At 49.7% G+C, this 143,284-nt stretch overlaps 1 protein-coding gene across 2 annotated transcripts; it reads left to right on the top strand.

Moving 5' to 3' along the window:
• The first annotated feature begins 64,828 nt into the window (after window positions 1-64,828).
• JAKMIP1 (janus kinase and microtubule interacting protein 1) lies at window positions 64,829-136,166 on the top strand. Of its 2 annotated transcripts, XM_059924192.1 has the most exons (20): window positions 64,829-64,957; window positions 72,385-72,879; window positions 80,965-81,174; window positions 81,969-82,088; window positions 85,150-85,296; window positions 86,247-86,387; window positions 88,077-88,136; window positions 99,780-99,908; window positions 101,076-101,204; window positions 102,583-102,666; window positions 105,717-105,779; window positions 107,619-107,717; window positions 110,311-110,412; window positions 111,163-111,216; window positions 111,747-111,812; window positions 117,957-118,025; window positions 119,429-119,506; window positions 122,336-122,539; window positions 133,656-133,721; window positions 136,116-136,166. In XM_059924192.1, exons 1-20 carry the CDS (start codon window positions 64,829-64,831, stop codon window positions 136,164-136,166), a joined length of 2,496 nt encoding a protein of 831 aa, XP_059780175.1. The 2 variants fall into 2 exon arrangements, with proteins under 2 accessions (XP_059780175.1, XP_059780176.1); XM_059924193.1 differs by lacking the exons at window positions 72,385-72,879; window positions 110,311-110,412; window positions 111,163-111,216; ... (4 more) ...; window positions 133,656-133,721; window positions 136,116-136,166 and having other exon boundaries at window positions 107,619-107,814.
• Window positions 136,167-143,284: the final 7,118 nt, after the last annotated feature.

The following is a 143,284-nucleotide window of genomic DNA, read 5'->3' as shown; positions in this document are numbered from 1 at the left end:
GGACAACAGACAGAGCAGAACTCTCATCCCTGAAGGAAAAGAAGCAAATAAGGAAACTCTGTAACCTGGCTTCCTGTCTGGAGGCACTTCCTCAAGTGCAGTGCAAGGAAGAGGAATCAAAGCAGAGCACACATTTGCTGAGTTGAGGAGAGAGAGAGAGAAGGGAGGGAAGCCAAGGCAGCTGGGACTTCAGAGGCAGAGAACCAGACATGAGAGGACTATGGGGAGAAAGATCTAGGACTCTACAGAGGGCTTCTCTTGTGTCTATGGATGAATACTAAGCCAAGAATATATCAGATGAAACTTCTTGAGCTAAAAATCGAATAACTACTAGATCTCTCAAAGGGCTGGGAGACATTTGAGGTTTAATCAGTCAGAGTGGAAAGACTTTGTTGAATACCCCAGGGCATTCAGTAGAGACCCCAGAATGGCCATGCCTTAGGAATAGGGCCCATCTAGCGCTAATGTGAAAGCAAGCCTAGGACCCAATCTAACAGACAGTAAAACTAAACTTCAAAAGTATCAGACTGATCTGCAAGTAAATTAATTGTCTGACAGAAGAAAGCCAAACATTCTTTAAAGGAAGAAAACAAAAACTAAACACTCAGCAACATGACATTCACAATGTTCAGCATCCAGTCAAAAATTACTAGACAAATGAAGAACCATGAAGATGTCAACATAACTAGAAAAAAAAAAGTCAATAGAAAAAGATCCAGATATGACAGATGATGGAACTGGCATTCAAGGGCTTACAAGAAGCTATTATTAATATGCTTAAGGATGTAGAGAAAAACGTGAAACCAATTAAGAGATAAAGTAAGATAAAACAGAGAACCAAATGAAACTTCTAGAACTGAAACATGCAATGTCAGAAATAAAAATTCATTGGATAAGTTTCAGAGAAGATTAGACCCTACAGAAAACGAATAGTGAACATGGAAATATAGTAATAGAAGCGATTCAAACTAAAGTACAGGAAAAAAAGCTGAAAAATGAATAATCCTAAGTGACTTGTGGGATATCAAATGGCTATATAATTAGAGTATTGGAAGAAGTATAGCAGGAACTAATATTTAAAGAAATAATGACCAAAAAATCTAAATTTGATGAAAATTATAAACACAAAAATCCAAAAAGCTCAACAAATCCCAAGCAGCATACACACACACACACACACACACACACCCCAATGCACGTCTGAAATTGCTGAAATACAGTAATAAAAGAGAGAATCTTAAGAGCAGCCAGAGAAAATAGTACATCAAAAGAAGAGCAAAGGTCTAAGACCTACACCACCTGGCTTTTCAAGATTCAGTATGAAGTCTTTTTTTTTTAAGACAAATTACTTTTTTTTTTAAATTAATTAATTTATTTATGGCTGTGTTGGGTCTTCGTTTCTGTGCGAGGGCTTTCTCTAGTTGCGGCAAGCGGGGCCACTCTTCATCGCGGTGTGCGGGCCTCTCACTATCGCGGCCTCTTTTGTTGCAGAGCACAGGCTCCAGACGCGCAGGCTCAGTAATTGTGGCTCACGGGCCTAGTTGCTCCGTGGCATGTGGGATCTTCCCAGACCAGGGCTTGAACCCATGTGCCCTGCATTGGCAGGCAGATTCTCAACCACTGCGCCACCAGGGAAGCCCCAGTATGAAGTCTTATAACTGTGGCATTGGCATCAAAGATAGACAAATAGGTCAATGGAACAGAATAGACTCCAGAGATAGACCCACACATTATGTGGTCAATTGATTTTTGACAAAGGTGTAAAGAAAATTCTGTAGAGAAAGGACAGTCTTTTCAACAAATGGTGCTAGAACAATTGGATATCTATATAAAAATGAATTTTGATCCATACCTTGAACCATATATGGCAATTATCTCAAAATGGGTCATAGACCTAAATAAAAATAAAAATAATAAAAATTCCAGGAGAAAATTGTTGTGATTTTGGGTTGGACATAGATCTTAGGTACAGTACCAAAAGCATAAGACATTGATAAAACAGTGAAAAGGCAAACTATGGACTGGGAGAAATTATATGATTACATAAATAATGTGAATGTGTGTGTGTGTATCAACTCCCACAATAAAACAAACAAACCCATTTAAAATTGTCAAAAGATTTGAATAGACACTTTACTAAGAAGATATACAGATAGCAAATAGGTACATGAAAAGATGTCAGAGCATTAATCATGTAAATAAAAATGAAAATTAGAAGTACAATGACCTATCACGACACACTTATGAGAATGTCTAAAATTAAAAAGACAGACCATACAAGGTTTTGGCGAGGATGTGCAGGAACTGGAGCTCTCATATGTACTGCTGGTGGGAAGGTAAAATGGTACGACCACTTTGGAAAAGTTTGTCAGTTCTTAAAAAGTTAAACATACATTTGCTACCTGACCTGGATTTTACACTCTTAGATATATACCCAAAAGAAATGAGGGTATATGTCCACACAAAGACTTATATACAAGTGTTAACAGCAGCTTTATTTGTAATAGCTGAAAACTGGAAGCAATCCAAATGTCCATTAACATGTGAACAGACAAGCAAATTGTGGTATATCCATCCAACAGGATACTTCTGAGCAAGAAAAGGAGTGAACTATGGACCGGTGCAACAACCTGGATGAATCTCAAAGTAACTGTCTAGTGAAACAAGACCAGGAAAGCGCCAGGGATGAGAGGTGGGTGTTGGGGAAGGGGAGAGGCAAGAAGGAGGCCTCACAAAGCAGCTCCAGGAAGCCTTCGAAGGATGAATAGGTTCATTGTCTTGATTTGTGGTGATGGCTACACAGGTGTCTACACGTGTCAAGACTTATCTTCACTTTATATACGTGCAGCTTATTCTGTACTAATTTCCCTTCAATAAAGTTGTTACAAAAAGAAAAATTATAATTGACAGTTTTAAGCAAAAATAATTACACCACACTTTTCAATTTATAAGAAGTATAGAAGTAAAATAATGGACAATAGCACAAAGGAAAGGATGGGAGAAGATTGAAGTATAAGGTTAAAAGTTCACACATTACATGGGAAGTGGTATGTGTTATTTGAACTAGACTGTGATAAAGATGCATATTATAAATCCTAAAATCAGCCAGTAAAAAAATTAAATAGAGGTATGGCCAATAAGTTAATAGAGGATAGAAAATGGGATACTAAAAACACTTAATTTAAAATAAAGAAGCAAAAGGGGAAAGGGGAATAAATAACAAGTGGGAAAAATATAAAGCAAATACCAAGATGGCAGACTTCAGCCCACCTGTATTAACAATTACATTAAAAATGGATGGATTAACAACTCCATAGAAGAGGCAGATTGTCAACTAAATAAATAAGAAGACCCAGTGATATTCTGTTTATAAGAAACCCTCTTTAAACAAGAAGAAAGATGGGCTGAAAGTAAAAGGCTGGAAAACAATAGACCATTCAATATTCTTAAGGATAAGGAATTTCACAAGGCTATATAAATAACAGAAAAAAAACAGACTTTACAACAAGGAATGTTACCAGAGAGGTTTCATAATGATAGAAGGGTTAGTTCATGAAGAAGACACGACAACCTTAATTATGGATATATGTAATAATAAAGCTTCAAAAAATGAATCAGAAAGTGACAGAACTGAAAGGAGAAATGGACAAATTCACAATTATAGTTGTAGATTTTTTTGACCCCACTCACTCTCTTGATAATTGACAAAAACCAGTTGATACATAAGAAGATCTGAACAGCCCTATCAACCAACTTGACCTCACTGACATTCATAGAATCCTCTACCCAATAAAAGCAGATATTGCCTCTCTCCAAGTGCAGATGGAAAATTCACCAAGATAGATCCTGTGCTAGACCATAAAATACATCTCAATAAATTTAAAAGGGCCAAAACCATACAGAGTATCATCTTCGACAACAGTAGTATTAAAGCAGAATTCAGTAGCAAGAAGATGTATATAAAATCCCCCAAATATTAAGAAATTAAGCAACATATTTCTAATTAATACACATGTCAAAAAAGAAATCAAGGGATTGACTGGAAACCAGGGGAAACAGAAAATATTTAAAACTGGATGATAATACATACTGTGTATATAAAATTAGTGATCTACTTAATAGGGTTAAAAAAATAGAAGCCAGAATTAAAATACTGGACAAAAACTGTGTAACCTGAGAGAGAAGTGACTGAGGTTAAAGTACTTATTGTTTGAGATGATGATTAAGATTTTGATTAATTTAGGCTTCGCAAAGTAAATATGGTAAAACTTCCAGGTTAATCACTGAAAAGATGGAAATAAATGATAACTTTCAAACAGAGGAAAATGGAATAAGAAAAAAGCTCATGTAATCTAAAGAAGAAACAAAGAGAGAAAAGGGAGAAGAAAAAAAAAAAAGCAAGACAAAATCAGATGGGTAGAAATAGCTGCAAAGAGACCTATACTCACGGTCTGCCTAGATGAAGAAGCTGGCTGGGTAAGGATGGAGTGTTATGTTGTAAAAATTCAAAACCCAAGTATACAAGACACACCTAAAGTGTGAGAAGGACACAGGAAGGTTGGAAGTCGAAGGATGAAATAAAATCCATGAAGTAAAAGAAAGCTGCAGTAGCTTTTACCATTGGACAAAATAAACATTAGATTAAATCACCATTAGGATAAAGAGGATTACTACCAAATAATTAATTCACCAGCAAGAGATCACAATCTAGAATTGCATGCATGGTATATGAAACAAAAATATATGAAAAAAGACAGAGAGAACTGGAAGGGGATATTGACAATTCCACTATCTTAGTGGGGCAGTTCAACATACCACTTTTTAAAATTTAATTTATTGTGGTGAAATATACATAACATAAAGTTTACCATTTTAACAGTACAGTTCAGTGATATTAAGAACATTCACATTGACATTGTACAGCCATCACCACCATCCATGTCCAGAACTTTTTCGTCCCCCCAAACTGAAGCTTTGTCCCCATTAAACAATAACTTCCCATTTTTCATTCTCCCCCAGTGCCTGATACCCACCATTCTACTTTCCGTCTCTATGAACTTGACTACTGTAGGGACCGCATATAAGTGCAATCACACGGTATTTGTCCTTTCATGACTGGCTTACCTCACTTAGCATAATGTCATCCACGTTGTAGCATATGTCAAAATTTCCTTCTTTTATTGAGAGTCAATACTATTCTGGGGGGGGTGTGTATGTGTGTGTATCACACATTATTCAACCATTTATCTGTTGATGGATACTGGGGTTGCTTCCACTATTTGGCTATTGTGATTAATGCTGCTATGAACATGAGTGTACAAATATCTGCTCAAGGTCCTGCTTTCACTTCTTTTGGGTATATACCCAAATGTGAAGTTACTGAATTATGTGGTAATTCTGTGTTTAATTTTCTGAGGAATCACCATACCATTTCCCACATGGCTGCACCGTTTTACATTCCCACCAACAGTGCACAAGGGTTCCAGTTTCTTCACATCTTCTCCAACACCTGTTATTTTCTGTTTTTTTGATAGTAGCCATCCAAATGAGTGTGAAGTGTCAACATACCACTTAATAATTTATAAGCCAAAGAGTTAAAAGCTGATAAGGATAGAGAAGATCTGAACAACACAACTATAGTCAGCTTTATTTAATGAACACATAGAGAATCCTCAACTTATATAAAGAACATTTATCATTTTAAGATACCATTTACAAGGACTTCCCTGGTTATCCAGTGGATAAGACTGCACACTCCCAATGCAGGGGGCCCGGGTTCGATCCCTGGGTGGGGAACTAGATCCCACATGCATGCTGCAAGTAAGAGTCAGCATGCTGCAACTAAGAGCACGCATGCCACAACTAAAAAGATCCCACATGCCACAACTAAACATGTCGCAACAAAGATCCCACGTGCCGCAACTAAGACCCAGCACAGCCAAAATAAATAAATAATTTTTTTAAAAAAGATACCATTTACAATAGCAAAACAAAATGAGAAATACATTTATTGACAGATATGCAAGACTTTAACAGAGCAAATTACAATTCCATATTGAAAGATGTTTAAGAAGACCCAAATAAATAGTGGGATTCATCAATAGAAGGACTTGATATAAGATGTCATATCTCTCCAAATTGTGTGATAGATTTAATGCAGTTCCGAATAAAATCCCCATAAGGTTCTTCGCAAAATTTGCAAAGCTAATTCCAAAATGTATATGGAAGAGCAAAGGGCTAAGAATAGCTTAAATGCTCCTGAAAAAGATGAACAAGTGAGGGGGGGAAGTGACAGATATTAAGACAGAACAAGTGACAGATATTAAGACTTACTATAAAGTTAAAGTAATTATGACTGTGTGATATTGACACAGAGTTAGACAGATAGACAAATGGGACAAAATAAGCAGACCATGAATACATGGAAACTTGATATATATCACAGGTGGCATTGCAGTTCACTGTGAGGCAGGATGGAGTTTTAAATAAGTGATGATGGGACAATTGGCTCTTCCCATGAGGGAAGAAAATGAAATAGGACCTCTACCTCACAGTGCACACAAAACCCAATTCCAGGGGCATTAATTCTTAAAACTAAAAAGTAAAACTTTAAAACATTTAGAAGGGAATATGGGAGAATATTTTTAGTGCTTCAAGATATGGAAGAACTTCTTAAACAAAATGGAAAAAGCAGAAATCATAAATGAAAATATTGAAAAAACAACTATATTAAAATTAATATTTTTATTCACCCAAAGGAAACCAAAGTAATAAGAAATGACAAGCCCTTAACTGAAAGAAGGTATGTGCAAAACACAGGCCCAGCAAAACATTAGTATATAGAAAATATAGACAATCCCTGAAAATAATATGAAAAAGACAACCCAATAGAAAAATAGGCAAGATACATGGAAAGGCACGTTCATTGATACAAAATATGAGTAGCCAGAAATACACAAAGAGTAGCTGTCAGAGAAATTCACAATTCATTGACTCTGAGACTCCACTTTACTCTCACCAGGTTGGCAACAACTTAACATCCAGCCAATAGTACATGTTGGCAAAGATGAGGAGGAACTGGATTTCTTGCAGACTGTTGGTTGGAAAATTAATTAGCATGAACATTTTGGAAAACTATTTGGCAGTTATCTTGTTAAGGTGAAGATATTCATGACCTAGCAATTCCGTTCCTATGGTATATACTCTGGAATAGAGGTTCTGTCTGTGAAACCAAGTTTTTTGTACATGCAAGAAAATCTAGGAAACTGCCTGTGCAGTCTAGGTGTCTTGGAGACTTTCTAACCACAAAAAAAACTCAGAAACTATGTAAAGAAAGAAAAAGAAAGTGAGAGACGTTTACATATTTGACTATATAAAAAGTTCATTGTTGTGTGGCAAAGATGCCACACGTGAAGAACTTGAGAGATGAAGGCTGGATCTGGAAAAAGTGCCTGAACAGTCATGACAGGCAGAGAGGTAACTGCTCTACTGAGCAATCTTAAGAACTGACAAAGGAAAAAACCCCAACTAAAAATGGGCAAAGAGTATGAACAGTTATCAAAAGAGCAAATCTAAAGTTATGTATATATTCAAATTCTGCCAAATTTCCCAATGGACAGAGAAACACAAACTAGGATAACAAGGACATATCACTTTACATCCATCAGAATGGCAACAATTACAGCACGCTGTAGCATCAGCATCGGTTGACGATGGGAAATAAACACATTGAGGTAGAAGGGTGAGGTGTCACAGAGTCTCGGGAAGTTGACCTCTCAACATCTACTAAAATAAAAGTTCAAACCAGCAATTCCATGCCTGGGGATCCATTTGTAGAATGATATGTGAGGACATGCGTGCAAGAGTATTTACCGTCCACTGTCCTTAGCTGACAAGGACAAAGAGGATGCCTACTTCATGGAAGCCATCAGCCTTTCAACCTTTCAAAAGGATGAATCTAGTTCCCTCTAGATGCTAGTAGGGATTTTCGCCAGGTGTCGATGAGCATGAAAAGTAAGAAGCAGATAAATGTGATTAGGATGGACTCATTTTGTAAAACAATGACCCCCCAAACCCCTGTACGTGTGTGTGTATGTAGGCGTGTATGCGTGTATGTATATAGTATATACTTTCAAGCACCCACAATAAAAATGTGGTGCGTAAAAGGAGTCCATTCATGTAAATCATTTGTATGTATCTGCACTGGAGGAGATGCATGAAGGCCTGGTCACCCGAGGGCCCATGGGGGTTACCCTGTGCAGCAAGATTCAAGGTGACCTTTGTTTTCCTTTTTATATCTGCCTGTACTGTTTGAATTCTTTACAATGAGCATGTATTATTCATAGAACCAGAAATAGCCCACAGAAAACCGTTTTCATCGGAAGGTGGACGGGAGATGAAAGAAGCCTGTCCTGGCACAGGGACCTTGCTGCTGAGGAGGCTGGACGCCTCCACGCTGGAGGTGGTAGAGAACTTGGGCGTTCTGCCTGCCCCACCCGCGTCCAGGCTGCTCCACCCTGTTTCTGGAGGACAATCCACCCCCCCACCTCCCCACCCCCGTGCCATCTCCCTGCCCCAGAGAAGAACGCTGTCCGGTGCAAGAGCCTTGGTCAGCTATCTTAACGGTCACCACTGTCTTTTAAAAAAACTTTTTATTTTGAGATAATTGTATCACATGCAGTTGTAAGAAAAAATACCCAGCGACTCATTATACTCGTCACCCAATTACCCGCACTGGTAACACTTTGCAAAACTATAGCACAACATCACAAACCAGACAATCAATGTTGATACCAGCCATCCACCTTATTCAGATTTCCCTGGGTTTATATGAACTTGTGTGTGTGCGTGTGCATGTGCGTGTGCGTGTTTAGTCCTATGCAACTTTATCACATGTGTAGCTCTGTGTGCCACCACCACGGTCAAGATACAGAACAGTTCCAGACGAGGACCCCTCCTGCTAACCCTTTATACTCACAGCCACCTCCCCGACTCCTGGCAACCACTAATCAGTTCTCTATTTCTAGAGTTTTGTCATTTTGATAAAGTTATATAAATGGAATCATACAGCTGTTCTCACTCCCCATCATCCCCATCCTTTGCATTTGAAAGTGAACTGATGGAGAGCATGGCCTTGGGGCCATAGAGACCTGGCTGTAATTTCCAGATCCTTTTTGTCAGAGTGACTTGGCCTCTTTGAGTTTCCACTGTCTCATCTAGAAAATGGGAATCACAGCACCTGCCCTGCAGGGATGGAAGGAGGTAAGCTTTTCAGCTATGTTTACCAGCAGTGTTACCAAGTACAGTTAATAGCCCCGACCCTGTTTTAGGTGTGTCTTGATCAGAATCTATTTAAATAGCCAAAGCAGCCTGTGAAGTAGGTTCTGTTCTTCCCATTACTCAGATGAGGGGACTGAGGTTCAAGGTAACCTAGAGACCAGATGGTGGACCCAGGATTCACATCCCAGACCATCTGGCAGGTGTGTGGTATGGCAGCCCTAGGAAACCAATAGAGATTCATATATATTAACTCATTTAATCCCCACCCAAAGCTCGGAGGTTATTACCATTATAAGCTCCACTTTACAGATGGGGAAACTGAGGAAAGTAAAAGGGCAATAACTTGCCTAAGGTCACCAGCTAGTAAGTGACAGAGTTGGGATCCAATGCAGGCAGCCAGGCTCCTGCAGTGGCGGGCACGAGCCTCAGGTTCACTCTGGCAGAATCCCCTCTCCAACGCTCTCACAAGTTCACGGCCTTCACAGGCAAGGGAGCTACAACTTCTCGGAGCAGCATCTCTGATGAGAGCCTTTGTCCTCATGATGCTGAGCTGAAACCTACCTCCCTGTGATGTCCAGGCCTGGGTCACACACCACAAGTCCCATGTGCCAGGGAGGCCGCTTTGGAGGAGAGGGATGGGCTCTTGGCCCCCACGTTACTGCTTCCTGTGTCTGGGCCCTGGGGCCCCCTCATCCCTAGTGAGGAAGTAGTGATGCTACCTGACTTGTAGGCTTGTCCTGAGGGTGTGCAGTGGGCACACAGTGGCAGTAGGCGTGGATTCCCTGCAAAGTAAGGAGGGTGAAGCTGCAGGCTCCTCCAAGACTGGGGAGGGCCTGAGCTGTGGGTTCAGGTGGTCACATAGTTTTGACAATTTTGCAAATGTGAGATATTTTAGCCACAGTTGGTCAAGCCCACTGCTAGGGCCGCCATAACGAAGTACCATAGACTATATGGCACAGAACTTATTTTCTCACGATTCTGGAGGCTATAAGTCCATGATCAAGGTGTGGGCAAGGTTGGTTTCCTCTGAGGCCTCTCTCCTTGGCTTGCAGATGGCCGTCTCCTCCCTGTGTCCTCACGTGGCCTTCCTGTTGTGTGTGTCTGTGTCTTAATCTCCTCTTCTTACAAGGACACCAGTCATGTCGGATTAGGAAACACCCTAAAGACCTCATTTACCTTAATTAGCTCATTAAAGACCTTGTCTTTAAATACAGCCAGAGTTTGAGGTGCTGGGGGCTAGGTCTACAACATATGAATTTGGGGGACACAGTTCAGCCCATAACACCCACTGTCTCTTTCCCACTGGTTTCCCATCATCATAGTCCTCATGTTGGGAGGTGCTGGGGTGGCTGAAGGCATCTTGGGGATGTAGCTGAAGGGAAGTTGAGTGGAGGATGTCTTGATGTGAGTTTAGTGGGCTATGTATATATGGTCCTCAGCCAATCTGTGTAGGTCAAGTTATTGCTCCCTGAGCAGGTACAATGGCTTCCAGGTGTGCCCTTCCCCACACTGTGCCAACCCAGGGCCACCTGATGCCTGAGTAAATGGGTAGAGGAGGAACGAGGTTTAAAAGGTAATTTTTCCAACGGGGAGACCTGGATTTGCAAACCTTCAGAGTCAGAAAGCAACCTTGGAATCACCTAATCCAGGGCCTCTCAGGCCTCAGCAGACATTGGAATCATGGGGGCACTTAGTAAAATACCGATTCCTGGGCCCTGCTACTCCAAGGCCCCACTTCAGTGAGATGCAGAGGAGCCCGGGCATCTGCATTTTTTATATGTTTCCACACGTGCCTGTGAGGGGCACGAAGGTTTTGGAACTGCTGGCAGAGTCATCTTCTGGAAGATCTGTACAATTTCCAGAAGACTTATTTGAATCTGTACAATTGCCTTTTGTCCCCAAAATTAATAAAATCACAATGAGGAAACTGAAAAAAAAAGCAAGTCTTCCAAATCCTAGTGTTCATTTATGAAACAATGATAGAGGTCTTCCCAAATTTGACAACAATCCCAACAATGTACATGACTACTAATAACGAGTTATGAAGCTGAAAGAAAGTTTTCTAATTAACGTTTTATAAAAATCCATCATTAGGGACTTCCCTGGTGGTCCAGTGGTGCTCCCAGTGCAGGGGGCCTGGGTTCAATCCCTGGTCAGGGAACTAGATCCTGCATGCGGCAACTAAAAGATCCCACATGCTGCAACTAAGACCCGGAGCAGCCAAATAAATAAATAAGTAAATAAATATTTTTTTAAAAAATCCATCATTAGAGGAGCACTCTGAATTACTTTCTATTTTCTCCATAGAAAAAAATATTGCGAAATTATTGTCCTATGAAGAGACAATCCAAAAAGATGAAAAAGCCAAAAAAAGTAGAGAAAGATATTATAAAGGTGGATATCAGTTAATTAAAAGTTATTATATTATTTTTCTGGATTTTTTAAATGCTTGTGATATCTGACAACTTGAAACGTTTAAACATTTGTTGTGATGTTTAAAATTATTCTAAATACATATTCACTTTTGTACTTAATTTTGTATTGTAATTTTAAAATTTCTTTTTCTTAAAGAGGACCTCCCAAATGTGGAAGCTCCAGGTCCTGTGAAACCTGGTCCACCCCTGCTAGTTGCCCGCTCAAAATCCATTCTCCCCTCTTCCTCGCCAACAGAACCCTGATTTTGTCTCAGGCAACAATGAACCCTCCTTACTTTTTTGTTTTTTAAATTTCTATGAAGCCAGGGGTGGCCATGTGACACTGACCTGGTTCAAGAACAGAGGTCTCTGGGAAGACTTTCCAGGAAAGTGGTTAAAGGGAGCCAACTCAGTTGAGTTATGCCTTTTGCCCTTCCCTTTCTTTTTTTTCCTTAAAGATTATTTATTTATTTATTTATTTTTGGCTGCATCAGGTCTTCGTTGCGGCATGCAGGATCTTTTGTTGCGGCGCGCGGGCTCTTCCTTGCAGCGTGCAGACTTCTCTCTAGTTGTGGCATGTGGTTTTTCTCTTCTCTAGTTGTGGCATGCAGGCTCTAGGGCGGGTGGGCTCTGTAGTTGTGGCTCACGGGTTCCAGAGTGCATGGGCTCTGTAGTTTGTGGCACACAGGCTCTCTTGTTGAGGCACGTGAGCTCAGTAGTTGTGGCACACGGGCTTAGTTGCCCCCTGGCATGTGGGATCTTAGTTCCCTGACCAGGGATCGAATCCATGTCCCCTGAATTAGAAGGTGGATTCTTTACCACTGGACCCCCAGGGAAGTCCCTTCCCTTTCTTCTTGACTGGAATAGTGATGAGATGCTGCAGTAAGGGCGACCATCTTGCCACCATGAGGATATAATGAGGAAGAAAATTGTATGCTGAGGATGAAGCAGTGAAAACTGATAAAAGAAGCAATGGCTTACCTTTGGGTTTCTCGTTGAGTGAGAAAAAAATAATTTGTTTAGGCCACTGTATAGTTGGCACTTTGATTACTCACAGCCAAATATAATCCCTAACTATTGAAATATGCATGTATCAACGTACCCCAAACTGAGTGGCTTAAACAAGAGAAATTTATTATTTTTCAGTTCTGGAAGCTAGAAGTCTGAGATCAAGGTATCAGCATGGCCATGCACCCTCTGAAGGTGCCAGGGAAAGGTCTGTTCCAGGGCTCTCTCCTAGCTTCTGGGGGTTTGCTGGCAATCTTTGGCATTCATTGGCTTACTGATGCATCACTCTGATTTCTGCCTTCATGTTCACATAGCATTCTCCCTGTGTGTCTCTGTGTCTAAATCTCCCCTTTTTATAAGGACACCAGTCATATTAGATTAAGGCCCACCTCACTCCAGTACAACCTCATCTTAACTAATTAATATGCAATGACCCTATTTCCAAAAAAGGTCACATTCTGAGATATGGGAGTTAAGCCCTCAACGTTTGATTTTTTTTGGAATGCAAGTCAACCCATAACACCAGGGCCATCCCTGATGCCTCTTCTCTCTGGGTGCCTCCTGTCTAAGCCTTGAGCAAGTCTTGCCAATTTGATGCTTGACCCTCTCTGATGCTCCTCTTCCCTTGCCACCAAAGCCACGCTCACCCACCTCTTTGATCCACACTTGCCTTCTTCTTCAGTCCACAGTCCATAGGCAGCCAGTGCATCTGTTAATGAGAGTCTCAGATCTGTTCACAGATATTCCAGTTCTTCCCATCTACTGGGAACACGGGAGGTCTGCACTTCTCACCCTGATTCAAGTCAGGAATGGCCATGTGACTTGCTTTGGCCAATGAGCCATGAGGGGAAGTGATGTGTTTCTTCCAAGTGGGAACTTTAAAAGCTGGTACAATTTGCCACCTTTCATTCAAACTGCCAAAAATATTGTGGGTACAATACACAGTTTCAGATAGAGCCTCCATCAGCTTGGGCTCCTGATTCACTAGAGCAACCAGAGCCCCCTGTTGGCCCAGGTGGGATATGTAGCATGAGCAAGATGGTGAGATTTGGGTTTGTTTGTTACTGGGGCTTCACATAGCTTATCCTGACACGTACATTTTAAAAATATGAATCTGACAGTGCTCCTACAGACCACCTTCCCTGGTGAGACAGTCTCAGGATAAATTCTAAATTCTTTCCCATAGCCTATGAGAGCTTACATGTTCTGGCCTCTGGCCACCTTCCCATCTTCAGCTTTCCCCACTCTCCCGCTTACCTCTTTGTGGCACAGAGACACCCACTTTTTTTTTTAGATTCTCAAATATGCCACATTTTCCTCCAGTCAAGGGGTTTACACGTGCTGTTCCCTTTATGTGGATGCGCTTTCCTCCCTTCTCTTTGCTAGAATGTAAGCTTCAGGAGGGCAGCTGTTTGCTTTGTTTTTTCACTGTGGTATCTCTAGATCTTAATGGCTATCTGGTACATAGGACACATACCGGTACAGAGGATATGTACCTGGTACAATAAATATTTATGAAACGAAACTGAATGAATGAATCTTTGCCTAGCTAAATGCTACCCTTCCTTCAAGCCTCAGCTGGACATCACATCGTTCATTTTACTATTGTTCGGTGATGCTGTTTTGCCTAGTAGTGAAGCCTCTGGGCTCAGGAGTAAGACTCCTGGCTCTGCCACTTGCTGGTTGTGTTACCTTCAACATTTTCCTTTAACCTCTGACTTTCAGATTGTTATCTATACAAAGGGAGAAACATAGTACCATTGTGGTTGTGTCTTCTGGACCACGGATGGCCCAGGATGGCCGCAGTCTCAGGTTATAAATATCAATACACTGTCTCCAAACTGGGTGTGAGCCCCCTGAGGGCAGAAACGAGCTTCCTGGGGCCCTTAGCTCTAGATGGACCGCCAGAGTCAGCTTCTACCCAGCGCTGAGCAGAGCGGCTAGGCTGGTGGAGCTCAGCAGCAGGTTCCCCATTCCCTCCCTGGCACGAGCCGCTGGGCCCACTGCGCACGCTCAGGCCTCCCCTAAACTCCTCTCGCAGCGGCAGAACAGCTCCCGGCCTCTGCCCCTGGCGGGGGCGGGGCAAACGCTGGGCCCACCCCTCTGACTGGCAGGAGGACGGACCAACCGGAGGGGCGCCCCGGGTGAGGGGCGGGGCCGCGCTGCGAGCCGGGCGCCGGGCTGCCGCGGGAGCTGCAGCCGGGAGTGTGCGGCACGCGCCGACCGGCTGCCCTAAGCACGGTCACCCGCGTCGCTGCATCTCAACCCCCGCCCCGCCGGGCCGCGCGCGCACATCAGCCCGTCTTCCTCATTTGCTTCTTACGATTTTTTTTTTTTTTTTTGCATGCATCCTTTTTCTGTTCCGTTTTGTCCTTTTTAAGGCGGGGGCGGCGGCAGCGTAAGCTCTGGGCGGGGAGGGGGGCGGCCGGAGGATGCGGTGCGGGGCTGCGCTCGCTACGCCCGCTGCTGCTGCTGCTGCCCGGCTCGGGCCTGAGCACCGAGCAGGTGGGTACAGGTGCGCCGGGGGGCGGGAGGCGCGCGATGGCCAAAGGGGAGCCGCGGACTCCACGACCGATGGGCTGACCCATTGGCAAGGGACGCAGTGACCAGTGCCGCCCCGCCCCATCTCCCACCTTCCCCGCCCCTCCTCCAGCCTTCGCGCCCCCATTTGATCCCACTGCCACTCTTGCATCTCACCTCCGAGGTCCTGCACCTTTCCGCTCCCATCCCCCAATCCCCTCCAAATCCCCCTGAAGTCTCCCAGCCGGAGGACTCTGCGTCGCCTTCCTACATACACCCTCTCCTTCTCCCGTCCCCAGCCCTCTCTTTCTTATGCCACCCCCATTTCCACTCCTCTCCCCATTCCGTCTCCAAGCTAAGGAGGGGGAGGGGGATCCACCGGGTGCCTCCCGGGAGTGGCGCGGGGGGCGTGGCCGGCCGGTTCTCCCTGGATCCCACCCACTGAGTAGGTCTGGGTCCCACGGATCTCTGCCGAGGTGGTACAGAGGAGATGGAGCCCCAGGCCGCGCCGTGGAGGCAGGCGGCGGGGAGGGCGAGGCCGCCCCACCCCACGCACAGCACACGCTGCCGCGGCCCCTGCCACGCACACCCCCACGCTGCTCCGCCCACGTGGGCACCGGGGAGGAGGCTGGAGAAATGCGAAGAAAGGCTGGTACCCACCCTCCTGCCTGGCCGGCGCGCCCTGGGCGTACTCTGCCTCCGGAGATGGCGCACAGAGATTGGCTCCCGCGGGGCCGGGCACCTTGCCGGACGCCCTGCGTTCAGGCTAGCGGCCGCTCGGGCCTGCCGCGCCTTCGCCCCCAGCCGCCTGACTCCATCGCTCCATCACTCCACCGTCCTTGCTTCGGGCTCCTGAGCCGGCCTCGTCATCCCTGATAGAGGCTGCTTCCCAGGCTGGAGCCTTTCGCCTAAAGACACCCCCCTCGCCCCCGCACACACATACATCCCCACCACCACCTCCCCTCGCCACACACTCTAGTCTACCCTTCTTCTGAAGTCTTGGCCGGCCTGGGCTCTCCGCCAGCGTCTGCCCAGCTCTCTAAGCTCCAGAGATACTGTATCTAACCCTGGTCCTCCTCCGCCCCCCACACCCCTTCCATGCACACTCACAGGCACACTCTCCTTGGCTTTTGCTCTTGCTCTTCCCTCTGCGGGAACTCCCCTCCTTTAACTGGACAGCTCCTTCTAGAGCAAGGCAGGGAGAGCCCCGTGCCACGCCTGAGCTTTCCTGTATGGCAGAGCTGGACATACTGCCGCCCTATCAGATGGCCTCCGCCTCCCAGACCAGACTAAGAGGTTCTGGCGGAGGGCGGGGGAGCCTAAGCCCCTCGCAGAGGGATCCACCCAGATTAAATATCCGGCCTAAGTGGGGGGGCCTTCCCCCAACTCACGGTGACCTGGTATGGGGCGAGGCTGTGGATGGAGTTGGCTTCTTCTCCAGGGCCTTGGGCAGGTGGCTGGCTCTTCCATGAGCCCGGATGTACGAAGAAGAGGGACAGGTTTGGGGATGGGGTGGGATGGTCAGGACCCCCCCACTTCCTGCCCCCAGGATGCTTGCCCAGCAGGGCATTGTCAACTCCCAGAGACCTGCTGGTCTGAGCAAACTTTTCGTTTTGTACAACTCGATGGAGGTTTATGGATGGCTGCACAGTTTTTGTTGTTGAGATGCCTGCATGTGGTCTGTAATGCTGAACATCTCTGCTCAGAGTCTGGGGGCAACTCTTGCCTTGAGTCTTATCACAGCAAGAAGCCCCTCAAAGGGTCAGAGTGTGGGTCCCACAAATGAGCTCATTGCCATTTTCATCCTTCACAAACCATCCATGGCTCCCACTGCCTCCATGACCTCCCAAGTTCCTCACATCCCGGCTTCCCTGGCCCACCTCTTCCTCTCCCCACCACAATCTCAGCCACACATGCCAACTCTGTGTCCCCAGATGCATCTTCCCACTTAGGTTTTCCCCACGTGCTGTGTTTTCTCCCAGAAATGATCCCCTCCTTTGTCTGTCTGGAGAACTCCTATTCATATGACAAGGCCCAGCTCTCATGTTACTTCTCTGCGGTGTTCCTTGACTCTGCCAAACAGATTGTGTAGTTCTCTCCCAGAACCTTATATCTGTACGTGGTATAGTATTTGTGTCATTTTTCCTTAAGCAGACCTTGCCCACTAGAGACTAGGGGCACAGTGAAGTCTGAGAGGCAGCCCCTCTTTGGGGGGGCTCCATTTTCCTGGGGAGGCCTTCATACTGGCACTGGTACTGCCAGCGCTGGAAGAGAGACATGCACAGAGGGAGAGAGCATGACAGCTCCCTTCCCCCGACCTGAAGGCTTCATGAGGAGGAGGCACGATGGAGCCCGCTGTCTTAGCACAGAGCAAGTTGGGGCTGGAGAGGAGCGACAGAAGGAACAGTTTCTGAGGAAGGCATAAACCAGCAGTGATTGCCGCTGTGTGCTATGGCTATTTGTTTACCTCCCCGAGGACGGGCTCTCCCTCTCTCCAGTCTGTAGAGCCAGACTGCCTGGGTTCCCCTTCGGGCCCTGCCCCTTACTCATCTGTGACTGGGCAAGTGCTTCCCACCTGGGCTTTCTAACTAAAATGGGGTGCCTTCCTCAGAGAGATTGGGGGTGACTGCGGTGTATCCTGGTTCTTCTCTGTCAGCCTCCTTCCCCACTGTCGTTGGGTCAACCTGCAGGGCTTCTGAAGCTGGACTCACCTGTGCCTGTTCCTTATGGCTGTGTGATCTTGGGCAAGAGGATTAACCTCTCTGAACCTCCATATCCTGTACAAATGAGGGCGGTGGTCTGTCTTTGGCTGAGTTGGTGTGAGATCCGAAGTGTGGTCTCTGGGCATTGGAGGCACTTAAATAAGTGGTCATGACAAGGAAGGAGGGTGTCATAAGTGATTTGAAAAAAATAAATCCTTTAGCTTTGTCACAGAGCAAATGGCCTGGTTAGAGGCCCTCTTTGTCCTTCGCAAGCTAACAACGTCACGCCAATAAGCTAAATATTCAATAAGCAGGAATGAAAGATGAAAGGTGTGGGTGCCATGTTGACTAATCCCAACTGTGCAGACTTGTGTGAGAAGGTGCTGAGAGCTACATGCAGCAATCCTGAACTCAGAGTCCACTGGTCCCAGAACGGTTCCTTCGATGCCTCTTTCATCTAGACTTTCTCCCTGCTCAGTGTTGGGGTGCAGCAGTTACAATAATTTCCACCCAATTCTTAGGAAAACTCGTTAAAAAATTTTTGTTTTTATTGGAAGATAGTTGATTTACAATGTTGTGTTAGTTTCAGGTGTACAGCAAAGTGAATCAGTTATATATATATTTCAGATTCTTTTCCATTATAGGTTATTACGTATTATTGACTATAGTTCCCTGTGCTATGCAGTAGGTCCTTGTTGGTTATCTATTTTAAGGAAAACTCTTAATGGAACTAATTGTCATGAGCAGTGGCCACCAGCTAGGTGAGGTGGGCTGTGAGGGAACAGGGCTGGGTTAGAGGAGCTGCGTTGAGAACCACCTCACACCTACTGGCTGTGTGACTTTGGGCAAGTCACTTAACCTCTCTGCGCCCAGTTCCTTTTCCTGTGATGTTCACATAGGGAAAATAGCTCTCTGTTGTTGCTTAAACTCCCACTCCTGCCATGAATTATCTCATTTAAACTGCACAGCACCAGGAAGGGTAAAGATTATGTGAGCCCCTGACAAGCAGGGGCTGCGTCTGGAGGTGGAGGTGGAGGTGGAATTAAGCAGTGTGTGTGTGGGGTGGGGGGTGGGGGGTGTTTCTCTCGCTCCAGAGCTTAGATGTTGCTCCATGAAGCATGCTGATTCCAGGAATGGAAAGAAAACCTTCCTACAGGGCTAGTGAGAGAAATCAGTCAGAGGAGCCTTCTCAGTGCTTTTAATAGAAACATGTTACCTTAAAGCCAGTAGTAGCTATTGGTGTTGCTGTAGCCTGAGGCTCAGAAAAAAACTCCAAGGCTGGCCAGCAGTGGGACCTTGGCTTGTCACTCTAGCCCTGAATGCCTTCTGAAAATGTTTTCTTTGCTTATGCCTTTCCAAAGCCAGATGGACAGCCCAGGGACCATGGGCCAGCAGGGAGGGGCAAGGACAAGGAAGGGGGTCCTGGGGGCCTCATGGTGTGAAGGGCAGGGGGCAGGAGCCCCTCCTGTGGGAGGTGGGAAGGGCAAGAGTGTTTGCAGAGAGTAGCCCAGGAGGTAATTAACATGCTGGTTCTGAATCAACCTGAAAGCAGCAGAGAGAGGGCGCAGGGGTGCTCAGAGTGAGGGAGGTGCCAGCTCCCCAGTGGGGACAGCGGCTCTGTTCTCATCTTTGGTGATAGTCTTTATTTTCAGAACCGCAACAAGGAGTACTGTACCTCTCATTGGTCTACAGAAGTGAATTGAGATAAATGCTGTTTTTCTTAATTGTAACAGTTAACATTGGCTGAGCACTTACCAAGTGCCAGGGTGTCCGCAAGCTACTGCTCATTGGCCCGCTGCTTGATTTTGTAAAGAAAGTTTTACTGGTACACAGCCATGTCCATTTGTGTACCTACTGTCTGTGGCTGCTTCTACCCTGTATTGGCAGAGTTGGGCAGTTGGAGAAGACATCAGTAAAGCCAGAAACATTTACTACGTGGCCCTTTACAGAAGTTTGCCACCCTCTGGTCTGTGCTCTCTCCCTGGTTTGAGTTCATTCAATCCTGAACACAACCCCAGAGGGAGAAGCCCTGCATTTCCCATTCTACAGGTGGGCACAGAGAGGCTGTGAAGCCTACCCAGGGTCACAGAACTGGTAACTGGGGAAGCAGGGATTTTTTCCAGCAGGGGAAGAATTTATATTTTTTTTTAGCTTCTAACAGAATCTTACCATGTTCAGAGAATGTAGTCTGTATGATATCTATTTTTTAAAATTTGTTGATAATTTCTTAATGTCCTAGTACCTGACCAATTCTTAAAATATCTTTGTTTCAAATATATATAATATTTAATATTAACCATTTCTAAGGGTATAGTTCAGTGGCATTAAGTACATTCGCATTGTTGTGCAGCCATCATCGCCATCCATCTCCAGAACTTTTCTGTCATCCCAAACTGGCGGCCCATGTTCTTAACCATGACTCCATCCTGCCTTGTGGGAGTTTGGTAGAGAAAAGCAAACATCAGCAGCATCATAATTTAACACAGGAGGTGTTGATGGCGGCCTTGGGTTTGAATGCCAGCTCTGCCGTATGCTGACCGTGGATGATCGTCTGTACCCTTTGAACCCTCCACAGCTCAGTGTCCTCATTTGCGAAATGGGAATAACCCCAATCCCCATCCTTGCCATCCACGTGGGTGTAAGGATGAAATAAAGAACAGCGGTGAAGGCCCAGCCTTGTGCGGTGGACAGTCGCTGTGATGCCGTTCCCTGGAACAGCCACACCCTTAATCAGTCGTTAGATCAGTGTGTCCTCTCTGTGTGGCTCGTGGTGTCCCCTTTTTCCTTTCCAGGTCTTGGAATCATCCTCAGGACCCGTCATGTGTCCTAAAGCCCCCAACTGGACCTCAGAGGACCCATGTGCTGTGTGGAGGCAGGTTTCCTGCTGTACTTTCTCCCCTGTGGCCCAGACTTGGCTGAAGGGCCACTTTAGGGAATGAAAGGAGGTTCTGTTGTGGTCATCCCGGGGCTGCCAAGGGCTGCCCATTGTGGCAGTAATGCCCTTGTGTGTGCCAGGTCAGGGGATGCGCTGGCTCAGCCTGCTGGCCCCCAAGCCTCCATCTCGGCTGCATTTTGATTCAGGAGCCCTGGACTGGCCCCTCGTCCCTTCCTTAGGGCTGGTAGGGGTGGGACACACCACTGAGGAGTGTCCTGCTTCCTATGGAGGATGGGAAGACCGTGAGGATCACAGGCGTCGATAGTGGAGGTGAGAGTGATCTGGTGAAGTATCAATAGCTTTCTGCTTCTTTTAACATTGGAAAGTCCGTCTTCTCTCTTTTCCTTTTCTATTCTGGTACTTCTGGAGGCTGATCACTCCTATCTGCTTTCTGAGACATGGGGTTTTATTTTACTAAACAGGATCATGACCTGACCCTTCTGTTGAAACAATTCTTTTTTCCTCCCCTTCCCATTTTTTAAAAATTGAGCTGAATTTCACACAACGTAAGATTAACCATTTTAAAGTATACAATTCAGTGGCATTTAGTACATTCACAGTGTTGTACAGCCAACACCTCTGTCTAGCTTTAAAACACTTTCATCATCCCCAAGGAAAACTCCCTCCTCGTGGAACACTCACTCCCCCTCCCCCTCCCTCAGCCCCTGGCAACCACCCATCTGCCTTCTGTCTGTATGATTTCCCTATTCTGGAATTTCATATACGTGGGCTTATATAATATGTGGCCTTTTGTGTCTGGCTTCTTTCATTCAGCATAATATCCTCAAGGTTCATCCAGGTCGTAGCATGTATCTGTACTTCAGTACTTTTTTAAAATTTATTTATTTATTTATTTATGGTTGTGTTGGGTCTTCGTTTCTGTGCGAGGGCTTTCTCTAGTTGAGGCAAGCGGGAGCCACTCTTCATCGTGGTGCGCGGGCCTTTCACTGTGGGGGCCTCTCTTGTTGCGGGGCACAGGCTCCAGACGCGCAGGCTCAGTAATTATGGCTCATGGGCTTGGTTGCTCCGCGGCATGTGGGATCTTCCCAGACCAGAGCTCGAACCCATGTCCCCTGCATTGGCAGGCAGATTCTCAACCACTGCGCCACCAGGGAAGCCCCTTCAGTCCTTTTTGAGGCTGAATAATATTCCATTGTAAGGATGGACCACATTTTGTTATCCGTTCATTTGTTGATGGACTCTTGGGTGGTTTCTACCTTTCGGCTATTGCGCAGAGTGTTTGAAGCATAGCTTAAAGTGTTAAAGCTTTCTTTCTGGGGCCTTGGCTACCAGGCTTCTGTTGTGGTGCTTCCACTCTCTCCTCCCACTGCTCACTGATTCATCCGTTCAGCCACTCATCAGATGGCTATGAATGTGCCCTCCTTGCCAGGTTCTGTGCTGGGAACCTCCAGCCTTGACTTGCTCTTGACATCCGGAGAACGGTTTGTAGATTTCTCATTTTCCAAGCCAGAGTGTGGGAGCACCCTGAGGCAGGAGGGCCGGCCAGGGGCCAACCCAGTGGCCCGGAGAGGCAGCTGGCACAGCATAGGGAGCCTTTCTGATGGTTCCTGGAATGTACTGGACTCTCCTGCCCAGAGTGTTGTGTCTGCTGCTTGCTGCCTGGCCTGTTCATCTCCTGCCCTCGCCAGAACTGGCTTCTTCTCACCCTTCATGTCTCAGCTTAAATTTCCCCTCTTTGGAGAGGTCTTCCCTGCCCTTCTCAGGTAGATGCCTGCCTTTCCCCTCCACTGTTATTCTCCCCTTTGGCACCCCGTTTCTTCTGAAATCATCATGATCTGAAATGCGTTTTGTTTCCCCATTTGTGATCATTCCCCTGGTCCTCCTGAGCTAGACTGAAAGCACCGTGAGGGCAGGAACCTCGACTGGCATGTTTTCTATCTCTCAGCACAGGATGTTGGCATGCAGTAGGTGCCCAAGAAATAATTGTTGTTATTGCTTAGAGTCAGATGTGAGTTAATTTCCTAACTCCACCTTGGTAGCTTGGTGATCTGGAGCGTGTTACTTAATCTTTCCAAGCTTCACTTTTTCCTTCTGTTCAGTATGGAGAAAGTTCAGTGTCCCTAGCTCTTGGGGTTGGTGTGAAGGTCAGAAATAACTGTGCAGATGGCCCAGAGCACGTTGGTGTACAGTAGGTATTTGTCAGCTGGCGCTGCTGACACTGGTGGTTCCAGAAGTAGTGGTCATAATGATTGTGAATGGGCCTCCTAAGTCATATGCTCACTTGCCCTGGGGAATGGAAAGCACGCACTGGATTTCAAAGACTCTGTAGGAAAAAGAGAATGAGAAAGATCTCAGTAATAACTTTAACATTGATGACTTGTTGAAACAAAACTGTTGTGGATATGTCAGGCTAAATGAAATGTATCATTGAAATTAGTTTCGCTTGTTTCTTTTTACTTTTTTTTAATAGCTGCTAGAAAATTTAAAATTGTACCTGGGGTTCACATTGTATTTTGGGGGGCAGTGCTGCTCTAGACGCTATGCTCCTCAGGGGCAGGGACCAGGCCCAGAGGATGATGGCTCTGCCTTCTGTGAAGTGTGTGGCCCTGGACCAGTGAGTTACGTTTTCTCCATGCTTCAGTTTCCTCCTCTGTAAACAAGGCGCTCAGTCTGATAACAAAGAGTGACAGTGCACATTTGAGGGCCTCCTGTGTGCCCCCGGAAGGAACTAGAGCCCCAGGAAGACCAGGCGCGGCAAGGTCCCTGCCCATGGCAGCTTTCATTCTGAGAGAGGGGAGACCCACAAATAAAACACAAATCCCATCACTAAGACTGTGACTGTCACCTGGAGAATATGAGTAAGGAGACTTGGTAAACGATCACAGGGCGATGAGAGCTGGGTCTCTCGCCGGGAGCCCTGAGGGCAGACCCTGTGAGGGGAACAGGCGTGGATCCACGTATAGCCAGGTGCGTGGTAGGCTCTCTGTAACTGGCGGCAACATGATTAGGATGAAGAGCGTTGGGACACTCTTCTGAGTCGCCTCCACTCAGTGGCTCTAGCCTTTTTACTCCCTCTGCATAGAATAACCGCACCAGAATTTTTCTGTCCTCTGAAGAGTTTGCATGTTCATTTCCCATGGCCTCTGAAGGCGGAGATCTCTCCATGCTTCTCAGAGCAGTGGGCAGGGCTGCCCAATGGCCAGAGCTGATTGGTCAAGGGAAGCTGATTCTCAGGGCGTGGCAAGGCCACCTCCCTGTTTTGCGCATCTCCTCTGCCCCGGACCATATCCTCACTGCTTTCTGCCAGACCTGGGAGGGAGTCTGGGTTGAACTCCACTCCCCACCCAGCCAGGAGCCACGAGGGAGACAAAGCACATCACCCCTGGGAGTTCTGGTGTCCTGGGGGGGTCACACCCCTCTCCCCAACCCAGGGTGCCGTGTGTTCCACGTGGAGAGATGCCCGTGAAGGGCTTTGTCCAGGTTTTGCAGGGGTCGGCGAATGTTGTCCTCCTTATCTTCCACGCGCACACCTGCCTGCGAGTTGCTGGCCTTCCGCTGCTGCTCAGGTGGGGACTGAGGAGTGGATCGTGCTGACATGTACGTGGAAGTGGGTTATTGAGGGCAACAGCGAGTCTTCCTCTCCAGCCCCTGTTGGGCCCGTACCACCTCACTAGTGAAGAATGAGTGACTTACGTGAGATTGCCCAGGTAGAAATGGCAGTGATGGGGGTCAGACCTCTGGCTACTCCAGTTGCTGATTACTTATGAAAAGAGTGCAGCCAGCTTAGCCTGTGTTCAGGGCCCCCATGGCCTGCTCCCAACTCAATTCCCATATTTCCCTTGGTGAATTGTACCCGCCTCCTAAGCACTGTCCCTTCTTCCAGACCCTTGCTTGCCAGCTCCCTCTGCCTGGAATACCTCCCTCACTCACCCCCCACCTGTGAAACCCTGCACGTTCCATGGCCCAGCTTGGATGGCGGAGCCCTAGGAGAGACCTGTTTGCTTACTCTACAAGTGAAGATGCAGTGGATGAAGTCACCAGGGCTGGATTAAGATAGGAACAGCCTGGAGGCAGAGAGGCGGGCTAAAGAGGCTTCCGGTGCTCTCCTGATCTCGCCAGGGTGGCGTGGCCTGCTCCCGCCTCTCTCCTCCCAGGCCTTCAGTCGAGCATGCCTCCAGCCTCCAGCTGTACCATCTGCCTGCCATTCCTGGCTGAGCCAGGCCTTTGCACATGCTGTTCCCTCTGGCAGATCTGCCCATTAGCCTTTCCTGCCCCCATTCACCCAGTGACCATCCTCCACGGGTGCTTAAGATCCATCATCAGCCTTATTTCCTCCAGGAAACCTTCCTTGACAATCCTTCCGTGTCGCAGGCCAGGTCAGCTATGTCCCCAGGGCTCCCGTTGCTCCGAGCATCCCTCTGTCACTGCCCTGGATTCTGTATTCCAGCTGCCAGTGACTTGTCCGACTCTCCCACTCGACAGAAGGTTCCAGAAAAGTAGGGATGCCGCCTGATTCACGGTGGGATTCCCAGAACCCAGCACAGGGTGAGGGGCACAGTAGGTGGTCAATCGCTTTTGGCCTTTAGCCTTAATATTTGCTGTTTGTAGTATTATGACTGAATTGTTTTCACTTCTGGGCCAAGAAAGGAGAAATGAACGTGTTTCATATTCCTATAATGGCAGTGTTGGGAGGGACCGTAAGCGGGTGCCGTAGGTTCTTCTCTCTGTTGTTTGCATCAGGTCCACTCTGCCCTCAATGAGCCCCACTCCTTTCTCTGTAGCAGCCTCCTCTAGTGACATCAATTCTCCAAACCTCCGACCCCTCAGTACTCGTGGTGGAAACACCCCTGGTGGTTCTATCAGCCCAGAGATGACATTTGTGAAGCTTCTGTAGAACTCAGTAAAGCTACCCTTCCCCTGCACACGGGGATTTCACGGCCTTGCAGTGCAGCCTGCTTTTAGTTAAGGGCCAAAAAAAAAAAAAAAAAAAAAAGTTAGACAGCTGTTCTTCAGAATCCAAACCATGTTCTTGTGTTCACAGGTCATATTTCTTGTTAAAGTGCTCTGATTTTTCCATTTCTCCCAAGCTGCACCTCAGAATACGCTTTGGAAGACACATCTTCTTTTTGGAAGTTGGCGGGGCTGCTTTGTGGGCCAGGGCAGCTGGGTGAGTGAGCTCATTAAGCCTGGCGGTAATTGAGTTTCTGCGGCAAGTCTTGGAGGCTTTCAGGATCAGGGCTGGAAGAGGTTCTTTTGCCAACCAGACACCTTATTTTAAACAAGGGCCCGGCTGCCCCCAAATTGTGCCTAATCTGTTTAAACTGTTGGGCAAATGCGCACTTTACTTTTAGGATCTATCTCTCCCTGGAAGCGTACCAGATACCCAGGATGAGCCCAGTTTATGAGCGCCTGGGCATTACAGATCCCCTGAGTTTTCTATAGGCATGGCTAAAGGTGAATGCAAGACACTTCATATCAAATACGCAAACAAGTCCTGTTGCTGGATAGGATATCGGAAATTGGGAGTGCTCCAGTCAGAAGATGGGGGAGGGGTGCTGGGTGCCCCAAACCTCAGGTGTTCACAACATAAATTGTGAATTTGGGATTTCACAATTCACAAGCTCCCGGATTGTAGTTTCCCTTCATATTTGTTGATGAACAGAGGGCTTTGTAGGTAAACTAAGAGGTCAAGTGACAAGGAGATTGGGAGCGGGTATTAAATCACTCCCTGGAAGGGATGTGGGCTGATCAGTTTGTGGTGTCTCACCTGTTCATTGTAGCTGGTATAGAAAGGCCCTCCGCTCACCAGATCTTTGTTAGCATCTGTGCCAGGTGTCTGTGAAAGCAGTGCCACAGCACTTGAAAATATCCATGCTATGGACTCTGTTGTGAATTCCAACCATCCTTTCGCACCTTGGTCTGAAGCACTGAACTGTTATGACACTTTTTATCATCATGTGTCATGAAGGTGATCCTCAAAACACCGTGAGTGGCCCCATGCCTCCTCTTTGTGGGAAGGTCAAACTTTAGCCTCAAATTCTCCAACCCAGGAATCTGGTAGTGGACATTATTATAGATGATTTTCTATGACTATTGGGTGAATAATTCATTTGCTCCTGTTTATTGGAACCAGAGAGAAAAAACCCATGATTGATTAGAAAATGAACCATTTAAGAAACTAAAAATTGCTGGAGAGGTGATTTTGTTTTCTGAATTAAAAAGAATAAGCTCTTTGAAGTTCTTGCTGTGACATATGCCTGATTCATTTAATGCAAAAGAACACAGTAAAGGAGGAATAGAGGAAGTAAACTGACATGAGACATGTAGAAAACAAAAAGTAAAATGGCAGATGTAAACTCAACTATATCAATAATAACATTAAATGTGAATGGATTAAACAACCCAATCAGGGACTTCCCTGGTCGTCCAGTGGTTAAAAACCTGCCTTCCAATGCAGGGGATGCAGGTTCGACCCCTGGACAGGGAAGTGAGATCCCACATGCCGTGGGGCAACTAAGCCTGCATGCCACAACTACTGAGCCTGCACGCCGCAACTACAGAGCCCACGTGCTCTGGAGCCCGTGCACTACAACTAAAGAGAAGCCTGCGTACCGCAACGAAGATCCCGCGTACCGCAACTAAGACACAATGCAGCCCAAAATAAATAAATAAATAAATAAATAAATAAATAAATAAATTTAAAACCCCCAACCCAATCAAAAGGCAGTAGCGTATATTAAAAATGATCTAACTATATGCTGTCTACAGGTGACATACTTCTTTAGGCTCAAAGATACAAATAGATTGAAAGTAAAAGGATGGAAAAAGATACATCATGCAAAGAGCAACCATAAGAAAGCTAGAGTGACTATACTGATATCATACCAGATAGATTTAAAATAAAAAATAGAGATAAAGAAGGACATTCTATAATGACATTTAATAACATTTTACAATGATAAAAGGGTCAATCCATTAGGAAGATATAACAATTATAAACACACAGGCATCTAACAACAGAACACCAAAATATCAATATTTGAAGCAAAAACTGATCTAAAAGAAGGAAGAAGTAAATAATTCAGCAATAATATTTGGATACTTCAATACCCTACTTTCAATAATGGATAGAACAACTAGACAGAAGATCAACAAGGAAATAGAAAACTTGAAGGACACTGTAAACCAACCAGACTTAACAGACACCTATAGAATACTCCACCAACATAAGAATATATATATACATATATATATGTAGAATTGAGGTATAATTGATATAAACCATTATATTAGTTTCAGGTGTATAACATAATAATTTGATATTTGTATACATTGTGAAATGATCACCAAAATAAGTCTAGTTAACATCCATTGCCACATATAGTTACCAAAAATTTTTTCTTGTGATGAAAACTTTTAAGATCTACTCTCTTAGCAAGTTTCAAATATACAATATGGTATTATTAACTATAGTCACCATGTTGTATATTGCATCCCCATGAACTGTGTATTTTATAACTGGAAGTTTGCGCTTGGTGACCTCCTTAACCCATTTTGCCTACTCTCCTGTCCCCCACCTCTGGCAGCCACCAATCTGTTCTCTGTATCTATGAGTTTGGTTTTTGTTGTTGTTTTTTAAGATTCCACATATAAGTGAGATCATGTGGTATTTTTCTTTCTCTGTCTGATTTATTTCACTTGGCATAATGCCCTCAAGGTCCATCCATGTCTCACAAACAGCAAGATTTCATTCTTTTTTTGTGGCTGAATAATACTCCATTTTGTATCTATCTATTTCATATTTTCTTTATCCATTCATCCACTGATGGACACTTAGGTTCTTTTAATTTCTTGGCCATTGTAAATAATGCTGCAATGAACATGGGGGTGTGTTTATCTTTTCAAGTTAGTGTTTTCATTTTCTCTGGGTAAATACCCAGAAGTGGAAATGCTGGATCATGTGGTAGTTCTATTTTTAATTTTTTGAGGACCCTCCATACTATTTTCCATAGTGGCTGCACCAATTTACATTCCCACCCAACAGTGCACAGAGGTTCCCTTTTCTCCATGTCCTCACCAAGAATATATATTCTTCTCAAGGGCACACGGATCGTTCTCCAGGATAGACCATATGCTCAGCCATAAAACAACCTCGATAAACTTGAAAGGATAGAAATAATACAAAGTATGTTCTCTGACCACAATGCAATGAAATGAGAAATCAATAGCAGCAAAGACAGGGCCTGGTCCATAGCTGATGTTCAGTTCCACCCTTGTAAGCCGGATACAACTGACTACTGACTTCCTTACCCACTGAACTACTGACTTCAGTGGATGAACTACTGACTTCCTTACCCACTGTTTCCAGATTCCATGTGTTTGCGTATGCTGCCCCACTCCCTGGAATGCCTGTTCCTCTGCCTTCCCCATCCTTGCTGTCTTAGGAGGACCTACCTATCCGGGCATGTGGGACCACCTGCCCTAATGAGTCACAATAAGCAGAGTTTGTAACGAGCAGATTAGAGCAGTGGTTCTCCAAGTAGGGTCCTGGACCAGCAGCATCAACGTCACCTGGGAACATTTTAGTAGTGCACATTCTCAGGCCCCACCCTGAGCTGCTGAGTCAGAAATACTGGGTCGGGGTGTAGCAGTTTGGCAATAGTTGATTGTCACATTTATTTTATGACTCTAAACTTATAGGGCTTCACGTCACGTCAGTCCGTGAGAACAGTGAGGTTACTTTGATGAATGTAACTTACAAAATGAAAAGTTTGGGGTGACAGTAGTATTCTTAATAGCATGGCACCCTGAGTGTTAATTGGGCTTTGTTGTGGTTGTGAAAATATTCTGTTCTGGGAATCTTTACCTACCACATTTGCAATCGGTAAGGTTTTTGTCAACAACTCGTCTTCTAGTTTCAGGATCCATTTTGCTGGAGATGACAGGAGAGTCTCAACCCCAAGACCTGTATAAAGCTGAGTATTCACCTGGCAACCCAGGTCCATGCAGTGGCGTCTACAGAGGGTTGACATTTGGTGTGCAGCTCATTTGAGCTTGTATGCCGTGTTTGTAGTTTAAAATGATTCTACCTATAAAAAATAGAACCAAACATTTGTTGCTCCAGAACCCTGATCTCTGATACCCCTGAGCATCTTCAGGGAGGACCAGGGCTCCATGGAATGTGGTTTGAAGTCCAGGCCTGGTCACCATCTCCCAGTGCCCCAAAGTTCTGAGGGTTCTGCTCTGTTTTAGGTACTGGCCACCATCCCTTCGCAGACACCTGTGTCTCTGTGTTGTCATCTGCCCATCAGCATCACATTGGTTCTGTCTCAACCTCCAAGTGTCCTCATGTTCCTAAGACTGGGCCCTGGGAAGTAGGAGCCTCCAGGACTGTCACTGACTGAGCTGAGCCGGGCTGGAGAAAGAACTGCATTAGGACCAGCACTTGCTTCACCCCAGGTCTCTGTGAACAGACCTTGAGGGTCCGGTGCTCTCTGAGGACAGTCTGAAGGTTCTGCCCACCCACTCCTTCCTCAGAATGGCTCTTGAGTTATTGGGAGTATTTGGGAAGACAAACAGTCATACCAAGAAAGGCTGATATCTTACCACAGAAACCACACCTGGCTGTGTCACCCCTCTGCTCGATGGGCTCCGCCTGTCCTGGGATGAAGCACACACTCCTTGTCACCACATCTGTGACCTCATCTCTCGATGCTCTTGCTTTTACCAATTATCTTAGTCTGCTTTGGCTGCTATAACAAAAAATACCATAGACTGGGCAGATTACACAACAGAAATTTATTCTCACGGTTCTAGAGCTGGGAAGTATAAGATCCAGGTGGTGGCTGATTCTGTTTCTGGTGAGAGTTGTCTTCCTGGCTTGCAGATGGCCGCCTTCTCACTGTGTGCTCATGAGGTGAACAGAGAGAGGAAGTAAGCTCTCTTGTGTGTCTTCTTATAAGGACGCTAATCCCGTCATGAGGGCGTAATCACCTCCCGAAAGCCTCATCTCCAAATACCATCACATTGGGGATTGGGGTTTCAGCATATGAATTTGGGGGTGGGGCACAGACATTCAGTCCATAACACTGTCCCCTACCGTATGGAAGAGTCTGCCTTCCTTGAACTTGCCCTCCGTTCCTCCTGTCTTTGCACATCTGTAGCCTCTCTCTAGCACGCCCTTTCTGCCGCCTCTAGAGGTGGCTCAGGCTCATATCCTCAGGTACTTCCCTGACTCCCCAGGCCTTGCACATCTTTCTGTCCCAGCTTTGGCCATACTGCGGGGCTGTCGTCTTTCACAGTTTTTCTTCCCGCCTGGCTGGGATTCGTGTCTGAAGTCCCTGTGCACAGCACAGGGCCTGGTATGGGCAGGCACCGGGATGTTGATTGAATGTGCTTCTGCTGCTCTCCCTGCCTAAACGCCATTCAACCTTCCTTAGACCCCTATTCCCTTGTCTGCATGTTCACATTTCACCCCTGCCAGGGCCCACTTCAGATGTCTCTTTTTTCACACTCTACTGGGACCCACAGCCCTGGTCTGCACTTATCACCTGGGTTTGCTGCACTCTGTTTCCTTGCCTGCCTCCCTGACTTGACGGGAACTCCTCACGCATGTGGGGGAACCATTGGGACGCCCAGCGCTGGGCCAGCACATTCGAGGGATTCGGCAAATGTCTGCACCTGATGAAGTCATCCTTAACCATCTTCCTTCCCGATGGTGGTAGTAACCTGGTAGTGAATAACCTGGCAGTAAGTTCATCTTGGTCCGAGCACCCGAGCCCTGTAATTAGTGTTCCGATTTGAGCCCCTTGTCTCTCCCTGCTTGCTTCAGCCTTGCCACCCTTTCCCCTGTTCTCCAGTTCTGGAGTCATTCGTTAAGTGTCTGTTGAGGAGTGCCCCAGGCATATCAGACGACATTGAGTGTCTGGTGTAGAAAGGATGTGGAAACCACAAAAGAAGTTGCTCTTGGCTTGAAAGTCACGAGTCACACTGCTTGTTCTCAGTGGTGTGATTATGTGACTCATCTCAGGAAAGGTGGGACAGAAACAGCCTAATGGCTGAGGCCTTTTCTGGGACTTCTTAAGGGGCCCTTGCACATCAGTAAAGGGGAGATTACAAAATGGTGCAGGGGGTTTGCGAAGAGTCAGCACGTAGTAGCAGAAAGCAAAGGCTTTGTATTCAGATGGGGACTCGAGCAAGTCCTTTACTTACTTTCAGCTGAAATTTTGTCCCTATAAGATGAGGAAAATAACATGTGCCTCTCCAGGACCTCGTGAGCACCAGGATTACGTGTGTAAGGACCTGATGCGTTTTGGCTGCCTAAGGGGTAGCAGCAATCTACCCCCAGGTATGCAGAATGGCTGAGGCTTAGTTAGTCTTATAAATGTATTTACTTTGGCATTTTGTGGATGAGGCAGTGCCTGGGCCACCCTAGTGGCTCTATCTTCACATCCTAGCATAACAGCTGGCACCTGGAAGCTACATAGCACAGGAGGTAAGAACATGGACATTGAAGCCAGACCACCTGGTGGGAGCCAGACAACCTCCCACCCCTACTTGCTATCTGGGTCACCTTGGCCAAGGTACTCTTTCCTGCCTGAACACTAAAATGGGGCACTAATAACACCCATGTCATAGGGCTGTGGAATAATGAAGAATCTGGAAAGTTTGGAACAGTTTCTAGTACAGAGAGACTGCTCTATAAGCAGGGACTGTTATTACTGTTAACTTGGTGCATGTTTGTTGAATTGTATTGAATTCTGTCTGATGGAAGAGGAGTATGGGTGCTGCCACGATGCTTTGTTTTTCCTGCAGCACAGTTATTGTTCCCATTGCTCATCCCCACCTCAAAGTTTCTCTCCTGTTCAGCACCTGGTAAGATTTTACAGTGAAAAGCTACAGAAAAAAGAAGACTTCACATGCACAGAATATTCTAAAGGAAGTTTCATCATGTTTTTGTAACTATTGATAAACAACTATCATTCCTCTATTTGATGAGAATTTTGTTATGTGGGTCCTGCACACGAGTAGCAATTTTATCAGATTGTGTTTGTGGGTGTGTTTGGTGGGGAATTGAAGTAGGTGGTTTTCTGGTGATATTGGAAGTTTTTCATGATTGAGAAAGTTTTACTGTTTTATATGTTTTAGTGTTTTATAAATGTCACTCATTCAGTGACATTTGATTTGCTGTCAATATGCTTTGTTCTTGGAAGGTGATGGCATGATGTGCAGGAAGGAGCCTGGCTGTTCATTCCTAAAAATGTTTTTGGGTGCCTTCTAAGAGCATTCCAGGCATGGTGCTGGGTCCTGAGGTTAGAAAACAAAATTGACAGTTCTTTGGGCACCTGGGAAGTGGCCTTAGAGTCAGACATACCTAGGTTCAGTCCTGGCTTTGCCACTTACAAGCCATGGACCTTGGGCAGGTGACTTCACCTTTTTGAGCCTCAGTTTCCTTATCTGTCAAATGGGGATAATACTGTTACTTGTTTCACAAGGACGTTTTGAGGATGGATTGAGATGGGTAGGCCCAGCACATTGCCTGGTATAGAGTAGGCTCTTATGAGTGGCAGCTCTTGGTTTAGCTGCTGCTTTTAGGGCCCAGAGGAAGGAGTCCTGCCCCAAGAGTCCCATGCAGCCTGACTCGGGGCCACCCTGGGCCACTTCCTTTCTCTTGTTCTCTGGCTGGCAGAATGGGTAGGGTCACCTTTTGCAGAGGAGGTGGCTGTGTGTGTGGGTGAGAGGCCTGCTTTCCTGTGGGTTTGCGGCATTATCCCATTGATGGCACCTGAGGGTTTCTGGAAGGTGGAGGAGGCAGGTGGTGGTAGATGGGGCAGGGTCTCCCAGGAGAGCACAGCCAGCGACCCCCCCCCCTCCCCCTTGGCCTCTGCCTTCCTGTCCAGCTCTATCCAGTCTGCCTCTCAGCAGTGGTATTTACTGAGTGCCCCCTGGGCAGGTGCTTTCTGCTCCTCTCTGGGCCCCTCAACCACCATGTAAGAAGGTAAGAGGGCACAGGAGGCCCTGGGAGGTTACACAGTCATTGAACAGTCAGAGTTAGTGAGCGGTGGAGCCTCAGGACGAGAGCCTTGCCCTCTCTCCACCCACGCTGGCGCTTTCTGGGTGGGCTCAGCAAAGGTGGCATAAGAGGCTGAGGTTTGGTTGTGGGTCCTTCCAAGAGCGGCTTCATGTGGACTGTCCAACAAGATTTCATTTCATGAAAAAAAGCAAAAACTGTTTGAAAGGCACCTCTAATCTTTTTTTTTTTTTTTTGCCCTCTGAACATATATGCTAGTTTTGTATTTTACTGGGGTCATACTGAACCAACTTTGTAGCCTGCCCTTCTTTTTAAAAGGAGCAATCCACGCTTAAGACTTCCCCACGGCGTGGTTCCTCTGGGGCGGAGACAGGAAGCAGGCTGTGGGCGTGGCTAAGGAGGTGGGCTGGGGACCTGAAGCGGAAGGGGAAGAGTCAGGCTCCACTTTAAAAGTCCGTGGCAGGAAGTGACGCAGGACTGGCCAGAAGTGGAAGGGGCGGGAGTCAGAGTTGGTGGCTTCGGGTTGACGTCAGGGCTTTACTGCACAAACTTGCCTTTGGAGTTGAGGAGGCTTGGCAGGGGGGAGAGGAGAGGAGACCAGGCAGAGGGACGAGGGATGGCCTGCAGCGTGTGAGAGGCCCGGCGGCAGGACGGGGTCAGGTGCTTCCCAGGCCGCAGAGAAGATGGTGGCTCTGACGTAGGTAGTGGCATTGAAGGGGAGCAGAGTCTGTGGCACTGACGTTAAGGGGAACGCAGCTGTTATTGTATGGCTGTTCTCTGGGCCCATCCATGGAAGTCTAGATTCTGCAGGGGTCTTCCTAATTCATGTAATCCTTACAACATTCCCAGGAGGCAGGATTTTCTTTCGTTCAGGTGACATGACTTGATTTAGGTCCTACAGGAAATAAGGGATGGAGCCAGGATTCGACTCTGGGTCTGACAGTGAAGTCCAGGCATTTTTGGGAGGCCCAGGTTTTCAGGGGCAGGAGCCTTGGCAGTCATGGAGGACTTCCTGGAGCGGGTGGTGATGTGGCTTATACACCTTTGCCAGGCTAAGTATGAGGTCAGGGTAAGGAGAGCAGAGGATTGGGTTCAAATCCTGCCTCCCTGTGTACATTTGCATTAGACACACTTTCTCTGGGCTCCATGTCCCATCTGTACAATGGGGAGGCGGGACCAGATGGCCTTTCTCAACATCCCTTCTAAGTCTGGGGCTCACTCCTTCTCTACATCAATGTTTGCTAAATATTTTTCTCTTGGGGAAGCCTGACATCTGACTACCAACACTGTCTCTCTTCCTGAGCTCCCTTCCTGGTTTCAGGATGCCAGTGGGTGTCCAGGTAGGTGTCCCTGTTCACGACAACAAGGGCTGTGCCCTGCCCGCCATTTTGAAAGACTCCAACTCTTTCTGGCCACCCAGGCTATCAGTGCTGCTAGGAGGTTCACCTGCTGGGTGATGCCGTGAAGCAGGCCCTGGGGCCTGACAGACCTGTGTTCAAATCCCAGTCTTCTTGCATGTTCGGTGCAACCTTAGGCCAGTCCATCTGCCTCTGAGAGCCTCCATTTCCCTATTTGTAAACATGGAGGTATTATCTCCCTTAATCTCCTGACCTCCCTCCCCCATCCCCCCCACCTTGGTTTTCACCCTGAGGGCAGTGGGGAGCCAAGGGTGAGGTGAAACAGTGCTGCTTCACATTTCTGCAGAAAAGCAGCCCTGTGGTAGGAATAAGGAGCTTGGTAAACGTTTGAAGAGATTTAAAAATAGATTAAAATGTAAAATACAGCTTAATTCAAGCTTTAGGAAGTCTTCTTTGTCCCGTTCACTTGGACTATAAATCCTATCGGCTTTGTCTCCTGAAATATTCACATCCATGGCTCACCTCAGGCTTCTTCGTTCCCTACCAGGTGAGGACACAGCCTCAGCACTGTGCCTCCAGGGGCCCCCTCCAGGCAGCCCTCCGTGTTGACCGTGAGCAAGTGGTCTGAAATGCATGGGTGTCTGACCTTGTCCTCCCAGGCATAAACCTTAACCAGTGGCTCCTTGCTGTGCTCAAGGTCAAGTACTAGCCCTTTAGGGATTTATTGTGCTTCCTCCTACAGGAAAGGCTTGTAATCACTCCAGGGCAGCACTGTGTCTTGTTCATCTCTGTACCTTTAGTGCCTGGGAAAGTATCTGGCACTTAGTAGATTCTCAGTAAGTGGTAATGGTGCTGCCTGTCTACTGAGCAGGGTACCTCCTCCACTGTTAGGAGTTTCAGTTACAGCCCTGTGGATGCCAGTATTATTATCTCTTATATGGATGAAGAAGCTGAAGTGCAGAGAGGATAATGGGTCTTGATGGGATTCAAAATGATCATTAAATAAATATATGGTTACTCTCTTAAGCTCTTTAAAGGGAGCCATGAGGCATCTATTACTTCAATTGGAAAAAAAAACCTGAAGTCTTTTCCAGGTGCAGAGAGAGCCCAGGATAGGCAGGCATGCTGCAGATGTGGGTAGGGTCATGGGCTAGGGTAGCGTCCACCTGCCTGGGCAGAGCTCAGGGGGAAATCCTACCTGTGCCAGCCACACTGGGGTGAGTTCCCAGCTGAAATCAGGCCACCAGTTTTATCTCCTGTGCATAGCATGTCAGCAATAGTGACAGTGAGATGCTTGTGGAATTCTTCATCACTTAGTGCCTGCCGATTTCTAGTCACTTTTATTTTTCCACTGAGAAAATTTTAAACTATACAAAATTAATGGAAGTATCGCATAAAGAAAAAAAAACACCAGCATCCACCTATATTCCCAGCACCCTCTGAACCACTGTTTTAATGTCCTTTCCAGCATTGTTCAGAGGCAGTGTGCATGTAGAGACCTGTATCGATGAAACATTTTGCCTTTCATGTGGGATGAAGGGATCTGGCTTGGAGCTCACTTCTTTGTGCCTTGGTTCTATCACTCCTGAGCTGTTGAACTAGGGCAGGTTTGTCAACCTCTCTGGGACTCCATGGCCTTAGCAGTCCGTCCCCTAGAGAATGCCATTGCTGGTCAGGGCTGCTGCTTTCTGACGTTGGTTGGGATGGCGGGTGAGGGGAGTCCGAGGGGATCTGTGGTAAGGGGGAGGTGGGGAACAGATGAGGAAGGGCTTTATCCAAGCCAAGGAGTTTGGTTTTCCCCCTGAGGCCAGTGGAGAGCCAAGGGCAGTCTACGAATATATTTTACTATTTCTGACTCTCAGAAAAGTAGTGGTAGACTCCCGGCTCAAGAGGCCCTGGATCAGAACTCTGCAGCGCTCAGGGTGGCCATGGACATGGGGCAGTTGGGGCTGCATGGAGTGGGGCAGGGGGGGAGGAAGTGGCCAGATCCCATCCCTACAGATGGGGAAACTGAGGCCCACAGCGGCCATGTGACTTCTCCAGAGTGACTCAGCAGTTGAGAGGTGGGAGCCCAGGTCCCCTGCTTTTCTGCACCATGGCCCACGGGCCCACGCTGCCAGAGCCCAAGGACAGAAGGACCCCACTGTCCTGCCTGAGAGCATGTGGTTTGTGTTTTCTTAGACACAGAGCTAAGGACCAGGGCTGGCATCAGCTGAGGGGTGATTAGAGACTGATCCTCCTTTATCGCTGTGCCCAGAACCCCTTCCAGCTGCCCTGCCCTATTGTCAAAGATTATTCTGTACCTAATGATGTTTATTATTCTTGATTGTTACGTTTTACTTTTCCACTTGATTATTTGGGAAAGTTTGTTTGTGGTTTGGGAGTACCTCTGACAGAGACACAGCTGCATCCTGCAAACAAGTGCTCTTTAATAAGTGCTGGGTGAAGAAAAATAATCATTTTGCTACATAGGACATCATTGCAACAGTTGGTGACATTGGAATATGAAATGTATCAATGATAAAATTTCCTGGTTTTGATAATTGTGTTATGATTTCATGATGTCTTTGGCGGTAAGGGATGAAAGCCACAGCATTGAGTGTGAGATGTCATGATGTCTGCAATATACTTTCGAATGATTCATAAAAATAGACATTTATATATAGAAATGTATCTTTATAAAGTAGCTGTGGGAAAATGTGAACAATTGTTGAGTCTAGGTGAAGGTATGAGGAGTTCATTAGAGTATTCTTGGGACTTTTCTGTAGTTTCGAAACTTTGCAAATTGAAAAGTTTGTGAAAAATACTCCTAGCGGGAGAGGCGTGGTGAGGCTCGGCTGTGTCCGCCTGTCCTGCCTGGTGTCTCTGGCCTCTTCTGTGTCTCAGTTGCCTCTAGGTGGAGAGAACTGCTCACCCCACAGTTCGAGTCTGATCAGACCCTTGGGGGCCAGTCTTGAAATAGAGGCACAGCCTTTTGACAAAATTCATTCTTCCCTCTACAGAGAATTCATTAGATTTTCAGAATCTTTGCTTTTGGGTCAACTTTCCCTAAAATTTTCATTTCCCTCCTTCCCTTACATTTTTTAAAAAGTTGTGTTGCCTTCCAAAATTACTAAAGTAGTATTTGTTATTTTAATTATTCAAACAGAGAAGAGAATAAAGAAATGAATAGACTCTATTTTTCTCCATCCAGTGTGGGGTAACCAGTGGTAGGTGGAACCCCCAGAACTTTCTCCCGTGCTCGTGGGAACACATAGAAATGCGCACACACATCTAGTAGGGCTTGGTGTCTTCCTTTCATTTTTTATCCTTTGTTAACCTGGGCTTCCTGCCTCTCCTTGAAGACATGACTTAGGGGCCACCTCCTCCAGAAAGCCCCCCAGACTCTGAGCGCTGACCTTACTTCATTGCAGTCATCTGATTAACGGCCGCCTCCCCTGCCAGATCGTGGGTAATGCAAAGGCAACAGCTGTTTCCATTTCATCGTCTGCACTCGAGCCAGGAGCCCAGGAGATGTACAGTCAGTGTTTGTAGAGTGAACAGATGGGCAGGGCGAGGAAGCCACATGAGGAGAGCCTTGCAGGTAAGAGAAGCCTTCTCGTTCAAACATTCCTAGCTCCTGGGAAGAGAGTCCCAGGCCCCTGGGCATCTGGGGTTGGAAAGTCACTTTGGGGAACATGGTCACTGCCGCCCTGAGGCTCCCATGCCCTGGCTGATTCTGTCCTGGCATTAATGCCCTATGTGGGCCAGGCTGGTGGGATGGCCATGAGCGACCAAGGGCGGGACCAGGGCTGGGTCCTCTCTTCCACCCCAAGCCCCGTACAGGCTTGGCCCACTGGGAGTCTCGGGGGCAACAGGTAGAAGCCCAGGCCAGGGCTGGAGCAGCACAGGATTTAGACGTGAGCCTGGCCTGGTCTTGTTATCTTGCCATGATCCCGACTGCTTCCTCATTAGAGGCACTGCTTTCTGCAGCTGGGATTTATTAATCTTATCTGCAGATCGTCCAATTGGTGCCAAGGGACCAGGTCACTGCAAGCTGGAGGATGTTAAAAATTTCAGCAGGATGTAAAGCTGAGGGGCTGGCTTCTCAGCCAGTGTGCTTGGGCAGTGCAGAGAAGAGCACCCCTTGCTCTGGGCAGCTGTCCCAAGCTTGCCCGCCAGTTCAGGCTGGAGGGGCCCTGGCTCATCTGATGGCGGAACTGTAGACATTAGAGCACTGGACCAAGATTTTAGACAATTTAGGTTACTGGAAGAGAGTGTGCTGGGAATTCCCTGGTGGAATGGTGTGGGATGTGTCCTGGAAAGAGTGGTCATGGTCAGTGTCAATTGGGGAGCTTGTTAGAAATGAGAAATTCGGCTTTTCTGTTAGTTTTGATTATTAAATTATTAAATAGTTATTCAATATTAATAGTGCTTGACTATTAAATGTCTTCATAGCTTTGTAGGAATATACACTTCAGCAGCTTTGAAATTAGCATTTTCCCTGTTTAATGGAGGCATAAGCTGAGTGGGAAAGTGACTTTGGAAAAGTCAGGTCTTGTGGACTCATTCCTGATGACATGCCAGGCGCCGTACCGGGAGTCGACAGTTGGAGATGAAGCACAGTCCTAACCTCACCTAGTCTAGGTGGTTTTTGAGGTTTATCCAACAACGTGCAGAGCATGTAAAGATTCCTCTTCTGTCTTCCCACACCCGTCACTATTTTGTATTCATTCCCATGGCATTTGGTTCTGAACAAGTGCTGAAGTGAATTGAGTTGGTCTACATGACAGCAGGTTCTATATCCTTCTCTCTCTCTCTCAGTTTCTTGTCTGCCTGTCCACATAGGCTGACATTCTTTGATGGCTGAGACTGTACTGTGAATACCCAGTGGTGGTGCTGGTGGGGTGGTGGGGAGGGTGGTGATGGTGATGATGGTGCTGGTGGTGTTGATGGTGACAGTATTGGTGGTGGTGGTGGTGGTGGCGGTGGTGGTACTGACTGATAATGGTGTTGGTGGTAATTGTGGTGATGGTGATGGAGGTGGTGGTGAGGATGGTAATGGTGATGATGGTGCTGGTGGTGGCGATGGTGACGGTATTGGCGGTGGGGAGGGTGGTGATGGTGACGGTATTGGTGGTGGTGGTGGCGGTGGTGGTACTGACTGATAATGGTGTTGGTGGTAATTGTGGTGATGGTGATGGAGGTGGTGGTGGTGAGGATGGTAATGGTGATGATGGTGCTGGTGGTGGTGATGGTAACGGTATTGGCAGTGGGGAGGGTGGTGATGGTGACAGTATTGGTGGTGGTGGTGGCGGTGGTGGTACTGATAATGGTGTTGGTGGTAATTGCGGTGATGGTGATGGAGGTGGTGGTGGTAAGGATGGTAATGGTGATGATGGTGCTGGTGGTGGCGATGGTGACGGTATTGGCTGTGGGGAGGGTGGTGATGGTGATAGGGTGGTGCGGTGGTAGGGGAGGGTGGTGATGCTGATGATATTGGTGATGGTGTTGGTATTGGTGGTGGTGGTGGTGTGAGGGTGGTTGTGGTGATGGGCGTTGGTGGTAGTGGTGCTGGTGGTGTTGAGGGTGATGGTGGTGTTGTGTTGGTGGTGGTGAACGATGGTGGTGGCGGCAGTGGTGGTGGTTTTGATGGTGGTGGTAGTGAGGATGGTGGTGAACGATGGTGATGGTGGTGGTGGTGGCGGCAGTGGTGGTGGTTTTGATGGTGGTGGTAGTGAGGATGGTGGTGGTGGGGAAGGTGATGGTGGTGGTGAAGCTGCTGTGGTATTGGGGATGGTGGTGGAGAGGCCGATGGCAGGGATGGTGGTGGCTGCGGTGTTGGTGGTGGTGTAGTAAAACTTAAAATTATGGGCCTGTCTGTACTAGGCACTCTTGTAATCACTTTAGTTGTCTGAATCTATTGCCTGCTCATAACAATCTATGAGGTTGTAACCATCGCTAGGCCCATTTGCCAGGTGAGACGATTGAGGCACAGGGCCACACAGTGCATGCTAAAGTTGGATTCAAACCCTGATAGATTGGCTTCAGAGCCCACACTAAATCAGGGTTACCCAAGTATGATCCTGGGATCTCCAGCATCACATCACCCGGGAGCTCCGTGGAAATGCTGACTCGTGGGCCCCAACTCATGGGATCAGCATTACTGGGGAGGGGCCAGCTAAGGGGCATTCAAGGAGCTTGTCATTCTCATGCATGTTAAAGTTTGAGAAGCACTGCATTAAAGTGTCACCCAGTCCTGTTCTCAGTGGCTGAGTCAGCTTGTAACCCAGGCTCATGTGACTCTGACCTTGTTACTTAGAGTAGCCTGCGTGCAGCACAGTATCAACTTAAACAGGACCTGGGCCTCACCCCTGGTGAGATGAGAGCTTCTAATCCAAAGTGGGGGGAGGGGCAGGGAGAGGAGAAGAAGGGAGGGTCTTCTCACTCTTTACTGTGTGCTTAAATCACCTGGGCATCTTGTTAAAATGCAGGTTCTGATTCAGTGGGTCTGGTGCGGGGCGGGGAGAGCTGAGACTCTATCTCTCACAAGATCCAGTGATGCTGCCGCTGCCAGCCTGTGGACCCACTGTGAGTTGCAAGGCCCTAGGCAAGAGATTCTCACACTTGAACTAGCATCAACGGCACCTGGAGGACTAGCTAAACTCACCCCCAAGTTTCAGATTCAGCAGGTCTGAGGTGGGCCTGAAATCTTGCATTTCTAACAAGCTACTTGGTGGAGCCAGTGCTCTGGACCTGGAGGCCACACCTGGAGCAGGCAGGGCCCGAAGCCACCGACTTCAACTTGGGCTGCACGTTGGAATTACCTGAGGACCTTAAAAAACCACTGAGGGCCGAACCCCACTCCAAGATGCTGAGTCACTGGTACTGAGAGGGGCCTGGGTGCTGGGAATTCTCAGCCAATGTTGAGAACCTCTACTCAAGTTTTTTTTTTTTTTAGTTGCCTGGGGAGGTGAGAATATAATACCATCTTGCCCCTGGAGAGTTCTGATTCTGTGGCCAGGTGGAGCCAGGCAGGGGCATGAACAATAAATTCTCCAGACTTTTCGGTGGGCAGTGGGGCTGAGAACAGCTGCCCCGGACCTAGAGCTTGTGCCTGGCACCTCGAGGCTCCTGTGCTGCTGGCAATAGGTCCTGAGGGCCAGCCTTGCGGTCCTAGCCTCTAATTCCTGACCTTGGTGAGGTGAAGCACCTTGAAGTTAGAGACCTACGCAGAGACTCCGCTTCTCCTGCTCCCCGCTGGGCTATGTGACCTCTGGGAACTTACTTAACCTCTCTTGAACTCTGTCTTCATCTCTAAAAATGGGGGAAATAAATTATTTTCTCCAAAGAGTTGCCTGAGAAATAACGTCTATAAGCAGCTTGCACAGCACCCGACACCCGGGAGTCCCCCTCAACATCAGTAGCTGCATATATGTGGGTATAACTGTTTATCAAGTACAGCGGCTCTCCAACGTGGGGGGCAGGAGAATCACAGGGGGACTTTAGGAGCTGGGCCTCTGTGACCTTCATTAGCCCTCCAGGGCTTTTGGTGCATAGCAGTTTGAAAACCACTGATGTTATAATAATCTGGTGGCTATTATTAGCTAGTAGCTAAGAAGCACACCCAGATTTCTAGCCTGGGGGGCTGGTGGGGTCTTCTCTGGGCTGAGGAACATGGTAGAAGCACAGATGTGAAGGAAGGAGATGGGGAGCCCAGTTCTGGGCTGCTTAGTATGAGGCATCTGGGGGTCAGCCAGGGGAGGTACAGATGGCAGTTGGGGACATGGGTCTGAAACGCATGAGACAGTACTATGCTGTATTCCTGCCATCTCTAAGGAAAGGCTCTGGTTCTTCAGGACCTAGAGCTTCTTGTATTGCACTGTGACATTAGCAGCCGGTCATACAAGCGAGATCCATTTGCGGGATCTATGGGGATGCTGTATGCCATGAACTGGCTCTGGGTCTTGCTCACTGTCTGCTTTGTCCCTCAGGCTGTGGCTCTCAGCACTCTGACCACTGCCTCCCATGTGCTTTGTCAGCCCCTGGCCTCACTTTCTGTGCCCTTCCTCCCCTGACACCCCCTCTGAGGCTGCCTCTCTGAGGCCATGGTTAATGGTTTAATGTCTCTGGTCAGATCTGGTCACAGCTGTCCTTTGCAGGCTCTGGGCATCGACATGGCTCCTCTCAGCCTTGAGAGTTTTGTTTGGTTCACTTGCCTAATGGCTAAAAGTCAGTTTAAAAATAAATCATATATGCTCAACAATGCTAATTGTTAGAGAAGTGCAAATCAAAACTACAATGAGGTACCACCTCACACTGGTCAGAATGGCCATCATCAAAAAGTCTACAAATAGGGACTTCCCTGGTGGTCCAGTGGTTAAGGCTCCAAGCTTCCAATGCAGGGGGCTTGGATTCAATCCCTGGTCGGGGAATTAAGATCCCATATGCTGTGCAGCATGGCCAAAAAAAAAAAAATCTACAAATAAATGCTGGAGAAGGTATAGAGAAAAGGAGACCCTCCTACACTGTTGATGGGAATGTAAATTGGTGCTGCCACTATGGAGAACAGTATGGAGGTTCCTTAAAAAACTGAAAATAGAGTTACCATATGATCCAGCAATCCCACTCCTGGGCATATATCCGGAGAAAACCATAATTCAAAAAAGATACATGCACCCCAATGTTCATTGCAGCACTATTTACAGTAGCCAAGACATGGAAGCAACCTAAATGTCCATCAACAGATGAATGGATAAAGAAGATGTGGTACATATATACAATGGAATACTACTCAGCCATAAAAAAGAATGAAATATTGCCATTTGCAGCAATGTGGAAGGACCTAGAGATTGTCATACTGAGTGAAGTAAGTCAGACAGAGAAAGGCAAATATCATGGTATCACTTGTATGTGGAATCTAAAAAATAATACAAATGAATTTACTTACAAAACAGAAATAGACTCACAGACATAGAAAACAAATTTATGGTTACCAAAGGAGAAAGTGGGGAGGGATAAGTTAGGAGTATGGAATTAATAGATACACACTACTGTATATAAAACAGATAACAGGATTTACTGTATAGCACAGGGAACTATGTTCAATATCTTGTAATAACCTGTAATGGAAAAGAATCTGAAATATATGTATATATAACTGAATCACTTTTCTGTACACCTGAAACTAACACAATATTGTAAATCAACTATACTTAAATTAAAAAAAAAAAAAGGAAAACATCATGTATATATGTGTGCACACATACACAGAGTTTCCCAGGGCTGCTGTAACAAAGTACCACAAGCTGGGTAGCTTAAAACAGATATTTATTCTCTAGTGGGTTTAAAGTGCTGTCTCATTGTGGTTTTGATTTTCCTTAATGACTAGTGATGTTGTGCATCTTTTCATCTGCCTATTGGCCATTTGTATATATTTTCTTTGGAAAAATATCTATTTAAATCCTTTGCCTATTTAAAAATGAGGTTGTTTGTCTTTTCATTGTTGAATTATAAGAGTTCTTTATATATTCTGGATATAGGCCCCTTATTGGATATATGACTTGCAAATATTTTCTACTGTGGGTTTTCTTTTCATTTTCTTCGTGCTATCTGTATTAGTTTCCTGGGGCTGCTGTATAACCACAAACTGGGTGGTATTGTCTTAAAACAGAAATCTATCCTCTCACAGTTTTGGAGGCCAGAAGTCTGAAATCAAGGTGTCAGCAGGGTCATGTTCTCTCTGAAGTCTCGTCCTGGCTCTTCCAGCTTCTGGTGGCCCCAGGCATTCCTTGGCTTGTGGCCACATCACTCCAATCTCTACCACTGTTTTCACACGGCCTTCTTCCCTGCGTGCCTTTCTGGTGTCCTCTTCTCTTCTTATAAAGACACCAGATCCAGAATGATCTCATCTTGAGATACTTTTAACTAATTATGTCTGCACATACACTATTACCAAATAAGGACACATTCTGAGGTTCTGGTGGACATGAATTTTTGAAGGACACTATTCAAACCACTACAGTATCCTTCGAATTTAAAAATTTTGGTCAAGTCCAATTTATCTATTTTTTCTTTGCCATTTGTGCTTTGGGTATCTTATCTAAGAAGCCATTGCCTGATCCAAGGTCATGAAGATTTATTCCTATGTTTTCTTCTAAGAGTTTTATAGTTTTAGTTATTGCATTTGATCCATTTTGAGTTAATTTTTGTATATGGTGTGAAGTAGGTGTGCAGCTTCATTCTTTTGCTTGTGGATATCTAATTGCCCAAGCACCATTAGCTGAAAAAACTATTCTTTCTTTATCAACTTGGCTTGGTACTTTTGTTAAAAATCAAATGACCATAATGTAAACATTTAGTTTTGAATTCTCAATGCTGTTCCATTTATTTATACGTCTGTCCTTATGCCAGTATCATATTATCTTGATCACTGTGGCTTTGTGGTGAGTTTTGAAATCAGTAAGTCTGTGTCCTCAAACTTTTTGTTTGTTTGTTTTCCAGGTTGTTCATGTTGAAATGTGAACTTCAATATGAATTTTAGGATCAGCTTCTTAAAGAAGTCAGCTGGGATTTTGATAAGAATTGTGTCGAATCAGTAGGTAAATTTGGTCTTAACCGTATTAAGTCTTCTGATCCATGAACATAGGATGCCTTTCCATTTATTAAGGTCATCTTTAATTTCTTTCAACAATATTTTGTATTTTTCAGTTTTTTACTTCTTTTGCTAAATTTATTCCTGAGCATTTTATTCTTTTACATCTTGTTTATTTTTAAAAGTTGTCCTAAAAGCAAAATTCCTCAATGGAAAAGACTCCTCCAGTTTGAGAAATGATTGTTTCCCTCCTTTGAGTGGTGTTTCTTCTGAGAATTTTCCTTCTAAGCCAAGCCCAAGAATTGAGGCCAGCCCCAGGCATCAGGGGACTGTTCCATAAAGTCCTAGAAGCTCAGGTTGGAAGGAATCTTATGGACCCCCTGGACCAAACTCTACTTGGGCTCTAAATCCTCTGTTGAAGTTCTGAGTTGAACTGAGCAGTTTTTCTTTATCCCTCTGTTTATCCATGCATCCAGGCATCCAGACATCCATCCATCCATCCACTCTCCCACCCCTTTAACCCCGCTACCGGGGTATCCCACGTGCACCCTGTGCTGAAGGATAGAGACTAAGATGACTTAGACCCAGTCCCTGCCCTCAAGAAGCTCACAGTCTGTAGGAAGTGAGGAGGCAATCCAGATGATAGCCTCAGTGACTGTGGCAAAGCAGAGAGAGGCAGAGATTAGGGGTGTTGGGGACAGAGAGAAGTCTGTTTATTTTAATGGGAATGACCCGAGTATATAAAGCTGACAGTGAGGAGCCTTGGAGGGAGGTGACACTGCAGCAGCTGGGAGAAAAGAGGGAGGTTTGGGAAAAGATGGGGATGATAAGGGGTCCAGGGCCAGAGAAGAAGGGGGTGTTGATTTGGGAGTGTGGGCTTGAGGGTGACCCTGTCTGATTCTCAGTTCAGCTTGCTCTCTCCTTTATAGAAAAATACCGTTTTCTTTTCTCTCCTGACAGTCTGTGCTGTTCATTCCTAACTCCTTTTGTTTCGGTTATAAATGGAATCATCTTCCAGTTTTATCCACGAATTGGTTATTGCTGGTATATAGGAAAGAAAGCTATTTTTTGGGTCACTTAGCCCTATCCAACTACTTTGGGGAATTCTAAAAGTCCCATTAGTATATTTCAGACTGGACGTTTGACTTTCATCTTCTCAGTGCCATTGTGGCTTCTCTCCAGCCTAATTTCTTCTCCCTCTCTTTTTCTTGGCCTAAACCTAGCCCACCCTAACTCCGTTTCCTGGTTCTTTTCTCCCTCCCCGCCCCTGATAGGAGCCTTCCACCTTCTCTTTCTAAGAATCCTCTTTGTTCACACAGCCTCCTTCCCTTGCCCCTAAATGGAAATACTTTCTTGGCTTATCCTACTCGTTAGGGCTGTGATGTCAGCGAGTGTCTCAATGTGGGGTTTTTCCCCTGAGAAACGGGGTCACCCCGTTTGTGACCAGCTTTTCACACACACGGGTATACAGAAATCTTTCCATGGCCTCTGCGGCTTGGACGTATTATGATTTATTTAACGAGTCCCTTATTATTCCCATCTTTATGGATTATCCCCTTGTCTGATTGTTCCCTTAGGAAAGATTCTAGAAGTGAAGCTACTGAGTGAAAGCAATCCATATTTAAAATTTTGACAGAAATTGCCAAATGGCACTCCAGAAGAGTTGCGTCAATTTGCACCCACCAGGAATGAATGCGAATAGCAGTTTCCCAGAACCTTGCCAACAATGGATATTGCAGATCTTTGCCAGTGTGATAAATGAGAGTTCTCACCCCTATTCTCGTTCCTCTGATTACAGTGAGGCTGAGCATCTTGCGGTCTGTGTACTGGCCACGTGCTTTTCTTCTCCGGAGAATTGCTTCTTCCTTATTTATACTAATTTTTCTATTGATGTGTTGCTTAAAGCAATTTTGATTTGTAAAGTCTCTTCACTAAAAGGGATATTAACCTGTGGTCTTTGATATGTTACAAATATTTTTTCCCAACTTTTGGTCTGATGTTTTCGCTCTGTGATGTTTTTCCCCTCCAGAAGTTTAACACTGGTGACTTCCGTGGATGCTTAGACTGTTTGCCTCCTTTAATGCTTGTTTTTAGGAGATTTCTTTGTTTTGTGTTTCTTTGTTTTTTTTTAAACAAATGTATTTTTAAATTGAAGTATAGTTGATTTACAATGTTTCAGGTGTACATCAAAGTGATTCAGTTACATACGTATATGTATTTATATATGTATATATATATATACATAAACACACATACCTATTCTTTCAGATTTTTACCATTATAGGTTATTACAAGATACTGAATATAGTTCCCTGTGCTGTACAGTAGGACCTTGCTGTTTATCTGTTTTATATTTAGTAGTGTGTATCTGTTAATCCCAAATTCCTAACTTATACGCCCCTTTCCCCTTTGGTAACCATAAGTTTGTTTTCTATGTCTGTGAGTCTGTTTCTGTTTTGTAAATAAGCTCGTTTGTATCATTTTGTTAGATTCCACATATAAGTGGTATCATATGATAGTTGTCTTTCTCTGTCCAACTTACTTCAGTTAGTATGATAATCTCTAGGTCCGTCATCTCTAGGTCCATGTTGCTGCAAATGACATTATTTCATTCTATTTTAAGGCTGAGTAGTATTCCATTGTGTGTGTGTGTGTGTGTGTGTGTATATATATATACCACATCTTCTTTATCATGCATCTGTCAATGGATCTTTGTCTTTATTTCAATTTGTAATCCACTTGAAAGTTGTTTTACTGTAAGGATCTAGGTAGATATCCAGTTTTATTTGTTCCCAAATAGCTAGTCCTCTATCCCAATCCAGTTGTAGTGGACGAGCTGCTCTCTGTCCCCATTTTTGTGTGTTAAATTCCTGTGTCCGTCCTTGGATCTGTTTTTGGACTGTCTCTCCCATCTCACTGATCTGTTGAGCAGCCCACGTTTTACCCCTAAGGAGAGAGACACAAACTCCCAGCTTGAAGTTTTCAAACCAGGTTTTTCTTTGCTAACTGAAAAAGGTAGACTTCCTGTCTGAGAATGACAACTATTATCTGAAGGAGCCCAAAAGATCCTCTGCGGGTGATCACCCCTATACCGCAGCCCCTCTGGAATGTTCTTATACCTTCTTTCTCCCTAATCGTATCTCACCCGGGGCTCCAACGCTAAACCTTTACTTCACCTACAGACATTCGCTTGCCACCTCCTCTGCCAGGCCCTGTGCCGGGGCAGCCACACGAGTTAGGCAGGGGCTTCAGAAACCACGACCCCTGGTGCCTTTCTTCACCCACCACAAAGCCTTTGTGGACCTGTGTTCGTTCGCAGCATCTCTGGCATTCCTACTTGGAAGCAGGCGGGCAGGCAGACACCACCACCCCGCTGCTGTCCCCATGCTGGAAGGCTCTTGGCCTTCACGTGCTTCGTGTTCGAGGCTGTGGGAAGCTGGAACGGGAACGTGCGTGGGGAAAGCTGGGATGTCTGGAGCGCTCGCTCTGTGCTGGCCGTTATCTGTCTGCTGTTCTGACAGCATCCCTGTGAGGTGGTCCATTCTTATCATCCTCACTCTGTTGAGGCTTGGAGACAGTGAGAAGAGGGCAGAATAGCCTGGCCAGGGTCCCACACAGGGGAAGGAGCGGAGCCAGCCTACAGCGGGGGCTCTGCCATGTTGCACTGTTCTCTGTTCCTCTAGCCCTGGAAATGTGGCCCAAATAACTCTTCTGAGGTCGTGGAAGCTTAGTTAGCTCTAGCGCTTTGGGGGAATAAAACGCTCCATAGAAGGAAAGCTGAGCTAACCCAGTGCTGTTGCTCTAAATGAAGACGTCATGGGAATTGCTCTCCTCACCAGACGCACTGCGGGAGGGAGGCTCTGTGCCTGGTGCTTTACAGAGAGGCGGATCTAACTGTACAGGGAATGGGGAAACTAGACAGTTAGCCCCAGTTTACACACGAGGAGATGGAGGCTCAGAGAGCTTAGGTGACGCGTCCAAGGCAGCACAGGGAGACGGTGCTGGGATTCTGGCCCCAGTTCCTGGCTCTTAGCTGCTGTGATGGTTTGGGCCACTGACTCACGAAAAGGTCTGGGCAATGATGGATTTTAATCAAAAAAAAAGGCAAGTGTTACGATGGAAAGTAGGTGCTGAAGTTTTCCTGAAAGTTTGAGGATTTCTACTCATTTGTGTCTCCTAAATGTCACGAATTACCTTGTATAGAAATTGCTGCTATTCAGAGAATTTTCAAATGAATCTCATTTGGTTCTCAGAACAACCCTGTGTAGTGGGCCGGATTCCCATCCCCAACCCCTTCTTGCAGATGAGAGTAACCTGCCTAGGGTGTCCGACTGTCATCTAGCCATGGGACCTGTTAAAGGAAATGCAGGGCTGTAGAGCACTGGCCAAAGGGTGTCGGTCCTCTGAGTGCTGAGAAGTCACAAGAGGACCAACAGCTGTTGTGGACAGACCACGTGCCAGGCCGAACATCCAGGGGCGATGGGGCTGGGATGAACCCAAGTCTGGGCCAGAAGCACCCTCTGGCACATCCTGCGGCCTCCAAGAATGTAGAGAAACCCTCCAGCCGATGCTGTCAGAAGTTTCCCAGGTGAAGACAGGTGAAAAAGCCTGTCATTTGCATCAGATCTTGGTTTTGCATCTCAGCAGCAAAGGGTTGAATGACCAGGACTACTGGGGGCTGCAGCCAAAAGCTTAGGACAGATGGCATTGGATTAATTTTTGCAAATCATGAGAAAGGGAATGCACGGCAATCTGTTAGCTGTGTTGGCATCTGACTTTAATTTTTTAAAATCAGAATTATGTACTCAGTTCCTGTATTTTAATCTAAGATGACAGCAATTGAGAGATGGCATCATTATCTTTGTACCACTAAGGAAAGGGAAGAAACAACGCTGCCAGCTAAACCATGACAGGGTTAGGTTTTAAGACACAGTCTGATTTCAGAAATGTTAAGAAGTGTAAGAACATGCAGCTCAGAATCAATGCAAACGGCAGTGTTCATGTGTTTATGTGTTCATGTGCTGGTGGACCGCGTCCGAGGGCTGGTTCTGTGCTGGGCACAGCAGGGTAACAAGATGTTCACAGGCCCTGCTCCTCAGAGGCACACAGATTGGTCAGTCATTTAGACCTGCCAGCAGAGCATTGCAGAATAGTTTGCTGATTGATGTGTTCATTCAGTCACCAAATATTTCTTGAGCACCTGCCGTGTGCCAGGCGCTGTTCTAGGCACTGGGGACCCTGTGGCGAACAGAACTACTCGCGGAGCTGACCCTTTCCATGGCATAAATATTCATCCCCAGCAGTGGTTCTCAAACATTACCATGCAGAAAACTCTACATGCAAAGATTCTGATTACCAGGTCCCCCACTTCCAGACATTGTCTTTCATGAGGTCTAGGAGGGACCCAGGAATCCACATTTTCACACACACCCTGGGAGCTCCAGGGGCAGGAGGACTTCAAACCGAGATGTGAGAAATAGAGTTTACGACTCTATTAGCGTGTTAACGACTTCATAGCATTCCACTGCGTAAATGCTCCACAGTAGTTCAGGACGTTTGCTAATATTTGGATGTTTAGCAAATACTTAGTCGTTTCTTGTTTTCCTGTTGTAAACAACACATCCATGATTATCCCTGCAGCTAAATCCTTGCGCAACTCTCCCGTGGTTTCTTTAGGGTAAATTGGGCAGCGGTACTTGGGCTGACTTTCTAAGGGTGAGGTATGGGTCTGCCGTAGTTCTCCCAGCCTGCCCACCTGGGTTCCTTTGCCACTTGTTAGCTGGGCGCTTTTGAGCAACTTCCTGAACCTTGCCATATTTTCTCATCCCTAAAATGGGACAATAATAGTACCTACATTTTAGGGCTATTGTAGGGATTCGATGTAGGTGCTTAGAGCGGGACTGATAAATGGTAACCAGGCTGTGTTACGTGCACATTAGCTGCGGTGCTGGTTGTGATACTGCCTGGCAGGTAGGGGAGGGGCCCTGCTTTCTCTGCACGGTGTCTGGGCACAGCAGTGACTCTGGAAGGAAGCTCTGGATACAAGCAGTCAAGCATATACGATTTGATGCTGGAGACTCACTTCGTCATCACGGATCCAGTTTCAGCCTGTCTCCCACATTGTCACCAGAAATTTTCTACCACGCTCGTCTGGAAGTGTTTCTCTGCTCATGTCTCCTCCCTGACCTCCCACACTGCCTGAGGATGAACTGTAAATTCCTTACACACTGGACAAGGAAGGAAGGCCCTTTAGAATTTGGCCCCAGCCCCATGGAACACCCCCCACCGCCCTGCCCTGTCCCGTGTGCTCTGTGCTGCTCTGTGGAGGGAGAGATTCTATGAGGGGAGACTTCTGTGGGAGGTGATGGTTGAACTTGGCCATCATTCCTGGGCCTTTGAGGAATGAATAGGAGTTTTCCAGGTGGAGAAGGAAGGAAGTGCTGTCCTGGCTGATGAACCGGCACATGCAAAGGTGTAGCTGAATGTTTGGGGTGATGTCAGTAGATCATTGCGGCTGGGTATGGGGTGTTGGGATGGGGCTCATAATCAGTAAATTGAGAAGGAGGCAGCTGGGCGCTGAGTTGGAAGGGGCTCCAGTTGCCGGGCTGCAGAGTCGGGCAGTGGTTCCTGCACGCGATGGACCCGGCATGGCAGGGCTCTTGAAGTCATGCTAAGGTTCCCCGTCTACCTTTTCAATAGGGCCTTTTTCTGGGCTGCAATCCACCTCCCCATTCATTTTCTATTTCTATTTTTTAAAGGGCTGTACACATCTGACAAACTCCTTGCCTAGTTGCTAAGGGCACAGAAGGCTTCCCTTCAATTATTTAGCTCGTCGCAATACTGGGACTTGGAAGGCTACCAGTCTCTCTTTGCACTCTTTGTGGTAAATCCCTTCTGCGAATGCGGATGCGACATCTTGGAGGGCTTTTCTTGCAAAAGGTTTTGATGTGAAAGCGACCAAGTTATTAAAATAACTTAGTGGGCTAAAAAAATGCAGACAGAGGACAGAGAATTAGGAGTAGCTCTCCCAAACATAGCCTTTGCACTTTCACCGCTTTGCTTCTCTTCTGCATCCACCTGGTTTCCTGCTTGGCTCTGCTTCTGGTCCCCTCTCCCTCTGGGGTGGCCGTTTCTCTGAATGCAGCATTTTTTTTTTTTTTAAGATTTTTATAATATTTATTTTTAGTATTTGACAGTTTTTTTTTTTTTTTAACTTTGGGTTTATTTATTTATTTATTTATGGCTGTGTTGGGTCTTCGTTTCTGTGTGAGGGCTTTCTCCAGTTGTGGCAAGTGGGGGCTACCCTTCATCGCGGTGCGCGGGCCTCATTATCGCGGCCTCTCTTGTTGCGGAGCACAGGCTCCAGATGCGCAGGCTCAGTAATTGTGGCTCACGGGCCTAGTTGCTCCGCGGCATGTGGGATCTTCCCAGACCAGGGCTCGAACCTGTGTCCCCTGCATTGGCAGGCAGATTCTCAACCACTGCACCACCAGGGAAGCCCATAAGTGATTTTTAATCTCACCTTTATCTGTCTTGTTCACATTTTCCATAATGAACATGTAATACTTATTAATTAATTATATGTACTCATTAATATTAATAACATTATTTAATAATTAAATTATGACTTAACAAGTTAATGCAACTCATGCTGTACTCACAACAACCCAACCCTGTGAGGTAGGTGTTATTACTTTTGTCATTTTCCCAGGTGGAGAAACTGAAGGCCAGAGAGGACAGGTAACCTGCCCAGAGACACACAGCTAATGAGGGGTAGTTAGCTCAGTCTGATGCCAGAGTCAGCCCCTGAGAACCCTCCACTCCACTGCCATTTCTGAGCTTCTGGAATGAGAAATTCCATCAGTGGAGTGTAGATGAGGTAGGGTCTGTTTGTGCTGAGCATGAACCAAGTATTGGGTTTTGTGCTGTGTGATTTAACATTGTGTGTCCCCCCTTTCATTTCAACTCAGGTTTCTGGGGCACCCCCATTTTAATCTGTGTTCAGTTGCAGATAACAGAAGCCACTCTCTTGGGTTCCTTTAAACAGAGGGGTGTTGCACAGGGAAGCAGGTGCTGACAGCATGCTTGGAAGGTGGAGGAGTGGGGTTTGGGCTGGGCCTCAGGGTACCACCCCAGAGTTGGCCTCTGGGGAGCTGGGGGGTTGGAAGCCACTGTCCCAGGGCTACAGCTGCAAGCAGAGAGGTGGCCAGACCCCAGGAGCACCAGAGCATCCCATGTCCACCAGGCCCACACCAGCAGATGGGCGCCTGGCGCCAGCACCTGGTTGCCCATTTATCCTGGAGTCAAACCTTGTGTTTAGGAACGATTGAATGAATTGAATGAAGGATGGAGTGTGAGTCCCATGTGAAACGCTAGCCCCGATGGAGCTGAGAAGTGTAGATTTCAGCTTGCCAGCCTCCGCAGTTGACGGTGGCACGTTTCTCCCCCTGTAGGGTCATTTCCTCAGGGTATGAGAGAGTATGGCCAGACCTCTAAAGAGAGTTTTGAAGAGCTTCTGCCTCTAATCTTTGAATGAATCACTGATGTCCTGGAGCAAAGGACTTGGAGGGTTCGTACTTGACATGCAGCATGTGCTGTTTCCCGGAGTGTGAGTCAACTTTGCAGGAACTGGAGCAGCTGTGTGGCAGTGATGGCGCCACAGGGCAGAGCCTTGTGCATTTCCTGAATCCCAGCGAAGTCTCAAGAAGTGCAGCCTAAAGCTGCTCTGGGTCCTGTTAGGAGAACAGCAACAACACGCTGTCTCTCAGCAGAGATGGGTGAGCCCGCGGGACGGGCAATGAGAACACATGCAAAGCACCTGTCTGTTCACATGGAGGAGCGTGGAAGAGGCGGGGCTGCACGGGCTGTGTTCTGGGGCATAAGATGGGGAGTGCCACCAGGCAAGGCGACAAACAGCCCCTTACTCTGAAAGTGTGGAGTTGGGTGGGAGGTGGGGGGAGAAGCAGTTATCCCTCCCTTGGGAGAGGAGAAGGGCCACAGAGTGGAGCAGAGGAGGCCGGAGGGGGCAGGCTGTGGAGTCAGGCCCAGTGGGATCGGGGCTCCCATTTCACCTCCTTGAGCCTCAGTTTCCTCAGCTGTAAAATGGGTAGTCAACTGAATTCCATGAGCTTGTTACGGAGTTTCAATACAAAACTGTTTAAATGCTGAGTGGCTACATGGTTTGTCACTGTTGTTTGGTTTCTGCAGGCTGTTCACAGAACAGAGCTTTCTGGGTGCAGAGGACCTGCTGCCATGTGGGTTCTGGTCAGCTGACCAGAGTGGAGGGGGAGCAGACCTGACTTGTTTGTTTTTTCCTGGGCTGGCCATTTCTTAGAAATCTAGATGCTTTACCTTAGCTTGGCTCTTAACTAGTACTAAGTTTCATCAAAAGTAAGAAAAGCAAGCAAGAAAGGGCTAAGAGTAGGGGTGGGGTGGGGACGGCAGGGGCCCTTTCTGGCTGTGTGAGCATGGGCAGTGGCTCAGCCTCTCTGTGCCTCAGTTGTCTAATGTGCAAAGTATGCCAGATGAGCCTCCCTGTCAGGAGCTCGAGAGGGTTAGTGAGATGACTCTGTGCAGACACTTAGCACGTTCTAATAGGTCCCTAATTGGTGCTTCCCTCATTCCTGCTCCTGGAGGGAGATATTATCACTGGGGTGCTGAAATAGGATCTTTCCAAAAGTGCTTAAATATTCTCACGGTTATTTGGGTTTAAACAGACCAAAATATGGATTCATAGATGCCTGCAGGAAACCAGAGCACTTCCATAAGCATTGAAGGAATGGTCCATTCACTGTGGAATTTTCCCCCTCCCACTATTTCTTAATTCCCAGGACACCAGTCTCTATCACGGTGTTAGGTGATGATTTGAAAACGTTTGTAAGAATTTCTGTGAGAGCTAGCAGTTCTACTGGGCAGTGCTTTGTGAAGGAACCCGTGGACTGGGCTTTCAAAGGTTTGGGTTCAAGTCCAGGCAGGAGTGGGACTTCAAACATTCAATTATTGCTTGAAATATTTCTTGCGTTCCTTTCTCTCTTTCTTCTCTGTTCTCCTCTCATTATGCATATGTTACAGCTTATGTAATTATCCCACAGTTCTGGGATATTCTATTCTGTTTATCTCAGAGTTTTTTCTTTTAATTTGCTGTTCACTTTGGAAAGTTTGTATTGATGTATCTTCAAACTCACTGATTCTTCAGCCATGTCCAGTCTACTAATGAGCCCATCAAAGGCATTCTTCATTTCTGTTACAGTGTTTTTGATCTCCAGCATTTTTTGGTCCTTTCTTAGAACTTCCATGTCTGCTGACATTAGCCATCTGTTCTTGCATGTTGTCTACTTCTTCCATTAGTGCCCTTAGCGTATTGATCAGAGTTATTTAAGGTTTCAGTCTTATAATTCCAATATCACTGCTATATCTTAGTCTGGTTCTGATGCTTGTTCTGTCTTTTCAAACTGTTTTTCTGTTTGGTTGTTTTTTGTTTGTTTGTTTTTGCCTTTTAGTATACCTTGTAACTTGTTGTTGTTGTTGTTGAAAGCTGGCCAGGAAGTATTTGGTAAAAGGAATCTGAACCGGTTCCCACAGAGGTTCCTACTCCTGGGTTTCTGCTGTGGCATGTTGTTCTCTGTATCTGCCTGTCTGCAGTGGTTTGCCTCATGACCTCGGTTCTCTGACGGATATAAGAAAAGTTACTGATTTTCAGTTTGTTCAGCTCTTGTCTTGTATGAATGAGAGTGATGACTCCCAAGTTCCTTACACACCAGACCAGAAACTAGAAGTTTGATTCCATTCTTTCTGTGTTCTCCCTCCCTCCCTCCCTCCTTCCTTCCCTTTTTCCTTCCCTCCCTCCCTTGTTTTTTTCTTCCATTTTTCCTCCCTTCCTTCCTCCTGTGTAGGGATCCCCTCCTTTTCACTGGGCAGAACTTTGCCGAAGTGGCCACGGGGCAGGTAACTGCACAGTATTGCCCTATTTGGGTTTCTCTGGTTTTTTTGGCAGGGGAGGGGAGCTGGCATCCATGAGTTCAGGTGTGGCCTCTGTGGGTCCTTGACCATGAGTCCTGGTGTTTCAGAGTCTGCAAGTTCAGAGAGGCCTCCTGTCCCTGAACTTGGCTGTACTTTACTTCTTTGGGACATATCAAGATGGACATGCTAGGACCAGGTGATGGAGGTTGTCCGGAGATCCCTGGGCTCTCCTGCTCCTGTTGAAGGGGTGTCCTCAGTGTCCAGCTGTTGCTTATGTCAGCTCCAGCCATTCATATGGTCTTGACCTCAGAGGTGACAATGCTGATTCTGTGACTGGGGTGACAATGGCAGGGGACGATGGCAGGTGATGCTGCCGTCAAAAGGAGGGGGTGTTCTGACCTCCTAATATTTTTCTAGGGATTGAAGAGTGGTGGTCCTTGGAGAAATCTCACTACACCCTTCTTACAGCAGTTTTAAGGTGCAAAGGGCAGGTCTCCTCCTCAGCTGCATATGGAGATACTGAAAAGAGCAAGGGAGCAGGAGTCTGAGAGGAGGGAGCGTTGGGCTGGAGAGGCCGTCAGCATCCCGAGGTGGGGGTGGGGCGGGGCGGGGCTACTTGGTACCGTGGTCTGGTGCCCAGCACGGGGCCTGCATACAGGAAGTGAGCGGTGAGCTCGCGCTGAACAAATGAGGGAATGACGTGTTCATTCGGCTGAGCTCCTCTCTGCAACCAGCTACCCAAGGGCAAGGCCAAAGTCTTTGATGCTCATATCTTGTCATTTTGCTGAGGGCCATATTTGACTATGGGGTACCCATCTGGCACAGCAAGGGGGCCAGCTTGCAAGTGAGCCAGACCCACTATCCCGGGCACTCGCATCTCTGTCCACACAGAAGTCAGTTCTCACGTAGTGATGCTCGGCGTCATGGTTGGGGGATTATTTTTACCAAGGACTCAGGAATCCTGCGTCCCTTGAAGGATCTCTTGTGTCCTTCTGCCTGAACTTTGTAATTGTAAAGACACCCATGGGCTGGGTATGAAAGAAGCGTATGTGATGCTTTTACAGGTCAGCAGACGTCCGGGAGGGGTCCTGATGTCACCAAGCACCTGCTCTGGGCAGGCACTTTGCTTGATACTGGAGAGTCAAGTGAGTAAGATGGTTTCAGAGTAGCTGAGAATCCGGCAGGGCAAGCAGACAAGGAGACGCGGCAATGGGGCGAGATGGCAGGGGCCTCGCAAGGCATCCTCGGTGATGTGCGGACTTTCCCCTGAGGCAGTGGGACCACAGCAGGTTGACATGTTGTTTGATTATTACTGTTGTTGTGTTGATTATTTTCTAGGCAGGGGTGCAATGTGGGCTGACTTCTGCTTCAGGAGGCTTCCTCTTGGTGGCTGTAGGTGGGTGACTGGAGTAGGGGGGCCAGGGAGACAGCTTGGTAGTCCACCAGGCTGCAGGTGGCAGGTGCGGGGAAAGGGAAGGACGCTAGAGGGAATCTGACAGGTGGCACCGTGGGTTCGGGTGTTGCCCGTGAGGGGCAGGCAGCAAAGTCAATGGTGGGAGGAGCGGCCCATGCCTGTGTGTCCGCCTGAGCTGGGGTTTGTCCAGTAGATGAGTCCATTCTTTTCTCTCCACTTGAGGAAGCAAGTTTGCCACCAGCTGGGTTCCCCACTGTGGGGACAAACTCCCAGGCCCCGGGCTTCCCTTCACCCCCTCCTCTTTCTCTGTCCCTCTGAGCTCCATCCACCACACCAGCCGCAGTGCCTGGCTCCGGGGTGTAGAGTGCTGTGTCCACACGTTTGGAAAAACACACCCACAGGAAACCGGTGCCGGCCGGCCCTGCCCCCATGGAGAGATGTCCCTTGCTGAGTACCTGCTGTCTAGGACCTTCTCAATAGTGACAGCTCCACTTCACAGATGGCAAGATTGAGGCCCAGGGACCTCAGATCACAGACCGCAGACCAGAGTGACACTGGGATTTGCATCCATGTCTGCCTGCCTCTTTTCTAACTGCGAGACCGCAGGCAACTTACTTACTGTTTTGGGCCTCGATTCCTCCATCCACAAGATGGGGGTAACAATAGCACCTGCATCATAGTCATTGGGAGGCTTAGCTGGATTTGTCCTGTAAAAGGCTGACCGTGGTGCCTGATGAGGGCATGTGCCTCGCTCTTCTTATGCCTCGTCCCCTGGAGGAGAGGAAGGTGGGGGAGTGTGATGGGCATCTTCAGTCTCTAAGGGGCCTTCTGTGTGGCGGGGGAGTGGGCTTGTTTGGGGCAGCTTCCAGGTGCTGGAAGGCACTAACAGCAGAAGTCCTAAGGAGGCCCTTTTTATTTGTGTGTCTGTGTGTTTTTGGCTTGAAAATAGGAAGTGCTTTCTAAAGTAGGGATGCCCTGGAGAGCAGACGTTCCCATTGTGGTGACGTCTTCGTGTCCCTGGAAGGACTTTCAAGAGAGGCTGGAAGGCCACGTGTGGCGGCTCCTGCAGGGGAATGGCCGGGAGGAGGTGACCTGTGGGGCCTCTGGGTCCCAGGGTCCCTGCCCACTGACCTTGTCTTTGTTTGTGTTATTTTTTCATCACACAGTGAAGAGCCCTGTTTCTGGGCCACTTCATGGCCTTCCAAGTACTGTCATAGCCATTGTCCCAGTTGGCCCTTACCAGTGTGCCGGTGGGGTCATGCTAGTGACCTGGCCGGTGGGAGTCCGAGGCTGGCCACCGAGCTTCCCCTGCCAGGGCCCGCAGTCTCTGCCCTGCTACCCCCAGGGCACAGCCCACACCCCCTTTCTCCTCTGCTTACCCCCTTCCTTCCAGAAGAACCAGCTTTTCAGCAAACCCAGATGTGTAGCTTTTTAGTGTGTGTGTGTGTGTGTGTGTGTGTGTGTGTGTGTGTGTGTGCCTCAATTTCCTCATCTCTTAATCGGGAGAGCAACCTTTGCCCTGCCTGTCCCTGGGGTCACTCTGTGGTTTGGCCGGGGTGAGGTGGGTCATGGCGGGCAGCTGGTAAACCAGACTCGGGTGGGGCTCGCCTGCAGTGACTTGGGCGGCTCTGAACCCCTCTGAGCCCAGTTCCCTCCGTGGAACGATGGGAATGATGATCCCGTCAGCCTGTGGGCCTGCTGTGAGCTCACCTGCTCAGAGCCTGCTGATTCTGTGCTTCCCTTTGTTGTTGATAACAGGAATTCTGAAGCACCCAGGCCTTCCCGAGTCATTGGAGGCTCCAAGGAGCCTTCACAAGATGCTCAGGACCCCTTTTTGGGAATTCCGACATGGAGGCTGGAGAGGCAGTTCTGCGCATCTCAGAAATGCTTTCCTTGGACATTCGGGGTTTCCCCATCCTTGTTGGAAATGCTGAACTAGTGTGTGTGTTGTGTATGGGATGTGTGTTGTGTTTGGAGGGTATGTGTGTGGTGAGTTTGTGGTGTTTGGTGTGCATCTGTGTGTGTGGTGTTTGATGCCTGTGGTGTGGTGTGTATGTGTCTTCATCAGCTTGGGCTGCTATAACCGAATTCCATAGACTGCATGGCTTAAACAGCAGGCATTTATTTCTCACAGTTGCAGAGGCTAGAAGTCCAAGATCAAGGTGCCAGGATGCTCAGGTTCTTATGAGAGCCCTCTTCCTGGCTTGTAGGCAGCTGCCTTCTTGCTGAGTCCTTACAAGGCAGAGACTATAAAGGCACTAATCCCATTCATGAGGACTCCACCCTCACGATCTAACTTTTTCCCAAAGGCACAGCTCCTAATACCATTGCATTGGACATTAGAATTTCGACATACGAATTTTGGAGAGAGACATTCAGTCCTTAGCAGTGCGTATGTGTACTCGCTTCTCTGTGGTGTGTATGTGTGGTGTGTGCATTCTGTGTGTGCTTCTGTATGATGTGTGCATTGTGGTGTGCTTCTGTATGATGTGTGCATTGTGGTGTGTGTGTGTTTGTGTGGTGTGTGGTGTATGTAGAACATTAACAGAAGCCACCCCTCCCTGTCACTAGAGGGACCCTCAGATGTTTGTTGGGTGCAAAATTTATAACCTGAACTAGAAAAGGAGGTCAGCACAGCGCAGGCCCCGTGGTTGTGAGTCCGCGGCTGGGAGACTTGGCAGCAAGTGGCTTGAGTCCCAGCTCAGTGGGAACAGGTGGCCCTCGGTGTAGAGAGGAGCTTGTCAGGGTCTTGGCTCCGGTGGCCCCTGGGATGAGAGGGTCCTAGGTGAGGGGTTAGCAAGCCCAGGTGGGGGAGCCTAGCTGCTGTGATGAATGACATCATTGGCCCGGCGGTGGGGATCATGGGAGCCGAGGGCACCTCAGTGAGCTGGGGCTGGGCCCGTGGGGTCCGTGTGGGGTGGTGCCCACCCCACAGCCTCTGCAGCTCAAGGCAAGCTCTGCCGACTGCCAGGTGGGCTCAGGGGAGTGGTGAGTTCTCCTCTCCCCACTGGGCCCCCCTCCCTGTGACCCCAGGCAGGCCTCTGATCTGTCTGGGCCTCAGTTTCCCCATCGGTAAAATGATGCTGTCTCCTGTGGTGGCCCCAGCCCTGCTGGACTCGTGGTCCTGGATGGTGGCTGAGAGTCAATCTGGTGGGGCTTGGGCTGCAAGGACACCCTGACCCTGCCTGTGGGGTGGAGAGGGCTGCCGAGGAGGTGTGGCCGGAGTCGAGTGCTGGGCACAGTTAGGAGGTGGCCCTGTCAGGCAGGGAGAGGCACGGGCTGAGGACCGCAGGGGACGGCAGGTGTGGCGCACGGGGGCCACCACTGGCTCAGGCCGGGCAGTGGATCAGGGCGCAGCACAGAGGGCTGCTTTCTGTGGCCATGGGCACTGTCCCCTGCAGGTTGTCAGCAGGGAGAGGCGGGGAGGGTCATCCCACTGCCCCTGGAGCCTGTGGGGGCAGACAGTGTGCAGGCCAGGAGACAGGGGAGGCCACAGTCAGGCCGGAGGGATGGCCAGAGCCTTGGGAGGAGGGGACACCTCTGAGAACTGGTGGCAACAAGGCTTGGTGGCCGGACACTGATGGTCAGGAGCCCCGGGGTCAAGGTGAGGACCGAGCCGCCACACAGAGAGCTTGGAACAGGGCCCAGGGAGCCGAGCGCCGCCAGATGTGCTGTTCTGTCTTCATTTCTAAGACGTGCCAGCTCGGGCTGCTGGGGTCTGTCACGGGACGCAGAGGCCCCGGCCCTGTGGTTGCGGGCAACCTGCTCTGGGGTTAGCCCTGGTGCCAGCCCTGTCGCCCACACCAGCCCTGCGCGGCCCGCTCCACTTCATGGCTCGAAAGTCCTGGGTGAGCAGAGCACAGAGGTTGGTGGCAGCGCTGGGCTGAGCGACTGAGCCCTGCTCCTCCTTCTGGGTCCTCTTTATAGCCCTGAGCCCCGGAGCCTAGAATGTGTGTTAGGAAAACTCGACTCAGTTGACTTTATTACATCTCATGAACGTTTTTTTTTAACTCCCACTGACTGTCTTGCACCAACACTGTATAAGAAGAGTCTGGACAGCGAGCACCTTATTGATTTGCTGTAATTGGAGAATGAGGTGTCCTAAGAATGTTAATATTTTAGGCCTTGCAGGCTTTTCAAGTATTAAAGGTAATACTGAAGGTAATAAAGGTAATTATTTTTTGGAGCGGAAGGTATGGTAGAAAAATCTTTGCTTTCTAGAAAAATCTTTGCTCTCTTTTCATTCTCCTGTCTGCGTGTTTGCCTTTTGCAGAACACCGTCTGCCAGTTTCTGGCTTCCCTCTGCTCTGGGCTGGGAGAACAGACAGCTCAGCTTGCTAGCACTGTGTGTAAATCATGAGATAGTAGGCTCCGAGTGAGGGACAGGAGATTTGCCTGTGGTGTGGTGTGAGCTGGCTTATTACTGATGTGAAAGGAAGCAGGGAAAGAAGCAGGGCTCAGTGTTGAGAAGCTGGCTATCTTAAGTCATTAAACAAAGTGCTGAATGTGTCCCATGAGCGTTTTTCCCTTCATGCCCAGTGTATTCCTTTCCGGTGTCTGCCATAAAGAATTTCCACAAATGGAGTGGCTTAACACAACAGAAATTTACTTTCTTACAGTTTTGGAGGGCAGAGTCCAAAATCTGGCGGTGTCAGTAGTGTCGGCGGGGAGCTGCTCACTCTGGAGGCTCTGGGAGAAGACGCCCCCGCCCCGACCTCTTCCAGCTGCATCACTCCAGTCCCCCCTCTCTCTTCACATGCCCTTCCCTTCTGCGTGTTCTCTCCTCTGTGTCTCTTTCAAGGGCACATGTCATTGAATTTAAGACTCACCTCATCGTGGATGATCTCATCTTGGGATCTTTAACTTGATTACATCTGCAAAGACCCTTTTTCCAAATAAGGGCATATTCCCAGGTTCTGGGGAATAGGATGTGAACATGTCTTTTGGGGACCACCATTCAGCCCACTGTAGTCCTCATCAGCCAGAAGCTGACCCCTGTTGCTTGGGACCTGCTGCCCAACCAAGCATCCTCGGAGTTGCGCTTAAGTTCTGTCCAGGACCAGCGTCACCGGTGCATGGTGTGGTTGTAGAGGCCGTCAGAGGCCTTCACTCTTGGTTTAATGCTCAGTGTCACGGTCATGAAATGCTGAACAGTTTTTGAAACAAGACCCTTGCATTTCCATTTTGCACTGGGCTGCACCTTCTGTACCTGGCCTTGACTCTGTCCATGGTCTCCAGGCCCCATGTGGTCTGGCAGTTTACTCCCCTTGTCTCCCTCTGCCAGTGACTTGGGTAATATTTGATAGAGGTCTCAAATATCCTGTTTACTATTTCTTTCCAACGCCAGTCACAATCCAGAGTTACTTTATGTATTCATTTCCGTAGTTGTCTCCCTGGCTAGAAAGTTCTATGATGGCTGGGAGCCTGTCTGGTCCTCCGTCGCATCCCAGGGCTAGCGCAGGGCCAGTGCTGAGTATGGCTTCTGGAATGCACCTTCTCGGCTCTGCTCTCCCCGTGGTGTGGCATTGAGCAGTCACATCTCCTTGCTGAGGCTCTTGGGCTCCTTTGTCAACACTGTGCTGTGCCGTGTTCTGTGGGGTGACAGACGTGTAGCATCCAATACACAGTGCTACTAGCTGTCACTCGGGCCTGATTTTAATGGCTTTGGCTTTGACACCGTGTGGGCTGTGAGGGCAGCCCTACCAAATGGAAGGTCTGGGGTCCCCCAGGGAAATGTGGGTGCTGGAGGGGCCGTTAGCTTATCAGGGCATCCCGCTGACCGCGTGACCAGCTCAGGCCTGGCCAGGCAGGCACAGAGGCCTGGAGGACCGCAGAGCACCATGCTTGGCTGTCACCTCCTCCAGGGGCTGTGCTACTCCCCCAGGCTGGCTTGGGCACCAAAACTGGGCCCAGAGCTAGCAGTTCTGGGCAACCAGTGCTGTGCTAGTCCTTGGGATGGGGAGGGAACCACTAACCTTTAGGGAGTCTGAAAGCCCAGTTTTCAGAGTGCGGTCCTTAGACCCTGCTCCTGAATCACCTGGGTGTGTGGATGAGACATCCAGGTCCCCTGGCCCCCTCCCCACAGGCCTCAAGCTTTGAGCTCTGTGCTCCCCCAGAATCCTGCCTTTGAATCAAGCACCAGGGTGACTGAGGCTCAGTCACACTTGCAGACCGAGGTCTATAGTTGCTTAGGTGGCGTAGTCTCATCTTGATGAGGCCAGGACTGGACCAGACAGAGCTACTCAATGAGGGGTGGTCACCTGGGAGCCTCACCTGGGAGCTTGGGAGACATGCAAATCAGATTCCTGGGGGTGGGCCCAGGACTCTGTCTTAACAAGCTTGCAAGTGATTCTGATGAAGCCCCGGTTGGAGAAGCCCTAGGTCAGTGTTGTGAATGGTGGGGCATCTTCGGGGTGAGCAGGTGCCCGGATCAGGGAGGGAGGCATCAGCAAACGCTGGCTGCCATCGTGTTTGAGTGCCCCAGGCAAGGGGGCACCAGCCCCTCTCTCTCTGCTGACCTGGCTTCCTTCTTCCCCCAGGATCCCAAGTGATGGTGGTTTACGCAGAGGAGGAGCTGAGCCCTGTGAGACTGATTAGCACGGCGGAGCTGGGAGCGGCGCCTGCTGGCTGGCGGGAGTGAACACAGGATCTCAGCATCTCAACCTGAGAGGAAGCATGTCTAAGAAAGGCCGGAGCAAGGGCGAGAAGCCTGAGGTGGAGATGGACGCGGTGCAGATGGCCAACGAGGAGCTGCGGGCCAAGTTGACCAGCATTCAGATCGAGTTCCAGCAGGAAAAGAGCAAGGTGGGAGGGACAAGGGCCTCCTGGCTCAAGTGAGGGGTGGGCTGTGAATTCCCGGTGGACAAATTGCCCCTGAGGTAAGTGTGAAGGGTGTGTCCCAGGCCTGGGGTGGGGTTGGGCACTCCACCTCTCTGAGCCTCAGCTTGCCTCTCTTTAAAATGGGTATAACATCAGTGGTGGTACAGAGACCACCTGGATGCGAATCCTGTCCGCTACCCCGCCCCCCACACCCTCCCTGACATTTGGCTCTGATCTCGGACAAGTTACTTTACTCTCCATACCGTAATTTCCCTCACCTGCAAGATGGGATCCTAACAGTACCACCTGATGGGCTGGTGGGCAGGAGTAAGGATGTAAATACATATATCAATGCGTAAAGCAGCGGTCCCCAACCTTTCTGGCACCAGGGACCGGTTTCGTGGAAGACAGTTTTTGCATGGACAGGGTCGGGGGATGGTTTGGGTGGTAACGCGAGCGGTGGGGAGCAACGGGGAGCGACAGGTGAAGCTTCGCTCGCCCGCCGCTCACCTCCTGCTGTGCGGCCCGGTTCCTAACAGGCTGCGGACCGGTACCGGTCCACGGCCTGGGGGTTGGGGACCCCTGACATAAAGGGCTTGATTTGGAGCCTGGCTCTGTGATGGGAGCTATTTTGCTCTCGTAAGGCAGGTATGAGCTTTGGAGCCAGTCAGTACGATGCCCCGTTGGGTGCCAATCAGAGAGTTGGCGTGATGGGCAGCTAGTCACAGTGGGAGGAGCCCAGCTTTCTAATCATGCAGACCTGGCTTCAGACCTCACCTTGACCCCTGACTGGCTTCACGATCTTAGATGAGTGACATAAAGTCTCTGAACCTCCGTTTTCTCACGTGTAACATGGGATCATGATAACCACCCAGTTTAAGGTTGTCTTAAAGATCTTAGGTAATGTAAGCAAGAAAAGCCCATCTGGTGCCTGGGCGCTGCCGCAGTCCTCTTTGTTGGTGTGGTTCTGACCTGGGTGGTTTGAGGGCAAAAGCAGGCAGGGTGGAGGTGCTCTGCTAGCAGGGTGGAGCCGCCATTCGTGTGAGAAGAGAAGGAGGATGGTGTTTGCGCTTGCTCGTGGGGGGCCCGACTGAGGGGCTGGCCTTATACCCCAAGCCGTGAAGGTACCCTCCGGCCCTGCCCATAGCACCTGAGGGCGGGGAGGGACTGCTTGGGGGATGGCAGCAGGTGTCTGGTTGAGAGCTGGGACTCTGGCAGCAGCTGCAGGGCGGAGCGGGGTCCAGCTCCTGGGTGGGGAGGGGGCTGGGGCTTGGTGCTTGGCTCTGACCCCAGCTCCGGACAGCTACGTGGAGAGCAGAGGCAGAGTCCCCGACCTGGGGCGATGAAGACTGGGCTCCTGGAGCCTGGGGACACACGTGCTGCCTCCCAGCCCCAGACGCTCAGAGTTCCGGGGCCAGTGCAGCCAGGGTCTTTCAGCACAGTTGCTGGTGGTGCCGGCCTGTCCACATCCTGTCCCGCTCAGGAAGGATTTGCCCGCCAGGATCCCCTGGGTGGTCAGCTGCACAGCTGGGCCTGGAGGGGCTGACCAGGAAGTAGCAGCAGCAGCTGTGGCTATGGGGAAAGCCACACAGCCACCATCATTCGGCCAGGTCTCCGTCCCACCTCCACTGCCTAACTCGCCTTGAGGCCTGGGGCAAGCCAGGTAGCTGCCTTATGCCTCAGTTTCCCTATCTGTTAAATGGGGACATCTGATGTGTCTGCTTCCCTGGGTTGTTTAAGAAATGAATGAGAGAGTCATATCCGGGGCCTGGGCACTGCCTGTCACATGTAGTTACTCAGCGGTTGGCAGGCACTTATGCGTCTGCTCCACAGGCCACACCAGGTACCTTAGAGGGCCTCCTGACCCTCATAGTGACCTGTGAGGTCAGATGTGGCTTTCCCCACTTTATAGGTGAGCAAGCTGAGGGTTGGAGAGGAGAGGTGGCTGGGCTGCCGTAACAAAGTACCACAGACTGGGGTAGGGGTTCAACAACAGAGATTTATTTCCTCACAGTCCTGGAGGCTGGGAGTCTGAGAGCAAGGTGTGGGCAGAGTCGGTGTTTCCTGAGGCCTCTCTCCTTGGCTTGTAGACGGCCGCCCTCTCCCTGTGTCCTCACATGCGCTTCTCTGTGTGCGTCTGTGTCCTAATCTCTTCTTGTCAGGGCACCAGTTGTATTGAATCAGGACCCACCCCCATGACCTCATTCAACTTAGTAACCTCTTTTAAGACTGCCTCCAAATACAGTCACATTCTGAGGGCCTGGAGGTTAGGACGGCCAATAAGGAATTTGGGAGGACACAATTCAGCCCATCACAGCAGGTCCGCACAGTCACAGGTGTTGGCACTGGGTTGGAAGCCAGGCCTACAAGAAACCCAGTCTGTGCCTCCCTAGGCACCTCCTGCCTCTCCGTGCCCTGGCTGCCCGTTTGCTCAGTCCAGCCACCCCGTGGCCCTGCCGGGGGGCTTATCCAGGCCACCACTGGGGGAGTTTCTGTTCTCAGAGAATTCAGCAATGTGCTTACTGGCTGGTATGAGAAACATAAGTATAAACTTTATGATTGCGCTTAACTGCTGTTTCTGTATGCTCTCATGTAACTGTTGCTGGTGTTGCGTTTACAGCGTTGTTACTTTAGCAGAGGAGTCCCCACTGAACACCGCAGGGTGAGGGCATGTGGGGAACGTACCTGTTGGTTCATCCACACATTCATCAAGCCCCCAGCCCCCCGCCCCGTGCCTGTGCTCTGGGCCTGGGCTGGGCGTTTGGAAGTGACTCAGAAATGGCCTGCCTTCAGGCAGGCTGGGTGCTCAGATCCTCAGGGAGCTAGCCGGATGACAGTACTTGGCATGTTGCACCAGAGATTTTAGGAAACCATGCAATGGTCAGAGTGGCCTGAGAGAGCTTTGCAGAGGTGGTCTCGAGCTGGCTCTGAAGGGTTTTGCTAGCTGGCACAAAAGGGAGCGGGGTTCACACCATCCCAAGTGTCCGGCATCACCTGGGAGCATCCTCAGCGCCAATCAGGGTGCCAAGGCCACTGGGGCAGAGTCCCTGACTTGTTGAGGCCCATGGCCTGGAGTGGGTGGGGGCAGAGAGGGCAGTGGTCAGCACATGGGCCCAAGCCAGGCCATGGAGGTTCTGGCTGCTGCCCACCACTCACCAGCTGGTGATTCATTCGTTCTTGCAGTGAGCAGCCCACCCTGGTCTGGATCTACACTGGGCCAGGGACTAGTCCAGCTACAGAAGTGAATCGGGCTTCATCTTGCCCTCCAGGGGCTGCTGGCTGCAGTGGGTAGGCTGGGAGAGTTGGAATTCGGGTGTGATTTGTGTGGTGATGGAGGGAATAATGCAGGGCTCTGGGAGCCCAGCGGAGGCCCTGACCCAGTCGGGGAAGCCTTCCGGGCCTCCTGGAGAATGGAGGGAAGGTGAAGGCACAGGGACCAGGCAGAGGGACCAGCTAGCCTAGGAGCCAGGACCCATCTGGGGAAAGGCCAGTGCCCCAGCACCACGGCCACCCTCATGCCCCAGGGAGTGGATGCTGTCATTCATTATTTACAAAACTGCCAGGCCCATCATCCTTTCGTTCTTTCCTGTGCTCAGTCCGTGACTAGTTATTGAGCACCTACTGTGTGCCATGCTCTGTCCCAGAAGCTGGGTTGCCCTGGAGATCCTCTCCTGGAGCTAGTATCTAATGGGGGAGGTAGGGAACGAAGGCCAGGAGATTAACATGTAATATTTATTCCATAGTGAAAAGTGCCAAGAAAGTAAAGCAGGAGAAGCAGGTGGAGAGTCGTGGGGTTGCAGCGGGGGTGGCTTTTTTGGGAGGTGGTCAGCAAAGGGGTGCTGCAGGGGGTGGGAGGGCAGGTCCTGCAGAGGCCTGGCTGGGCGCATTCCAGGCAGAAGGGCCGGCTTGGGAAAAGGCCGCAGGCGGAAGGTGCCTGCATGTCTGAGGTGCAGCAGCCGGGGACGTGGCTTGAGCTGGGTGGTCAGGGAGGAGGACCGGAGAGCCATCAGCCGGGGTCAGTCCTGTGGGCCGGGGAGGACTTGGGCTTGTATGCTGGATGCCACAGAGCCCTCGAGGGTTTTTTTGTTTTCTTTCGTATTTTTACATGTATCAATTCAGTCATTTATATCACTATGGACACTTATTTTACACTTTGGCTTATAATCCAATACTACTTTATTTTGTTGCTCAAACTGTTCTAGCTTTGGCCACGGGGATCTCTTTCAGTTGACCCCTGTGTTCCTTTGCACCCCATCATTGTGGCATTTATTTATTAATTTATTCTTGGGTGCACCCTTACCTTCCAGTCCTGTAAGGTGCTCCAGGTTCGTCTTGTATATTCCCTGCCCCAGTCCTAGAGCCACTCATTTCTCCAAGGAGCCCTGGTCCTACTTATTAGAGAATGGCATGAGAAACCAAGATCTGGGCACTGGGTGTGCTCACCACTGCTGGCATGTCATCGCTTCTAGGCTTAGCTGACAGAGCAAGGAAGTGTATGCGTGTATACTAACCGTGTATGTATACATATCTAAACTATTTCTAAATGTAACATCTATATGTATATTAAGTCAAACGTGAGTTCTTACTGATGTCCCCAGTCTAATCCACTACCACCTGGATCCTCTGGCCTCCTCCCCTTGCTCATCTGTCCTCCCTCCAGCAGGGAGGGCCTGACCCCACCACCCATTTACTTAGTTATTCAGCACTCCAGTGGTTTCAGAACGGTTAACCTGCACCCCGTGGATTCAGAAGGCAGTAGAGGGAAGCCTTCTAACGTGTGTGTTCAGAGGCCTGTGCTGGCCGCTGGGAAGGACTAAAGGGCGAGTGTGCGGGGGCAGAGCCAGGGCGATGGGTGAGAAGGTGACTGCCATGCTGCCGCGGGCTTGGACCAGGGTGGTCGCAGGGAACGGGGAAAAGTGGTCGAGGCCTGGAAGTGGAGACCCAGCGCTGACAGATGGGATGAGGAGTGGGGGAAGGAGCCAAGTGGAGGCTGACTTCACTGTGCCCACTAGGGCGCTGGCGGTGCTGGCTCAGAGTTCTCCAGGCCAGCCCCTCCCACCTAGATGCCTGCCCTTTCTTGGTCACCTTGCTCTTGCCACATTTAGAGCCCAGATGCCGAGGCAAGGCTGGTAAGGGCCCCTCTCTCCTGCTGCACCTCTGGACTTGGGGGCGGGGCACAGCTTGGTGGCATCTGGCGGCGAGTCAAGTGGCACATGACTTTCGTAGACCTGCTCAACTCAGTGGAGTAAGGAGGGGGTGCTCTGTGCCCACCGGGGGCCACCCCCGCCTCACTGTGCCACACCTGGGTCATGGCGCCTGGGCTTGGCCCTCAGCTTTTCTAGGCAGAGCTGGTGGGACCCGGCAGGGCCTTCTCCCGCAGCCCATCCACCGTTAGCCTCCCTGCCCTACACACGGGTGTCACCTGGCCCATCTCAGCTGGCCCCCTCGGCCCCTCCCAGGGACAGGCCCGGCCTCCCGCAGGCTGCCCTGCACACACGTCTGCTCACACTGGCCACATTCCTCCTTCCTTTACTACCTGGGAGCAAACTTCCCTTTATCCGCTCATCCGCTTTCAGCTTTCCTCCTCCGGACAGTCTTTAAGGGGCAGCTGTTGATAGCCTTGTTTCACAGGGAAGGATCGGGAAGCTCTGGGAGGTTTGTATAGTCAGGGTTCTTCAGAGACAAAAAGAACCAGTAGGAGAGCGAGATGGAGAGGGATTTGGTTTTTTTCAAGAAGGTGGCTCACATGGCCATGGAGGCTGACAAATCTGAAATCTGCGGGGCAGACAGGCTGGAAATTCGAGGGAGCATTGATCGCACAGTAATGAGGCAGAATTCCTTCCTCATTGGGGACCTCAGTCTTTTCTCTGAAGGCCTTCAACTGACTTGGTGAGGCCCACCCACATTATAGAGGCTCATCTGCTTTACTCCAGGTCTACTGATTTAAATGTTAATCACATCCTTAAAAATTCCTTCACAGCAACATCTAGACTGGTGTTTGGCCGAATGACCTGGTACCACAGCCCTGCCCAGTTGACACATAACATTAACCATCTCGCGGTTAAGTAATTTGCAGAGGGAAATGCACTCGTCAGTGCGGATTCGGATTCTGACAAGATCCCATCCCTTTGACTTCAAATCACTGTCAGCATCCCAGAAAGTTAGAACAGTGTTGCCTCCTTAGAAGGAGAATGCCAGAAGCATTTAGTTCCTCCCTGGGGAGATCACGTTAAATATTTAAAGTTCTGGCTTCCTGGCACTCAGTCCCTTAGGAAGAGGCCAATTCTAGCTCTTGGGTGAGATGAGCCCTCTGACAGGTCCGGTCCTTGTTTTATTTCTGTGATTATGCGTGTTTGATGTAAGGAGACATTGATCTTGTATCTTTGCCTGGCCGGGTTTATTTGCTCCTTTCCCCGCTGTTATGAGTAAGGATTTATCAGCCCGAGTGACATCATAAAACTCCTCACCTAAAATTAATTTCAGCCTGTTGGTGTTCTATAGACTGGTCGGGGGGAAATGTTGCCACCTTGGAAGCAGCTTATCCATGAAAGACACATTGGTTTCTGTTCTTCGGAGATCGCTGTAATTTAGAAAACGAATGGGTTTCTGTGGAATGTGTGTAATTGTGTGATATTTGAAATAAAGAGATCGAATAAAGCCTTTTGGAGTGTTTGAAGAAGACACTCCCTTGGCATATTTTACAAATAATGTTTTGTTTGCTGAATAGACGAATACCTTCTGGTGGGGATAGCAGCCTGGCACCTGCAGAGCACTGGCCCTGGGGCCAGGCGACTGGGGGTGAAGCCTGGCTCTGCCCCTTGGCAGCCCCTCATCCCAGGCAGGTCACCGGTGCATCTCTGATGCTCGGCTGCCTTGTGGCGAAGCAGTTACCTCCTTCCTGGCGCTGTGAGAGCTTCATGTGGCGGGGGGGCACAGAAGCCCCCAGCCCGGGCAGGAGAGTCACTCAGCAGTGAGGGCACGTTCACCCCTGCCCCTCTCTACGTCCACCTGCTCGGCCTCCTCTGACTCCAGAGTTCAGGGCATGGGCACTGGAAGTGTGTTTCTGGTTGACAATCTGTTCTGCTCTGATGAGACAGATGATTTCTGCGGGGCATATTTTGTGACTGATAAATTGTCCTTCCTCGTAAATCTCCAAATTGGAAGGGATGTCAAAGCCTTACTCTCCTCTCCAGCACCCTCAGATGTTTTTCCACAGCTGGGAAAATCTCGACAAAATAGTAGGGAAGACTCTGGGTGGGACTGATGGAGGTGGCGGGAGGGGGAATTGGAGTGTGGGGTCCGGGGGAGGGTCTCAGGGGCCTGTCACACACGAAGGGACACGGGGAGGTGGTGGCGGGCCTGGCCGGCTCCCCCAGCCCTGACCCTGACTGGCTCTCCCCCCGCGGCTGCAGGTGGGCAAGCTGCGCGAGCGGCTGCAGGAGGCCAAGCTGGAGCGCGAGCAGGAGCAGCGGCGACACACGGCCTACATCTCGGAGCTCAGGGCCAAGCTGCACGAGGAGAAGACCAAGGAGCTGCAGGCGCTGCGCGAGGTGCTCATCCGCCAGCACGAGCAGGAGGCGGCGCGCACGGCCAAGATCAAGGAGGGCGAGCTGCAGCGGCTACAGGCCACGCTGAACGTGCTGCGCGACGGTGCGGCTGACAAGGTCAAGACGGCGCTGCTGGCCGAGGCGCGCGAAGAGGCGCGCAGGGCCTTCGATGGCGAGCGCCTGCGGCTGCAGCAGGAGATCCTGGAGCTCAAGGCGGCACGCAAGCAGGCGGAGGAGGCGCTCAGCAACTGCATGCAGGCCGACAAGACCAAGGCGGCCGACCTGCGCGCTGCCTACCAGGCGCACCAGGACGAGGTGCACCGCATCAAGCGCGAGTGCGAGCGCGACATCCGCCGGCTGGTAAGTGTGCTACCCTCTCCCCTCACCGGCTCGAGTGCGTACCTGACCTTCCGCACACGCAGCCCATCCTCCCTGCACACACGCACCCTGCTCTTACGCACAAGCACTCTGTCTTCCCTGCACACATGCAAGCCCTCCTTCCGCACACTCGGAGCCCGTCCTTCCATGATGCATGAGCCGTGTTCTCTCCACAAGCAAGTGCCCCAGTCCTCCCTCACGGAGCAGTAAATGCCGAGTTTTGGGGACCCACTGTGCTCCAGGCATGGTTCTAGACCCTGGGGTTCCAGCAAAGCCCCTGCCATCCTGGGCGTGGAATGGAAGCTTTGGCAGGCCTCTCCTGTCTGTGGAAGACACCTAAGGAATTTCAGGACTGGAGGCAGAAGGACCAGGTGTCCTTTTGGAGTCCTGGTCCAGCTGTCCACCCCTAGACTGGTCACCAGTCAGTGACAGAGCATCAGTTCACAGCTTAACAAGCCAGTACCAAGAATGGCAGAAGAGATGCACTGATTTTAAATGTCTAATGTATAGAAAATCTAAGCACATACTGATACTAAGTTCTCAGAAGTATTCCCCAGCCCCTTTTCCCTTTGTGTGTGTAGGGGCAGTGTTATCACATAATAGGAAGAGAAGGCTTTGGAGAAAGTCTCTTCTGGGTGTGAATCCAGACTCCCTCACTTGTTAGCTGTGTGAGCCCAATCAAGTTGCTTACGGTCTCTAAGCCTCTGGTGCCTCACCTACAAAAGGAGGAACAATCACGTATCTGTTACAACATTATGAGAATTAAGTTAACTAAAGCATCTATCAGCAGCTTATAGTTTGTGTAATAGAAGACATGTAAAATATGTTCCTCTGTTACAGGAAATGTATATTTAAGGTAAATAAAATGGGGAAAAAACAAGTATTTGCACAAGAGACAGATTGAGCTTAATTTAAAACGAACCAAGGACTTGGTGTCTGTTTCCATTTCGGTGCCAAACAGAAATATCCCCAGCTCAGGTAGTCTCAGTGTGTGGGAGCCACTTAGGAGAATAGAGTGAAAAGAATAAATGTCCATTTCTCCAGTTCTCCACACATTTGATAAATGTCCCTTGTCAGACAGGCCTCTTGGCAACGTGTTCAGAAAGTGGCCTGCGTTTTGTTTCTTAGTCAGCTGGATTGGATTAGAAATGCAAGAAGGCTTCCAGGCTTCCACTTACACATTTAACATGCCTCTTAAGAAACAGTCAAGAAGAAAAGGCAATTATGGTCAACGTGGGGCTATTGGACACATTCTTTAGACTAGTTAGGATTAGGTCTGAGAAGACTCCCCCCAATACACAGGGGCCTAAAATCTGGAAGTTATTTCTCTTTCATATACAAAGTCTGTAAAGTGCTCCACACAGTAGTGTAGGCCACAGGGCCTCTTACCTTTCCCCTCAGAAGGGGCTCTAGGATGTGGCCATGGTCCTCATGGCCCCTCATGCCATGGAGTGCCAGCCATCACATCTGCATCCCAGGTTGGCAATAGGAGGGCAGATGAAGGAGGGTATGGTCTTCATTTAAGAGCACTTTTCTTTCTGGAGGTTCCATATACCTCCACTTCCATCTCTTTGGCTGGAAGTTACTCTCTCAGCCTCACCCAGCTGCAAGGGGAGCTGGGAAATGCATGGCAGCTCCTAACAAATCCTGGTGTGGCACTCTGTTCATTTCCTAGGGCTGCTGTAACAAACTCCATGGCTTAAAACAACAGGAATTTATTCTCTCACAGTTCTGGAGTCTAGAAGTCTGAAAACAAGGTGTCAGCAGGGCTGTGCCCCTCTGAAGGTTCCAGGGAAGAATCCTTTGTTTGCCTCTTCTAGGCTTGGGTGGTTGCCGGGAATCCTTGGCGTTCCTCGGTTTGCAGCTGCATTACTCCAGCCTCTGCCTCCACATGGCCTTCTCTTCCCCACGTGGCTGTGTCTTGTCATCTTCTTATAAGGACACCAGTTACTGGATCTAGGGCCCACCCCAATCTGTTATGATTTCATCTTAGTTACATCTGTAAAGACCCTATTTCTAATAGGATCACATTCTGATTTTCCTAATAGACATGAAATTTGAGGGGGACACCATTCATCCAACTACAGGTACCAAGGAGGAGACGAGAATGGATCTTGGGGTAGCAGCTTCTTTTTCATTCTTTGATGCTCCAAACTTTGCAAATGAAGTGGAACTAACAGAATTATTCACAAATTGGTGGGTTTGTTGGGAGCTGGCTAAACTGAGGTTTTCACTGAGGTGAGTGTCCTGATGGATGTGACTGCTGAGAAATGATGAGATTCTGTGCCTCTGGGGCTGAGAGAGGGCATAGTGAGGGCTTTGCAGGGGCCGACCTGAGTCTGAATCATGGATCTGCTTCTGACTAGTGTGTGGGCACATTCACCTCTCAGGACCTCAAGCTTATCTGTAAGATGGAGTAAATAATGTCTACTTTGAGGGTCTTTTGAAGACTGAGAGAGAGAGTGTCTCTTAAGTACAAATGTAGTCCCAGGCTCACACTAGCCTGTAAGTAAAAAGTGATAGCCATCATCCAGACTGTTGTTTTTTCCCTAACTGTATGTCAACTAGAATCTTATGGTTGCAAGTGACAGAAATTCCACCTCAAACTAGCTTAAACCATAAGTCTGTCGGCTCTCATGACTGAAGTAGCAGGACTAGCCTCAGGCATAGCTCCAGTGGCACTAATGATGTCACCCCGGACCCAGGTTTCTCAGGCTCTGCTGTGTCCCCTGATGCATCTTTCTCAGGCTCTGAGCTCTCAATGTGCTGGTGAGATGCCACCACTGTGCCAGACCCCACATCCTCACAGGAAACAGCCCAGTTGATTTACAATGTTGTGTTAGTTTCTGCTGTACAGCAAAGTGAAGCTGTTATACATATACATATATCCACTAATTTTTAGATTATTTTCCCATATAGGTCATTACAGAGTATTGAGCAGGGTTCTCTGTGCTATACAGCAGGTTGTTATTAGTTATCTATTTTATATATAGGAGTGTGTATATGTCAATCCCAATCTCCCAATTTATCCTTCCCCCCCTTTCCCCCTTGGTAACCATAAGTTTGTTTTCTACATCTGTGACTCTATTTCTGTTTTGTAAATAAGATCATTTGTACCATTTTTTTTAGATTCCACATATAAGTGATATCATATATTTGTCTTTCTCTGTCTGACTTACGTCACTCAGTATGACAATCTCTAGATCCATCCATGTCACTGCAAATGGCATTATTTCATTCCTTTTAATGGCTAAATAATATTCCATTTTATATATGTACCACATCTTCTTTATCCATACCTCTGTCAAAGGACATTTAGGTTGCTTCTGTGTCCTAGCTATTGTAAATAGTGCTGCAATGAACACTGGGGTGTGAGAGAAGCTCTTTCTTAGCTCCTAAGGAGAAACAGGAGGGTCCTAGCAACACCCTCTTCAGGTCTGTTGGCTCTGATTGGGTCACGTATCCATCCCTGAACCAGTTACTGTTAGGCGGCGGAGGCATGCAGGTGATGTGAGCCAATCAGGGCCTGCCCTGGGAACTTGGAGTGATTTCAGCCCCACCCCTCTCCTGAACCACATGGTGAGAGTAGGAGTGTGGGAGAAGGGGAAACGGATGCCGGGAGGCAACCCAGGAATGTCCAGCACACTCAGGTGATGGGGTTTGGGGAAGCTTGAGAAGCTCACTGTCAGAGGTTTACACTTCCTCAGGTCCTCAGGGCAGGGGGCAAGATCACTAAGAGCTCAGCCTGGGGGCCAGACCAGAGTCGACAAATAGTGAGAGAGCCTGTGTAGCTGTGTGAGCTGGCAGGTCTCCTGACCTGTGGAGCCTCAGGACTCTGGCTGGGGAAATGTGACAACCTAGAAAATGTTGGCTCCAGAATCTATTCCACATCATCCATCCATTCCTGGATGCCGTCTCCACTAGTGGAGGCTGTTTTCTGGGAACCTTTCCCACATGATGGGGTGTAAGCCCTCTGCTCATTTTCTAGGATAAATGGGGAATCGGTGCTCTTCCAGGCTGAGAATTTGGATTTCCAGAGATGTCTTGCTTAAGATGCTGTTCTTTCTTGTGGGAGGAACTAGTGTAATGCAGTGGTGGAGGCAGCGCTTCTGGGCTCCAGTGCAAAGCCAGGAGTGTGCAGCTGGGATGCTGAGGGGGACGGACAGGAGCCCTACCTGTTAACTTGTAACACCTCCCCAACCGGCACCACTGATTCCCCTCGATTTATCTGTTTCTCCTAGCATTAATCATGCTCTGATCTACTCCATGTTGACTTTTTTATTCTGTTTTCAGCTACCCTCCCCTCTGGAATGGAAGCTCTGAGGGCGGGAACTCTGATCTGTTTTGCTCATCAGTGTTTCCCAGCACCTGCTGATGGCACTCAATTCAGTATTTGTTGAATTAATGAAAGCATGTTTAAGTGGTTTCAATTAATGAACTCCTTTCACGTGGTTCACATTGCTTCTGGATTGAACTCTGCAGTGGCAACAGTGTTTTCTGCATCATTAAGTGTTCTTCCCTACAGCGGGGAGGTGCTCCCACCTCCGGCTCTGAAGAGCGGGGAGCTGCGGGTGACCGTCACCAGGGGGAGCAGCGGGCACCTTCTGCAGCTGCTGAAGGAGAAGCTGCGCCGGGCACACCCTTGGCTGGAGTTCCGGGAAACTGTCACGGGGAGGTGGCTGGGGATACAGAGGGAAGGGGAGTATCCTTTTTTCTTCTAAAGAAAGGCCACTCAAAGAGCTTGTCAGAGCTCTGGGACTTTGCTTGAAAACCTCAGTCTGGAGGTCGGGGGTACCATTTGCTGCCTTCTCTAAACTGTATTTTATAAGTTTTTCATGGTCTGCTGTTTAAATCAGATAGCCTTCTGTTAAGCAGGAGCTAAAGTAGATTAATAGTGGCCGCTAACATTGATGGTGTGCTTGTAAGATGCCAGGCTCTGTGCTAAATTCTTCCCGTGGTTGAAGTCTCCCCTCAGTTGGACGGGCTGTTCTCAGTGTCCCCACATTACCGAGGCTGAGGCTAAGAGGGGTGGCCCAGTCTGCCCAGAGTCACACAGCAGGTAGGGGCGGGGATTTGAGCCAGCTTCTGTCCGCCCTCAGGGCAGGGCTCCTAACTAGCATTCTCTGCTGTAGCGATCTGTGTCTGAATGCGAGGTGTACGATTCAGAAGTAAGAGTTTCAGAATACCTGCCATCTGGCAGCCATCAGACTGCAGCCACTCCCTGCAGTGGTGAGCCCTAAGGAAACTCAGGGTGTGAAAATACAGGATACTGGCCCCACATAGCTGAGGTGCATATCAAAGGAATGATTTCAGTGAGCCCAGACTCTTACATCTTCCCATACATAGAAAAGCGCTAAATTCCTTAACTTGAGATATCTGGTTTTCTTTAATTAACAGTAATCTTTTGATGTTCCCTACTACTTTGCCTTTGTCGCAAAAACTCCTATACATCATGGCTCCTCCCCTCGCCTCCTCCGAGCAGTTTCTCAGAGTTGCCTGAAACGCTGTCTCCTGGGCTGCGGTCCTCATTTTGCCCCAAATAAAACTTAACTCGCAACTCTCACATTGTGCCTTTTTTTCTAAGTCAACAATGGCCTCCCCTCTGTTTTTCTTCTTCGGTCTGCGTCTTCTCTTCGTCCTATGAAGACACTTGTCATTGGATTTAGGACCCACCCAGTTAATCCAAGACGATTTCCTCATCTTAAGATCCTTAATTACACCTGCAAAGACCGTTTTCCCAAACAAGGTCCCATTCACAGGTATCTGAAGTTAGGATGTGGACATGTCTTTTTAGGAACCACAATTCAAACCACTGCAGTATTCATTCATTCATTTCCTCAATATTTGTACACCTAATGGAAACAAAAGTCTAGGAAAGACAGGAACTACTATTTATTGAGACCTACTATGCGCATGCAACAATTATAATTAGAGCTAGTGTTTATTTTATGCCTACTGCGTGCCAGGCAGTTTTTATGTGTTAATGTATTTCATCCTCAAAACATCCCTATTATTATCCCCATTTCACAGATGGAAAACTGAGGCTTAGGAAGAAATCAAGTAACTAAACCAAGGTGACGGAGCCAATAAGTGGTGGCATCAGGGCTAGAACCCAGGCAGTCTGGGCCCAGTGGCCTTGCTCCTAAGCAGCCTGCCTGTCTCTGCTGTCCCCTTCAGTCCTCACAGCTCCCCTTCCAGGTGGATGTTCCTACATCCCCATTTTACAGGTGAGGAGCCTGAAGTTTAGAGAGGTTGAGTGACTTGCCAGAGGTCGCACAGCTTGCCAGTGGGGGATTAGTCTCCAGTTCATACTTTTGTACTCCATGCACAGTGCTTTTTCCTCTGCGCCAAGTTGTTTTATATCAGTTGGCTTTAACCTTTACGTTGGGTAATCAAGGTAGTATCCACGTTACATTGCCTTACATACAGGCCCGCTCGTGGCGGGCACTCACAGGTATGTGTTAAATAAAGCCACATCATATAGACTTTATCCAGATTTCGTTGAAACCATCCTTACTAAAGCATTTGTATTCTTTTCAGAACTTTTTAACGTACCTTATCTCAAATAGAATTTATTCCTAAATCCCATGATGACAGTAATCACTGTAGCTGAAACCCTTATGATTTTTGTCAATTAATGAAACTCTAGTACTTGGGAAATTTTCTCTTTTAACACCTGTATTAGTTTCCTAGGGCTGCTGTTACAAAGTACCATCAACTGGGTGGCTTAAACAACAGAAATTTATTCACTCACAGTTTTGGAAGCTAGAGGTCTGAAATCAAGGTGTCGCAGGACCATGTTTTCTGAAGGCTATAGGGGAGGATCCTTCCTGCTTCTTCCAGCTTCTGGTGGCTCCAGGCGTTCCTTGGCTTGTGACCGCATCACCCCAGTCTCTGCCTTCATTTTCTCCCTATGTGTCTGTGTGTCTCTCCTCTTATAAGGACACCAGTCGTTAGGGCCCACCTGACTCCACTGTGACCTCATCTTAACTAATTATATCCGCAAAGACCCTATTTCCAAATGAGGTCACATTCTCAGGTTGTAGGAAGGACATGGATTTGGGCGAGGGGCACCCCAGTATAGCACCCTTACTGGGGCAGTTTCCCAGCTGTTGGCTTTGTGTCCAGAAACAGTCGAAGTGTATGGCCCGTGGCAGAAGCTCCCTCCTCCGTAAGCTTCTTTCTGCTTGGTTTCCTCTAGGGAATGTGGGACGAGGCTGGGCTGGGGGAGCTGGGGCTCATGCTGAGGCTCGAATGTGGGGAGGCTGAGGTGCTTTGGAGGCCCCAGAAGCATCCAGTCGGCTCTCTGACTGTGGGACCCTGAGAGACGTCAGGGCGGAGGGAGGAGGTCGGAGTGTCAGCTGCACACAGGGAGTTAGCATGTTAGGTGAGGATGCAGCTGGCTGAGGAGAGGATACAGACTGGGAAGAGGGCCAAGCCTTGGAAACTACAGATTTCGATGGTGACCAGGGCAAGGCGAGAAGAAGATGGAAACAGTGAAGTCCCACAGAGGGCGGGAGGGTGGGAGCAGTTCACGTAGCTGGAGTGGGCGACAGTGTCAGATGGGGTGAGAAGGAGAGAGGATGGAAAATTGTTCAGTGAGTTTGCGGGCCAGGAGAGTGTTGGAGACGTTAGCAAGAGCTGTTTACTGGAGGGGTGGGGAGGTGGCCAGACAGGAGTGGGAGAGAGGAGGACGACCAACTCTGTGAAGAAGCTGAGCTGCTGGAGGGCAAGGGGGTGATGTATGGAGGGCCCTGGCGGGTCAGGATTTGACTTTATTTCATTAAGGTGAGAGAGACACGAGCACTGATCAGTTTCGAGGGTAAGTGTCTGGTTGACCATATAGGTCGTTGAACCCACAGCTCTGTGCTCCTCTGTGCTGGGGGTGGTGACGGCGGAGCAGGGCCTGGGCTGTGCACTACGGTGTGTCTCTGTCCTGTGTTGCTGAGTTCAGCTGCCGCAGGTCCATGGACCTGCTGAACCTTTCCCTGGGCCTGAGACCAGCAAGAGAGAGCTTTCCCTGGTCACGAGCCCTTACAATTGAATGCTTATTCTTTCTCTTTCCAGATGGATGAGATCAAGGGAAAAGATCGTGTGATTCTGGCCTTGGAGAAGGAACTCGGCGTGCAGACTGGGCAGACCCAGAAGCTGCTTCTTCAGAAAGAGGCTTTGGATGAGCAGTTGGTTCAGGTCAGAGAGGCTGAGCGGTACCACGGTAGTCCAAAGAGAGAGCTCCCACCTGGCATAGGGGACATGGCCGAGCTCATGGGTGTCCAGGTGAGGGGCTCATGCAAGCACTGGGGCCTCAGCTGACCACCTACCTGTCCTTCCTCCTACTGGTCATTCTTCTGGCAAACTTGCCTGCCTGCCTTTCCCCCACCCCTCCCCCCTCCCTCCCATCCATCTGCGCATCCTTCCTTCCCTCCCTTACCCCTTCCTCCCCAAACGTGGAGCTCAGTTGAAAAGGAATGAAAACATGAGTGCCGAGTATACAGTGAGAGCTCAGAAAGGGACCCAGTCAGGACAGGACATGACTTAAAGGCAGAGCTCTGCCCATGAGGAGAGCTCAGGCAGCAGAGAAGGCACCTGGGGCCACAGCTTGGTACTTAACAGGCACAGAGGAGGCCAAAGCTGCATGCATTCATTCATTCACTCATTCATTCATTCACTAAATACTCAAGTGTCTGTTGAGCGTGCTGTGTGCAGACACCACATGAGGTGCTGGCGTCTCAGTGGTGAGTGAGGTGGGCACAGTGCCTGCCCTCGAGGAGCGTCCTGGAACGTCTATGATTGTGCCTTTGTCAGAGATGCTTGGCGGGCAGGGGCTCGGACGGGAAGGTCCCCAGATACCACGTTCAGATGTCAGGGAGCCTCTGGAGGGTTTGAGGTCTTGTCGCCTTTGAGATGAAGTCTTTCCACATGTTGCTTGACTTGGGGGAGCCCCAACATGGCGCATGGTCCTCCTAGTGAGGAGCTCACCTTTGTCGTCAGAGTTTTCCACAAGGGTCCACAGAGCGCTTTGACTCAGTTAAGCTTTTTCAAAGTATGTTTGTGTCTTGCTTCTTTTTTAGGATCAGCATATGGACGAGCGAGATGTGCGGCGATTTCAGCTAAAAATTGCTGAACTGAATTCGGTGATACGGAAGCTGGAAGACAGAAATACCCTCTTGGCAGACGAGAGGAATGAACTGGTAATCAGCCCCCAAGAGACAGATGGTGCCTTGGGATGCAGGAAAGCAGCCCTGGGGCCACAACCACACCCTAAACAGGAAGTTAATGCACAGGCCATCTGGTTTTCTCTACTTTCCTTCTAATTTCTTCCTGATTAAAAATCTAACACACGCTTGTTGAAGAAACCTGTTAGTGCCCTTGATTCTGTAGGAATTTATCCTGAGCTGACAATCAGAGAAGTTCAGTGAGGGGTATGGAGAGGGTTTTCATTGCAGTGTTGTTTACAGTAGCAACCAAAACCGAAACAAAACAAAACCAAACCCCACCTAAGTGTTGATCAAAATAATGATGGAACATTTATGCAATGAATTGCGTGCAGTCATTAAGAATGATGTTATAGGTCACATTTATTTGCCATAGAAATTTGTTCACAATGAATTAAATGATAAAAGCAGTCTACAGAACAAAAATACATTGTCATCATCCTGGATATTGGAAGTTGTTTTAGGTGGTGTGATTATGGATAATTTTTACTTTTTGCTTATCTATTTACTTTCTTTTGCATAAAAGTTCACATATTTCTAATTTTAAAAGTAGTGAATGTGAACTTCTGGTTAAAAAAAATAAATCTCTAGTAAAAATAGCAATTTCTTGAATATGTTTAAATTCGCTGGATAAACAATTAGCCTAATTTTTATGTAGTGGTAGTCAACACGTACAAATGTCTTGACAAACGTCTCGTAATATTTCTCTTTATTCTAAATTTTATTATGAAAGTAAGTGTATCAATATATTGGAAAAACATGGGAGATGAAAAGTGTTAATAAGTGTCACCTCTTCACAATTTTAACAGGATCAGAATAAATTCATTTCCTTCCAGTATTTTTAAAGGCATATTTTTATATAGTTTTCATCAGACTGTACATCTAGTATTATGTCTCCACTTTTCACTTAAATATTCATGAGCTTAAAAAAAAAAATCCCTCATGAGAGGCAAAATAGTTTACTAAGTGGATTAGAAAAAAAAATAACTTGCTTGAAACAATTCAGACCTTCTGAAGTGTTTAAAGTAAGAATCAATAAGCTGGCCAGCACCGGGATCTTAAAATCATGAGGTAACTTCTGTTAACAGTTTGAGGTGATTCTTACATGTTTTTAATGCTTATGCAAATATTTTGACACCCACGAAGAGCCTTTTTTTTAAATTGTTTTGTGGTTACAAACGGGCTATTTTCCCTGTGTAATATTGTTCTGCAACTTGCTTTTTTCACTTGCTGTATCAATTACAGCGCTCCCCAGCAATGCGTGAAGATCTACCTTTGTCTTTGTAACAGCTGCATCATACTCTGTTGTGTAGACAAACCATGGTTTGTTCAACCATTCCTCTACTGGTGAAGATTTAGGCTGTTTCAGGTTTCTTTGCTGTTGTGAACAATGCCTCACAGAAGATACATTTCTGTCTTTACCGACTTGAACCTTGATTTCTGCAGGATAGATTTCTAGAGGTACAATGTATGAGTCAAGGTACATGTTATATTTTAATGGCTACCATCAGTGTTTTAACTTTCACAGCCTGGTAACCAAAAGCAGGGGTCTGCAGTCAGTCCCTTGTGTTTGGTTCTTGGTTCTGGCACTTTCTGTGTGGTACATCACCCCACCTCTTTGTAGCCAGGTTCTTTGTCTGTGAAATGGGGATGGGGATGGGCCCCCTCCTAGGGTGGTGGTGAGGGTTAAATGAGAGGGGATGCCTGGGAGGGCCGAACATCGTTTTGGACACATGGCGAGTACTCGATAGATGCAGTGGTTCTTGTGATTGTCGTGATATTGATAAATATTTTAAATTGTTTGTAATTTTCATCCATTAAAATAACCCTGCGAAGACTATCACTATGCATTTAGTTCTCATGACAAGTCTCTGAGGCAGATACTACCGTTATTCCCATCTTACAGAAGAGGGAACTGAGGCTGACAACTCGACCGTGGTCATGCAGCTAGTGTGTGTGTCACGGAGGACACCGTACTCAGAAGGAGGAAGAGTGGGTGCCTCTAATGGAGCAGCCTCCCGGTCCCAGCTCGCCCTCCCCCTCCCCGTCATCTCTCATGTCTCTGTCTCGCTGGACTGGCCTCCACACAGCAGTCAGAGTGGTGGATTGTTCTAGAAGGCCGTGCTGACCACAGAGTGCTCCTGCCTCAGAGCCCTGGGCGCGGCAGGAGTGCGGCTGCAGGTGGAAACAAATGGCAGAGCTCTCAGCTCCCTACATCAGACCTCAGCATGCCCGCCCCTTCTCTGCCCATCCCCCAAGCTCCGCGCTCCCGCTGCACTCAGTGACGCGCCGTCTTCTTGCCCGTTCTGAACCCCTGGATGTGTGGTTCCCCGGCCTGGCATGTCCACCAGCGCCTGTCTCACTGTGTTCTTACCTCTGTCACCGTCTTTGTCCTCTTCTCCCATCTGTTGGACGGTCACCCCGTCGTGTCATCCCTTTGACCCAGCTCCCAGCACAGGGCCCGGGCCCCAGCGGGGCTCCCCAGATGCTGATGGGATGAGAGAGACTGGAAGGACACCCCGTCAGTCATAGGGGCTGTGCTCGGAGGACTCAGGGCGCGGCTCCAGGGCTGGACGGAGCCCTGAGCATTGAGGCTGGCACAGAGCAGGGCCAAGGGATCGTCTGTTGTCTGAAAAGTGTTGTGCTTTAGGCTAGGTCTCTACCTGGGGAGGAATGGTGGCCAGGAGGAGCTAGGTAGCTGGATTGACCTTTATGCATGTGACCTATGACCTCTGGGGGTCATGCCCGGAGGTAAAGGAAGTGTGGACGAGGCTCAGGCCACTTGCCGGCGCGGACGACCTGAGGGAGATCTCTGGGCCTCTGTGTTGGGCTGCACCCCCTCCTCTTGCCCTGCCCGAGGCCCTCTGAGGCTCAGGTGGGAGCCTGCATTTGGAAGCCAGGTGTCTGTGGGCTCTTCGTGGTGTTTGCACCACCCAGGAAATGTGGTCCCAAGCAGTGGCAGCTCCAGGCCAGGGGGGATCTCCACTGGCCTCTGAGGTTGGGTCTTACAGCTGCTGCCCTCTCTGTCTGACCACAGCTGAAACGCTCCCGTGAGACCGAGGTCCAGCTGAAGCCCCTGGTGGAGAAGAACAAGCGAATGAACAAGAAGAATGAGGACTTGCTGCAGAGCATCCAGAGGATGGAGGAGAAGATCAAGAATCTCACGCGGGAAAATGTGGAGATGGTAAGTCATCGTCTCGGAGTCCTTGTCTCTGCCCGGGCTCCTCCAGCTCCTGGCCCTCACCGTACACATTCTGTGGGGCCACCTCCTACCCGCCTCCCCCAGGAAGCCTGCCGAGCAGTCTCAGTCTGCACCCGTCCCTCCTGCCTCTGTTCTCCACAATTCACAGCACCGTGGGTGTCTGTGCCTGACGGAGAGCCTGGGGCAGTCAGACAGCGGGTCTGCGCCTCCGGTCTGCCGTCTCCACCCAGGGTCCTTAGGCCCAACCCTCATTCTCTCAGCTTCCTCATCTGTGAAATGGGAATGAAAATATCAGTGCTGTGGGTTTAGAGGGAGGATGGAATGATGGCATAAAACGTTCTCACAGAAAACCTGGTGCACTGAGGAAGCTCAGTATGTGAACGATTACAATTTTGCTCTAAGTGCTTTGAATTTGGGCCTTTTATTTGCTCCAACAAGAATGATTGGTCTTTGTGGTCAGGGTGGTGTCTTGCAGTTGATGGTTTAAGGAATACTCTGAGGTTCATTGTCCAAACTAGTGTCAGTCATGCCCATTTTACAGCTCAGAAGACTGAGGCTCCGGGAGACAGAACACCCTTCTCCCATGCCCTGGCAGGTCCAGGTGTGAGTGTGTGTTGTTACCATGTGTTCCGTGCTCTCTTTCCCCAGTGACCAAGCTTTCCAGGCTTGGTGCAGACATCCACCTCTCCCTGCCCCAGTGCCCACCCAGCCCTTTCTGTCAGCATCGGGCACAGTCAGCCACACCTCGGGCCTGGCTCCGGTCTGCAGCTGTCCACTCCTCCAGCCTGACGACCAGGGGGCTCTCATCCCTCCCTCCATTCTTCCATCCCGTATCCCCAAGCCCACACTCCATGCCCTGACGCGCACGGTGGGTTCCTATCAAGTGTTGTGGATGAGTGGCCCTGCAGTGCCCTCTCTTCCCTTGGCTGCAGAAAGAGAAGCTGTCGGCACAGGCGTCCCTGAAGAGGCACACGTCCTTGAATGACCTCAGTTTGACAAGGGACGAGCAGGAAATCGAGTTCCTGCGGCTGCAGGTGCTGGAGCAGCAGCATGTCATCGACGATCTCTCGCTGGTAAGTCTGCATGAGCATGAGCGACAGCCCTCCGTGGGCGCCATGAGACCCAGGCCTTGGGGATGGCATCAGGGCTGCAGGGCGATGCTGCTGGCGGGGTGGGATCTCACAGAGCTCCTCCTGGTGATGGGCACCTTGCTGCTTTGTTCTTCCAGAAAGCAGCCTCCACTTCGTTTATACGACATCACTGGTATCTGGGAGCCGTTTTCATGGCTACTCTTTTTCTCAAATCTTATCCTTAGTTTGCTGCCATTGAGAAGCAACATCAGTTTTTAAAAAAGAGCCTTCTGGCCTTTACAGAGTGGGCATGATCTGTCCCCAAGAAATCTATTTTTTTTTCTTTTAGCCTAGTTGTTGCAGACTGTGAACTTGAAAACTGGAACCTTATAATCAGAGCAGAATTTGAAGGACTTGTTAAGACTGTGTGTGTGTGTGTGTGTGTGTGTGTGTGTGTGTGTGTGATCATTAAGGGGGTTGTGAGTATGTCTTAAATAGGTGGAGTGAGAGTTACATCCAGAGAATTCTGCATCTCTTTGTGGAAGGAGCTTAAGAACCAGGAAGGGAGCATCTATAGTGAGCTTTAGTTGCATCTTAGAAGCAAAGTGTGTTCTGCTTGCCCAAGGGGGTATGTGATGCTTCCATTAGTGGATCTTCAAAAAGTAGAAAAGCCAGTGATCAAAATTCTAGAAAAGGCTTTGACTGTAATTGTCCAATTCACTTTGCTTGCCTATCTCTCTATCTCTACTCCTTCCTTCTTTCTTTCCACTCACCCATCCATCCTCCCTCCCATCCCTCCATCCATCTTCCCATCCTCCCCTTCTTCCACCCATCCCTTCTTCCCTCTATCCCACCTTCATTCCAACCATCATCTAATCATTTATCCTTCCATTCATCTTTGCTTCATTACACGAAAGTCTTTATGCCACATAAGATGAAAAAAACACATCCAACAAAACAATGATAGAGTTGAAAGAGGAAGATTAACAGATAAGACTAGAGAAAATGAAGATAGCAGCATCAGTTAAGATCAGGAGGGACACATGGGTGGACCATGTGGGCTGTAGCCAAGCACCAGATTTGTCTCTGGGTTTCCTGGCAGCCAAAGAGAATAGGAACATTTGATTAGGAAGGAGAGAATGTACTGGTTTTATCTGGGGCAGAATGCTGCTACTCCTGCTACTACTCGGTGGGTGCCATTTCTACTGACAAGAAACACAGGTACCCACAGTCTCGGAAGGGCAGGTTCCAGCCCATATAGCAAAGGAAGAACCTGAGAATCAGAAATGCGGTGTGTCACCTGACCAGGAGGAGGCCCCATGGGGATTTGGCCCCAGCTCTGTCTGAGATCAAAGCTGCAAGCTTTTTTATTTTCTGCTGGGATCACTGACAGCTGATGTCTAGTCAACACTGCCTAAAGTTTTATAGCTTACAGCCCCAGAGGCAGACAGGCAGGACTGGCAAATCTTGGCATTTTTTCTGGGATGGTCCAAGTCCAGTTAACGGTGTGGCTCTGTAGCTGTCAGTTCTGAGAAGCAGCCATGCCTTGGGTGCCCAGAACCTGGACTGACCCAGGCCTGGTGCAGACAGGTAGGCACAGCAGCATTGTAAGTTATGCCCTCTGAAGTCAGCTGGGTTGGTGGATGTGATGTGAGACTGGCTGAAAATCCCAACAGTTGTGTTTCCTTCTAGGAGAGAGAACGGCTCTTGCGCTCCAGAAGACATCGTGGGAAGGGCCTGAAGCCACCCAAGGTGAGCATGCGATGGCGCAGCTGCCCTGCTTTGGCTCCATGCCAGGGTCTGCAGGGCGGATGGTCCAGGCATGGGGGAGAAGCGAGCAATCCACAGAGGAGCCCTAAAGGCAGACACACTCACATCTCTGCATATTCGATGGTGAAAAACCTGTTACAACTACCTCTCAAAGCAACGTGGGCCTGCTTATTGTAATTTATTCATGGAAAATTTACGGATGAATTCTGTATTTAGGCCTCAGGGGATGCTCACCCAAAATTAAAAACATAAATACTTAGACCTTTTGAAGGATTTAAAAGATACTTAGTCTTGGTTTATAACATCTATATCCTGTTTTGAAAAATCAGGAGCTTTGGGCTTTTTTGGAATGATACAGAATGCGTTCTTTTTGGAAGATGTGGTTTTGCCCATTTTATGGAGATGGTGTCCAAACGTCCAGTGAGGAGAGCAGAGCTGGGTTTGGAAAACTCAGATGCCCACAGGGACCAAGCTGGAAAGTAAAAGAGCAAATTGGTATTTTAAAAGGACTTAGTTTGCATTAATACCCGTAAACATTTTTCACTTCCATGAAGATGTGGGCCTGTTCTCCTTTTTATGGAACCAGATGCCCCTCATGGTTTATCTTTTGGTAGAGATATGGTTGTAGAGAAATATTTCCTTCCTATAAAGAAAACAACAGTGCAGATGTCTTACTGAATGATCACAGATATATGGCTTTGGTGTCAGGGTGACAGTAGGGAGTGGTGGGGACTGTGGAAAACTGGGCCCAGAATATTAGCTGCTATAAGAAAGTGAGCCAGGTGGTATCAGGTATTCCACTCATTCAAGAGAAGTGGGACTCCTTATGCATTAGTTTCCTAGGGCTTCTGTAACAAAGTACCACAAACTGGGTAGCTTAGAACAATAGAAATGTGTTATCTCAAGGTTTTGGAGTCTAAAAATCTAAAATCAAGGTGTTAGTAGTGCCATGCTCCCTCTGAAACCTGTAGGGGAATCCTTTCTTGCCTCATCTTAGCTTCTGGTGATTTACTGGCAATCTTTGGCTTTCCTTGTCTTAAAGCTGCATAACCACAACCTCTACTTTTGTTGTCATGTGCCATTTTCCCTGTATGTCTCTGTATCACGTGGCTATCTTCTTATAAGGACACCAGTCACATAGGGGTCCATGCCACTCCAGTGTGCCCTCATATTATTGCAATGACCTTATTTCCAAGTGAAGTCACATTCTGAAGTACTGGGGGATTAGGACTTTAACATATCTTTTTGGGGGGACGCAGTTCAACCCGTAACACCTTTATGTAAAATCTAAGGGTTGTAAATATTGGTGCAAATTGTTTATAGTACACTCTGTGGGCCAAATAAAATATACCTGTGGACCAAATTTGGACACATGGAGAAGTGGTTATTTATACCATCTCATTTAATCTTCATAGCAACCCTGTGAGGTTGGTGTTATTTTTTTTCATTTTAAAGTTACAGGAAGTATATAGATATAAAATTTAGAAATGAGTCAAAGAGATAAAGTAATTGACAAGGCTGACCTTCAGACTCTAGTCTCGGGCTCCAAGGCCCAAGCTCGTGCCACCAAGTGAAGTTGAACGAGGTGCAAATCTCTATGCACTGACATTAGAAACTTAGAAAAGGGAAGTGGTTCAGCAGAACTTGGTTATTTTTAAATATATATGTTTTATTATGGAAGTAGTGTAACCACATTGTCAACTATCTGGGAGACAAGTGGTCCATCACAGCAGTACCTCCCCAGTGCAATCAGTGTTGGCATTTTAGTGCAGTCTCCGCTCCCCCCATCCTCACTCTGCTTCCATTTTTTTAAATAATGTAACTATAATTGTAGAATACAGTTTTGCACCCTGGGTTTTTACTTACTACTATACTATAAAGCATTTATCCATGTTATGATGCTGTCATCATAAATATGAATGTTCATGGCTACATAATCCATTGAGTGGATGGGCTATAAATTTGTTTACTGTCCTGTGTCTGCCGGGCATGTTTGCTTCCAGCTCCTCACGGTTGTGAATAATGCTGCAATAAATGTGTCTATGCTTAGCGGACCACTCTTCACGGGCCAGTTCTGCTGGATTCCCTGAGTGTTAAACATCTCATTAGGTGACCACCCTTTCCGTCTTCCTGGGCTTCCTGCTTCTGTAAATGTCGCCATAGCGAACTCCTTTTGTCCAGAAAACTGTGTCCATAGTCTGGATCGTTCCCGTGGGTAGATTCCCAGAAGTCGAAATGTGGATCAGAGGGTGCGAAGGCTTCAGTCAAGAACATTCGCCCCCAGCCCCCCACCCCTGCTTTATAGAAGGGTTGCGTCATTTTGCACAGTTGCCAGTAATGTACACCAATGCCATTTTCACCACAGGACATATGTTTAAAAAGCAACAATCTAAAGGTGTTCAGTTTGTTGCATGAACTGGATATGCTGTGGCCTCATATACCCCAGAAAGGTTTTCAGGAAACCCACTTTGGGTTTGGGCTGTAACTATATTTTTCAAACCTTATCAGAATGCCTGGAATAAGAGAAGATTATGTTTCCCCTTCTCCTGTTTCTGAATGTGTCTATGGGAAGAAACTTTACAAAGGCCTAGAATGGGCTTAGGATTTGCTAGGTTTGCATGTACAGCAGGCAAGGAGGGCAGCATCTGTGTCCTGCTCACCATGTCCTGGTCGCTGCCTGGCACAGAGTGGGTGGCCCTAAATAGTTGTTGACTCAATAAACAAATTGCTTTTACTGGAAAAAATACATTTGCCTGACGCTGGGTCTTCTCAGGATGCGGATGTTTGGTCACTGTAATTGCAATAGTTTTATGCCACTGGAAGGTGGAGTTTGGGAACTTCTGTGGGAAATTTCCTGACCTGATTCAGGGTCTTTCCCACTTACTATGACCCACCAGCATCTTTCTTTTTCTCAAGGTTCAGTGTACAGCTGTTTCCCTTATGCTTCTACTCAATCCCAGCTTGTCCAGGGCTGGATGGGATGTATATCTGGGTCCATCGGGGACCCGGTTAGGTTTTTAATTCCGCAGGGCTGCCTCTCAAGCTGGGCAACTTCCCTTCCTTCTCTCCACAGGCCGCAGGGATTCAGAACTTTCTTTTCTCTCCTTAAATGCCTCCATTGCACTCTCTGTCCCTTATGCATCCACGCACTTTACCACTTTGTCCGGGTCCTTGCATGACACAGTGTCACGGTGAACGCATTGAAGTTTCCAGAATTTTCTGGAAGTCTGACAGCCATCCCTGCTCTCTGGCTGTTGCAAGCCTCCCTGGACTCTGCAGTTCCCCCGAAGGGGCTCCTCTAATTCCACACCCACAGCCCAGTTGCTGCAGAAGTGCTGAGGGCAGAGCAGTGATGCCAGCCCTCATCTTCCAGGGGGCCATCCTGTCCCCGAGGGCTGCTGACCTGTCTCATGGGGCTTCTGGGGACAAGACTCGTGTTGGCTGTTCCTGCCTGGGGACCCTGCTAGTTCAGCCCTGGGTGGAGGTTGCAGGAGAAGGGACCCTGAGCGGTTCCTCGGGCCCTGGCCAGGGAGGGGGACTTGCTCTGTGGAAGGTCTGATCAGGGCCTAACTGGAATCAGAGCCCCGCTATGGAGTGGCAGGTGGTAGGGGGTCAGCCCGTGCGGCCTGGCAGCGGAGAGCTGTGTCTTAGGAGAGAGCTGGGCGCATGAAGAATGGCTAAAATTAGTACAGTTTGCTCACGCACCTTGAAAGTGGGGCTGGGATCTTGGTTGAGGCTCAGAAACCGTAGCCTGGAACAGCGTGAGGGTCACACCGGCTCCTAGCTGTGTGGCCTTGAACTCTGGGAACCTCGGTTTCCTGGTTCTTACAATGAACATCACATCCATGAGATTAAATGAAGCTTCTAGCTCCATGTCTGTTGTGTCATCAGGGATCAATAAATTATAATTTCTCTTTCTCCCTTCATCTTAAATCAGTAGCTTTCTTTTGGAGGGCCTTTTAGATGCAGGTTCCCAGGACCTGCCCCTCCCCTCCCCCCACTCTAATTCACGTCACCATCTTTTAGAGAGAGACAGTCTCAGGTAGCAGTGAGGTGACATCTCGATGCCCTGTAGACAGCAGCCATCCTTTGAGGGGAGGTTGGGAAACATCAAAGCACCACCTGAGAATAGGCCCTTCCTTGGGTTCAAGCATCTGTTCTGTGGTCCCCTCTCCCAAATGGACCAGGGGTCTGCCGTCACCAGGACACACTTCACACCTGGGGAGCTTCTGATAGGTCACTCCTGGTCAGTGGCTCCTGCATCCATTCTGATAGGACACCTAGGGCCTATCCAAACTTGACCTTGTGCCTCCAAGGCCAAGCCTGCGGCCTTGTGGAGGGAAGGACCAGGGTGCCAGCAGCTGCTCTGGCACAGAAGCCAGGGTGCCATACCTTAGCCTGGCTGGATGCCAGGCACTTTCCATCATGTGAATACATTTCCCATGTTTAAGTAGCCATAGGAATCCTTTTTCCCCTTTCTGGTTGTTTCCACTTGACTTTGTTCCTGTACAACCCTTCCCCGTGGCTCTGTCATCAGCCTCTGAGTGTCGAGAGGGCTGGATCCTGCCTCGTTCGTCCAGTTATGAGCAGCTCCCAGCACTGCACCCGGCCCACACAGTGGGGCTCGATCACATTGACTCAGTGAGCTATTCTTCCTTTCAGTCCTGCTGGTCTGTGAGGCTCCCCGCGTGGGAACGTGCAGCCGAGGGCTCTCGCTGGGTGTTTCGTTCCCTGGAAGGGACAAGGGCTTGTCCCTTCCAGGCTGGGCAGCACCCCTGTCGCTTGTTCCCTCCGCCATAACCTGGTCAGGCAGGTGGCTGAGCTCTACATCAGGAGTACATGAGGCCCCCAGGAGCTGCTCCAGGTGCCGCCTGCCGGGTTTTTGGGGCCGTTTGGTAAAGGACTCGGGAAAAGATTTGGGTCCTGGAGATAAAACATGGGGACGCTTTTGAAGACGCAGGGCAGCTGAGTAGCTAGCCGCACACGCAGTCTGCACTGTCCCGACCTGGGGCAGCTTTGCAGGTTGCTGGGCAATGGAGGGAGGAGAGAAAGCAGAGCTGGGGGCCTGACCTGGCTGCAGAGCCTGCCCAGGGCACCTCATCCCGCATAGCAACGCCCATGGGGACATCCGGGCTGTACCCGAAGACTTGGAATAGACAGGAAGTGATGGTGGTTCTAGGCAATGTATTCTAGCAGGGCAGGAAACCCCAACACTGGGAGTGAGCATGGGGGTGAGACTCAGTCTTCGGAGAGGAGCCAGCTGGAAGGCGGGTCTGCAGCTCCTGGCCTCCTGCCTGGTGTTAGGAGGGGACCCCAGACCCAGTGCTGAGGGGCTTGAGGCAGAGCTCCCTGATTCCAGACCCTCCCCTCTAGGCCTCTGCTTCCTCATCTGTCTCCACCACCTTCCTTTGGGCCCTCGTCTGCTGTCCTGGGGTTATTGCCACAGCTCCCTGGCTGTTCCCCTGCTTCCAGCATCTTCCTCCCCCGAGAGCTGTCAGAACGATCTTTTTAAGGCACGAGTCTGACCCTGCCACCTTCTTCTTAGAAACCCTCCACTGGTTCCCCATTTCTTCTGGGACCTGGTCCCGCTTGCCTCCTGCCCAAGGCCTGCGGTGGCTCGTGTCCACAGTGGGCTAGGTGGTGAAGGCCAAGGCGGTGCAGCTCTCAGCCCTTCCCATCCCCCCATCTCTCTCGCCACTGCTCCATCATCCGTGGCGCATCTGCCTTGGGCACAGCACAGCGTCAGGCGATGGGTGCAGAGGGGTGCCTCTGCTCTTGAGGAGCTTCCAGCAAAAGTGGTTCTAAGTAGGTCCAGGAGGCAGCCCCACTAGACGCGTGTCATGGTGTCCACAGAGCCAGGAATCCGCTTGCAAGGCAAAGGTTGTCTTTCGTTTTTCTTGAGGGTTCATGTGTAGAGCAGCTCGGAGAGAAATCGGTCTTTAGGCTTATCGCAGAACTCAACAGTTTGCAGATGACTTGATTTCTAGGATTATCTCCCTCTTCCCCATTAGCCAAGATTTTTTCTGTTGCTAGCGTCAAAAACTCAAAGTCATTTAAACAAAGAAAAAAATTTATATAACTGAGAAGTTTAGACTGGTTTCAGGCACGGCTGGATCCAGATGCTCACACGATATTGCCAGGTACCTGTCTATCTCCATCTTTCAAGTGTACTTTCCTCTGGGCTGGCCTCTTTCTCAAGCAGGCTCTCCCATGTGGTGGCCCAAACAGCTTTAGCAGCTTCAGGCTGGCATTATACCTGTCTAGCAACCTTTGTGGTCAGAGGATGTCTCTCCTCAGTGGTTCCAGCAAAAGTCCCAGGGCTGGTGCTCCTTAGCTCAGCCTGGTCACAGGCCCATGCCTGAACCAGTCCCAACTCTGCCTGGGTGGCAGCTCATTTGGAAAGATGACTTAAAGACTTAGCACTAAGTTGCCTAGTATGACATGGTTACGCAGCTCATACCATGGCTACTTTGAAAGGAGCAGAGTATCACACATTATTGAAGTTAAAATATATATGAACTTGGCTATGTATATTTTTTCTTTTGTGAATTAATGTTGCTTTACTACCTTTTAATGTTGCTTTACTACCTTTCAAATTACAGAATTTTTACTTTTTAATGGTAAAATATGCCCTTTTTAAAACCCTCCACTAGGAGGGTTTTTTTCTTTTGATCTTATGCCTAGAGAAGCTTCTGCAAGAAACACAAGGCCCTTGTAGGTGCCACACGGGTGGGAAACTGAAGACCTCTCTAGTTGCACTTTTTCTTTTGGATGATGGTTTGTTTCGGTTCATATAAATGATAAAAACAAATACTTACAGAAGAATTGCTGAGAACCCATGAGTTTAACTAGTCCGGGGCGCGTACAGGGTGGACGGGGATCAACAGAGAAATTTCCCAGGCCTCCCCGTTTTGGGCTCTGGTCCTGAAGAAGCCTCTCTCGGCTTCACGGTTGCTAGCGCTGTTCCCGGGGGCCCTTGCGATCATCCAGGGACCCGGGCCCATGGAATGGCCCCGACAGCAGGGCGGCTCAGGGAACCTGGGGTCTGGGAGGAAAACCCCCAGAGAATAAGCCAGCCTGGAGGCCGTCCTCTGTGACTGACACGCCCAGGCCCGGCCCCTGGAAACCAGCTCCCCTCAGCCCACGGATCTGCCCCAGAGCTGGCATCCCTTTTAATAAAGGTGCATCTTCTGGAGTATCTTCATTCCCAGAACTCTGCAGTAGAGAAGGAAGACAGTGGGCTTGTGTGGTCGAGGGAAGGAGAATGCTCTGGGGAAGAATCGGTGCTTCCTCCTAGGACTTGAGAGAGGCCTGGAAATTGATGGCAATGATGTGGCTTTCGGTTCCCTCGACACACATGGGCTAGCGGGTCCTGCAGCCCCTCCCCGCCATGGAGTATATCCTCTTTGTGCTATACTTCTCCTTTTTCCTCTGTCTCTGTGCCCTGGTGTGCCTGTACTTTTCTGGCTGCCAGGAGATGACCTATAAGCATGAAGGTAAGTGGCCAGCTTTGGGGGATTGGTTGTGGCCATGTGAAAGTAAGTGGCTATGATTGGGGAGCTCCTTCCTATGACCACGATTGTTGGGAATGACACAGATGAGGAGAGAGGAGGCTGAGAGAGGCTGGAGTCAGTTGAGGGGTTGTTTATTTGGGAGGTGCCTCCCCTTTTCCTCTCCATCCCATGTGATCTGCTAAGAATGAGCGTCTATTCAGCATGTAAATGGAGAAGAAATGTTTATTTTTCTGTCATTTTTTGCCCAAACTGCATTTCAAGCATTTGGATTAGTTAGTAAAAAGGTGTCAGCAAGGCAAGACTTTGGTGGTAAAGAAAACAGAAGTCTGGAGGAGTGGGCCCCTTCTATATAGAAAATGCACTTGGAATGGGCAAAGATGGAAATTTTATGCTCCTGAAGTGTCTTTTCTTAAGAAATTCCCAGGGAATCTTTGAACGATGGAGGCTCCGAAAAATCGACGGTTTCTTTCATGCTTGACTTTTTTTAAAAGCCCATTATGAGCCGAGCATTTGAGGAAACAGTATTTGCAGGTGATTTTCCTCTCATTCCTTGGAGACTGGTGTGTTATTTTGTGTATACGAAAATGCAGTGGAAGGCAGGGTTGCTTCGTCTCCAAGAAGACAGCCACCAGATTTTCACTTGAAACATTAAAATGTCTTTTTCTATCTTGTTTTTTTATTAATAAAGGCATAAATATACATAGTACATTCTGGCTTCCCATATAATACAGTCACTTAAAAAAACTAACCCTCGGAGGAAACTAACTAACCTCACCCATATGTTATACAAGGTGGGGCTCGGGTCATAGTCAGCTCACTGCTGCCCTGGAAATTGTGTGTGCCGTGTATTTGTGGATTCGTCTCCTTTCTGATTATAGGGGTATAATTTGAATGTCCTTTTGTGTTTGATCCCCACCCTCAGAGCTGCTTCCTCCTTGCCTCACTGCAGCATGCTTCCTAGGGTTCTTGGTCTCTGGGGCCACATGATACTTCAGGGGGCTCCACTTGGGTCTGGGCAGGTCTGCGTTAAATGCACAGCTGCAGCGTCTGTAGTTAATACACTGTATTAGGGCTCAGTAATTGAGTACTTAACTCGCAGTCCCGCAAGTTTTCGAAAAGCAGGTTATCCTAGGTAATGGAACATTGAGTCATCGCCTCCCAGAATGGCCCATGACGCCTGCGGTGAGTGACCACCACTCAGCATTGCATCCTGGTCGTGCAGAGACTGTGAGGCTTGATGTTTCCTGGGGCTCCATTGGTGCGCCAGGCAGGGCCCTCCCCGCGTCACGGCTCACTGCCACTCAGCACAACAGGCCTGTCCCCAGAGGCCTAGCAGTTAGCAGTGTTTACAAGAAATGAGGTCAGCTGAGTGGCTGCCCAGAAAAATAAGGAGCCTGGGGCTCAGGTGAACTGCGTGTGCGCAGAGGAGCTGAGCGCTGTAAATGCATCCGCCATCAGATGTCATAGCCACAGCTCCCTGGAGATGGAACATCTGGAACATCGTTGACACTTGAACTCAGGTGGGGTTTCTCAACCCAGGGGCAGGGGGGATTTGAGTGTAGGATTGTCTCCTCCAACCTCCCCTCAGACAGGAGCCTAATAGGGCCTCACATTCCTACCTGGTGGACGCACCTGGGGTGCACAGTCAGGTGGAGGCCCAGCTGATGCTGGATGCATGAATGAGGGAAGGGAGGTCACGTGCAAACCCGACACTATTTGTGGGTAAACAAGTTTGTTTGGCATTGAGTTCATTGCAGATACTCATTGAACAACCGGTATTTCTTGAGTGTGTCAGGTCCTGGGCTACAGTGGGGAACAGAAGAGCCCAAATCCTCGCCCTCATGGAGCAAAATCCCTGTCCTCATAGGGCTTATATTCTAGAGGAGAGAGACAGCTAATAGACACATAAGCAAAATATGTCTTATGTTAGGTAGTGATGAGCACTGTGGAGAAAAATAAAGGAAGGAGAACAGAGGCTGGGGTGGGGATAGGTTAGTCAGGACTTTGATGTGGTGGTCAGGGAGGTCTTTTTTAATGTTACATTTGTGCAAAGACTTGAGGGAAGGGAGGGAGAGAGCCTTGTGCGTTCTGGCGAAGAGCATCTAGGCAGTGCAAAGGCCCTGGAGCAGGCATGTGGAAGGTGCAGGGGTGTTCTTGGCAGTGTGGCTGGAGCCCAGTGGTGAAGGGGATGAGGCCAGAGCAGAGTAGGAGGCGGGTCCTGCAGGGCCTGTGGACTGCAGTGTGGATGTTGGCTTTTACTGAGGTGTGGTGCAGAGCCAGTGGGCTTTGAGCAAAGGACCAACACGACCTGACTCTTGTTTCAAAATAGTTCATCTGACCACCAGGTTATGGGACAAGGGCAGGAGCTGGACGGACAGTAGGAGGCAGTTTTTAAAATTTCAGTGAGAGATGATGGTGGCTTGGGCCAGGAGGGAGGCGCTGGTTCCTGGAGGATTGGATTCTGGGCTGAAGATGGAGCCAACAGGATTTCTCCCAGAGGCGTGGAACATGGGGGGCGGGGCGGGGGGGGGGGAACCTAGGTTTTTGGCCTGAGGAACTAAAAGTATGGAGCTGCTGGTGACAAGCACGTTAGACTGTGGGAACAGTTGGTTTGGGGGTGTCCACCAGCCACCCATGGAGCTGTTGAGATTATTTGGGAGTTCACGGGGCAGTACGTGCCCCTCCTGTATTAAATAAACAAAAAGGAGCACAGGGTGAAAGCAGTTTGCAGAAACACGAATGCCAAATGCAAAGCCATTGTGGGTGACAGCGGTGGTCAGGTGCCTCCAGCAAAGCCTCATGACAGACACTAACCGTACAAGATGACACAGGAGCCCCCCTTCTTCTTCCTTCCTGATTCTGAATTATTTCCTAATCACGTTACTGATGGTGGTACCAGCCACATTTTTCTTACATCTGGGCACGTGAGATTGTACACAAGCATTAGCTCCAACAGAGTGGGAGGTGCCCTGCGCACGTGGGGAGCGCCCTGACCCCTCCCTCTGTGTGTTACGGGGTGGGGGGGGGGGGCGGATCTGGGAGGAGCCGGTTCAGATGAACGGGTAGGAGCCTGGGCTTGGCTCTGGATTTCGTTATAGTTCTTTCTTCATGGTCAAGAGCATTCATTGATTGTAAAAACAAATAAAAGTCCCTCTCAGGGGCTATTTTGGGGAAAAAAAGTGCCAGTGTTTCTAGGACGAGGGATGTTGATCTGGTAATTGTGAGTTGACATCTGCGGCCCCAGGGGACAGAAGCTCTTTGTGGTAGGGACCAGGCCTGGTTTTGGTCTAGTTGCAGCCCCCAGGCCCAACCTAGTGTCTGACCCATAGAAGGCGCTCAGTCAGGTGTTTGCTGAATGAATGAATGAATGAGGGAATGAAGCCCCATCTCCTGTGATATCTGGGGTGGGAGAAGTGCTGGGCAGGGTCACCGGGAGGCCAGCACACAGAGCATTTAAGATTGCCTCTGAATCTGAATACTGGGTGTATGTGGGTCTGTTACACTCTTCCTTCTCATTTTGTAAGTGTTCCAAGTTTTCCATGACCAACAGTTAAACTATAATTGCCTCACGGGCAACGTCTGGTGAGGACCTGGGGCCCGCGCTCGTCCAGCCGGAGTCCCAGGGCCCACCCGAGGACGCTCTGCCTCACCACCTTTCCCTGTGCCTGGTCTAGAGCACCACATCTCACGTGGCTCCCCCTCCCCTCCCCTCCTCAGTACAGCAAGGACGCTGCTCACTGTTACTGCCCTGGGCACGGGGCTTGGTGGCCTCACTTTGTGCCCACAGGTGAGGTGGGGGTCCCACGTCTGTCCGATGGAGGAAGTAGCTGGCGCTCAGAAGGGCCAAGTGGCTGACTTGCAAAAGGTCATCAGCTCATGAGCCTGGAGCCAGGGTTGGGCCAGCACGCTCTGCGGCAGCCCTCCACCCTCTGACCACCTTTGGCTCCCCCTTTCTCCCCCGGCAATCACAGACAGACCCTACCACCCACCTCCTGGGATGCCCTGTTGGCCCAGATGCCCATCGTAGCCCCCTCTGCCCCGGGGAACACGGGATGGAGGATCCAGGTGATTCTGAGTCCCCTCCTCACGTCATGCAAATTGCCTTTTACAGAAGCATGTTGTGGAAACATTTTTTGGATTTGACGAGGAGTCTGTGGACTCGGAAACATTGTCAGAGACGTCCTGCAACACAGACAGGACGGACAGGGCTCCGGCCACGCCCGAGGAGGACTTGGACGACGTAAGCGGACCTCACCCTGGGGGTGCTTGTAGGGCGCCTCGCGCCTCTGGCCGCTGCAGGCATCGCTCCCTCGCTGTGAGGCGTGAACCCTGCAGGACCTGTGTGATCACAGCCCAGCGTCCAGGAAACGTGGTCCCCACTGTCACAGGTTCCGAGGATGGCGATGGGGGCGCTGGCAGCACGTGGGGACCCCTTGCTTCCCCAGCACGGCTCTCACACAGGAGATCTGTGGCCACTGCGTTGTTGCTTACCCTTTGTCATTAAAGCCGCCGAGTGGCGGTCTGTTCCTCATCCCCCTGTGCTCACACACGCACATGCGTGCACACACACAGACACACACACCACCCATATATATGAAGATGGCATATCATTTTAGGAGAGGATCCAAGCAGCACTGAGAAGGGTAAAGAGCAGAGTGAAAGCCACCTGGAGCCTCTCATCGTGGCTCAGCGCCCTCACACTTTCCTGACCCTCCATCAGTGCACAGCCGCATCCGTGACCGTGGCTCTGGTGAGCTGGAGCCACAAAGGAGGGAAGAACAGCTTCACTCTCCCCCACCTGGTGGCATTCACTCAGGAAACCCCATGAAACATGATCACGTCAGACACGTGCTTTTTGATTTGCTCTTTTCACCAAGAATGTGTAACAGGCCTCTTTCGGCACCAAACACCGTGTTGCACATCACCCTCTGTCACGAGCACATCTTCACGCACCTGCATGTGCATCTAAGCTAACAGGCCCCGATGAGAGGGGTTACACGGATTCCAGTTTCTCACAACTGCAGCGATGCCCTTTGAGTGGTGGTTTCCTTAGGAGAAACTCCCAGAATGAGGAGGGCTCCTCGTGCTGGGTGGGAGGGGCGCCCTTTACAACGTAGATGCTCACCCGTGCAGTCGGGGCGGGCTCACCCTTGCTCGCCTGCACATGACTCAGTGATTCCCGGGGCTCAGGGAGCTCCTGGGAAGGGCGCTGACGGCAGAGGAGGCGTCTTCTCCCCGAGCCCTTCACTCCAGAGTTCCAGTTAGGTCGTGGCAGTGACCGGGTCATTATGTAACTGTTGGCAGCAGTCGTGAGATCTGGACATGCGCCTTGCCTGACTTGACCCTGGCACCGCAGTTCACGTCAAGTCACGCACTTCCTTGTGCTTTTCTTTTCCATGATGTTAAGACTACAACCCGAGAAGAGGCTGACCTGAGGTTCTGCCAGCTGACCAGGGAGTACCAGGCCCTGCAGCGAGCCTACGCCCTGCTTCAGGAGCAGGTGGGGGGGACGCTGGACGCCGAGCGAGAGGCCCGGGTAGGTGCGGCGGGCGGGGCGGCGAGCGGCTGGGCAGAGGCCGGGTGGCTCGTGCCCTTTCCGGCATCGGGATTCCGCAGGGGTGCTGAGCGGGGATGGGGACGCCTAACAGCCTCCGCCGTGGCAACATTCCAGTGTTTAGCAAACCGAACGGGAACTATCTGCCCATCCTCAGTGTGACAGTGGAACTCGCCGAAGAAACGCTGCCGTCTCATACGTGTCGTGTGCGCCGTCTATTGGCAAGAACGGTTTCAGAATTTAAGACTCAATGATGAAATCAGGCTCACTGTTAAACAGACTTCCCTCCCTCCTGGCTGAGGAGCCCTCAAGAATGTCCGTAAGGAGCCCAGGCAGAGACGGTTGGGGTGTCCCAGCCCACACGGCGCTCTGCTGGACACCCAGGTCGGCCACGCCAGCCTTCCTGCTGGGCTGAGCTCTGCCTTCTAGTAACGTCCACTCACTGGCCATCACCCCACCTTCAGGAGTCACACAGACCAGGGTCTGCTGGCCATTCCTTCTGAAGGCGAGGGGGACTCCCAGGGAGCACACCCGCTGGGGCCAACGTTTCACCCCAGCACGTCCCCGTTTCATTCCCACAACAGCCCCGTGAGGTGGGAGGTGGCAAGTGAGGCTGGCAGAAGGAAGCTTCTAGTGCTACAGTAGCATTCTGCCTGTAACCGATAGATTGGAGGAGGTATACTGCCGGAAGTGGTTTGGGCTGAATCGTGGTTTTCATTAAAAATTTCATCTACTTGCAGCATTTAAAAAAGTCAGGAGATTTCACATAGAAATCCCAATTCCTGGCTTCTCTCGAGAGCTCAGAACACCTGGCAGAACGGGGCTTCCCGTTCCACGTAGTCCCATTTGGCCGCAACCGCTGAGTGGCAGTCCCCCTGAGATGGGACATGTGCCTCCGGTTTGCCACAGTCCCCACCACTCCCTATTACCCCACACCCAGTTGGCTCCCTTCTTTATAGTACCTGCCTGGTCCTTGGGGTATTTTGGAATTCAGCCCTTGTTCTAGGTGGCAAAGGCCCACGAGATGGGCTAAGCAAGCGTGAAAGTGTTGCTGGCATTCGTGATGCAGCCACTGCACTTGGTCAGCTGGGCTGGGACCTGACGTGAGTGAAGAAACTGGCCCCTTCTCCAGTCTGCAGACATTTCTAAACTGAGGGGGTAGCACTGACGGCCTCTCAAGGCCTTGCAGTTCTTATACACGTCATACCTGTAGGTGACAGAGGAACCAGGCAGGCCAGTTTGCACGTGTGCTCCTAAAAAAGGACCTGTGTCTTAGGACTGGATCCTGCAGCCTGGTCCTTTCCATTTTCCTGTCACCATCCAGGGTGACGTGCTCACTTCCTGGTCTTTTTCATTCCAGACTCGGGAACAGCTCCAAGCTGATCTGCTGAGGTGTCAGGCCAAAATCGAAGATCTGGAGAAGTTACTGGTTGAGAAGGGACAGGTGAGCAGAAATGGTCACGTGCTCTGTGGCTGTTTACATTTCTGTTCCCTTGGTGGTGTCCCTGGGGCCTTGGTGCCAAGGGGACTATTCTGTGGATCTGCATCGTTCACTGCAGAGACAAGAGAAAAAAACACTAGCAGAGCCCAGGCGAGAATATCCCAGCTCACATGCCTCTTTACCGAGTTTTTAAAAATCAGACACATTATGAGATCCTGACTTGGCTTTTTCTTTGTTTGTTTGTCAAATGCACAAGAATAGGAGACAATTCCAAAAGTAAAGTGGTCACCAAAATCTTTTCTGACTTGAATCTGGAAAAAAAGCTGGCATTGCCTATAAAGATTCAGTTGTGGAAGAGAACTGGTACCTGCAGCTAGCTCTGAGTGATGGCAGGCAGAGGCGGCCTCGGGGTTCCATGCTGTGACTGCCACATAAAGATCTGGGCCCCGAGCTTCTCAGATTAGAGTCACCTCCGTTTGCGCTTTCTCTGAATTTGGTTAGGCCTGAATTCTCTGAATTTGAATTCATTGCATATGTTGACAGCAGGACACAGTAGAGAGGCAAAACCTGGGCCCAGACCCGTCCCCTGGGGCGGGGGGACCCTGAGGGGCTCTGGGTGGAGGTCCAGCCTCTCAGAGGGTAGCATCTAAAAGCAACACCAACCCAAGGGTCAGTACGGGTGGGCTGTGCTCTCCACGTCAGAAGGCTCTCTGTGGACAGAGATAACCGGGGCTTCTCAGTGGCTTACCACAGGGTTTCTGTCCTGCTTGACGCGCTGCCCGTCCTCCTGTAGGCAGAGGGTCTCCGCTCCATGTGGTCACTCAGGGATCCAGCACTGGAGGCAGTGCCATCTTGTACTGGCCTATCCACAGCACATCCTCCTCGACAGGGGCCAGGAGAGGCTGTTCAACGCCTCAGCCTAAACAGGCACGTTTCCTGCCTCTTGTGAGGGTGCCAAGGAGTGTGTGGGCAGGTGGAGCATGTGGTGGCACCACTGCCCCAACCCCAGGGCAGGAGGTGACCTGAGGAGGTCTGGCACGGGCTACTAGAGGCCCTACGGTGGGACACAGGGAGTGGGGAGGTGAGTGTAAGGGAAGGGGTTGTAAGAGGCTCCAGGAGGGTTAACGGGGGCTCAGGAAGAGCTACAGAGCAGATGGCTTAGAACTGACTCTGGTGTCCAGTCAGTGGGACGAGGGCTCAGGTTGTGACTGAGATTCAAACGGAGGCAGCTGGCTGGTAACCAGAACTCAAGCCTGCACAGAGCAGTTCACCGCGGCAGCATTTATGCAGGACTGACTGGGCACAGGGTAGCAGCCGGCCCTCGGGAGCTGGTCACGTAACCGTGGTCCAGAATCCTCCGCGGAGGCAGGAGTTCAGTGCAGGGCACTCGCTGCAGCAAACCCACCGCATTCCAGCCCCACCACTGACCTGTTGCACAGCCTTGGGCAAGTTACGTGGTCTCTTGTGCCTCAGGTGCCTCATCTTTGAAATGGGGCTAATAATAGTACTTAACACATAGGGGAAGGGGGGTAGGGAGACTCAGCAGCAGCCTGGGCGGAGTCCAGGCGAGAGATGAAGCTGTTTTCAGACTCCTGTCCTAACCTGCCGTTGACCTCAGCTTCCCTCTTCCAGGCTGAGCTCACAGGTTGTACCTTACCTGACCACAGTCTACGAATAAGTTAACCTCCTACCTGAGGGTGCTAGGCCCTGTTAGTGGGCCCGCTCTGCCCTCAGTTCCTGCTAAATGAAGAGGCCAGTTTGGGACAGAGCACATGGCCATTCATTTGGTGAGCACTTAACCGAGCCCTTGCCCTGCGCCAGGCTCTGTGCTTGGTGTGTGGGATAACTATCCCACCTAACAAATCACCCCAAAACTTAGTTGTTTACAATAACAAAAATTTTATTTGGCTACAATTTTATGGGTCAGCAGTTTGGGTTGGGCTCAGCTGGTGGTTCTGCTGCTGGTCTCACCTGGGGTCATTCTAGAGGCTTCATTGTTGGTAGATCGATTGGGGATAGATGGCCCCAAGTGGCCTCTCTGTCCTGTCTTTGCATTGGTGCCAGCTGTTGGCCAGATTCTTATGGTTTCTCATCCTTAAGGAAGCTACCCTGGCTCCTTTACCTGGTGGTCTGGGGGCAGGAAGAAAAGGCAGGCCCCAAAGCACGAGTACATGCCACGCCTCTGTCTGCATCACATTCACTAATATCCCAGTCACCGAAGCACACTGCAGGCATGCCCAGCCTCGAGGTTGCAGGAAGAGATGCATCTCTCCACGGAAGGAGCTGCAGAGTCACGTTGCAAAGGGGCACAGAGATGGGAGGGACGTTGCCAGCAACCTCCCACAGGAAAAAAGATGAATGGAACTGGCTCTGTCCTCACAGGGATTCAGCCTCGTGGGACCTACAAGTGTGTCAAGCCAGGGACGGCACAGGGTGATAGTGTTGGGTAGAAGGAAGGGAGGAAGGAAGTTCCCTTGTGTACTCCTTCATCCATCCCCTGGCATTTATTGAGCACTGGCTGTGTGCCAAGCACCATGCTAGGCACTCAGGATGCTGGCGTAAAGACAGACTTAGCGCCTTGTGCTCCTGGAACTTGCCTGGACGGGACTTGTCCAGGCAAAGAGACATGGTTAGGGCGTCACGGGCAGAGGGTCTAGGATGAGCAGAAATGTGTTACCATAACGACTCCAGGTGTGTTGAGTGTGGGCAGACCCTTGGGGCGCGGCCTGGACGCTGGCCTGCGGGCCGCAGAGAACAAGCCAGGGGAGGGTCTTCTGGGGCCGGCTCAGTCGCTGTGCAGGTGCTTTTCTGTCAGTGATACAGACGAGCTCCCTGTGCTTCAAGGAATGTGAGAGGTGGAGGAGGGATGCGCCACAGACCTGCTGGTTCTCTTTTTCAGGTTTTGAGGGATGATGCGATCGTTCTAACTGCTGTCCTTTTCTCTGACGTTTTCATAGAAAGTTTCCTATGAAGTGACCTTTCCCACTGCCACTTTATTTGTTATTTAACTGTTTGCTTCAATGAATATGAACATATTTAGTACTTTTCCTTAGGATTCCAAATGGGTTGAAGAGAAGCAGCTGCTCATCAGAACAAACCAAGACTTGCTGGAAAAGGTATGTGGCACAAACACCCTGACCCCCGCCGCAGGGGATCATGGAGCCCCCATGGACTTCAGAGGCCTGCTCTGGCCGCGGGAGTCTGACCCACGCCCCTCCTGGGGGCTCCCGGCCTCTGGTCCTGGTTCTGTCCTCTGGGGCGGGGTCCACAGAGCTGGTTTAGAGCACCCTGCAGACATGATGGGGGCCGCCCATCCTTCTGACGCTGGGCTTCCGGGCCACCTCTGCCATTGCCTTGGGTTCCAGACCTCCTCCCCTGCCTGCTCCCCGTGCAGGGGCCTGAGGCACTGGTTGGTGAGCAGGCCCTCGGCGGTCATGGTCCAGTTCATGCACCGGAGGCCGTGGCGCTGGCAGAGCTGAGCCTGGCCTTCCCTCTCTGGTCATGGAACTTTCTGGTCAAGGAACTTGCCAGAGCTCTCTCAAGGAGTCAGCTTGGCGAGTAGATCTATAGCTTTGGGACAAGACCTTAGCTTTATTTTTTTCTTATTTGTGAACAATTAGGGATTTTTTTTTTTTAAGTAAATTTACTGAGTCATGCAACCATCCCCACAATGCCATTTTTATCTCTTTTAAAAATTTTTGGCTGTGCTGCACGGCATGCAGGATCTTAGTTCCCCAACCAGGGATCAAACCCGTGCCCCCTGCAGTGGAAGTGTGGATCCTTAGCCACTGGACCGCCGGGGAAGTCCCGCCACCACGCAATTTTTAGAACATTTTCGGCCTCCTGTAAAGATCCCTCGTGCTCATTTGTAGTCACTCCCCATCTCTCACCCTGCAGTCCCTGGCAACCTACTTTCTGTCCCGATAGATTTGCTTGTTCTGCGCCTCCCGTACTAGTGGAATTGGACCTGGGTTAGGCCGTAGCTTCTAAGCATCCTAGAATGCCCCAACTGGACGAGCCCAGCCTTGCCCCCTTGGGTGGGGGGCCGCGGCCCTGTCCCAGCTCTGCACTGGCCCGCTGTGTGGCCATTCATTGTCCCGTGTCTCTCCACAGCATCTGGGGCATTGGGACAGGACTGGTATTGTCCTGCGAGGCAGCCCCGTGCGTTGGGAGAGATTTTGTATCCTTGGTCCTGCTCGCTATATTCTGGGAGGCACGGAAAGCTCTCACACTGTTTCGAAATGTCTCCCGGGGGTGGGGCGGTACCACCCCAGTAGAGACAGGAGGGAGTAAAGGTGACCGTGACCCACCGGGGCCCTCGTTTCCATGCATCGTCTTAGTCTCACTGCAGGCAGCCTAGTGGGGGGCAGCTGTTTGCCTCTAAGGTACCGACAGCTACGTGGCTGGCCCAGGGTCTCCCAGGGGTGTTGGGACCCAGGCCGGCCCCTTCCCAGACTGTGCTTTGGGGAGATCTGCTACCATTCGGGCTCCTCATAGGGGCCCTCTGGGGAGTACAGGGTGCCTTCCTGATGCAACTGGCCGGACTCTGGGTGGGCTGAGTTGGGGGCCGGGTCGGAAGGAACTCAGACAAGCTCGGGGATCACTCTTGCTTCCCCCACGACTGACCTTGGGGAAGGGACTTAATTGCTCCATGCCTCAGTTTCCCCACCATTCGTGTATTCAGCAAATATCTGGCCCCCATGCTGGGCCAGGCTCGGGGCCGCAGGGGCGCAGCAGGCGCAACCTCTGTCTGTGCCATCCCCAGCTCCCGGAGCAGAAAAGGCCTGCCTCACCCACTCGCTGAAAGCCTCCCCTTCCCACCCTGCCCCTGGTGACAGCCCCTGTGTCCTCAGGCCAACACCGAGGGGGTCTGTGATCGGGGGACACATTCTCACGGCCCCTGGTGAGAGACAGTGGTTCTCCCACCCGTTAACCCACAGGTGTTTCTGCTCTAGATTTACAGGCTGGAAATGGAAGAGAACCAGCTGAAGAACGAAATGCAAGACGCAAAGGATCAGAACGAGCTGTTAGAATTCAGAGTGCTAGAACTCGAAGTAAGAGACTCTATCTGTTGTAAACTCTCAAACGGAGCAGACATTCTCTTTGAGCCCAAACTGAAATTCATGTAAAGTCCCAGATGTTTTCAAGCATGTGTAAGGGGACGTGTGACACTTGTTTTCTTTTCTTTTTTTTTTAAATCTGTATGTTCAGAATAATTTCACTGCCTTAATATGTTCTGGAGAGAATGCTCACCGAAGTCTTTGGACATGTACCAGAGCTAATATATTTATTGCCTACGGCTTGTTTTTGCACTTAATAAAATAATTTGTTTTTGCAATATTTTGCCTTTTTTATTTGTGTTTCATTTCCATAACTACTTCCTTCTTGCATGCATAGTCACCTGGTATGCATTCTGCAAACCCGGACAGAAGCACTGTTGCAATTAATAACACACCTTTTTAAGTGACCTTGCATGCATGAATCTCACCTTTTGAGAGAGCGGGGTCTGACCTGGCCCGCAGCTGACTCTATACTGTGTTTACTGCTAGTTTGGCCCATTTTCTATTTGCCAAGGTAAACACAAGGTAAGTAAACAGGGTGAAAGGAGGTATTTGCATAGGTGGTTGAGAAAGCTTATAACGTTGTTCCAACTCCTTGATGTAGTGAATACAGACGTTGCAAGCAGTATTGGACTAACACAATTGTTGTTTGTAACTCAAACGGCAACTCAGAACGACTCTTTAGCGTGAAGAGAGATTGAATGTTGTTCACAGGTAGAAATCGTGTCCCAAACCTTCAGTGACTTCCCAAATACACGGAGTTGGATCCAGTGTGAGGGCTATTGATGGGATTATTGCTTCCAACTGGAACCTTGCCTCGGGTGTGTTACTTTATTGCCTTGCTACCACTTCATACTCCTTTTTTGTTTGTTTCCATTTAAAACTCATCGACCTGTGAGACATCACCTGAGTTTGTGACTTGTTTTCTCTAAGCATCTGTGGTGACACGGCTCTGCTCTCCCTCCGCTGAAGCCTTTGCATGTCCAGAACCCTCAGTAAAAGCGAGCTCCTTGGCAATGTTGGTGTTTCTCTGATTTTGTTTTCTCCTCCCGGCCTCAGTTAAAATTCTGCTTGCCCTGGAACTTCCCATCTTGTTCTTTGTTGTGCTGACATGGACCGTGGCCTGAATGTCTCAGAACCAAGTGTTGCCGTGCAACTCAGCTCTTGCTTGAACCTGAACTGAGTCCTTCCTTCGTTCATGCGGCAGAAGTAGAAGTTAGGAAAGATCATGGTTAATACTACTGCCACTGTTAGAAAACCTTTCACGGCTCTTTGCTCTGTGTCCTTCTTATGAGAATTCCATAAGCATCGATCACTTTACTAGAACTTTCTTTGAGTGTCTCCACCATCCTTTGGAGGCATTGGAAACCAGTCTTCTGACTTCTGTTCATATAAAACATGAGCTTTCTTTTGTCACCTTTTCTGTGGAGACCCCATTTAAGTAAGCATTACAGGTAGAAAAGGCATCTGTAGCACGGAATCATTGTGAATTGTGTTGTTCTTGTCTAATAAGGGAAATAAGGTTTTCTATCTAAACTGATTCAAACCAGGTTAGGCAGATTGGGGCTTCGTGGAAATTAATTGAATTAATGGCCCCACCCTTCCTCTCTCCTTTAGAGCATCTGCTTAAGACCTGCCATCTGGTGCTCATCTTGGCTACATTTCTTAGTTGAATGGCTAAGGAAGCCCATTGGTTCTGTAGCTAGGTTCTGCAGGCATGGTCCAAAGCAAGCTTACTTACCATAATTTTGAGAAAATAAAAGCAGTTTGATTTCAAGGTATCATTTGGGAAAGGTCTTCTCTGCTGGCTGACCTGTCCATTGCTCAGGGTTTAAAGGCAGCTCTGTGTAGAAAACACATTTGAGACCAGAGTACTGTTCTGCTGCTGTACTTTATTTCTGTAAGTAATTGGGCTTCTCCTGTCCTTTTTAAAAACTTGTCACTTTACACATGATCAATGTACTGCTTCTGGGAAAATGCTTGCTCTCCTTCCTGAGTAGTTGAGATTTGACTGTTAATCTAAGGCAGAGGTAGAACGATCATGGGAGTGTTAGTGCGGTTCAAAAAAAAATTGTGAACAAAGTCAGCAGATTATATTGAAAAAGATGTGAGGCCAGGGTCTGGGTCCTGGCCCTGCCACTCACTCGTGTGGGACCTCGGTGGGTCTTTACCTCCCCAGTCTCCTCTTTGTCCACAAAACGGAAGCAGTCATGACTGCCTCGTGGGGTTGTGTGAGGATGAAGTGAGATAACGATGATTTCTGTTGAAATTTCATGCGCTTGTTCTTACCGAGTATTTAATGATGATAGTGTGACTTCCTGAGCTTCCATCAGCAGGTTAACTCATGGCACTCTGCTAACCACTTCTTCCCAGCTGATTAGGTTAAGAAGTAACCCCGTGTCCACAGGAGATCCACTGTGGTGCAGACAGGACACAGAGTCTCCATCAAGATTGTAGCCTGAATGCGTGCTTTCTAGTAACACCTTTGCCAACTGGAATTCGTTGGTTTTTGCTGAGTAACGTGGGAAAATGGCAAGTGGTAAATAATCCAATAAAGTTCTGTTTTTAAACCAAATCTTTTCCCCAGGAGAGAGAGCGGAGGTCGCCAGCATTTAACCTCCAAATCACCACCTTCCCTGAGAACAACAGCAGCGCCCTCCAGCTGTTCTGTCACCAGGAAGGAGTTAAGGTAGCGTGCCTGGGGGGTGCCCCCGCTCTACTACGGCCACAGCCTGCTCAAATGCTAGGCTCAGCTGGAAAGGGGATCGTGTGCCGGTGCCAGGGGTTGAAATGATTTTGACAAGATACCCCCGTCCCTCCACTATATTTTGAAAGTCAGAGTTCATTATTCCAGCGGGTCACCAAATGTTACTCTACTTGTACTCATGTTAAAAGAGCAGAGCCTTGGGATGCAGCCTTGAAGGCAAACCCCATCTTGGCCACTTCCCAGCTCTGGCCTGGAACCTCTCTGACCCTCAGTCTCTTCATCTAGGAGAGCTGAGTGGCAACACCCACACAGTGAAGTGGGTGTGACAGTTAAATTAGATAGTGAACATGAAGGGCTCAGTGCAGTGCCCAGAGCGTGCTGAGTATTCTAGAGACAGTAGCTGTGGTCGTTCTAGCAGCTCAGTGTTTGCCGTGACCCTGGAGTCCCGCTAGGCCCGCGGGCACAGAGGGGGTCCTTCTGACCCACAGGATTCCATGAACCTTTCTAGAAAGCGGTGTTTGTGCTGGCGTAAAACTCAGCCAATACGCAGCAGTTACCAGCCCTCCCTCCCTCCCTGAAGGAACTGCCAAGAGTAACTCTCCGCCCGGCCTTAGACTCTTAGAGACGAGAAAGGGAGAGGTGTCTTATCAAGGACTGAGGGCTGAGGCCCTAGAGATTGGTGTGGATGGTCTTTGTAGCTCACACAAAATGAACGTTGGACATCTTTTCCAGGATGTGAATATTTCTGAACTTATGAAGAAATTAGATATCCTTGGCGATAACGGGGTAACTATGAGCGATCGGTTTCCGGTTTCGTGTTCTTGTTTTGATTCGGGTGTACTCTGTGTGGCTTTTGTTTCGTTTCGTTTTAATTTCTTCCTAATTTAAGAGATCTCCTAAGTACAATGTAAGGCTTTTGTATGGCCACATTCCTGCGTGGGTGGCTGGGTCCACATCCATCAGAAGTGGGGTTCTGAAGTTAGATCATCCTGATAGCCTGTGAGTGATGAGGGGGAAGAAAACCTAAAAATGAATGTCCAGAAAGAAAGTGGAATCACTCGAGATTTCTGAAATCAGAAAGTGAGACTTCTGCCTTCTTAAAAGATTAGCTTGAGCAAGGCCCTATTTCTGAAAGGCTCAGTGCCGCTACATGAGACATTCCCACCCCGAGGGCCGGTCCTCAGATATGTCACATCTGGTCCCGTCCGTGAGTGGGGCTGACCCTGGGGAGGCCGCTGTCAGAGTTGTGTAGGGCTGACTGTCTGCACGTGATGTGAGATCAGTGTAAAATGCCCTTGCCCATTTTTGTGTTTTAGAATTTGAGAAATGAAGAACAGGTTGCAATAATCCAGGCTGGAACTGTGCTTGCCCTGTGTGAAAAGGTAGAGCCCAGCGGCATTTCTGTCCATACACCTTGTCTGAGCTTCCCGGCACCATACAAGAAACTGTACATTGGCGTCTCGCTTTGTTCTGGAAGCATGGTTCTGGTCCGTCTGTGTCTGCATGCGCACGTGCATGCCTTTTTGTTTTCTGATTGAAAATCACTCATGCTTATGGTAGAAAACTTAGAGACCGTGGAAGGAAATCAAAACCCCCTTCAAGGAAACCATCTGCGACAGTTGGTCTATTTCCTTCCAGTTTTTTCCCACGCCCTTTTAAAAAACTTGGTCAGGATCATACCTGAGTTTTTAATCCTGCTTCATAAGCTTCCACCATGAGAATGAACGGCCCTGCATCATTCCACCTATAGCCACACCCTCAGTAATGATTCTTTCGCTGTTAAGATATTGAGGGCATTTCTGCTCTTTTTTCTATTTACCATCATGCAGCAATGAGCGTCTTTACCCATAAGTTTCTATTTACATTTTAAAACACTTCTACAGGGTAGATTCTAGAAGTGGAATCACTGGGCTGATGGGTAAGAGAGTTTTTAAGAGCTTTCATGCTGTCAAATGGTTTCCAGAAAAGTGGTACCAATTCCCCTCTACCTGAGTGTTACCGCTGCCGGTTTCTTGTTCAACAAGGCATATCACCGCTAAGAACTCTGCTGATAGGATAGGCAGAAATTATATGATGTCATTATTTTAATTTTCATTTATTTGAGTGCTAGTGATAATGGATTTTTTGTGTATTATCCATTTTCTTCTTTCTTGTGAATCGTAATTACATTCCATTGCCCTTGTTTGTTACTTACTCATTCATACATTAATTCAATCATGCATTCATCTATTCACTTATTTAATACGTATTTGGTCATAACTATGGTTTTTCTTACTGACTTATCTATATGCTTTACATACTAAATATAATAACTTATTGCCGTATTTATTAAAAATACATCCTGGTTTGCCTTTTCCATTAATTTAGGGTGTTTCAGGCATACCCAACTTGTTAATGTAGTCTGGTCTATAGATCTTTTTCTTTTAAAGCACATGAGTTAAACTTTAAAATGCTATTTTTATAATGATGAAGTCTTAATGATCTTAATCAGGATTCCTTCCAGAATCTTTGGAAGGGCATTTAAAATATAGTTTTCTTCCCTGAGCACCTGTCCATCCTTCCCCGTGTACAGGGCACTAGATGTTGGTAACAGACTTATGGCAAACCCTTGCTGAGGTCACACAGGTGGTAAGTGGCGATGCCCACAGCACTGCTACGGTCACCTGGCTGAGTCTGTGTCCCCAGGTGGGCGGGGGGATGAGGATGACTCATACCTGGCTGGCTGGTGGCCCCTCAGATACAGGTGATGGTAAGTGTGCATTCAGTAAACATCCCTCCCACCAGGAGAGCCAAATGCGACAGTGTAGCCTCCAGGGGGTCACACAGAGAGCCCAGCAGACATTTTCAGTTTATTCCTCGTTCACTCCAACGTTCACTGAGAATGAGCCTCCGGGCGCCCAGCGCCCAGCACGCCCGGAGGATGTGGCGATGCCAGACCCAGGCCTCCTCCCTTATCCCCCGGAGGCCCCTCCTGGGCTGGCTCTTAGCCCCCGCCAACCCGCCAACTGCAGGGGCTGCTGCAGGCCAGCGCCTTCATCCCTCTGGGCCGCGAGCCTTGCAGAGTTAGTGTCAGGACTCCAGGGCACGGCACTTTTAAATGGGACCAAGCCTCGCTGCCAAGCACCTGGGGCAAGGCTGGGGACTGAGACGTGTTTGATCGATGGTTGTGGTCAGTGAGCAAAGAGCAGGAACTGCCAGGGACTCAGGGTGGGGCTGGGGCAGTGGGCCTGGGGAGGGGGCTCTCCCTCTCTCCTACCCCCAGAGCCTCCTGGAGGGCGGCAGACTGTCGGGAGTTCCCAGCCCTCTGCCAGTTACCAAGTTCTCCCGCCCCGGGCCCCTCCCGACACCCTCCTCCCCGCCAGGTTAGAGACCCCCGGGCCCTCCCCGACACCCTCCTCCCCACCAGGTTCCAGACCCCCGGGCCCTCCCCGACACCCTCCTCCCCGCCAGGTTCCAGACCCCCGGGCCCTTCCCGACAGTCTCCTCCCCGCCAGGCTCCAGACCCCCGGGCCCTTCCCGACACTCTCCTCCCCGCCAGGCTCCAGACCCCCGGGCCCTTCCCGACACTCTCCTCCCCGCCAGGCTCCAGACCCCCGGGCCCTTCCCGACACTCTCCTCCCCGCCAGGCTCCAGACCTCCGGCCTTGGCCCCAGCTCGGGCTTTCAGGGCTCCTCTTCTCCTCAACAATCGTGCGAGGCTAGCAGCACGGGCCCCTGGACACAGAGGACACGGGGCCTGCCTGGCATGCGGCTGCTGTCTGCTTTCACCCTGTCGCCCACCCCGTGCCCACCTGTACCAGCCCCTGCCGGCTGCTGCCTGTCTGCCAGTGACCACACAGCCCTGCCCAGCTGGCTGGCTGGCGCTACGCTCTGCACCGTAAATGCGGAGAGCTGTGCCAGCTGCCCTGGCCTGCCAGCTCCTCCCGAAGTCCACAAGGGTGGTGGCAGGAGAGGCGGTGCCCGGCGCTGGCCTTTAGAGGCCCGACTCTGGACCAGGTGAGCGAGGCCCAGTTCCCCATTTGGGACAGTCTGTGGGGACTGGACTTAGACTGGTGTTGCCTCATATTCTTAGGGACACTAGCTCCGCCGCATGTCTGTGATTGAAGGCCCAGTGTTTGGGAGGTGCTGTGTCTCCCCCCATGGAGAGAACTTGGTGCTTAGTGCACCCTCGGAAAAAAAGTGGGCCAACGGGACTCCCCTGGGAGCACCTACAGGACAGTCAGGGTGTCCGACCGTCCGCTTTCCCCAGGACACATGGGACTTTCAGTGCCGAAATGGGGACACTTCCAGGCAAACGGGGACGAGTTGGTCACCCCGGGGCTGATGGGTGCTGAAGAAAATCTCACAGTGGGGCTCAGAGGCCCCTGTGACGTCATCAGTCAACCCCCCTCAACCAAGTTATACCTCATTTAAAAAATTGCCATTCAGCACTGGTATCTGACTGGCAGTACTGAGGTCCACTTCAAGCTTCTACTTAGGGGCACAAGGCTCCTTTCATAGCCTGTAAGCGAAGCGCGACTCAAGCTAGTTTGCATGTCCCTTGGCATTCTTGCTGCAAATGGCATCTTGCCCTGGGCGCTTGCCCTCCTCCCATCACCACCCGGGGAAGCCCTGCTCTGTCTGGAAGGTTCAGAGAAACACATGCCGGCCCATCTCAGCGCCCTCCAGACCCGCCTCTGGTTAGCGGAGTCCAAGATTGGGGACGTCGCCTTGCTGCCTCAACCCAAAACACACACCACACATGCTGAGCAGAGAACATGGGGCGTCAGGGGGACTTACAAGTGATCACAAGTCATGCCTCTTCTGCCTCGAGTTCAAAATCAATCAGAAAGATGGAAGTTTTTAAAAATCCACGCTCTCACTGGTAACAACAGATGAGAAAATGCAGCTTAGGCCACAGGCAAGCCTTCTAATAGTTGGCCCAGCGTCAAGGCCTTGGGACCCTTCTCTGAAGGAAGGGTTGAGTGTTAGAGGGGGGAGGTCCCCCACTCCCCCGCTCTGAGATCAGGGTCCTGCACCTGTGGGCAAAGTGCCGGTTGGGGCGGAGGTGCACCAGCCACACCTCCCGCGAGAGTCCTCTTCCCGTGCCCGGTGGGCTGACTCACTTCTCCCTGAGGGTTTGGGGGGCAGGCAGGCACCCTGTCCCCACTCCCCAGGTTCTCACCCCGGAGCGAGGCCCCATAGACATCTGGCCAGACTCCGATAAGAAATCCGTGCCCTCACACGCCCAGGAGGCCCAGGGCCAGCATTTTCTGTTCTCACTTTACTCTCCCAGTGGCTGAAGAGGACCTGTCAAGTTTTTTCTTTATGTGCATAATATGCCTGTCAAATCTTTGTTTTTTAACAATAAGGAAAAACTGGACATTGTGTTCTACAAAACCTAAGAGCAGCTTGTAGTGATTCAAAACTGGATTTTTTTTTCCATTTTATTTTATTCATTTTATGACTGCTTGCATTAGGATAGTAAAAAACGAAATATTTTTCATTCCTTGTCAAAAATATGCTTACCTGTTTCTAAGACATTGCACACGGGCTCAGCAACGTCTAAAGCAATGCTGCATTGGGTGCCTGCTTCTGCCGCTAGCTCTGGGGCCACTCTTGGGGGCCATGCTAACATGGACTTTAGCGGGGAGGCTCTGTGGGCAGAGCTTTATCTAGGCTTGTTCCCACTATGCAACCAGCACACACCCCACAGACCTCCAGACCCCTGCATCCTCCTTCCCTAAGCAAACGTCTATTAAGTGCTTGCCTCACGCCAGGCCCTGTGCAGAGTAAGGAAATTTAACAGAACACATCCCATATCGTGGGAAAAGGGAAACAGCAGTCTGTCAGGTGAGTGCTGTGACAGGGGATCCATGGAGGGCACCAGGCCCCACAGACTCAGGAAGCAGGGCAGGCTTCCTGGAGGAGGCGACAGCTAACTCAGGTCCAGAAGCTGAGTAGGTATAAAGGCCTGCGGCTGAAGCTGGGGATGGCAGAGGTCGTGCTGTTCCAGGCAGAGAGAGCAGCATGTGCAAAGGCCCTGAGGTGAGAGAAGGCGTGGCTGGTCCCCCAGCCATTGTCAGGAGCGATGGGATCTCCTTGGGGAGGCTTTCAGTGGGAGCAGGGAAGGTCCGTGAGAGATGCTAAGTGTTTTTAAGAGAACACGCTGGCTGGTGGGCAGAAGGGGATTTGGGGTCTGACGTGAGCCTGGGGGCTGAGAGGGGGCCTGCGCTGGGTGGTGGTGGTGGAGTGTGGTGGGTGGGGTTTTGAAATGGGAGGGAGTAGAACCAACGTTTGGGGAGTGAAGGGGGAGGAGGCGTGGCTGCTCCCAGTTTCCCAGTCAAGGTGAGCTGGGGCTCTTCCCATTCGAGGGAAGCCCTTTCTCAGGGAGCTTGAGGCATCGGGGTGTGTGGGGCAGATCTGGGCTGGAGGGGGACATTTCAGAGAGGGAGAGAGCATAGGGGAGGGTGGAACCCCTGGGGGAGTGCTGAGGAGAGGGGACAGACGAGGGTGGGGACTTTGAGGGCGCCAAGAGTCCAGGACGGGCAGCCGCAGCCAGAGGAGGAGGACAAAGGGTCTGGGCCGTCGGGAAGGGGCGCGTCTACAGGTGGGTGGCAGGCAGGCCCACGGCAGGGAGGTCGTCCGTTGGCTTTAGCAACGAGGAGGTTGAATGTACACATTTACACATGTTGTCAAACTGACATCCCCAGACACCCCTAAAACCTAAAGCATCCCCACAGGGCGTTAGCCAGGTGTGTGGACCTCCCCCTGTCTCTCAGGTGGGCTCCTCGTAAAGAGACACCCACGTGCCTACACCTGAGGAACAGCTGCCTGCCTACTGCTCACCCCCAGCCCAGACCTGAGAACAGGCAGATGGACCCCCATCACCAGCCCATGGCAGGTGCCCCCGCCCATGCTCTGAGGCCCTCACACCCTGCATGGCCAGACCCCCTTTCACGCCTGCATCCCGCGGTGCCCCCGGCTGCTCAGACACGCCCCAGTGGCTCCAGGGGTGCAGTCCCGCAGGCTGGGTTCAAAATCCCCACTTCTCACCTGTGTGACCTTGGACAAGTGACTTAACTCAGCTGCCATGTCTTCACCTGCAAAATGCGGAGACGCTGCCTGCTCCACGGGGTGGTCATGAGGGGGCCGGACGAGGTCCCAGGCATGAAGCTGCCAGCACAGCACTTGGCAGGGTAGAACCCAGAGAGGCTCGCCCGCCTGGCTGCGGGGATCCCAGGGCACAGACTCGCAGCCTCCCACGTGCATCCACCACGCACACCCACAACCTCCCCTACTTGCAGGCTTGCGGGTGCTCACACCCCACACCCACCTGCATGCCCGTACGCACGTGTGTGTACCCATGATCCCTGAGCTAACATCTGTCAAAGTTGAAACATCAGGATGGACTTTGAAATTCCATTTCGAGGACCACCTTGGGACATGATGGGGACCCCCTCTAGGCCAGGAGCCTCCTCTTGGAGGACGGCCCCCAATGGGCTCTTGTTCTCACTAGCTGCGCCTTCTGTCCCTGCTGTTTTCCAGTGGCTGAAGCAAATAGAGGGAACGGAGGCGGCCCTGACCCAGAAGATGCTAGACTTGGAGAAAGAGAAGGTAAAAGATGCAACCCCCTAGGAGGGAGGGGGGTTGACAGAGCTCAGATAATCCGCTTCCCAGTAAGGCTTTGCATGTGTTTTGTATTGATTTGCATGCATTTCTAAACTTTGCTTTTGCTCTCATTGCTTTTCTGTGTAAGTATCATCCATTCACTCAGTTATTCACTTGATACATATTTTTAGAGCCTCTGCTATCCTGGACACTATGCCAGGATTAGGGGTTCAGTAATGAATAGCGGGGTCCCTGCCTTGTCTAGCCTGCAAGCCCTTGGGGATGTGTGCGCGGGAGCTGGCAGCGGCAGTGTAGTGTGGGAACATTAGGAGAGGCACTTTGGTGGTATGGAGGCACCTGGACCAGGGGCTCAGGGACACCAAGATGGAGCTCCAGGCTTCACTTGCCCCTTCTTGGACATGAGTTTGGGAGAGACACACTGGACTTTGCTTCCTCATTGCTAATGGGGTTTCCTATCTCCGCCCCGCTGGGCCATAGGGATGAGAGATACTGGACACATGGCCCATTTTCACAAAGTGCTTGGCACATGCGGTACCTGATAAACAGTGATGCCAGCTCTTCACCAGGTGCCGTGAGTGTACAGTGGGATCCATCTTACCCAGCCTGGGGATGTCAGAGAAGGCTTCCCAGAAGAAATGGTTCTTGAGCCTTCAAAGACCAAATCGAGTTTTCTAGGTAGAAATGAGAGGGGAAGGAGGAAGGAAGAGCCTAAGGCCTGGAAGCAGAGTGTTGGGTGGGAAGAGCCCTGGGCTGAATCACCAGGCCTGGGTGTCTAGTCCCACCTCTGTCACCAGTGAACTGTGGCATCTAGGGCAAGGCACTGGTCCTCTCTGGCCCTCTGTTTCCTCCTCTATAAAATCAAGTGGCTGCAACTGCTGAGCTCTAACCCTGAAACCCTCCAATCAGTAATATAAAAAAGATTTGGGTTTCGGAGAGATCACGCTTTCAGGGACTGAGTGACCGGAGAGTGGGGAGGGTGCGTGCAGCAGTGAGAGTAATCAGGAGGTGGGTGATGCCATTGGTGTGGGGAGGAAGAGCCACATCTGAGAACCAGCCGCATCCAGGGTCCACCGGGATGTGACAAGAGGAATCGAGAAGGATTCCTGTAGCCTGGGGTGTGGGAACCAGGTCAGGCACCTGAGAGGAAGGAAGCTGGGAGGAGTTGGGACAGGCTTGATCAAGGCTCCTGGGCCAGCGAGGCTCCTGCTGGGGATTTACGCAGAAGCAAGCAGGGCAGACCTGACATCGCTTCTCACCCAAGCACCTGGCAGGTCCCCAGCTCGGTGGGACCGTCACTGTCCAGCAAGTGTGAGTAGGTTGGCTCTGAAGAGCTGCCTGGTGATGGGTTCTCACATTGATCTTGACCTTGGGGACCTCCTCTTTTTCAGGACCTGTTCAGCAGGCAGAAGGGCTACCTGGAGGAGGAGCTAGACTACAGGAAGCAAGCCCTCGACCAGGCTTACCTGGTAGGACCGGAAGTGGGTTGGATGTTCTGATTCTTCAGACTCAGTGTTACAGGCTGCTCTTCCTTTGGGGGCTGACGGCACATTTGGGGTCCTTGAAATGCTGCGTGGCGCGATACCAATGCCATCTCCACATTTCGACTGGTTTCAGCCCGAATGACCATACAGATAAATTGTCACTTTTTCCAAATCAGTCGTGATTTTTCAAAAACATTTAGTTAGCTTGATGGTTTCTTTAGGCATACTTATTCAGTTCTAGTAATCATTTGAGATGAAGGAAAAGAAACTTTCTGCTTATTAGTTTTTCTTATTAATATTTATTTATGCTTAAAGCCCAGAGCAAGTTTTCCCATAAATAGCAAAAAGAGATAGTCACAAAGGAACAAAGGTAAAGCAATGAGTGGAGGGTGGGTGATCATCAGAACAAGAATTACTTGTGAGGTCCTGTGCAACATTGTGCCTGGGTCACAGAACTGGTTCTGGACTTCCTGGTGATGAACATGAGGTGGGACCATGCTCAGGTTCCTATGGCTTTGAGGGGGCATTTCCAGGATGTCCCCACAGTAGAGTGCACTTGGAGTTCAGCACCGCTCTTGCAGGAAGAAGCAGTGAGTATATAAAGCCTGGAGCAAGGCTTTGCTCAGATCATTTGTAGCTAACATCATTTTACAAAGTGGGTTTGTACCTAAGAAATACAGAATCAATAACTAAAAATCCCCGTCTCCATGAAGACAGAGTAGGACGCTGGGCTTAGCACAGGTGGGAGATTCTGGACTTGAAGGCTGGTCCACATCACTGTGACCCTCGACCCTTCGTGTCCAGGCTCTGAGGCTTGAATCCCCAGGGCAGGGGGCAGCAGATGGAGAAGGTCAGGGCGGTTTGAGCCTCGTCAGGAAGTGGCATTTTCCCATCCAGTTCTTACTTCTGGGCACGCGCTGTTATGGGCAATTTAGAAATGAAAGCATACTCACCCTTTTCTTCCCTCTTTCCCTTTTTTGGGTTTTCCTTGATTCTGTCCATTCTCCGTCCTTTTGCAAGCACCCTTTGCCACTGCACTATACACCATCTCTGTCCTTCCCTGACCTTCCCCAGAAGGTTCTGAGGAATACGATTTCAGGAGATAACATAGAAACTTACAGCCAAAAAAGGAGGGGGAGGCTGCAGGAGAGTAAGTTTGGAAAACTCTGAGGACTTCTTGGGTCCTAAAGGATGGGCTGAGACTTCAAGAGGAACAGAGCAAGCCGTGTCCAAGTTCAGTGGCTCTTGGGGCCCTCTTTCAAGGGACATCTTGCAAGACTGCTGTTTCCCAACGCACTTTGGAAAACTTGGTGTCCGCCTTTGGCTCTCTAAGTGCCATGTGCAGAAAGGCCCTGGGGGACCCTGAGTCCAGGTTCTACAGAGGAGGCCCCCGGGCGTGCTGATCCTGCCACTGGGTAGAAACGACATTCTTACCCAAAGAATATTCCAAAGCCTCAAGTGGGATTTCAGGCACATGACGAGATTGGAGTTGTGATCAGCGCTAGGCTGACCTGAACAGTCAGGGAAGAAACATGCTCCAGAGGGTGGCAGTGCCGCGGCCGCAGGCAGAAGGGAGGACGGCAGGTGCCAGAGTCACACCTGTGTTCCTTTGTCGTTGAGCTGAGTGGGATGGTGCAGGGCCACAGTGGAGCTTCCAGAATTGGGTGGTGGGGTCCTGGCTGGAAGCTGGCCACATGCGGGTCTCCTAGGAGCTCAGCTGCTGAAGGGGGAGGGGGCAACCAGCAGGCACAGGCAAGCTCCCGCTCCATGTGGACCCCTCGGCTGTGTCAGTGGACAGATTCCCACCTTCTAGTTTCCCAGAGGCGACGACTGGGGTCAGGAGAGGGGAATTTGATGCCTGCTGGCTAAGCTCGGTCTGATGGGCCTGGAATTCCCCTGGGGGCGGTTAGCACAGCCACGCTGAAGCTGGGGAGGCTGCAGGAGCAGGTGGCCACAGGCACAGAGGGCCGCCCGTGTTGACCCACTACTTCAACCCTCCTCCTGCGTCTTCACAGCAATTTCCATTAAAACGGGTGATTGGTCTATAGCATCTCTGGAAGAGAAAGAGCTGTTCCTAGCAAGGGATGTGGGTGGGGATTTAGGATGGCAGACAAGGAGATACTTCTCTCTTTTGTCCCTGGATATTCCCATAAGGTAAATGTATTAAAGTGTCTTGCCGTGAGGCTGAAAAGAAATAACTTCCCTTTCATGATGAAAACTCTGAGCTTTCCCAAGGATCTCCTCCACTGGCTACTAATCTCTCATGTGCTTTGCTAACCAGGGGTGTCTTGCTTTTCAGGGGGAGGAGAGAGCAATGAGGACACTGTCCCCATTTGCTTGGGGTTGAAATTGCTTTTCTAACTAGGCAGCTGAATGCCAAGTGCGTGCAATTTGGGACACATTTTCCACGCTACTCGAGATAAAAGGGGAGACTTGTTCCCAAGCTGGAGGCAGTAAATTGGAAGCCAAAGACAAAAATAAAGCCCAGTCGAGTCAAACCTCTCTTTGAATCACACATCTTAAGGGGCGGTTATGACTATTTCTTCTTATTGCCCTAGTCCCCTCCTGTACAGAGTAGGGTGTCTTGATTGAATAGAGTTAAGAAGTGTTCTCAAAACCGTGTGCACAGGGCTGAAAGGGGCTCCCTCGCCCCCATGCCCACCCCCGAGACCGCTGGCCGCTCTGCTCGGCCCCTGCATGCCTCCCCTCCCTGCCCAAGATCCCCCAGCTGGGCCTCGCTCGGCTGCAGTGTCCTAGGGGTTCCCGTCCACCCACCTGTGACCTCCCACTGTCTGTGTGATTTGGGCCGCTCAGAAAATCCAGGAGCTGGAGGCCACGCTGTACGATGCGCTGCAGCAGGAGCCCGGGCGGCGGGCCAGCGAGGCTCTGAGCGAGGGCCAGCGGGAGGACCTGCAGGCCGCGGTGGAGAAGCTGCGCAGGCAGATCCTGCGGCAGAGCCGGGAGTTTGACAGCCAGATCCTGCGGGAACGCATGGAGCTGCTGCAGCAGGCCCAGCAGGTAGGGGCAGGGGCCCAGCTGGGTGCCACTGGCCACCACTGGCCACCATCCCCGCTTCTCCACCCCTCCTGTCCCCTGTCGGCACACTGACACCTCTGACGGGCACATTCGATGGAGAGCTGGCAGGAAATCAAGTTTCCGTGAAGCAGGGAGGTCTTCCCATGGACGCCCTCATAGCCCACAGGTGAATCCTCGGTGATGGGGAGACGCGGGGCTCCCGGGCCCACTATACCGCCAACTGTTTCTAATCACACACTTAAACAACACAGTCCCCACCCCTGCTGAATGGTAACACAAACCAAAGCAAGGCGTCCCCTCTTCCTCCAGCATTTGTGTTCTGTTTAAACTCAGGTTCTTGTAACCAGGAGGCGCGGGCTGGACGGTTTGCTTTGGGGCTGATCTCGTGATGACGGCTACTTTGAGGACTGGACCTGGAAGCTGTATTAGTTGTTACCTCTGAAAACCTAAATGTATTCCGAAATGTATTTGGGGTCCTATGCGAACGTCATGTGCTGCCGAGCGCACGGGGACCAGCTTCCCAGGACTCGTGAGGGGGACGAAGATGAGGAGGCAGCAGTAGCTCTGGCATTCATTGGGCGCTCACTGTTTTAGATCCTTTACCTCACGGCACACCTGTGGGTGGGATGATTATGTCCATTTTCCTGATGAGAAAACTGAGGCTCAGGAAGGTTAACTCATGTGCCTAAAGGTCACACAGCTCATAAAGAATCCTGTCTGTGAGGAAGGATCTAGATAACCAGTGGGGGTCGATGTCACAGAAGGAGAGAGACAGAGACAGAGAATTGAAAGAAGGAGCAGGTAGAGAGCTGTGTCCGAAGCAGCGGAAGCCCCCATTAGGACTGAGAAGCAAAGATCCCTGGTGGGTTTGAGGAAGGGGTGTGGGGCGCACAGCCGACTGCATTGGGTTGTGGAGTGAAAGAGCCGTGATGAAGGGGGAAAGGGTAACTGGAGGTTATGACGGTGAACTCTTCATTCCACACTTGATTTGGGTGAAAGGACTTCGGGCATCCCCCGCGATCCTCCGCCTGGGCTCCCGCACTGCCCCCTCTGTGCCAATGTGATCTGCTCGCCAGCTCCTGAGTGACCTGGCTCTGATGGGCATAGCTCCTGAGCCGGTATGATGTCTGGCACATGCTAGGAATGCTGGGGACACCAGGAGGGAGAGGATGGAGATGGAGGGGAGAGAAGGGAAAAGCATGGAGAGGGTGTGACAAGGACACTGTCACTGAACCATCTCTGTTATGGTCACATCGCTAGTGAAAAGTCCCCTGAGGTGGCCGCACCCCAGCGGGACAGATCCCAAGCATCTAGCGTGGCTGGGGCTCTTCAGTCAGTGCGCACAAAGTGCCGGGGGTGCGGGGAGGTCCCTTCCCAGGGCAAGCTGTGAAGGTCCCGATGGAGGGCCCAGCTGAGCCAGGTTTTGAAGGTAAATAGGAAGAAGCCTTGTGGCCATTGGGGGAGCAGTGTTTCAGACAGCAGCAGAGCAGGGGTGATCAGCTGGGGTAGCAGTGGTTGAAAAAACAGACCCTGGGACCAGATAGCCTGGCTTTGCACCCTGTTTTCCCACTTATTGGCTGTGTGGCTTTGGACAAGTGACTTAACCTCTCTGGGTCTCACTTTCCTGAGATGGTAATAATGCCTACTCACTGGGATGCTGTAAGGTTTAAGTGAACTATTACATGGAAAGTGCTCTCAGTAAGTGTAGGCAGCGTTATTATTGCCAAGTGTAGACTGTGAGTAGGTGTAGCAGGACCAGGGCCAGACCAGGCTAGGAGCTGGGTGCTGGCTTAGCTAATGCCCAGCACTGGGTGTCGTTTGCAGGACTTGCCAACTGAGTGTGAATGAAGGGGTTGATTTCATGTTCAGCAAATCCAGCTCAAAGCAGAGCATTTGTGCATTTGAACCAAAAAGTCATTGCCCACCTGAGGACCCAGATCTCACGAAGGTGCTGGTTATAGCCTAAGTCCAGAACGTATGATGGATGGGCCAGTGAGCACACCCTAAAGACAAAGGGCAATGCCGCATGTGGCCGTGACTCCCTGAAAAGCACCATGTCCCACATACTAAGAGAAAAAGGGACTCAGGTGATTAAAAAAAAAAAAAAAAGCAGAAAGCAAGCCATGCTGGCTGTGTGGCCGATTGAGGACTAGGCTCCCTTAAAGAAGAAAATCATTTAAAATACAAGTGTTTTGGAGTGTTTGTGTAACATCATATGGGACCAATCACTTCCTTTTATATTTCTCTTGGCCTATGTAGTAAATTGCATGTACCTAAGCATGGGGAAAGTTGACTAAGAGCTTGACCCAGGGCTGCTAGCTGCTTTTCCTTTATCTCTGGAACATTTTCAAATCAGTTGAGAATTCTGCTGAGGGTAAATGGTAGATACCCTTCCTCCCACTGAAAATGAAGGCTGCCCTCACTCTCATTAATATACACTGATATGCATCTGTCAGCCAATACCAATGACAGATGATATATCACTCTGAGGCATTAATGAGATAGGACATGCGAAGCAGTTAGTGAGTGCCTGGTGCCTGGGAGGTGTCTAGTAAAAGGAGGACTCTCTTTATATAATTACAAACGTGGATGTTGACACCCGAGGCCGCGTTCTGTCCTGTCCACCCTGGCTACTCATAGTGTGGTCCGTGGAACATCTCCTGGGAGCTCTTAGAAATGCAGACTCTCAGGGCCCACCCCAGACCTACTGAATAGGATTCTGTGTCTACAAGATTGCCAGGAGATTTCTGTGCAAGTTAGGTTGTTAAATGCTAGTTAGTCTGAGAGATACGTGGCTGTGAATTAGAGAGGGGTGTAAATGTCTGTATTAGTTTACTTGGGCTGCCATAACAAAATACTACAGACTGCATGGCTTAAACAACAGAGGCTGGATATCCAAAATCAAGGCCTGGCTGATTGGGTTGCTGGTGAAGGCTCTCTTCCTGGTTTGCAGACGGCCACCTTCTCTCTGTGACCCCACATGGCAAGGGGGATGCAGGGGGCAGATTGGGGCAAAGATGGGAGGGAGAGAGATTGTCCTTTTCTTATAAGACCACCAATCCTACCAGATTAGGGCCCCACCTATGACCTCATTAGGGCTTCAACATAAGAATTTAGAGGGGTCACAATTCAGTCCATAGCAGGGTTCCCGATACGTTGTTGGCTTTGTAAGGAAATGAGTTCTCATGCCTTCTTCCCTGACTCAGCTCAGGTGAGCCCCTCCTCCATCACATCATGCCACAGAATCCAGGGGAAAGGTTCCACCTCCTCCCTTCTCTGGGCTCAGCTCCGGAACTGTCAGCAGGGCTACACCCTCCTGGCCTCCTGTTCTTTGTGGGTGGTTCGGAGCAGCTCCAGCTCCAGGCTTTGTCTTAAGGGTCCTGTGTCACCCTGTAGGCAGAAATGCTTGGCCAAACTCTCCCAGTGTGGCACAGATGTAACCGATGATGCCATGACGTTCACGGATTCTTGCTCCCCCCTCTCCCAGCCCAGCATCACACGTGTAATAGCAGCAACAAGCAGGAGCCCCAGCCAGCATCTCAGTGCCTTCGCAAAAGATGCTCAGAGTTCAGAGTACATCTGTTTTACTGGGTGTTTCCTTTAAAGGAATGGGCTGGATTTGGTTCATGCAGGTGATGCCTGGGTAGAGAGACTTCCCTTACAACAAGCCCCATGACAGCATGATGCTGGGGACAGAGAGACCCTCCTGTCTTGAGCTTTCATTCAACAGCTTATCACTGGGCACCAATCATGTGCTGGGCACAGGTCTGGCCGCTGGAGATGGAGCAGTGGGCAAAGTCCCTGCTTTCCTGGAGGGTGTCTTTTCATACCTCACTGAGGGGAAACAAGCAACATGCACGTAGATATCAGAAACGGTGAGACTTGAGGCTAAAATGATGCGAGAGGTGAGCCATTCAACTATTTGAAGAGAGAACAGCAAGCACAAAGGCCCTGAGGTGGGAACAGGTTTACTATGCTGGAGAAAACGTTTACGTTGTTCATCAGCTGTAGTTTTCAAAAGCAGTTCCCACCACATACAAGATTTTTAAAAGAGACCGTCAACCTGAAACAATAGTTGTAATGAGCATTGTTAAAACCCCAGTTTGTAGAGTATCACATGGCTTGTAAAACTTTTGGCTATCTAAGTGTTCGACCCAGTTTAACTGATGGGAAACAGAGGCCCAGGGGCCAAAACAACTTGATTAAGGCCAACCCGCCTTTAGGAAGCAGTGGCCATTCCACTAGGGGCCAGTTCTGAGTTCACGTCATACTAATACCCTGAGGTTTACTATTTGTCTTTGGCAAGTGTTTGTCCTGAATTTGATAGAGTCTCCAGAAATCTGGCATTAAAAAAAAATAATTTTGAAGAAGCCACATTTCCAATGGGAGAAGGGGGTTAGGAGCCTGAGAATTTCAAACGTGCATCACAGTGATTTTTTTTCCCTCCAGGAACATAAAAAACAGCATTTTAAAGCTACGAATGGAGAGCTACAATGTGGCATTAGTAGCACAGGGTCTTGAGTCAGACAGGTCTGGATTCAAATTCCCCTGGCCCCGCCCAGTGTAACCCGAGACAAGGTACTCAGCTCTGTGAGCCTTGGGTGGGTGTCCTCATCTGCAGAATGGGGACACTGCCAGCACACATCTCAAGGGTTGAGGTCAATGGAGAATTTCTGTGAAGCATTTGGACGAGAACCTGCCATGAATTAAGCCCTGGACAGGTGTCAGCTCCTACCCGCTGCCCTGGGCCTTTCCCACCCATCCTGGCCTCCGCTGCAGGTTCTGTCACTCACAGTAACAAGGCCACTGCTGGAGTCCCCAGCACATGCTGATCAGGCAAGTGTGGTCCAGGCTGTGCTCCAGGACTGGGAGGAGGGAGAGTGAGATGCCCTTGGCCTTGTAGAGCTCACACCTGTTATAGTGAACACAGAGGCAGGCCCTGGGCAGGGGGTGGCCGTGACGGGGGGTGCTGGGAGCCAGGGAGAGCCCTGCTGGTGGGGGGGCCTTGACATGGACACCTGAGGGTGGGAAGGAATGGGCCCTGCCTGAAACCCCCCAAGTCTTCCCTTCATTCTTGGAAGAAGATCCCAGGTGCGTGCGCTCCGGCCCCGTGTCACCCCAGCCCTTGTGCCCAGATCCAGCCTTGCATCTGCTGTCCCCCTGCCGGGGACGCATTCCTCAAATGTCACCTGAGAGCGGCTGCCCCATGGCCTTGCTTAAGCAGCTCCCCTGATTTACTTTTCTTCCCGTCACTTCTCACTACCTGGTCTTTGCTGACTGTCTCTCTCCCCACGAGGCTCTGAGGGCAGGGCAGCTGCCGTGTCCCAGCGCCCAGAACAATGCTGAGTGCAAGCACAGCACAGCGGCACAACACAGCACGCACCACACACAACACACAGCACACACACACAACACAGCATACACAACACAGCACACACAATGCACAACACAATACATATAACACACAACTCACAGCACACAACACAACACAGCATATGCAACACAACACAGCACACACAATGCACAACACAATACATATAACACACAACTCACAGCACACACAACACAGCATATGCAACACAACACGGCACAGCACACACAACGCACAACACAATACATATAACACACAACTCACAGCACACACAACACAGCATACGCAACACAACACGGCACAGCACACACAACGCACAACACAATACATATAACACACAACTCACAGCACACACAACACAGCATACGCAACACAACACGGCACAGCACACACAATGCACAACACAATACATATAACACACAACACACAGCACACACAACACAGCATATGCAACATGGCACAGCACACACAATGCACAACACAATACATATAACACACAACACACAGCACACACAACACAACACAGTATACACAACACAGCACACACAATGCACAACACAATACATATAACACACAACACACAGCACACACAACACAACACAGTATACACAACACAGCACACACAATGCACAACACAATACATATAACACACAACTCACAGCACACACAACACAACACAGTATACACAACACAACATGGCACAGCACACACAACGCACAACACAATACATATAACACACAACACACAGCACACACAACACAGCATATGCAACATGGCACAGCACACACAATGCACAACACAATACATATAACACACAACACACAGCACACACAACACAACACAGTATACACAACACAGCACACACAATGCACAACACAATACATATAACACACAACTCACAGCACACACAACACAACACAGTATACACAACACAACACGGCACAGCACACACAACGCACAGCACAATACATATAACACACAGCACACACAACACAACACAGCATATGCAACACGGCACAGCACACACAATGCACAACACAATACATATAACACACAACACACAGCACACACAACACAACACAGTATACACAACACAGCACACACAATGCACAACACAATACATATAACACACAACACACAGCACACACAACACAACACAGTTTACACAACACAGCACACACAATGCACAACACAATACATATAACACACAACACACAGCACACACAACACAACACAGTATACACAACACAACACGGCACAGCACACACAATGCACAGCACAATACATATAACACACAACTCACAGCACACACAACACACAACTTTCAGAACACAACACAGCACACACAACACATGACACAGCACACACAGCACAACACACACAACACAACACAGTACAGCACACACAACACAACACAGCACAACACACACAACACAACACAGCACCGCACTGCCAGGCATTCCGGCAGCACTCAGCTGTCTCTGACCCGGCCTGGAGCTCCAGCTGCCTGCGTTGATGGGAAGAACGTGTCCCAGTTTGCCCTGGATGGCCCCTGTCTGTTTTGCCTGCATTTGGCCCATGGGATGCAGTGACGTGACGTCATCAGCCTGGCCCCAGCGGGCATTTCAGTTTTCAAGCCCTATTAAGTAAGGGGAAAAGTGGGTGCAGGAAAAAAATCAATCAGCCCATGGTACCTTTCCCAACAGAATGATTCTGCACATTTGCAAAATGTTCTCCCGGAGCAAAGATTGGAGTTGATCCACTCATATAAACTTGCTTTGTCCTCTCCCTCGCCAGGTTTTATTCCCCAGCACCAGCTGGCCTGCACCACAGATATCTGCTGGGACCACAAGCAATTGCAGTACGACCCTCACCCCTCACTGCCCCTCTCCCTGCCAATCCATCCACTGCACCGCAGAAGCCTTCCTAACATGGCATAGCACCACCCCTCCCCAAAGACCCTCCCTGGCTCCCCCGTGCCCAGAAGATGAAGTCCGGGTTGCTTAGCCTCACACCCTGAGCCCCCTGGGCCCTGTGCTCACCTCTACAAATGCATCGGCTGCCTCTCTCACGAGCTTCTCCTGCTCTATGTCACACCATTTTCATTTGCAATTTTTCTAACATCTACATACCAGGCTCTGTTCTAGGTGCTGGGGATACAGCACTTGCTCTCATGAAGCTTATAGTCCAGTGCAGGGAGACAGATCAGTGATGGCACATAGAAGGGGCTCCATAAATGTTGGTTCACTGATGGTCACACCAACCCTCTGAGTGGGAACCATTGATGCAGTTTCACAGGTGAGGTGAGTTCTCAGAGAGGGTAAGCAACTTGCCCAAGGTCACACAGCCAGGAAGTGGCAGAGCTGGGATGTGAACCCATGTCATCAGATGACAAAGCTCTTAAGCACTGCCCCTTCCAGCCTCCCATGACTGGATGAGAGACTGACCCTGGTTATTAAAAAAAATTCAGGAAAGACTAGAATGAGAATCAGCTTCTCAGGCTGATTTTTTTAAATAAAAATATTTACTTTTTTTCCACTTAATCTTTTTTAAAAATTTTATATTGGGGCATAGTTGATTTACAATGTTGTATTAGTTTCAGGTGTACAGCAAAGTGATTCAATTATACATATACATATATCCATTTTTTTCAGATTCTTTTCCCATATAGGTTATTACAGAATATTGAGTAGAGTTTCCTGTGCTATACAGTAGGTCCTTGTTGATGATCTATTTTATATATATTAGTGTGTATATGTTAATCTCAAACTCCTAATTTATCCCTTCCCCCCCATCTTTCCCTTTTGGTAACCATAAGTTTGTTTTCAAAGTCTGTGAGTCTGTTTCTGTTTTGTAAATAAGTGCAAAAAATGGGCAGAAGATCTAAATAGACATTTCTCCAAAGAAGACATACAGATGGTCAAAAAGCACATGAAAAGATGCTTAACATCACTAATTATTAGAGAAATGCAAATCAAAACTACAATGAGGTATCACCTCACACTGATCAGAATGGCCATCATTAAAAAGTCTACAAACAATAAATGCTGGAGAGGGTGTGGAGAAAAGGGAGCCCTCCTGCACTGTTAGTGGGAATGTAAATTGGTACAGCCACTATGGAGAACAGTATGGAGGTTCCTCAAAAAAACTAAAAATAGAGCTACCATATGACCCAGCAATCCCACTCCTGGGCACATATCCGGAGAAAACCATACTTTGAAAAGATACATGCACCCCAGTGTTCATAGCAGCACTGTTTACAATAGCCAAGACATGGAAGCAACTTAAATGTCCATCAACTGATGAATGGATAAAGAAGATGTGGTACATATGCACAATGGAATATTACTCAGCCATAAAAAAGAATGAAATAATGCCATTTGCAGCAACAAGGATGGACCTAGAGATTATCATACTAAGTAAGTCAGAGAAAAATAAATATCATATGATATCACTTATAGTTGGAATCTAAAAAAAATGATACAAATGGACTCAGGCTGATTTTTAAAGCCCAGAAGTTGTTCCTGGGAGATTTTTGCAAATCCTTCGAAAGCTGTAAAGCATTGTCCTCCCTCCACGTGGCATTGTGATTTACAAGGCACTTTCCCCCGGGTCCCCATTTCACCCCCAGGGTCACAGGGTCACTGTGCAGTTATTACAGAAGAGGCATTCCACACAGAGAGATTATTGGATTACATGACTCTCCAAAGTCCACCCGCTGGTAAATTTGGGGCCCGGGATCCAAGCAAGGGTCTAGCCGAGTTCTGTGCTCATTCTCAGATGCTCTCTGCCTGCCCGCCTTGCAAGGGGGTCTCTGGAGGGCGGTCACAGTCTCCCTCAGGTGGAAGAGAATTAGAAACATACAGGGTTTCTCATCCTTTATAGAGCACGTACTCTCTACCGACTTTGCTATAAGTACTTTGCACAGATTCACTTGCTAAATCCTCAGATGTGGGCAACACTATTACCCCCAATTTACAGATAAGGAAACCAAGGCCAGAGAGGCTGAACTACTTGCCCAAGGTCACATATCTGAGAGCAGAAGTATTTTTCATCTCTCTTCCGTGCCAATCCATCTTCTGTTTTGCTGCCAGTGTGATCTTTCCAAAATCAAAATCTCATTATTTCCTTACTTGAAATCCTTCACGAGTTCTCCATGACACCCCCAAATCTGCAAGCTCCTCATCGGGACATTCCAGACCCTCTGAGCTCTGCCCCCCTGCACTCCCAGCTGCCTGCACACACACACCATTCCTTTTGCCTGGAGTTCCCTTCCCTCTTTGGCGTCTGGAAAACCACCGTGGGCTGGGTTTTGTGTTTCCTCTGGACCTCCCGGCCCACACTTCCACTCCTTACCCCCCTCACCTCTGCTTAAGTGTGATCTTCCCTGAGCACCCATATGAAATAGCACCCCATTCCTTCCCTACCCCTGCTCGACTTTCTCCGTGACATCTGTATTCATCCAGGGCACCATCTACGTATTTGCGTAATACCATTGTCTGAACCTGATGGGACCACAAACTCCTCGAGGCCCCGGGCATATTGAGCCACATTTGCCGAATGGGTGAATGTGCCCACAGTGGTGGTTCTCAGAGTGGGGTCCCCCGGCCAGCAGCATCCACATCACCTGGGGACCTGTGGGGAATACAGCTTCTCAGGTCCCACCCTGAACCGCTGAGTCAGAAACTCTGGGGCAGGGCTCCTGGGATCCGCAGGGCCTCCAGGTGATGCTGATCTGAGTTTGAGAATCCGGACAGAAGGCTTCTCTGAACTGATGAGGGGTCCACATGCTTAATTCGGGCTGACCTGAGTCTCCGCCCTTCAGCCCGACAGCGTTCTCCAGAGGAGTGAGGTCTCCATGTGCATTCAGGACTGGCAAGGCTGTAGCCAGCTAGGCAGCTGTCCGGGGGTACCAGCCCTTGAGGGGTGTTGAAGTGCTACTGGACACATGACAAACTGGAAAAGGTTGTACTTACCAGACCCCCTGGATGGGATCCTGTGTGGAACTGGAAGGAACGGATTGATGAACCACTGAGGCTTGGTGTGCACGCCTAGGGGCATTCGGCAGGCGCAGAGCCAGGTCGGTGACCAACTGTCCCTGTTTCCCCAGGATTGATGAGTTTCTCAGGACTCTGGACTTTCAGTGCTAAAACCGGGAATGTCCCAGGCAAATGGGGACAGTTTGTCATCCTAAAACCTAGCGCTACGTGGGCTTCTAAGAATCTGAGTGGATGCTACAGCCATGCCTACCACTGGCACTCATCTCTGCACCAGCTCCCAGGCTCCAGCTAAATAAATCTTGGACAAGTCATTTGGTGCTACTTCAAATCCATGATCTTTATTAACCTACCCAAGGCACCTCTGTGTCTCGGTCTAGTCTTGATGTTTATGTTTTAAAAAGATCCTGTCTTAAGAGTATGCACTTAAGAGTATGCATGGTAATTCCATTACCATGCATTTCAAGAACAGGCAAAATCTACTTTTAGTGACAGAGGTCAGAATAGAGTCACATGGGGGCCTGAGGGAGCCTCCTGGGTGCTGGAGAAGCCCTCAGTCTTGATTCAGGGGGTGGAGAGACAGGCCTGCACACGTATAAAAGTTAGTCGAGCTGCCCACTTAGTATCTGTATGTGTCACTGCTTATACGCCACACCACGATAAACAACGAAGAGTAAGGTTTGAACCTGGAAATTTTACTTTTTCTGATACAGAACTTAATGTGTTGCAGAGAATCCGAGAATTGGAGGATAAACTGGAGGTCCAGAAGCGACATCTGAAAGAGCTGGAGGAAAAGGTGAGTGGTGTGAGCTCAGACCACCCCCTGGGCTTCTCTCCATGAGTCGCTCACATGGAATATTCTCTTCTCCTGTCAGTTTCATGAAACCCAAGGAATGGGCTCTGTCTCCAGCCCTCCCTTCTCTGCCCATGTCCCCCAAACTGGCAGTCCAAGAAATAGGTAGCCCCATCAAGTACTTTTCTAGGGAAGAAAAGTACAGTCTGGGATCAACTGTGTGTGAGGGAGGAGGGTGGTGTCTTTTTTTTTTTTCCACAAAAGACCTTCTGGTGAAGCCCCCTGACACTACCTCACCATCTTTTGTGAGCCATAAACCAGCCACAGACATTGGACTTATTCACCTTAAACGACATATATGCCCAAAACCAGTGAGTGTTCTTGGAAGTCCCCTCCCTCCAGCAGGAAGTACGGCTGACACCCAGCCCCATTGTCTCCCTACGGTTATCACCATTTTAAGGGTGAGAACGCTGAGCCTGAGAAAGATTCAGACACTTGTCCATGATCCCACAGCTGGAAAGGGATACCCGGGGTCTCCAGGGAGGTCACACCAGTGCCCCCGCCACACGCTGTTGGTCCAGACGGACAAATGAGTCCACACATGCGGCATCTTTGTCAGGGCACTTACCACTTCCTGTCCATCCACTAGCTTTTATTCATCTCTTTATCCAAGACAGTTCTTGCCACAGAATAGGGCATCAGCAAATGTCTGCAGAATGAGTAATAGATGAGTAGAGAGAAAACCCACAACTGCACATTTTATATCGCAGAGGTATGCTCACATGTGGGAACAGGTGAAGGGCTCTGACCCCATCGGGGTGGTCTGCTGGGGACAATGTGCCCCAGGAAGCTTGAAGGGTGATGTGCTGTCACCCCGGGGCAGCAGATGGAGAAAGGGCGTTTCTGGGCTTCAGGTATCTGAGGCTGGTCTTTGGAAAGAGGAAGCCGTCTCATTCCATGGACAGAGTGGGTTCAAAGTCACGAAAGCCACCAGAGAGCAGATTTAGGGCTATCTACAAAGGGGATGACAGCCCGCTCTGTCTAGAGGGAATCAAACACAATGGCCCAAAGAGACAGAAGAGCTCTTCAGATGGTACACCAGCCTTCTCTCCTGGGAGTCAGCTATTACACAGGTTCATTCACCTTCCCGGCATCTTCCCATCTGCACCTGGAGCCCTGGGGCCTCCCAGCCTGCACAACCAGCAGGGGGGCAGCAGAGGGTCATGGCTGGAGGATTTGGGCCAGTTCTCCTGTCGGCGCCCTGGAAATCCCATGGAAATTCGGTCTAAGCAGATTCCTAGAGTCCCCATCTGCTGCATGCCATCCCCCCTCCCCAGCTTCCAAGGTTATTTTGAGGAGCCGAGGGGATCTCAAGGATACTTCAAGGATTTCCCCGCAGGCACTATTGGCCTGGGCTGGTGGAAGAATAACTCCAGCCACCATGGTCAGTGGGCAGGAACTCTTTCCCTGCCACACTCCACAGGCTGGTCTTGGCAAGGACCTCCCCTTCCCCGGGCCTCAGTTTCCTCATGGAGAACATGAAGAGCTAGGTGATTCTAAAAGCCCCTTCTAGCTCTAACTTCCAATGATTCTAAATTTTCTTTAAAATTTGGTGGCTGTCTGTTTGGATTTTCATTTTTTCAATAACAATTTAGAGGAGCTATTACCTTGATTTGGAAAAAAATAATGAATTATTTTCAAAAGCCCAGGATAATGTTCAGACATGTTTCACCTAATCACCAGCAATTCTTTTTGAATAAAGCAAGTAATAAATAAACTAAGGGAAAAAACTCTACTCTCAAACTGACCTGTATAATTCTTCATTCCCTTAAAGCCATTTTTTTCCGCAGTTTTTTTCTTTTTAAAGTAGACTAATCAAATGGCACTAAAGATTTTAAACAGTGGAATCTCTTGGGAGAGTGGGCCCTGTCACAGATGGTATAGGGGCCAGCCTGCAGGTCAGACTGGATGACCTGTGACCTGGGTGGAATCTTCCTTGATCCTTGTATGCATGTCACACCTAGCCTTTGGTGGGACCATCAACTATGACTATTGGAGAGTTCTTCCTCTATATATACTGTCCTGCCAGTTTCTTCAAGAAAGTCACACCTCTGCACCAAAAAGCCCTGGTCCATGGTGTACATCTCCCCTGTCTAAATTAGCCAGATGTTTGAGGACTGTGTAGGGACAACCCACCCTGGGTGAGACATCCCATAGAATGGGTTTCTCAGGTGAAATCAGCTCCTAAAGCCCACTGACTTCCTGTTTCTCTTTCCAAACCCAACCCCAGTGGTGTAGTTCTTGTGAAATGCTGTCATTGAGTTCCATACTACATATCTTACATCTTTTTTTCTTTTCTTTTTTTCCCCCTCATTTTCTTTTGGTCTTATTTTATAGTTTTTGTTCCTTTTTTTGTTTTTCTCACTAGCATTCATTCTGTGGCCTTGATGACTTCAGTGAGCCAAGAACTCGGGTTGGTATCCTTTCATTTTCACTGATAAAAATGACTTTTCTAAAAAGGAGATTTCCTCCCAGCTCTGACTGTAACATTCCTTTAGGTGCCATGGAAGGTGGCCTTGTGGTGGATTGGTCCTCGTCAGGCTCACTGGCCCCGGGGCATCCGGGGGTCACTGGCGAGTTCCACCCCTGAGAGGAAGATCAGGGAGCTCTCTGTGAATAAGATCGGACAATGGGGACCTGGTTGTCCCCCTGTTGTATTTTATCTTGAGAAGGCAGTTGTGGCTTTTTCCAAAGGTTCTTTCTATTTTGGCTTTGGTTTTTGGTGCTCTCTATTGCCTGTGGGACAGTAAATTCACCGTAGGGTCCAGATCAGAGTGGGCTTCTGGGATCAGGGGTCTGCAGGAGTAGGAGGCTGATGGGCAAGTCCATGACCTGCATACAAAATGCCCAGGAAGCCTGTGTAAAGAGCCCAAGCTCCTTGCCTCTCCCCTACCCCCTGCCCTGGACCCCAGGCCTGGTTTTGATGCCATCCTGGCAGCTGGTCCTTCTCTGATCATTGGACCCTGCGTGTCTCATCCTGAGTTCCTTTGGAACCCAGGCCTCCCCCATTCTCCCTGTTCTGAGTGCCCACCATGGACTGGGGTCTGCCAGGGCCCCTAGAGTCTAGAATTCTGCTGCTGAATCCAGCCCAGGTGAGGGCCCTGTGAATTCTGAGGATGCCCACAGCCTACTAGCCGCCTGGACCCCCAGGCTGAGCTCTGACACTGTGTCCCTGACTGATGTCCTTGTGGATACCCTGAGCCCAACCCCTGCACACAGGGCTCTTCCTTGGATCCTCTGTGCCCCGGTCCTAGGACAGCGCTTGGCACATGGTTGATGCTCATTCCGTGCTTGTGCAGCAAATAAAGGAATGATCCCAGCTCTGATCAGACTGGGGGTGGGGGTCGCCATAGTGAGTTGGGGGTGGGTGCTGCCATAGTGGGTTGGGGGTGGGTGCTGAGAGACAGGCCATCTGAACCCTATTTCCTCGCTCCCTGGATTGTCGGGGAAGGTCCCTCAGTGGGCTCAGCTGGAGAGTTCAGGACAGTGATGGGAACAGGTGAGGGCAGATAAGCCAGGGGCTTCCCCAGCCATTCTCACCCTTGGTTCTTGTGTCATTTCAAATTATTTTTTAATTTTCCAGGATAGAAAAAGAGCTTATGGAATAAACTGAGTCCTATGGCAAACCCAACCCCACTCAAACCAAAATTCAACAGCAAAACAAGCTATTCCAAGCCCAGAGACTGAAACCAGAATTCACAGATACTACACGACAGCTTGAACGGGAGGCATTTAGGATCTATGGCTGGGTCCTGGCTGGGCCGAGCTGTAGGAGCTCTGCAAGGATGATGGGGAATTTGTCAAGCTCAGGGCCACATCCAAGTCCCCACTGTGGCACCTTCAAGAGCCCGAGGGGCAGAGACCTGAATACCAGGAAACTAAGTGCAATTACTAGAAATAGATTGATTGGAGGGCCGCTGCACTGTCTGGGGACAGACTGCATCCTTGTCCCTGCACAGCATGCCTCCCCTAGCTGTGGTGTGTGCGCCCGGCTAGACACTGACTGTGTACATATGTCTCCATGAACTGTGCCGTGTGCATCCTGGAGTCTATCAGCCAGAGTGACTTGCAAATGTCCCTGTGATCTGAACCCAAAGTCAAGCCCCAGTCAACAAAACCCTCCAGATCTGTGTGCAGCTGAATTCAGCAGCTGATGGCCAGAGAGAGAGGGCTGGAGCCTCGCCCACTGTGGACAGTGGACCCCGGGACCTCAGATTTACAAGGGGGAAGCCACAGGCTCCATCACTCTTGAAGGTGAAAGTCCCAGAGCTTGACTGCACCTGGGCCATTGTAGATCAAGGATTGAGAGGTGGACAGCGTCCCCACCTAGACCACACTCGGGCTGTCTCACATCTGGGTGGTAATTTGCAAGGGGCTGGCAAGGAAGAAATGCTGGGTTGTGGAGTGATCCCTGGAGCACCCGTGGGAAATGAGGCTCCTTCCGCAGTCGTCTGAGACCAGGTCCACTTTCTTACAACCTCGGAGGAGGAGACAGCCATTCCTGATCCCAGGAGACCTGCCTCTGCACCAAGCCTCCCAGGAGAATGGATTGGGTGGGGCAGCCGAGGAGGCCAGGACACCAGCTGGTAGAAGTCAAGCCCAGGAGCAAATCCTGGAGAAGAGAAGTTACTTTTGGATGTTGTTGCTGTTGTTATTCTAGGGTGAGCAGGTGGGTGGGGGAGCATCTCCAGGAAAAGGCACCTGCTCATATGACTGATCCCTCCCAAACTTTCGGAAGGAAGACGTTGGGAATCAAAATAGATCAAGTGAAATGGAAGGTAGTGAATGTGAAGGAAAGGACAGCTGCATCTTGTTGGAAGGAGCAGCTGAAGGCAAGGATGGGTTGATCCCAAGGACGGAAAGATTCATTGCTCTGTGTTTGTTGGGCTGCAAGAGCAATCCTATAACTTCTAGTGAGAATAACCTTTGGAGAAAACTAAAATGACTGAAATTCAGGCTACCAAAGGAATCAAGGAGGGCAGGGAATCCAACAGAGGAGCTGAAAGTTCTCAGAAGGATAAACCCAAGGATGGAGAAGGACATGGAGCTCAGCACAGAAGGGGCACCCAACCAGATGGAGAGGGATATTCAAACCAAACCAAAGGATTAGGGGGCTCTAAGAAAACACACACCCAAGACAGCTGAGAAGTGATCATTCTCTTTTGAAATCTAAACCCAAAGCGCCACCACCGCAGCCCCCATGACTTTCCCACATCTGATAACCAAAAGCAAATGAACTGATGTCTTTGCTTGAAAAAAGCAGGCATCTGAGAACTCCAGGCAGCAATGGGAATGTGGAACCATGCAGCAAATGAAAATGAAAAGCACGTCTGCTTTCTCTGGGGCCAAAGATACACAGAGAAGCCTTGCTTTGCTGACTTAGTAGCAGAAGTCCAGGAGGTGTGCAAGGGTCTCTGGGAAGCTAGTCCCACAGCACAGAGTGCCCATCCCTCCCTGCTGCAGGAGTGTGGGCCTCATGCCCTCCTGCCCCACGCTTCTGTCTTCTCAGCTCTCCCACTCAGACAACAGGATGCCAATGGCAGTGGCTTTGAAGTCAGACCCATCCAGGTCCACTCCTAGACCAGCCACTCCCCTGCAGTGGACACTGGCAAAGTACTTGCCACTCAGAGTCTTAATTTCTTCATCTGTGGAATGGGGGGTGATAGTTCCCACATAGCACCTCACAAGAGGTCTTCTTTGGGCACAACTAGACAGTTAGACCCAAAGACTCTCGGATACTGGCAGGAGATGCAGCAGGCAGCATCTGATGCACCCTTGTGGAAGTCGTCCTCCAAGGAGACCATACGGCCCACAGGGGACCAGGGGCCAGTCTCTTTGGCCCCCAGGAGACAGTTCAGGTGCGAGGGAGTGAGGCTTATACAGGCAGGTGCAGGGAGCCAACAACGAGTCGGCATTTCTTGTGTCAGTCCCAGGCATCGCTTCCAAGGTTCCTGCCAGGGACAGGCCCAGTCACAAGAGCCACAGGGGGCCTCAGAGTTCTGGCAGCCCACCAGGTGCGTACTCATGTACTCATACGTCATCCTCTGCCCTCCGCGCCCAGATGAGACACACAGCTCAGGGCTGCTGTTGTGCTTGTTGCCTAGTAATGCAACTGACCTTCTGCCCAGATGTGGTTTCCAGGTGGTAGAGCTACAGACTCCACGGAACCCAAGTCAGTTTCTCACACAGAAAGGAGAAGGGCCGGGTCCACCCTTTACCACCAGCCTCCTCACAGATCTATTTGGGGGGGATGAAGGGAGAGCCCAGGTCAAGTTCCTGACACAGGGAACGCCATGCTGTGCCACTTAAATGTGCTGTTTCCCACTCCCCTCCCATCTCACCCCTCCCCTCCCACCTCATACTTCATTCCTCCCCTCCCCTCACTCCCCGCCCCCATATCCCTCAGTCCTGTACAGGCAATGGAAACCAGTGAGGGGCAGGGTAGAAAAGTCCAGGGGGCAGACCGTGCCCCGCCGCCACCGTCTGGCAGCGGTGTGGGCCCGGAGACCAGCCCTGCGGGTGACCAGCCATCCAGTTTGCCCAGGTCAGGACTTCCAGTTCTAAAATGGGGAAGTCCCGGGCACACTGGGCATTTTACCCCCCGCTGCACGTACTGAGTTGGAGTCGGGTGAAATGCAACAGGCGGGCGTGTGCGGGAGCTGAAGCTTCTAGAGTCCGCTCACCCTAGAGGTCCCAGGTGCACTGACTCGGTGCCCAGTGCCCTGCGGGCGGAGGGTGGGGCGGGGCTGGGGGCGGGGGCGGCGCTGCAGGTGCACTGCGCACGCGCAGGTCCTGGTCGGGTGCCCTGGTCACCTGGAGAGCTGGACTCCGCGATTTAGCGCCCGCTCAGCACCTTTCTCGGCGAATTCATCATTCTCTCTCCTTCCATTGGCCAGCCCTGCTTCCCTCTTTCTGGATTCTCGCGTTCCGCAGTTGAGCCTCCGGGTCCGGGGCTCCTGCTCTCCCCTCAGCTTCCAGAACCAGCTTGTGAAGAGCTGACGAGCGGGAATCCCACCCGCCGCTTCCGGTACAGAAAAGCACGTTTGTTTCTCTTTTCTCACATTTAACCAGGACCTGATAGAGGCCTGCCAAATTGGGGATCCCAACCAGCCGATTTGGGGTGCCCCCCAGGTTGTCTGAGAAGCCTTGGGGACTCCTGCAGACCCCGCACTGTGACCCTGATTGCAGCTGAGGGGCAGAGCTGCCGGACTCCAGAAGCCTGGCCTCCTCCCACCTCCCTCCCAGCCCTCCTCCTGCCCCCTCCCCACCATCTCTCTGGGGCTGCCATTTCATCTGAAGTGGGGACCCCTTTGTCCTGCCCTCAGCCAAGCTCTGTGTCCTTCCTGTGGTCGCCCTCAGCCTTGGGGAACCTCACCCAGGCTGCGAATGATGCAGGGCCACGTCCTTACAGCGGTTCCACGGCCATCTGTCCCCTTCCCTCAGGTCTCCAGCCCTGAGAAGCCCGCAGGGGTGATAATCCACGGGCAATCCACGTTCCTGTCCCTCAGACACAGATGGTTCATTCCAAATGAAGCCCACGGTCTTAGTTACTTATCCAAAAAAAGTCTGAAGACACTTCCCCAGGCAGAGGCACTGGGGCTCAAATGCCCTTGACCTGTCCCGGATGCACCTTTCCTCTGGGCTGCTCCCCTAAGAAAGGTCTAGAATACCTGCTTCCTCCTCCTTGCAGGCCTGGCACATGACTTTTTAGGTGGTCACTTGGCCCCAGTCAGCTGTCAATCAATCCTTCTGCTCGAGGATGCTCCTGGCAGCTAAGGTCCCTGCGGGCTCGCTGTGCCAGGCACAGGACCAGGCACTTGAGAGCTAAGTGACTCGTGCAACAGCAGGGAGGGGACTGCTGTTCATCTCATTTTGCAGGGAGCTGGGTTAAGTGCCTAAGATCTTGGCGCGCAAGAGGCAGAGCTGGACACAGCCCAGGCAGGCGGTCTGAACCACATGTTGCTTCCGCCTGGCAAGCACAGCCCGCGTGCTGCATTCACTGTGTGCCTGGCGCTGTGCACTGCTTGCCCTACGGCCGCTCGTCTGTGCCTCAACAGCTCTTGATGTGGGTACTATTTTCACTACCCACGCCCACCTTTTATGAGTACTTAGGTGATTTGTCCAAGATTCCATCCAAGAAACACCGGAGATCTGAGTTGCCCCACTGCGCCCCCTCTTGGCCGATACCCCGCCCTGCTGCCTCTGACCGCTCCGTGTCTATCGCAAGCCCCCTGCGCCACCCTACACAGCCACTTTTGAGGAAGTAGATTTTAATTTTTTTTTCCTTTGCATTATGGCTTATTACAGGATATTGAATATAGTTCCCTGTACTCTATAATAGGACCTTGTTGGGTTTAAAAAATTTTTTTTTCCATTATGGTTGGGAAATACACTCTAAAACACAATTTTCTCCCAACCCAGACAACCTCTCCACTAAGGTAGACAAGAAAGAAAACAATTTTATTATCGAATGAGCATCAAACCAGAATGTGATGTGCATCACAGACCATCCGCTAAGAGATCTGCAAAGACAGAAAAGAATCTCACTTCTTGTTAGCCAAGGAGATACAGCCCAATTCGTACAGGTCCTCAGGATAAACAATAATTTGTTGTCACGTAAGAGAACTTGGCAGCACTACTTATTACATATAGGTCACCCTAAATCCACCTGGCCATTGGAGTGACCCTCTGTGTTTGTTCATTTGTTTTGTACAAAGAAAAGTGGAATTTCTCCTATCTCTATGACAGGAGGTGGTTTTGCAACTTGGAGCCGGGAGACCAGGAAGTTAGGCTCCGACCCTCCCACAGGAACTGGGAGACAGGGTTCTATTTTCCTTGGATGTTTGCATGCCAAAGAGATGGCTCCCAGGATCTTCAGAAACACGTTCCTGGGTCAGAAAAGCAGCAAAAGGCCTATATAGCTTTTAAAAGAATTAACATATATTTCAAAGAGGTGAAGAAAGAACGACAAGTTTTCTAAAGTAGGTGCTCTCAGAAAAGGGTGGGGGAAGTCCCTTCCACCATTTTTAATAGGGAGGATTACGTCTCATAGTTTAAATTTCTATTTATTCCTGCACCACTCTGCATCAGACCTATTTATTGCACCCTTCCCTGGCCAGCTCCTTCCGTTCTCGCCTCCTGCACCCCCCGCAGTACGCCATCCTCAAAGATCTGACCAGGACCCACCTTGGCTCTAAACACTCCAGGGACCCCCCCCCCCCACTTCCCACACAGAGATGCCATGTCCTGGAGTCCAAGGCCCACAGGGATATGGCTCCAAGTCACCTTCTGTCCTAGGTCCTCACTTCCCCCTTCAGTGTGTCCACTGGGCCAGCCAAACCCGACCACTCCCACTCCCTTCACCTGTCCTGACTCTGTCCTGGGGCTTTGGTCCTGAGACTCCCTCCGCCTGGAAGAACCTTCTGCCCACCTCTGCCAGCTGTGATGGGTCATTCCTTGGCCATCTATATAGCCTCAGCCTCCTCCACAGCAGGATGTGTTTCCTC

This window comes from Balaenoptera ricei, chromosome 5, assembly GCF_028023285.1.
Source record: "Balaenoptera ricei isolate mBalRic1 chromosome 5, mBalRic1.hap2, whole genome shotgun sequence".
NCBI lineage: Eukaryota > Metazoa > Chordata > Mammalia > Artiodactyla > Balaenopteridae > Balaenoptera > Balaenoptera ricei.
The sequence above is the reverse complement of the archived record's forward strand: the minus strand, read 5'-3'. Positions and strand labels throughout refer to the sequence as shown.

Excerpts from the sequence above, each read along its gene's own strand:
- JAKMIP1 (XM_059924192.1), top strand. The coding sequence starts at position 64,829 with ATGTCTAAGAAAGGCCGGAGCAAGGGCGAGAAGCCTGAGGTGGAGATG. Across the intron at positions 81,175-81,968 it reads CCGAGCTCATGGGTGTCCAG|GATCAGCATATGGACGAGCG; the intron begins GTGAGGGGCTCA and ends CTTCTTTTTTAG. Across the intron at positions 102,667-105,716 it reads TACTGGTTGAGAAGGGACAG|GATTCCAAATGGGTTGAAGA; the intron begins GTGAGCAGAAAT and ends ACTTTTCCTTAG.